Source organism: Camellia sinensis, chromosome 14, assembly GCF_055761805.1.
Source record: "Camellia sinensis isolate YWXY chromosome 14, ASM5576180v1, whole genome shotgun sequence".
In the NCBI taxonomy this organism is placed as follows: Eukaryota; Viridiplantae; Streptophyta; class Magnoliopsida; order Ericales; family Theaceae; genus Camellia; species Camellia sinensis.
Window position 1 is genome coordinate 25,053,369 of NC_138974.1, and position 144,179 is coordinate 25,197,547.

The window sequence follows — 144,179 nt, forward strand, 5'->3', positions numbered from 1 at the left end:
AGATACAGAGTCGCCACCTAAATGTTTTTTAAATGGGAAATTTAGGAAACCCTGACTCGGTGCCAAAGGCCACGTGTCCGTCATCACCAAAGTTGCCTCGGCTCGGGAACTTGGGTACGATTGGGGAAGGTCACTTCGTGAGCACCCCCGCTCGCCTGATCAAAGATCGGCCTCTACTAACCATGATATCTATTTTTGAAAACTTTGTGTGTCCTTATTCCGGTTATTAGCCTAGGTTACTATGTGATGCACACAGCATACAAGTATAGACTGAGTCGCTTGAATTAGGACAAAACATTTCATGTTTGTTTGTTTTGAAAATGGTTTGATGGTGCTACCCGCAGGTAGGCTAAGACGTGGATTTGCCACCCTCGGGTGGGCTTAGAAAACAATGGTTTTGCCACTATCTAGTGGGCTTAAAACAAACATTTGATGAATTGTTCCAATCCAAATAACCCAACCTTCACCCACAGGCATTCAGGCAGTTATATCACATAAGCAATTAGCCTCATGGTAAGCATGCTATTCATGGCATTCACTCACACGCATGCAAGGATGTTAAAGTATAAAAACTCACCGAGTACTCCAAGCCAAAACAAAAACTCATTAGAAATCATGCATGAATCCTAAGTATACAGAAATGCCTAATGCAACACATGTAAGAATGCAAACTATAGCAGGCTCGGCTATTCTAAACATGGCATATGGAATGCTACAGCAAACATGTATTCAACTTGGAATTGAAATACAAATGCAGTTAGTATGATGCGCCGAGCCCGGTGCATGCAAAACAGATGAATGAATGCAAACATGCTATCATACTGTATGCTAATTGAAATATGCCCTAATCTAACCATCATAAGCAGGTAAATAAAAGGGAAGAAAGACGTAGGGTTGGAAGACATACATCACACTCACGCACACTTATTACAGTTGTGCCCCCGCGCAGAGGGTCCGAATAAAAGAATATTACAGTCCAAATATTACAGTCCAAACAATATACAAATTCCTAATTAATTAATCAAATTAACTAAGAAAGCTGTAAAACTGGCGTGCAAGCTAGGGACTGCCTTGTTTCTGATGAATGATGCATGTCTGGGCTGCCTCGCGCGGAATCCACCGGGATGCCCCAATTAGCCTCTGTTTAGCAGTTATTCTTGGAAAGCGTGTCAAGCTCCGGAAGTTTGCTGATTCTTGATTTGCTGCAACAGAGAGCAGGAAAGGGGCATGGCAATGTATTTTTACAGATATATGCATGCCTCGATCCTCGTGCCACCAATCACGCATATCGATGCGTGATGGCCGAGGAGCCGAAATGTGCAACTCAATATAGAATGAATGCACATGCAAACTCAACTAAAACCTAACTCCATCATGGATAATCCGGAGTGTCAGTGACTGGGGAATTGAGACACATTCCGTCACTCGGAGTACGGAATGCACCTCGTTTCCCGTGCCCGGGCTAACTCCTATCCCGAACACGATGCAATATGCATGATATGCACGAAATGCAACTAAAATACAATCCTAACATACACAATGTCATGGAATGGCATACAAGCTACACGCGGTAATACACAACCGAGCATACACAATGCTATGGATGAAATGGCATACGCAATGCAATAATGGCCTTACACCAACATGAGAGAGCCTCAGCCACACTCACATAGGAGGCCATCAGATGAAAACAAGAAAACTCGAAATGCGTGCACGCGTGCACGCAAATCGAGGACCGACCCTCAGGCACCGAAATGCCACTCTAATGAGACATGGAAAAGACATGGAAAATGATATGCAAACATGCAATTTTCAGTAGCAAAATGAGGGGTAAAACAGCCCCGAAACGAGGCGAAAGTACACCCGATGCATGGAATAGTCCCGAAACATGGATTTTGGCACCCGAAATGGCCTATAGCTATACCAAACATGCACAATATGGACATGAAATGAATAGAAAGTAGCAAGGAAGCCCCAAAATAAGCATTTTTCCAGTTCAAAGCATGGCCAAACAGCAAACATAAATAGAGCAAAACTAGTATGCAAAAATGGCCCTAAATATGAGGTTATGAAGCAACTCACAGCTGCTGACCCCAAACAGGTTAGGGCCCTTCAACAACATTGAAGAGGGGCCCAAAATAAGCCACTTTACAGAACTGTAAAAACCCCCAAAACAAACATAGGTATGGCTAAGCTCTTATGCAAGAATTGGACCGGAAAATGGACAAAGAAGCAAGTGGTAGATGCAAAGACCAAACAGAAAAAGAGTCTTCTATAACACTGAAGAAGGGCCAAAAATATGCACATTTACAGTTTATGGAAGCCCCAAAATCAGTATACAAACATGCTAGAAATGCAATGCAAAATGAGGCTCAAAAGTGGCTATAACATGAGGTATACAAAGAATTCACCAAACAAGAAAAGACCCTTAATAAAACATGTTAAGAAGGTCAAAATAAGGCCACTTTCAGTTCTGATCATGGTCCAAAAATAGAAAAATGATAGGCTAGTGAAGCATGCAAGAATATTGGCATACAAAGAGATATTGAAACAAGTGTGAGATAGGGTTCTCAAAGAGGGTTGAGCCCTTCAACAAACATGTAGAATAGCTCAAAATAGACCTAGTTTCAGTTAAGGTCGGAGCCCAAAACAATAAGCAACTTGGCTAAGAAATTGGCGCAAAAAATGAGCTACAAAAGGGGGAAAGTCTACTTACCCTTGAAGACCAACACTTTTGTTGCTTCTTGGACCAGATTTGATGACTCTAAGCTGCTGGAATCCCTTCCTTTGCTGCTGGAATGGAGTGGTGATGGTAGAGCTTGAAGATGATGAAGAAATGGAGCCAAAACTTAGGAGTTTTCAAGGAAAATGTGAGAGATGGATGGAGAAATGTATGTTTATGCTTGAAGCAATTTTTCTAACCCTTAAAACCAATGTTGGCAGCTGGTTATATGGACCAAGGAGAGAGGGAGCATGGAGGGAAAGGGTGGGGGAAAAGGAGCAAAGTTTTCCCCCAAAGGCTATTTCCCTCGGATACAGATCTTTTTGGGGAAAGAAGTATACAGCTGTAAAGTGCACAACCTAGGGAGTCGGCCGGCCAAGGGTCAAAAGGGCCAAGTTGAATTAGTGGCCGGCAACTTCACATTGGTGTCCTCCCAGGTGCCCTTAACACAACCCTGTGATTCAAAATTGGAAACAGTGAAACAAGAGAGAGAACAAGCCATTTTTAGGAGGGGTTCAAAAGGGTCAAGCAACATTAGTGGCCGGCCACCAACTTTTAGGGTCCTCCCATGTGTGTACAACACAAATATGTGGTTAAAAGTTCAAGAAAATGGCCCAAGGGTGTTCAATATTGGCTCGGAAGTGAGAAAAACGGGCGTCGGAGGGCGCCGGAGGATATATAACTGGTTGCTGAAACAATTGCTGGCCTCCCACCCTTCTACAGCCTTCCTAGTGATGAAACAGTGGTACCTGCCAAAAATGAACGAAAACCGATGCAAAACGAATGTTCGGGGGCCAAAACACGCAGTTTGAGGCCCCGAAAACTGCCTGTTAAGCACCGAAAGTGGTATTCGACCACGAAGTGGGTCTCTCAGACCTCAGTGTCCCTCAAAAAGGAGTAAATAAGATGTATGCCAAAAATCAGAGCAAATGGAGATGGTTATGCGGTCCCGAACCGAGGCACACGGCCTGACGGCTCCGAAAACCAGAAACCGGGCTCCGAAATGGGCAAAATGGCCTACAGCCACAAAATGTAGCCCATGGCCACTGAGAGATGGTCTACGGGACCTCTCCCTCCTCTCAGGAAAAGAAACAGAGAAAACCGAGTCTGGTTCGCAAACCGAGACAAGGCACAGAAGAGGGTTCGGAAATCCGGAGACAGGGCTCACAGCCGCGACTCTGAGACTTCTGAACGAGCGCGATATGCAACATCACCAAGCGCTCAATTGGTGACGTCTGAGTCTTAAGGTCGGTCAAAAATGGGGTGTCTACAGTTGCCCCTCTTTGACAGAACTCGGAAGTCACAAGTGACGGGAGTGAATGTCGAAGCCCAGAGACGACCCATTTTTGACAAGGCCGAAGACTTAGACAAACGTACAAGATAAACAGAGATGTGCCCGCAGGCATGCCCGCAGCCAAAGGGGGCAAAATGCAAAATGATATGCAAGAAGATTTTGAAGATTGGACTTATACGCTACGCGAAGCCAGTTTTGAAAGTTGGACTTATACGCTACGCGAAGCCGGTTTGAAAATTGAGGATTCATGCAATGCACTGTAATGTAGTGGCTAAAATGCAATGTAATAGCTAAGAGGTAAAGGTACCTTACAGGGGCAATTGGCAATGACTTACCTCATGCTGCTGGGGATCTTTCGCTTCTCCTTGGTTGAACCACAGGTACTACTTTTCTCCCTGACTATGGTCGCAGCTTTCCCTATTCTCTAACAGGGTGACAGACTAGGTTGGATCAGTATCCAGAATTGAGGTGCATACAGATGCTATCTCAATCTATGGGGCTGCCATACAGATTTCAAGCCGAGGATATACCCCTGGGTATTTAAACCAGACTTTAATCTCGGAAATCCCGAACCTTTGCGTTCTAGGCATAAGCCATTCGAACTCTAGTTTCCACCGTCTCAGTTGGTCTCTTAGGAACTCACCGCAAACACAGGCAGGTGGCTATACCAGACCACCAGAAGTCGTTCGGGCACGACAAACACCAAAGGAATTGCACCTTTAGAGGATTTAAGGTCTCCTAGACCGGGGAGTGCACAAGACAGTGCGAATAAAGATGCAGGATTTAAGGTCTCCGTAGACCGGAGGATTTAAGGTCTCCTAGACCAGGGAGTGCACAAGACAGTGCGATACAGATAAGGTGCGCAAGATAACGCGAATGGTACAATGCACAAAATAGTGCGATACGCTAAGCAGCGCGATTGATTTGAAATGCACAAGACAGTGCGATGCAGGTGCACAAAATAACACGAATGATAAACTGCACAAAACAGTGCGATGCGCAAAATAGCGCGAATGATAAACTGCACAAAACAGTGCAATGAGGTGCGCAAAAAAGCGCGAAATGTAAACTGCACAAAACAGTGCGATGCGCAAAATAGCACGAATGATAAACTGCACAAAACAGTGCAATGAGGTGCGCAAAAAAGCGCGAAATGTAAACTGCACAAAATAGTGCGATTGAGGTGCGCAAAAAAAAGCGCAAAATGTAAACTGCACAAAACAGTGCGATGCGCAAAATAGCGCGAATGATAAACTGCACAAAACAGTGCGATGCGCAAAATAGCGCGAGTGATTTTGAAATGCACAAGACAGTGCGATACGCTAAACAGCGCGATTGATTTGAAATGCACTAAACAGTGCGATACGCTAAACAGCGCGATTGATTTGAAATGCACTAAACAGTGCGAGACGCTAAACAGCGCGAGTGATTTTGAAATGCAATGCACAAAATAATGCGAGTGAGATGCAACCACAAGATGCACAAGACAGTGCTAGTGAGATACAAAGTGTAAGTGCACAAGATAGTGCGAGTGAATGCATGTTCTATGCAAATGAGGTGCATTTTCTATGCAAGTATGGAAGAGTGCATTTTCTATGCAAAAGATACGAGCATTTTCTATGCAAGAAACAGGAGCATATTCTATGCAATATTGAAAGCAAATTCTATGCAGAATCGAAAGCAAGCATATTCTATGCATGAATCATAACGATGCGCGGCACGCATGTCACAAAAGTGTATATGAAAATGCACATTCTATGTAGTAGAGGAGCATCAAATATGTACTCTGGTGCCTCTGATTTACCCCTTAGAGGACTTTGCAACACACTCAGCTCAAAAAGGGCACACCCTGTTCATATTGGCGAGAGATAACATCTGCTGCTGCTGCTTTAATTGCCGTTCTGGCTTGAAGCATGCTTAAGCTTGGAGTAGAGGCACACTCATTCTTCAGGGCACTGGCAAGGCCTGAAGAGGTACATATGGAATGCAATCTCAGAATTTTCTGAAGGTGAAACACACTCAGATGCTCAAAATTTTCCCTATTTTCTTTTGCATTGTAGTCCGGAACTTATATAGCTTCAGATAGGTCCTTGTTTTACCGTTCACACTTATCGGGGGTGGACCCTGCAGTTTTATGAAAGAACAAATCTTGTTTTGTACAAATGTGGAGAATGGCACAGCACTCTGAGCACAAAAAGATTTATGGAAATTGAGAAATGAGTTCTTAACCGGGTATTGAGCCTACGACTGCACACAGTGAAAAAGACTCAGCAACGGAAAACAAAAGGTAAACAACCTAAACACATCGAGTAACACTCGAAGCGACTCACAACAAGAATCGAGACAGACAAAATAAAACACAAGACTCAAATGTGCACATGGAGCCTGTTTCCCCGGGTATTGTTTCCCACCTTTTCTCATTTGTGATCCTCACATCACTCGGCCCTCAAGCTCTATTTTTCTGAAAAAGCCCTCTTCTCACTTTTTCTCTCATCGCACATCTCTCTATTCTTCAATCTCTCGTTTTTTTTTCAATCCCTCCCCTGGGCGGTTGATGGATAAACAGGAAGTCGTGGGCCCTTGCCCCTGGTATTCTACCAGCTTTTAATTCTTGTTCACAACAGTGAATTTCTTCCAAAGAAGGGTTGCGCTACAATTGGGTGTGTAGCAAATCTGCAGCTGACATCGGTTAACGATGCTCTGCTGGGGAGTTTGGACGTGATCAGACTTGTCTAGATAAAGGAGTGGAATATCTTGTCCCATTCCGGTTCATGCTTCGCACTTGGCTTGATACCTTGTTGCTTGGAGGATGAGGGAACCTTCAGCCGTTTTGTGATCAGCCTCAGTGGTGCCCTTTTCTGGCGAATATGGTGCCCTTTCGGCAAGTAGAGTTCCCTTTCTGGCAAGTAAGTTGACAACAGGAGGAAGACAGAACATCTGACTCAATTGTGCCCCTATTTCATCATTTTGACCATTTTTTATTTTGGTTTTAAAGCAATTTTGACCAACATGAAAGTTAGATTAACATGCTTGTTCAATTTTTGATTTGAAAATCATGCAAGTCAGGCTATGAGCACTGAAAATTTTCCTTTTTTGGTCCAAGAAATGGTCCAGTTTTTGGAAAAGATGAAACAATTTTCGAGAAAATTAGTCAACCTCAGTAAAAATTCTCAAAGACTATTTTCGCAAACGGCCGATGCTTAACAAGCGCGGAACTTACTCTTGAGACGTACAACCTCGGATCTGGACGAAGATTGCCCCTTTTCTCGAAGAGAGCTGCATGGCAACGGAAAGTTGCCCCTTGTTTGAACGGCACCGCAGTGCATTGAATGGCAACGGAAAGTTGCCCCTTGTGTGAATGGCACCACAGCGCATTATAATCAGTCCTCGAAGTGATGATTGCAACCGAACTCTCGGATACAGAGAAGGCAAAGATTATCAGAACCATTACATGGACATGATCGAATTTGAAGTGTTTTAGGGCTGGACTTCAGAATGAAGTTGCTTACGTATCCCAATGATGGGAATCAAGCCTTACGTAGTTCGGGATGAAGGTACACTCGGGTATTAACCTCTCCTTTTTATGCTCTAACTTTTGCCAAGGCGCATGTTGCGGGTTTTCGACCTTGCGAGCTTTGTTCTTCTTTCTTTTTTCAATTCTTTTCTTTTTTGATTTTTCTTTTTTTGTTCTTTTCTTTGCATTTTTCTTCATTTTGTTCTTTTGCTCTTTTCTCTTTTTTTTTGTTCTTTTTCTTCTTTTCTTGCTCTAACTTTTGCCTGGGCCGCCCTTCCGGGTTTTCGGCCCAGCGAGCCTCTCAAAGGGTAAAAGTGTAGCTTTGTCCAAGTCAAATGGTTTTGAGATCCCGAAGTCATCTGAATCCAGGAGAATGGCTACTGTTCTAGCTTCGTAAGCTTCTTCTGATGAGACCTGATCTTCTTGACCCGACTTCCTTGCCTCTTGTTCGAGGGCTGCTTTGAATCTGGCCACACAGGCCTCACATTGTAGTTGACCGTTAAACGTTCTGAATGGGCCCAAGGTTTGAAAGCAAGGGCTCAAGTCTCGAGGCTGAGAGCGATCCTAAGCTGCACAATCTCAAGAGCGATTCCACACAAGTCTTCGCAGGACCGCGCAAAACATTTTGTTTTTGAAAATTTTTAAGAAAGCGACAAATCGCTCGCGCTGAAGATAGTGTAGAACCAATCTGGATCAAGCTAGGATCCTTCCCAGTACTCACGCTAACAAGCATGATCTCAATCATTAAGGGCTTAGCATGCCTCTCTTTCTCTCAATTGATCAAAATTTTGCAAAACCCGAGGAATCCCTTCCTCTTCGTTTTCACCGCAGTGTTCAAAAACTTTGAAAAACTTAGGTCAATGGAATGATTTTGAGGTGCAGAAGAGTAGGCGAAAAGTACTACTGTTTCATTCAAACTTTCTAGCACAACTGGCACAAAGCAGAAGTAAGCACAAAACATGAAAAACCACTGCTGTTTCATTCAAATCTGTCGGTACAACTAGCTCCAAGGCAGAAACAGACTCACAAGGAAGCGAAAAGACAGACGCAAAACAAAATAATGATATCCGAGGTAACACCCCCGGAATCATCCGACTTCTGTACAACAGGACTGACTCGATACAACAAGACAGACCCTACTGACTCAGTAAGAAAAGACTGACTCTGTACAAAACAACAAGACTGACCCAATACCCAAGTCAGACAGTACAAAAACCAGCATTCACAAATGCTCAAAACAGTGCGTGCCATACACCATATCTGAAATAAACTGAACGCCACCCGCAGGTGGTTCATCCCCTAATCACATATTTGCACTATCCCCCAAGTTCACTGATCCAGTGCCGATAGACTTTGCAGGACCTGGTGCGGGGATGACCCCATTGTCAAATAGATCCTGTACTTCATGGCGAAGACGGAAGCAGGCGTTGGTAGTATGGCCAGTTTGTTGATGGTACGCGCAGTACTGGGTAGTATCATGTGTAGCCGGAAAAGGGTTCGGGAGAGGCCGAGGCTCAAGGGGTTTGAGATGGCCTTGTCCAACAAGGATTTGGAGAGCTTTGGACAAAGGCATATAGAGGGCATGGAAAACCCTCCGACCTCGGGGTTGGTACTTCAAGGCTTGTGGATTTTTACTGGGCGCACCAGCAAAGGGATTGGCAGGTGCTGGCCTGGTTTGCCGATCTCTTCCGAGTGGAGGATTAGAGATAGCAGGATCGTCTCTGGTATGACAGTCCTTCTCCCGATGTTCCCTTTGATTCAGACCGCCCCCAACTTGAGCAGCGAAAGTGTCATCCACAGCTTTTGCAACAACTACGAGGACTTGCTCTTTGTTCAGTCCCTCGGCTTTCAAGGCCTCAACAGCCAACAGAAGACGTTCATTGGGATCCATGTCCGCCCCTATCTTGTTCCTCCCACTCACCTCCACTCCGCCAAGGGATTGGCTTTCCTCAAATGCAGCCCGTCCCAACATCGGGGAGTCTTTTGACATGAAGTTCCCGGTATGTGGTGTGGTCGATGATGGAGCCAATGTCCTGGAGGCCAGATCCGTCACGGTTTTTTGAAGATCTTTAATCATTCCCATCAACTCAGAAGTAGTGGGTTCACGGGTTTGAGATGGTTGAGGTTCAGGTGCACCCATCATGCATAAGTCCATGCTTTCTGGGATAAACACCTCAGGCTTGGGTAGATGGGCCGGGGTGATGTATATGCTGGGGTCAAAGGTGGATGGCAGTATGTGGATGTGATTGAGGTAGGCAGGAGATGTTTCGTCATTGGGGTCTGAAGGTGGAGCTATCGTCCGGTTGTCGATGAGATTTTGGACCTCATGACGAAGGCGGTAGAAACGGTCGGTGCCATGACCGCGCTGCTGATGGTACACACAGTACTTGGCGGGGTTATGTCTAGCTGGGAGTGGGTCGGGAAGAGGTTGAGGATCGAGGGGTTTGAGATGCCCTTTTTCCATCAAGGCTTTTAGTGCGCTAGTCAGGCTCATATAGAGGGGGGTGAAAGTTCTACCCTGAGCTCGGGCTGGGCCAGCTGTTTGTAGGCTTGGTTTTGCAAAAGGGTCGGCTGTGGCGACTGTATTGATTTCGGTGGGTTTGGGAATAGAGCTACTACCAGCGTTGGTACTCCCTGAAATCACCTTCCTTGTCAGTTCCCTTGTCCTGGGAATGATCCCGCTGTTGAACGCATTCTCGACTTGAACCCCCAGTTCATGCAAACTTTTGAAAGTGAATAGTGGAGCGACTATCAACTTTTGCAACATATCATGCTCGAGGTTTTGGACCATCATCTGCACTTGATCCCTGTCAGAAGGGCGACGATCTGTCATTTGTGCTGCCTTTGCTCTCCACCTTGCAACAAATTCCACAAAAGGCTCTGTTGGGTTCTGGCGAGTTGCTTCAAGCTCTTGGATGGTCATTTCAACTTGGGTATTGTAGGAATACTGATCGACAAAGGCCTCAGCCAGTTCTTCCCAGTTTTGCTTCACTGTATCCTCCAATTTGGCATACCAAGTGGCTGCTACACCCGACAGGGTTCTTTCATACAGAGAGAGTTTCTGTGGCTTAGTCAGACCCATCAGCTTCAGGACATCTAAGAAAAGTCGGATATGTACCATTGGATCTCCAGACCCGTCGAAACGGTCGATATATGGCATTTTGAATCTGTCTGGGAGCCGGATGGCAGCCTCGGTGCGCCCATCCTCAATGTTAGGAATGGAGTTAAGGCCCTGTGCCTTTTTGAATTGCTTCTTAAGGTTTGCAATTTTCACTGCAGTCAGATTGAACTCATCAACATGAAAGGGTTGAGTTCTCTCATTAGGCTGCACCAGGGGTCTGAGCACCTGAGCTTGAGCCAACCCTTCTCGAGGATTCAGACACTGCAAATCGTCAACTGGCGGAATTGGGTCAAAGTTCGGCTGGGGTCCCAAAGCTGGATGTGAGGCAGATGCCACAGATGGGCGCTGCGTTTCAATACTGGTCTCAGCCTGCATGGCAGTTCCCTGATTTAGCACTGCTATCACGGCCGCAAATTCTTCCAAACCTTGTGCCATCACGGTCTGCTGAGTCTGAACAAAGGTGCTGTGACTGGCGACTGACGGATTAGATGAACAGATGAGCCCTGACCGGCTTTTCTTTACCTTGCCTCAGCGAAAGAGCACTGGTTGCCCTTGAATTGAATTTCTGACCTAACAAAGTCTATCGGCACTAGTCCAATGTACCCGGGGGATATCGAAGCCTTCTGAAGCTATGGTTCCAAGACTACCTAACAAAAGAGAAAACAGACAGCACCTCAGCCCGATTCCACCTGAACAGATATGAGCATAGTTGAATGAGTGTGCCTTCTACTGAATTCTGCCCCGAAATTCGGCCTATGAATTGTTACCCTCGAGTAAAACTGATTCCCAGATACCAACCTGGTGCCCGCAGGCCTGATGCCCAAATTCGCAAACTGGTGCCCGCAGGCCTGATGCCCAAACTTGTAGATTGATACATGCATTCCTGTAGAGACGCACTCTAAAGCACATAACAAGTAAGTGAGAGCCAAAACACCCCTATGTTGGGGTAGGGTTTCCCTGTCCTATTTTGTCAGGAGCTAGGGTTTCACTATGCACGCAGCAGTTTCAAACAACCTATAAACGGGTAAGCAACCTGTCCTAGTTTGGAATGGTCACTATGGATCCGAATATGCACTAGGTCGAATGGTCAAAAAGGGTGCCCCGGTAAAACCGGGGTTTGTGTTCCCATACTGGCAGAGTCCACAACCGGTCAGCCTTATGGTCATGTCTTGACAAGACAAGCCTCCGGCAAACCGTTCAGGAATAGCAGATGGCAAACACGGTGTCCTAGGCGCACCAATGCAAATGCAATGCAAAGAAACACATAAGTATAATCAAAACAAGATATCATGAGTTCGAGTCAAGTTCTCTAAATCCCCAGCAGAGTCGCCAGAAACTGTAGACGTCCCCGAACGCCCCGGGAGGAACGAGCTTCCGTTCCGTTCATTTGGGGTCACTACAACTCAGGACTCTCAAATTTGTCACGGTTCTAAGTCTAAACCAAAGAGTCCAAATCCGGCAAATCGTTTTGAGAAAACTGATTTTTGAAAGAAGTGCCAAACATGGACTGCTTTGCCAGATACAGAGTCGCCACCTAAATGTTTTTTAAATGGGAAATTTAGGAAACCCTGACTCGGTGCCAAAGGCCACGTGTCCGTCATCACCAAAGTTGCCTCGGCTCGGGAACTTGGGTACGATTGGGGAAGGTCACTTCGTGAGCACCCCCGCTCGCCCGATCAAAGATCAGCCTCTACTAACCATGATATCTATTTTTGAAAACTTTGTGTGTCCTTATTCCGGTTATTAGCCTAGGTTACTATGTGATGCACACAGCATACAAGTATAGACTGAGTCGCCTGAATTGGGACAAAACATTTCATGTTTGTTTGTTTTGAAAATGGTTTGATGGTGCTACCCGCAGGTAGGCTAAGACGTGGATTTGCCACCCTCGAGTGGGCTTAGAAAACAATGGTTTTGCCACTATCTAGTGGGCTTAAAGCAAACATTTGATGAATTGATCCAATCCAAATAACCCAACCTTCACCCACAGGCATTCAGGCAGTTATATCACATAAGCAATTAGCCTCATGGTAAGCATGCTATTCATGGCATTCACTCACACGCATGTAAGGATGTTAAAGTATAAAAACTCACCGAGTACTCCAAGCCAAAACAAAAACTCATTAGAAATCATGCATGAATCCTAAGTATACAGAAATGCCTAATGCAACACATGTAAGAATGCAAACTATAGCAGGCTCGGCTATTCTAAACATGGCATATGGAATGCTACAGCAAACATGTATTCAACTTGGAATTGAAATACAAATGCAGTTAGTATGATGCGCCGAGCCCGGTGCATGCAAAACAGATGAATGAATGCAAACATGCTATCATACTATATGCTAATTGAAATATGCCCTAATCTAACCATCATAAGCAGGTAAATAAAAGGGAAGAAAGACGTGGGGTTGGAAGACATACATCACACTCACGCACACTTATTACAGTTGTGCCCCCGCGCAGAGGGTCCGAATAAATATACAGTCCCGAATAAAAGAATATTACAGTCCAAATATTACAGTCCAAACAATATACAAATTCCTCATTAATTAATCAAACTAACTAAGAAAGCTGTAAAACTGGCGTGCAAGCTAGGGACTGCCTTGTTTCTGATGAATGATGCATGTCTGGGCTGCCTCGCGCGGGAATCCACCGGGATGCCCCAATTAGCCTCTATTTAGCAGTTATTCTTGGAAAGCGTGTCAAGCTCCGGAAGTTTGCTGATTCTTGATTTGCTGCAACAGAGAGCAGGAAAGGGGCATGGCAATGTATTTTCACAGATATATGCATGCCTCGATCCTCGTGCCACCAATCACGCATATCGATGCGTGATGGCCGAGGAGCCGAAATGTGCAACTCAATATAGAATGAATGCACATGCAAACTCAACTAAAACCTAACTCCATCATGGATAATCCGGAGTGTCAGTGACTGGGGAATTGAGACACATTCCGTCACTCGGAGTACGGAATGCACCTCGTTTCCCGTGCCCGGGCTAACTCCTATCCCGAACACGATGCAATATGCATGATATGCACGAAATGCAACTAAAATACAATCCTAACATACACAATGTCATGGAATGGCATACAAGCTACACGCGGTAATACACAACCGAGCATACACAATGCTATGGATGAAATGGCATACGCAATGCAATAATGGCCTTACACCAACATGAGAGAGCCTCAGCCACACTCACATAGGAGGCCATCAGATGAAAACAAGAAAACTCGAAATGCGTGCACGCGTGCACGCAAATCGAGGACCGACCCTCAGGCACCGAAATGCCACTCTAATGAGACATGGAAAAGACATGGAAAATGATATGCAAACATGCAATTTTCAGTAGCAAAATGAGGGGTAAAACAGCCCCGAAACGAGGCGAAAGTACACCCGATGCATGGAATAGTCCCGAAACATGGATTTTGGCACCCGAAATGGCCTATAGCTATACCAAACATGCACAATATGGACATGAAATGAATAGAAAGTAGCAAGGAAGCCCCAAAATAAGCATTTTTCCAGTTCAAAGCATGGCCAAACAGCAAACATAAATAGAGCAAAACTAGTATGCAAAAATGGCCCTAAATATGAGGTTATGAAGCAACTCACAGCTGCTGACCCCAAACAGGTTAGGGCCCTTCAACAACATTGAAGAGGGGCCCAAAATAAGCCACTTTACAGAACTGTAAAAACCCCCAAAACAAACATAGGTATGGCTAAGCTCTTATGCAAGAATTGGACCGGAAAATGGACAAAGAAGCAAGTGGTAGATGCAAAGACCAAACAGAAAAAGAGTCTTCTATAACACTGAAGAAGGGCCAAAAATATGCACATTTACAGTTTATGGAAGCCCCAAAATCAGTATACAAACATGCTAGAAATGCAATGCAAAATGAGGCTCAAAAGTGGCTATAACATGAGGTATACAAAGAATTCACCAAACAAGAAAAGACCCTTAATAAAACATGTTAAGAAGGTCAAAATAAGGCCACTTTCAGTTCTGATCATGGTCCAAAAATAGAAAAATGATAGGCTAGTGAAGCATGCAAGAATATTGGCATACAAAGAGATATTGAAACAAGTGTGAGATAGGGTTCTCAAAGAGGGTTGAGCCCTTCAACAAACATGTAGAATAGCTCAAAATAGACCTAGTTTCAGTTAAGGTCGGAGCCCAAAACAATAAGCAACTTGGCTAAGAAATTGGCGCAAAAAATGAGCTACAAAAGGGGGAAAGTCTACTTACCCTTGAAGACCAACACTTTTGTTGCTTCTTGGACCAGATTTGATGACTCTAAGCTGCTGGAATCCCTTCCTTTGCTGCTGGAATGGAGTGGTGATGGTAGAGCTTGAAGATGATGAAGAAATGGAGCCAAAACTTAGGAGTTTTCAAGGTGTAGGAAAGGGTTCAAGAAAGGAGTTGGAAAATTCGAAGATCTTCGAAGATCCTTGAAGAACAACTTTGAATTCTCTAGAATATGATGAGAGGCTTAGATTCTTTAATAATCTCAACTTAGGAACACAACAACAAAGGAGATGATGGAGATAAGAGATTGGGTGAAGAAGAAGGCAAAATGGCTAGAGAATAGAATAATGGCAAGGCTCTCCCATTGATCTCCCACTTTCACTCTCAAGGTTGATAATGGAGAAGGGAAATTAGTTCTTTCCCAAGAGTTCAAAAATCTCCAAAATCCATCCCTTGTAAAGCTATAGGTGGGTGCTATTTATAGGCACCTCATGATGTAGGATGGAGCCCATGTGCAAGGCACATGGGGGATATTCTCTCTAACCACCTTGTCCGAGGAGGTGACCTCTCCGAGGAGGTGACTTCTCCGAGGATGAGAAAACCCCGAAGAGGAGATCAATCCCTCGGCGAACCCTTCTTCTTAGCCACACCTAACCAATGATCCCCAATCATCCCAAAGGGTCAGGGGTAGTCCCAGAGGACGTCCTGCCGCAAAAATATTGCCGAGTCTCATGGACCCCCCGGGGTCGTGCCACCTCGACCCGGGTATAGGCTAGTTTAACCGAAGAGTGAATTTGTCTCCACTCACCGTCCTCGGGATCGGGTCCTTTGTTCGAACTCCATTACGCCCATGGTTCTGGTGCGTAGATCCCGGAAAGCTCCGAGCCCGCAAGTGTTCTGGGACTCATTAACGGAGCGACTTCTAGATTGCGTCTGAATCCGTTCGAAGCCAAGTATTTCGGACCTCTAGGTTCGTGGATCCGAACCCTTTCGAGGCTTAGAGCCATTCAGCCCGTTTGACGGCAATAAATCCAAGCCCACCAATCTTGGACTTGCGATAAATTCGGGCCCACTAATCTTGGGCTATTGGGCCTAAATAATTTAGTGGGCTTAAATTAGCTCCTCTTACACAAGGAAAATGAGAGAGATGGATGGAGATATGTATGTATATGCTTGAAGCAATTTTTCTAACCCTTAAAACCAATGTTGGCAGCTGGTTATATGGACCAAGGAGAGGGGGAGCATGGAGGGAAAGGGTGGGGGAAAAGGAGCCAAGTTTTCCCCCAAAGGCTGTTTCCCTCGGATACAGATCTTTTTGGGGAAAGAAGTATACAGTTGTAAAGTGCACAACCTAGGGATTATGGTCGGCCACCTTCTAGAGTTGCAGGTGGCCGGCCGGCCACCTTCCCTAGCCGGCCGGCCAAGGGTCAAAAGGGCCAAGTTGAATTAGTGGCCGGCAGCTTCACATTGGTGTCCTCCCAGGTGCCCTCAACACAACCCTGTGATTCAAAATTGGAAACAGTGAAACAGGAGAGAGAACAAGCCATTTTTAGGAGGGGTTCAAAAGGGTCAAGCAACATTAGTGGCTGGCCACCAACTTTTAGGGTCCTCCCATGTGTGTACAACACAAATATGTGGTTAAAAGTTTAAGAAGATGGCCCAAGGGTGTTCAACATTGGCTCGGAAGTGAGAAAAACGGGCGTCGGAGGGCGCCGGAGGATATATAACTGGTTGCTGAAACAATTGCTGGCCTCCCACCCTTCTACGGCCTTCCTAGTGATGAAACAGAGGTACTTGCCAAAAATGAACGAAAACCGATGCAAAACGAATGTTCGGTGGCCAAAACACGCAGTTCGGGGCCCCGAAAACTGCCTGTTAAGCACCGAAAGTGGTATTCGACCACGAAGTGGGTCTCTCAGACCTCAGTGTCCCTCAAAAAGGAGTAAATAAGATGTATGCCAAAAATCAGAGCAAATGGAGATGGTTAAGCGGTCCCGAACCGAGGCACACGGCCTGACGGCTCCGAAAACCAGAAACCGGGCTCCGAAATGGGCAAAATGGCCTACAGCCACAAAATGTAGCCCACAGCCACTGAGAGATGGTCTACGGGACCTCTCCCTTCTCTCAGGAAAAGAAACATAGAAAACCGAGTCTGGTTCGCAAACCGAGGCAAGGCACAGAAGAGGGTTCGGAAATCCGGAGGCAGGGCTCACGGCCGCGACTCTGAGACTTCTGAACGGGCGCGATATGCAACATCACCAAGTGCTCAATTGGTGACGTCTGAGTCTTAAGGTCGGTCAAAAATGGGGTGTCTACATTATGACAGTCGTGAATCATTAATCTGAAATTTGAATAGTCCTGCCATTTTACCTCCATTACAAAGTCATCCCCCTAGCTTCAAACAACAACCGTCATTGTTCATCTTCTAACCCAAAAAACCCCTGTAAACAAAAATACTAACCTACACTTGCCTGCACTCAAACCCTGGTACTGTTGATCAAATCGAGTTCAACACTATTGTCGGAACACCATTTGCTGATCAACGTCACATTATCCACTCAAAACTTGTAAGTTCCACATTCTTTCAAACACTTCATATGAAGCTCTCTAGATTCTTGGTGTTTTTAGTTTTATAAACATATTATATTGATACTGCAATAGTATTTTTAGTTTTGTTTATGCGCTAAAAAGAACCTAGAACTGAATTAGCTTCCCAAACTCCATGCCTTAGGAAGAACTCCCCCCCTAATTGGAACTTAAATCAAACAGGAATGTTGATTTTGATCCAAAAATCGTGCTGAAATTGAGCTATAAACTTGTTTGTGCTCACTTAGATGCGTCTCACCGAACTAGGAAAACATCATCCAACCATGACCGGGCTCTAAAATGGCCATTTTCATGGACTGAGATAAAACATCTCACCCTTTCTCAAGACTAAGCTAAAACCTCACTTCAGTTTTTAGCTGAGCTATACGCCGTCCTTTCTCCCAAGACCGAGCAAACTAATTTACACTAATACCTTAGCCCGTTCACCAGCTGGACATAACACATTCTATGTTCTTCACTGTGCAGACTTTGACTAGGTTTATTCAGTCACACCATTCACTACAAAGCCGAGCTAAGGAGCCAAGCATATATTTATAAACAAACTAAGGCCACACCCATTGTGATAACCCTGTTCCATACTATGCTAATTGGTCCTTATTATGAATATGATTATGTGTTTGATATGTTTATATGTGTCATTTATGTGAAAATATGTGGTTTTGAATTTCTATCTGTTCACCGTAGGAATATCTGTTTGATTATCTGCTTTGGAATTTAAATTGAAGACCTTATCGGCCACGGAAACCAAAATTGATTGCGCCATTGTGATTGGCATAATTTTTAGAGCCTACGGTAAAATTTAATTGAAAATTGATTCGGATCAGATTAATTAGATTAAATTAAGGCTATAGTGCCCAATTATTTAATATTGGCAATTATAATTGAGGGAAATTATATAAGTGGGGCACTATACACCCAATTCTCCTTTTTAGCTTCATTTTGGCTGATTTTGAACTCAAGAAAAGAGAGAGGGCTGGCTAGGGAGAGAGAGAGGGAAACAATTGAAGATTTGCTCAAGAAGCTTGAATAAATTGAAGACTAACTTAAGATTTGACCATAAATTTGGGAGATTGAGCTTCTAGGTGAGCAATTGATTATGAAGTTATGAGTTTAATGTTGTAATTTGTGAATCCAAAGTTGAATGATGATAAAGAATATGAATTGAGTTAGTTTTGTTGAATTTGAAGTCAATAGACACATGCATGTACGAAATTGCTATAAATTTCCATGTTTGAGCATAAAGTGTGTAATCCATGTTGAATGTGAATGAAGTCCATGTATTTAATCATCTCTTCACCAATTAAGTTGAGAATAATGAGTATCTCCTATATGCAAGTGCAAATCATGAAAGTGTGAGCTTTGAATGTTTGAATTTAGTGTGTTGGTGATGAGTTTCAGTCAATTTGGAACATCCATGTAAGTAATTCTTGGAATTGAGCTTCATAATGTTGTAATTTGGTGTTTGTACCATGTTAGTACATGTATATGCAAAGTTTGAGCCAAAATCATGAGTTTAGAGCCTTTGAATGTCAAGTTGAAGCTCAAGAACATGTTCTGGAAAATCCAAAAATTTTGATGTCCACCCGAGCGGTGGATCCGTCGCTCGAGCATAAAATACGAGCTCCCAGTATTTTCTGCAGACATGACGTCCGCTCGAGGGGGGAAGTTCACGCTCGAGTGGGGAGCTATGTAGACTAATCTTCAACTCGAGCGTCCGAGTTCGCGCTCGAGCGTGAAAATGTTGTATCCAATACTTTTGCAGACTTCATGGGTACACTCGAGCGGGAAAGTCCACGCTCGAGCGGGGACCCTTGTTTCTGAAATTTTGTAATGATGTTCTGTGTTTCGTTTTCTGTTCTCTTTCACTTCTAAGTACTCTTAGGCATGCATTAAACATTGTGAATGAATTAAAAGAGTAAGAAAGAAGCCTAATGAGGAATATGTGAATTAAGGAACGGATTGAATTGGTTATGACTCATATGGTATGTGATGTGTAGGGTCAAGCTCCAGGGCAAATCAATCAACCGATCACTGTGAGTAATATCTCAATAAAGATATCTGAAATATGTTGTTTGTCCAATTGCTTACTTTTATGTAAGTTTTATAAGTTCGTTAATTTGAATTATGGACAAATATTTGTTATGCCAAAAGAATGAAAATGTGATTGGACCGAAGGCCAGTTTGATACGAATGAAAATGAGAATGGATCGAAGGCCAGTTTGATACGAATGAAAGTATGAATGGGCCGAAGGCTAGTTTGACGTAAGCGAAAGTCTGAATGGGCCAAAGGCCAGTTTGACATGAATGAAAGTACGAATGGGCCAAAGGCCAGTCCGACCTGAATGATACGAACGAATTGGGCCTGAGGCCCTATGATGTGCTTGGAACTGTAGTCACTTGATCTAAATTGTGTATATATGCTAAATAGAAATACGAATTGGGCCCGAGGCCGTTTGAAGCATGTTGTTCTACATACCGTTTGTATAACTTCTTTACTCGATATTATTCACTAGGCTTTTGCTCACGCTCATTCATGTGTTTGTAGGTGAGCCAAGAGAAATCCAAACCCAGCCTCAGTGAAATCTGTATGGAACAACTAAGGTTTTGAAGAGTCAGCCCTTGCATCTCACGCACGAGACACGTCTTCGCCCTTTTGCTATCTTGTGTCATTTTATCATGTTGGTGAGGACTTTGGATACGTTTGCATATAGTTTTGATTAGCTGACCTAGACTTGAATGATCATGTCTGTACAGAACTTTATGCTACTGTATTGTCTGATGTGAGTTATTAATATCTTTATGTATGGTTTGTTATGATGTGCCATGTATGCACAGCTCTATGGACAAAGTTTTAAATTCTGCTTCTGTTTGGCCCCTTTACTCTGATGAATTATGTCTGATTTGGTTTGAGATCGTAGGTAATTTCAGGATTACTGGCCGGTTATGTCCTTAACCCATGGGGCGGGTTCGAGTCGTGACACCCATGGGCAAATACCGGTTCCTCGTGAGCTCGCTCGGTGCTATAGCTGAGTTTCGAAGGGACTACAATGTCCCCGACGACGTACAATTCGAGCTGGCCGAGTTGGACACTATGCCCTGGGGCAAACCAGGCTTTATCCTATTTACACTGCTATCTATTGTAGAAGGTGGACTTCGGTTCCCAGTCCAGCCCCTTATCTACAAATTTCTTAGGCAAACTAGGCTATGCCCTACCCAATTATCCGCCAATACGTACTGAATAATTAACGACATCGCGAAACTCAATTGTCGCCTTGACCTCAACCTCGGTCTGGCCTAGCTATTCCACCAATATTCGCTCAGCCAGAATGACAATGGCTAGGTTTATTACCTTAGAATCCGAAAAGGCCGAGAGACAATTGTCAAGAAAACATCAAACAAAGATCTAAATGATGACGAATTTCTTTGGGTGTCTAGAAATTTTGAAGACCATGAAGCGCAGATACCAGGCTATAACATTAACCGGAATAAAAGAATGACTAGTAAGGATAGTCTGATTTTCCCTTCTTTGTTAGTTCAACTCCTGCCGCACTAACCCTTTTATTTTTCTTTCTTTGACAGATTTGAACCGACTTAAATCAATCTACGCCTACGCCGATCAAAACACCTTTCAAGCAGCGCTCTACCACCGTAACCGAGATTGGACCAAGCTCCTCAATTTTGAGCCGACCTATCGTTATAACGGTAAGAGAAAGACCAAGGTCATAGACTTCCTCCTTGAGTCATCGCCTGAGCCAGATCCAAATCTCCTCTAAATTAACCTTATTCCACTTACGAAAGAGCAATAAATGGCCAAAAAGCGAGCCGTGCGTGCCCTGATCACCGAACATACCTCAACTTCAAACATTGAGGTCCAGGCCGAGATACCACTAACCAACTAACCTCACAACGTGGTGGTGGCCCTTCCAACTGCCCATGCCACAGCTTCCAGGCCAAGCAAATGGCTTCACACCAGTTCTGTTGCGCCGCAATGCCCGATGGATGAAAAAGACATCGAGTTGCTAGAGACCAAGCTATACGAGGCCAATCAGCTCTAAAGTAGCCGCCACACTGGCCCTTCCAATCCACCATCTCCTCTAGTGTGGGCACCAACCATGTCCTTCAGGGGTCGTGCTATGACTACACAGAGTTTGACCTCCACCAGGTCTACTACCTTTAGTTCGGCTGCCTTGCCGACGTATGCGAACAACTCGTTGCCTTTTGGTTCCTTCACCATTTGTACAAAACCTTTTGCAGCTCGGCTGTCGTTTACTATTACAAAGCACTACTTGGACATGATTTGATCTCCTAACGCCTCTTCAATCATTTCAACTACGGTAGGAAACTATATCACCTGATTTTAGGTTGATGTACTGCCTATATGGTGTGTAACCATGCTCTTCCCAAGATTATGTTGTAAGTAGAGGGGACTTTCAATACCCAGAACTCCACTTGTTTTGTCATCGTTCTAGCTTTGATCGATAAAATTATCTTGCTAACCGGCCATTCTAACATCGAGTTGAAGCCGACCAAGGGGGATGTCATGGGTGCTAAATCCTTGTCCTCCAATTTGAGTTACTTAAAGGTCTCATAATACATTATCTCGCACGAGCTTCCTTGGTCTATCAGGATCCCTTTGATGTCAAAATTCTTGACGTGTAGAGTAACCACTAGTGCGTCGTTGTAAGGGCTTTATAACCTTGCTAAGTCTTTTTCAGAGAAAGTGATGACGTTTTTCGCCTTGTTCTTTCCTTTTTCATGGCCAGTTGTGCACTCAGTACCTCCCTCATGTGCTCAGCCTTTTTGATTATCCCTTTGAGTTCACATACCCGTTCAAGCTCGATGATCCCATGCGTTACATTGATTATGCCTTGAGGTGGTCTGTCCGTGGGCATCCCATCTGGCCCGTTGCGATCTTAAGGAGATGACTGCACTCCCCCTGCAATATATTGGTCCAGGTGGCCTGTGGCCACTAACTCTTCCAGATGTTGCCTTAATGGTGTACAGTTTTCAGTTCGGTGTCCCTTTTCATCATGGAAGGTACAACGGTATCTATCATCATAGCCCCTCTGCGCTTCTCCCAACTTGGCTGGCTTCCGAACGAAGGGTTCGTCGCATATCTCACTAAGAATCCAACAAATAGGCTTATTGAACACAGTGGTGATGGCGGTGAGGACTTTTAACCTCCTTGCCTGGGAGTCCTCATCGTTTGGTCATCTATCCCGGTCATTTTTGTTCAGTCGTTCTTCTCGGCCGACCGTGTTAACTTTAGCCGTGGGTTTTTTGTTCAACATTGCTGTCGTGCCAGACTTTGCTTTGGTGCGAGCACCATCTTCATCTACCCTGATGTGCTGATGTACTCTCTCTATTAAGGCCTCCATTGTGAGGAATGGCGTCATTATCATTGAATCCCTCAAATTATTGCCTGCTAGTAGACCCCGTTTGTACTATGCGATAGCTAGATTTGTGGGGCAATCTCCAGTTTGATTAAAAGTCTCTCAATACCAGTTGTTGTAAGACTTTAGTGTTTCTTTCTCATCCATGTCAGTGGAGAGCAACTGGTCTATCTCCACTGGCGTCTTGGTGTTTGTCTTATACCTGGTAACAAATGCCTTTACAAGTTACGCCCATGAAGCTATGCTGCCTTCTGGCAACCTCTCGAACCATGTCAAGCCCAGATCGCCTAAGCTTGAAGGAAACAAGATATACATTAGAGCCTCATTCCGTCGATATACAGCCATGACCTGGCTCAAGTGCATGTAGGGGTCTAACTCTCCCTCATAAGTTGTGAACTTAGGCTAGCGGAAGCCTAAGGGTAATGGGGCGTTCTCTATCGCCAGAACGAACGGCGAACTCTGCAACCTTGCTAACGCTTTGTCTACTGGTTCATAGGCAAGACGTGGTACTGGCATTCCAACCTTGACACTTCCATGCGTCCTAGGAGCCAACTGCTGTAGAGTAGAGACCCTTTAGGGGTCACGCGCCTGATGATCTTCTCTTCTTCGAGCCCTTTCTTCTAATACTGTCCGCGGGTCTACTGACCTAGGCAACTCTGTGTGCCTAGATGTCGTTTGGTGCATATGCGAGGGCCGATAACTGCCTCCCTCCGTACAAGACCTTTTAGTCCTCATTCTCTCAAATCTTGAGTAACGAGTCCTAGAGGTCCTCGACTGCGTGTCACCTGTCTAGAGGCTTCTGCTTTCAGTTTGAGATGGTGTGACTTGCCTGTCACGATCTCTTGAGTGGGTAGAGTGCGTTCTGCCTTTGCCCATCTCTTCTTCTACTACCCATTTGCCTTTTATTTGGCGCTTCATAGTCTCCATGTCAGCTGCCATTCTCCTTATCAGTTCGTCTTGCTCCCTTACATAATCTTCCAGAACCTGAGGATCCATCATCCGCGTCTATCTATTAGGGCTTTAAGAGCGGTGTGGACTTAAGCCTCGTCTTTCTCATGTGTCTCTTCATGGGTTCCGTTACTGAGGATTCAATTCTGCCATGGGCAGAATAAAAGGAAAACCTTTGTCCCTCCTGTTCTCTTTTGGGGTTTGCCCATTGATAGCAAAATACGACAGGTCTTCATTATGCGCCATTGGAATTAATTGAAGAAAAACTCGATTGAAAGGTTTGTTCTCTGTAAGGCTTCACACAGATGGCGCCAATTGTACGAGAACGAAATAATCTTCTCGTATAATCTTATTGATCAAGTTTGCACCCCTCCAAACGTCATCGCTTTGCTACTTGAAAACACAAACATGAGTTAGCCGGCGGGTGTGTGCCGGAAACCTCTCCGATGCCTAAGTCAGCGAATAGACAATAGACACAAAAGCTCTATGTAATTGAGAGTTAGAATTGCGATACCTGTGCATAGGTCTTGTCTTGAGCTTTTATAGAATCTGCCTGGCACAATTCTAGTATGACTCTAACTCTCCTTAGTAGAGTCCTCATAGAAATCACATTCTTAAGGATAAAGCCTATCATGAGAACACCTTTCTCACTGCCAACCAAGTGAGATGGTTTAGATCTATTACCTCAGCTGGTAGCATAGTTAATCGGGCTAACCTGGTTCCACCCTATACTGAATAGAACCAAGATGGCACTCTATCGAGCTAACTCCAGCTCGGCTCTATGCACTGGTAATACCCCGGTTTGCTCTCTGGACTACATCTAGGCAACCTGGTCCAGGCCCTAGTGCAATGTCTGCACGGCTCAAGACCGAGCTACCCAAAACTCCTACCTCGGCCCAGCATCCAAAGGAGACTCCACTTAGCTCGGCCGAATTGGCACGCAAATTACCCTCTTAGAGTTAATTTCCTTTCACAATAAAATTCCCAACAAATTATCTATTCTATAGATCTTGTCGTTCGATTTTGGAATAAGATTTTTGGAAATTTTCTAAGCTCAAAGTGCAAACAGTCTTGATGTTCATCAGGCCCTACGATGGTGTCAGGCCTTCATATTCTCATCGTGTATGTGCATTGCGTCAATAAGACATTCATCATTGCACAATTTGAGAATGTACAGGGGTTAAATCATACATGGAATAAAGTATAAGGAGTTAAAGTGCACTTTGCTTTCTAAACAGATGACGAAAATATAACGATATTTTAATCTTTTTCATTAAATAGTTAACGGGTTTAATGATACACTTCAATCCACAACTACGAGGGGGTTATGTGGCCATTTCCAAATGTTATGGAGGTAAATAGCACATGGCCTAAACTTCAAAGAGGTAAAATGAAGTTTTTCCTATAAATTATTATTGACTAATTCCAATTAAAATGACAACTAATTATAACAATAACAATAACAAAAACAAAAACTATTTTGAAAAAACAAATTTTCAAGTTTCTATAAACTATTTTGAATTTTGAATTTTTTTTTTTTTTTTGGATCAATCAAAAAGAGACCTTTATTAATAAGTAAAAAACAATACAACATTTGAGAAATATTACATCAATAAAGGGAGGGGTGAGAGGGGAGGGGTAAGTAGCAAAAGTCATCATATCTTAAAATCCAAATCCCAATTAGGTTGCCACCCGAAAACAAGAACAATCATATGGCTGCACCCAACCCCAAGTTGGTAAGGAACCAACATAGAACAAACAACAAATTCAATAAAAAAAACGAACCACATAAAAACCAGCACTTGCCCATACAACTAAACACACGCAAATACATAACCGTACCTGATTCATATTCTCCACAATATCATGCATTGAATAAGGGATCACGGGCAACCCAGACTTCATCCACAACTCAATCCTTACCTTTACAATCTCACTAAGCTTTTCTATGTTTGGCTGACTCCCATTAAAAACACACTCATTTCTTAACCTCCATGATGACCACAACAGTGCAACTGGTACAAGCCTCCAAATCTTCCTAATTATCTTCTTAAACTGTGTTCTCAGCCACCATAGTAGCACTCCATCAACAGTAGCAGGTGTGACCCGAGATAAGCCCCACAATTTCAGTAGAGATGACCAAACCTTCCAAACCTCAAAGCACTGCAACATAATGTGTTACAAAATGGGCATAAATCCTCTACAGTGTTACGCAATCCCACGAACCTTTATAATAGACTAGTTGTTTTCACACTCCCTCTCCATGCCAACCAACTCAAAAACTAAGCTTTTGGTGGAGCTACACCTTTCTATAGCAGCCTAAGGACTTGCAATCTTGGACCTTGACTTAACTCATGCCATTCTCTAATTGCTGCCACATGACTGACCATCAAGGGATGTATCTCACTTAACTGAGTCCTATAGCCACACATTAAAGCCAAAGAGCATCTTTTATCAACACTTGCAGTCTACTAACCTCTTCTTCCTCTCAAGCAAGGAGTGGTCTTCTAAACAGTAGCTTTCAAACCTTTGAGTTATCCCTCATTTGCATGAAAGAGCTCAATGTCCCTTTTCTTTCCACATATAATATAAACAACCTGAGAAATTCCACTTTTAATTGAATGTTCTGAAGCCATCCATCATGCCAAAAATCAATCCTACACTCATCGCCAATCATAATCTTACAGTTAGATAAAAAAAAAAAAAAAAAAAAAATCAAACAGTCCAGTGTTAGTCCTTGACACACTTAGTATGTGACTCCACTACCACTTAGCTAACATAAAGTCATTTATATCCCTTACCCTTCTTATGTCTAACCCTCCTTGTTCTTTACTCAGAGTTACTTCTTTCCAATTCACTAAATGAATTTTTCTTCTTGTATCTGAGCCGCTCACAAAAATGTTGCCATCAACTTATCAATTTCCTTTGCTACTCCTTTAGGTAATTTGAAAATGAAAATGTAAAATCCAGGGAGGCTATCTAGGACAAATTTTATCAATGTTAACCTGCCAGCAAAGGACAACATCTTTCTTTTCCATAGAGCTAACTTAGCCTTTACTTTCTCCACCACAGGTTGCCAATTCTTTTTTCCTTCTTGGATTTGCCCCAAATGGTAGACCCAAGTACTTAAGAGGTAACTTTTGGCATAGGCAGTGCAGTTTTGAGGCAAAGACTTGTGCAATTTCATCACTAATCCCAACTCCACACACCACATTTTTGTGGAAATTTATCTTAAGTCCTGACATAAGCTCAAAGCATTTAAGAATCCTTTTGATAGTCACAATCTCCTCCCACTCTGCTTCGCAAAATAGGATAGTATCATCGGCGAATTGGAGATGAGACGGTTTCAAACTTGTTGGCCCAATAGTAGCTTCATTTATTAACCCCAAAGCTTTTTCCCTTTCCAATAATAGGTTAAGTCCCTCAGCTGCTATATTAAACAAAAAGGGGGATAAAGGATCACCTTGCCTTAATCCCTTTTGTGGACAAAACTCTTATGTTGGCTATCAATTAACAAGTACTAAAATCCTTGGCGTAGTGACACAAGGTTGTGTCCAACCTAACCATCTCTCCCCAAGCCTAATATTTGCCATTTTAGAAAACAAATACTCCCAATTGACAAAAAAGTAAGCTTTTTCAAAATCAAGTTTGAGTATCACTTCTTCATTTTGGACTTCTTACACTAATTCACCACCTCATTGACAATCATTACTCCATCAAAGATGTTCCTACTTCCCAAAAAGGCAGTTTGCACTTCACTAATCACATTTGGTAATACCTTTTTCAATTTTTTTGAAAGTACCTTAGCCAATACTTTGTACGCTACACCCACCAAACTTATAGGCCTGTAATCTGTCAAACCTGAGGGGCTGCTCTTCTTTAGAATAAGGGTAATGAATGATCTATTGAGCCCTTTGACCAGCTTGCTATTATTGTAGAACTCCTGCATGAATTGGAATAGATCACTCCTCATGAACTTCTAACATTTCTGGATGCATGCCATGTTAAACCCATCCGATCCCGACACTTTATTCCCATCACAACCTTTTGCTACATCCCGTACTTCTTCCATTATGAACCCTTTTTCAAGAAGCTCCACCACTTTAGCATTACTAACTTTCACAAAGCTACCAGACAGTTTTGGTCTAGATGGCCAATCCTGTGAAAATGCCTTAACACTTCCTGTTTCACCAGTTCTGGATCTTCATTGCTAACATCATCAATTACCACTAAGTCTACTAATTTCCTTCTTTACCTTTAGTTAGCAATTATGTGAAAGAACCTAGTATTTCTATCCCCATTTTGAGCCCAGTTCAATCTAGACTTTTGGAACTAAATCCAATCCTTTTTCTTTCTTAATGACCATACCAAATTCCTCACCTCCATTCTTCTTGCAATTTCCTGAGATTCTAACAGCCTTAATTTTGCTAATAAATCAAACTTATGCAATTCATCTTCAGCCTTTTTCAGTTGATCCTCCACACAACCCAACACCTCAATGTTTCACTTTTTCAATTCAGCTTTAAGACTGCACAATTTCATCTTTACTCTATACCCAGCCCATCCTTGCACTTGTGAATCCAACCATGATTTTTTCACAACAGACGTGAATCTTGGGTACAGGATTCAAGCATTTAAGAACCTGAACGGCCTAGGACTCCAGTTTCTCTTGTCTGCTATTTTAAAATATATAACTCAAAACTACTTTGAAAATTTATAATCAAATAAATTTTGAATTTCTAAAATTCTTTTCACAAAATTATTTTTCATAATTAATTTCAAAACTAAACCGGACATACCATGTTTCTTTGAGAAACTAGCTTGTTACTAAATGGTATGTTTGACTCAAAATTCTAACTGTTCTGCCTCTTGGATGGCACACACTCCATATAAAAACAAAACAAAAGCCGATAGTGTAACCAAAATCAATTATAGGTTATATGGGTTGTATCCTATTATACTTAGTACACATGTCCATTTGTTTGCTGATGATTTTTTTGGCATTGGCTAATTTTTCAACAAGCCACCGACAATGCAAATGGCAATGAGAGGTGACGATGGGCGGTGATTGAGAAAGTAAAAATAAAAAAATATAAAAAATGGGGCACTTGGTTCAAAAGTTCAAATTTGATTTTCTTTTGTGGATCGGTGATTGAGAAAGTAAAAATAAAAAAATATAAAAAATGGGGCATTTGGTTCAAAAGTCTAAATTTGATTTTCTTTTCACTACAAGAAAATACACAATTGGCGACCACTTTTGCCGACTAAAAATATTTTGGTTGCCAAAAGTTGTGGAATTGGCGACCAAAAATTATGTTAGTCGGTAAAAGTACAATATTTAGCTACTAAATTTTTTTAGTCGGGGTATATTAATTTTTGGCGACTAAAAAAAATTTAGTCGCTAAAAATCTCACAATTGGCGACTAAAAAAATATTTTTGTTGCTGTATATATAGTTTTGGCAACTAAAATAATTTAGTTGCTGAAAGAAAAATAAAAATTTATTTTTTATCTTTCGCGACCAAAAGTTTGGTCGACAAAACTTTAATTTCAGCGACTAAATAATATTTTGGTCGCGGTATATATAGTTTTGGCAACTAAAATATTTTAGTCGCTGAAAGAAAAATAAAAAATTAATTTTTATCTTTTGCGACCAAAAGTTTGGTTGGCAAAACCTTAATTTCAACGACTAAAAATTAGTTTGGTCGCGGTATATATAGTTTTGGCAACTAAAATATTTTAGTCGCTGAAAGAAAAATAAAAAATTATTTTTTATCTTTTGCGACCAAAAGTTTGGTTGGCAAAACCTTAATTTCAGCGACTAAAAATTATTTTGGTCGCGATATATATAGTTTTGGCAACTAAAATATTTTAGTCGCTGAAAGAAAAATAAAAAATTATTTTTTATATTTCGCAACCAAAAGTTTGGTCGGCAAAACCTTAATTTCAGCGACTAAAAATTATTTTGGTCGCGATATATATAGTTTTGGCAACTAAAATATTTTAGTCGCTGAAAGAAAAATAAAAAATTATTTTTTATATTTCGCAACCAAAAGTTTGGTCGGCAAAACCTTAATTTCAGCGACTAAAAATTATTTTGGTCGCGATATATATAGTTTTAGCAACTAAAATATTTTAGTCGCTGAAAGAAAAATAAAAAATTATTTTTTATCTTTTGCGACCAAAAGTTTGGTCGGCAAAACCTTAATTTCAGCGACTAAAAATTAGTTTAGTCACGGTATATATAGTTTTGGCAACTAAAATATTTTAGTCGCTGAAAGAAAAATAAAAAATTATTTTTTATCTTTTGCGACCAAAAGTTTGGTCGGCAAAACCTTAATTTTAGTGACTAAAAATTATTTTGGTCGCGGTATATATAGTTTTGGCAACTAAAATATTTTAGTCGCTGAAAGAAAAATAAAAAATTATTTTTTATCTTTTGCGACCAAAAGTTTGGTCGGCAAAACCTTAATTTCAACGACTAAAAATTAGTTTGGTCGCGGTATATATAGTTTTGGCAACTAAAATATTTTCGTCGCTAAAAGAAAAATAAAAAATTATTTTTTATCTTTCGCGACCAAAAGTTTGGTCGGCAAAACTTTAATTTCAGCGACTAAAAATTATTTTGGTCGCGGTATATATAATTTTGGCAACTAAAATATTTTCGTCGCTGAAAGAAAAATAAAAATTTACTTTCACTCATCACTCTTTCTCTCTCTTTCTATCTATCTGTCTCTCTTTTTCTCTCAGTGTCTCTATCTCTGTCTCTCTTCTCTTTCTCTCTCTCACTCATCACTCTTCTCTGTCTGTCTGTCTCTCTTCTCTTTCTCTCTCTCACTCATCACTCTTCTCTATCTCTCTCTGTGTGTCTCTCATTCATCTCTCTTTTCTCTATCTCTCTCAGCTCTCATTTCTCTTTGTCTCTCTTCTCTTTATCTTTCTCGCTCATCTCTCCCTGTATCTCTCTCGTTTATCTTTTTCGCTTTTTTTTTCTCTCTCTCTCTTTGTCTGTCTTTTTTCACCTATTTTTTTTATCGTCCTCTCTCTATTCTCTTTCTCTCTCTTACTCATCACTTTTCTCTCTTTGTTTGTTTGTCTATCTGTCTATCTGTCTGTCTCTCTCTCTCTGTGTCTCTCACTCATTTATCTCTTCTCTCATTTCTCTATCTCTCTCTGTCTCTTTCGTTCATCTCTGTTGTCTCTATCTCTCTTGCTCATCTCTCTTCTCTCACTCTCTCTCGTCTCTCTTTTCTCTCTGTCTCTATTGTTCATCTCTCTCTTATTTCTATCTCTCTCTCTCTGTCTCTCTCATTCATCTCTCTTCTCTCTATGTCTCTCTCGCTCATCTCTCTTATCTTTATCTCTCTCTCCGTCTATCTCGTTCATCTCTCTTCTCTCTCTGTCTCTTTTTCTGACTCTCACTCTCTATCTCTTTCTCTCTTTGTCTCTCTCTCTCTCTCTCTTTGTCTCTCTTCTTTTTCTCTCTCTCACTCATCACTCTTCTCTATATGTCTGTCTTTGTCTCTTTTTCTCTTTGTCTTTCGCCCATCTCTCTTCGCTCTATCTCTCTCATCTTTTTTCTTTCTCTATCTCTTTCATTCATCTATCTTCTCTCTATCTCACTCTCCGTCTTTCCTACTCATCTTTCTTCTCTCTTTACCTCTTTCTTTTTCTATGTATTTCTCTCGATCATCTCTTTTCGCTCTCTTTCTGTCTCTTTGTTTATCTCTTATTCATCTCTTGTTTCTCTCTCTCTTTCTCTTTCCTACTCTGTCTCTGCCTCTGTCTTTGTCTCTGTCTCTCTCTCTATCTCTCTTCTCTCTCTGTCTCTTTCGTTTATCTCTCTTCTATCTATCTATCTTGTTCATCTTTATTCTTGAGCTCTCTCGCATCTCTGTCTTATCTCTCTTCTCTCTTTGTCTCTCTCATTCATCTCTTTTCTCTCTATCTCTCTCTTTGTCTCTCTCGTTCATCTCTCTATTTCTCTCATTCATTTCTCATCTCTTTTCTCTCTATCTCTCTCTCTGTCTCTCTCGTTCATCTCTCTATTTCTCTCATTCATTTCTCATCTCTCTCTGTCTCTTTTTCTGTCTCTTTCTCTCTTTGTCTATCTCTCTCTCTATCTCTTTTTTTGTCTCTCACTCTCTATCTTTTTTTCTCTTTGTCTCTCTCTTTTTCTCTCTCTCTTCTTTTTCTCTCTCTCACTCGTCATTCTTCTCTGTCTGTCTGTCTTTGTCTCTGTCTCTTTTTCTCTTTGTCTCTCGCTCATCTCTCTTCTTTTTATCTCTCTCATCTTTTTTCTTTCTCTATCTCTCTCACTCGTCTCTCTTCTCTCTCTCTCTCTCTCTCATGCTCATCTTTCTTCTCTTTCTATCTCTCTCTTTTTCTATGTCTTTCTTTCGATCATCTCTTTTCGCTCTCTTTCTCTTTCTCTCTGTCTATCTCTAACTCATCTCTTATTTCTTTCTGTCTCTGTCTCTATCTCTTTCTCTCTCTCTCACTCATCACTCTTCTTTCTCACTTTCTCTCTCTATGTTTGTCTCTCACTCTTCTCTCTCTCTTTCTCTCTGTGTCTCTGTCTGTTTGTCTCTCTCCCCTATTGTATTCACTTTGCTCACTCTCTCCTTCCCCTCTTCTCTATTTACCGAGCTCTTCACTACAAGAAAATGCACTTTTAGCGACCACTTTGTCTCTCTCTCTCTCTCTCACTCACTCATCTCTCTGTCTGTCTGTCTGTCTCTCTATCTCTTTTTCTCTCCCCCTCTATATATATATATATATATATATCTCTTTCTCTCTCTCACTCATTACTCTTCTCTCTCTCTTTCTCTTTGTGTGTCTGTCTGTCTCTCTCTCACTCATCACCCTTCTCTCTTTATTTCTCTTTGTGTGTCTGTTTGTCTCTCTCCCCCATTGTGTTCATCTTGCCCACTCTCTCCCTCCCATCTTTTCTATTTACCGAGCTCTCCACTACAAGAAAATGCACTTTTAGCGACCATTTTGTCTCTCTCTCTCTCTCTCTCGCTCATCACTCTGTCTCTCTCTCTCTATCTCTCTTCTCTATCTGTCTCTCACCCATCTCTCTCTCACCACCCATCTCCTCTACCACCTTCACCACTACTGCAAATGTCATTCCACTACCACCATTATTACCACTGTTGCCACTCCATCTCTACGACTACCATTACTACCACTACTAGTACCATTTCACTACCACTACCACTACCACTACCACCACTGCTACCACCACTACTACTACTACTATTACCTTTCCTCCACCACCGCCACTCCATCTCCTCCACCATTACCACAATTTCACCACTAATCTCCTTCGCCGTCACCACTACCACCACCACCTCACCTTTTATCCACCACCTTCACTACTACTACCGCTACCGCTTCCTCTCCTCTACCACAAAAAATTAGCTCTTGATTTTTAGTAACCAAAAAAAAAAAAAAAAAAATGGGTCACAAAAAATATTTTTCATCGACCATAAAAAATTAACTTTATTTTAACAAAAAATATTTTTCATTAAAATATTATCCCTACTTCTATCAAATAAAAAAAATTTCAATAAAATAACAATAAAACTAATTTCCCCCCATTTTTCACCGACTCACCAGACTGCCCACCCAAACTTAATTTCCTCACTTTTTTCCCTCTGCCTTTTCCCCCCATTTTTTTTCATTTCCTTTCAGGTTTAGGTTTGTAGAGTCACAACACTGTTTCAAAACAGTGAGCAAACCTTAATCTGAGAGAGAGAAGATAGAGGGTTTGAATTTTCCTTTAATCTGCAAAAAAAATTTGGAGATCACAGGTTCTATTAGCAGATCAAACCATTTTGAACAAACACAAAAGTCCTCTCTCTCACACATCACCACCAAACCTCACCCCACCTCATCTCAGCACAGTCCCTCACCATAGTCGCTCACCGTACGTCGCACATCGCCACCGCCGCAGCCGCAAATCACCACCGCCACCGCCGCAGATCACAGGTTCTCTCTCCCTCTCTGTCTCGCGCTATCAGTCTGTTAGTCCTTCACAAGCAAGCAGGTTCTCTCTCCCTCTCTCTCTCTCTGTGTGTGTTTCGAAATTACATATACACAACTTCTATTAGCAGATCTAAGATCCACAATTTACAGATCCCAAATGTCTCTGCTTCGTTCGCTGATCTGAAGGTTACTTCATTGATTCAATTGATCTGTTGAATTTTTTTGTTTAATTGATTCAATTTTTTATTCGCATCGCTCTCATTTGTTTAATTTGTTCGTAATTTGAATAATTTTTTGTATCCGATGTGTTTATTCAATGTGAACATTCGGAAGAAAACTTTTCCAGATCTGGGTTCGATTCGTAATTTATTACTGTATGTGTTCCATGTTTTGAATTTCGATTCTTGTTCGAGATTTGTATTTCGGTGCAGATCGATACATTTTTCCCAATTGACTCCCTGAGCAAGAATGACTACAGGCAGATATGGTGGAGGCATGAGCTCAACAAATGTTGCTCTTGAGAGTGATACAAAAATATTTTTGGACTCCTCTCTCCTTTTTTTCCCCCCTCTAGTTTTTCATACTCACCAAATTTAGCATCCTTTATTTCTCACGTTTTCTGATGGCTTGTCTCATTTCTGTGCTTGATGAAGGTGCTTGCTTTTGAAGCTGGAAGAAAGCACAAAATCAGAGTCAACACAATCTCTGCAAGTATACAAATAAATTAGTTACGCAAATAAATTATTTAAAAAATTCGAAAACATCCATTATTTTCATTTTTGCTAATCAATTTGATTATTGCTTTAAGTCAATTTTCTGTCATCCAAAGCCCCATCGAATACTCTGTTTAAGCAAATCGTTTGTATCTGTAAATTTTGTCATTTCAGTAAAGGAATTGAAGCCCCGAGGATACACCTAGCTGTCACGCATACTTCACCATTGATTGGGATTCCATGAATTCAAGTAGTTCAATAGTTTGAAACATTTTTTTATCATCACTTGTTGTGTTTGGTTTTTTTATTTTTTTGGGACAAATCATGTCTTCTAGATGCCTGATGGGTTCTCAATCTTCGGAAAATTGAATGAGACAATTATATATCTGCTGGACTACATGTTTAACATCTTACTGGCTTTATCCTCTCTTCTTGCATCATTGTGCTGACATATTGGAATTATATATAGGTCCACTAAGAAGTCGTGCTGCAAAAAGCTATTGGCTTTATTGATATGATGATCGACTACTCAATGGCTAATGCCCCATTGCAGAAAGAACTTTCTGCAGGCAAGTCCCTTTTACTGTTCTTCATTTGGTGTCCCATAGTGTGTTTTGGTGTAATTGAGTTACCTTTCATGATATCCATATCTATACATGTGTGTGTGCATATCGGGCAGGACTGGTTCGTTGTTGCTGTGGCAAATGGCTAAAGCCATAGAAGCAACTAAACGAGTTCTCTGCCAACAACATTGCTCGCAAATAATTTAAACCCCATTTTAAAAAGGCAACCCAATGCAGAAGGCTCCTGCTAAAGTGAGATTTGAGAAGGGGAAAAAGTATGCAGCCCTATCGTCATTTTTGGAGAGGTTATTTTCATGACTCAAACCCACATCACAGGGACGCTAACCTTACCATTGGGCTAACTTGCCTTTTCTAATTTTAAAACCACAATGTTTGACTAAATTGCAATTCAACTCCATTTTCATATTCTTTCTATGCTTTTTACTTTGCCATACACTGAGCTTGACAAACAAATGTTACAGAGGAAGTGGGGTATACAGCTGCCTTCCTTTCATCGCCAATGGCTTCAGCAATCACCGGTGCTGTTGTGTATGTTGACAACAGTCTCAATGCAATGGGAGTAAGAGTTGACAGCCCGGTATTTGCAGATCTCAACATTCCTAAAGGCAACTAGAGGTAGTGATGACAAATATCGAGTGGCATTTATTGAAATTTTTTATTAGCAGAAATAAATCTTGCGTGTTCCCGTTTCCCTTTCTCTTTTGTTTGGTTGTATCATCCTAGAATAGCTCAGTTCGCATCCCATTTACAAGGATAATTCGCTTCTTTTTTGTAGTTGCTATTTCGCTAGCGTTATTATGACGGATTGTGAAAGATGGGTAGTCCTTGAGGATAGTTTGATCCTTTTTTTTTTTCTTTGTAGAAATAATGTTTAATGTTGATTTTGAATGCTTGTTTCGGTAGCATTAATGTAGTGGTTTGTCATTTGTGATGGTGGGAGGCCTGATTGGTATTGTTTTCATTCTGATGTTTTGAGTATTGTTGTTTTTATTTTTGTGCAGAAGTAGTTTTCAAAAAAATTAGAATACAATTTAAAATTTTAAAAATAAAATTATAAAAGAAATTCACTAAAGACCAAAAAAAAAAGGATGGTCATGGAAGCATATAACATAGAAACTGGTTTTGATTATATTTTTTTTAATAGGTTTATTATGGATTGAATAGATTATTAAGAATTCCAGGTGTATTGTTTTCCTGTTTTTGGTGACTAATTTATTAGTGGGGACAAATAAATAATTTTTTTTCGCAAAAAATGACAATTGCCGACCAAGAGTTTTGGTCGCAAAAAATACATCTATTGCCGACCAAAACAACTCTTGGTCGTGGAATCTCACTTTTGCCGACTAAAAGTTTTGGTCGCGAAAATTAACAAATGGTGACCAAATTTTTTGGTCGTAGAAACTATTATTTAGCGACGAAGAAGTTTTGGCCGTGGAATGTAATTTTTGCCGACCAATTTTGTTGGTCGTTGAAAGTAATTTTTGCCGACCAAATTAGCAACTAACATGTATGGTCGTTGAATGTAATTTTTGCCGACCAAAGTCTTTTCGCGACTAAATAGGTTAGTCGTGATAATTATATGTTTAGCGACCAACAACTTAGTCGCTAAATAGAACGTTTTGCCGACTAAAAATCTTTTTAGTCGCTAATTACTTTCCGCGACCCTCAATTACCGACCAACTTGGCGACCAAAAAAATTGGTCGGGAATATGTTTTGCCGACCAAAAATTGGACTTTTGCCGACTAAATCTTTAGTCGGCAAATGTGTTTATTCTTGTAGTGTTTGTTCAAAGATCCACGGCAAAGTTATTGTTCCATAAGGATAGACTTCTGCATAATGACCAAATTACCCTTACATATATATGGTATCCACGGTGAAACACAATGCAAATGCTCTCTCTCTGTCTCTCCACATTGTGTTTCTCTCTCTTCTCTCTTTCTCTTGAGTTTATGATTAACAACTAGCGCCAGTAGAATGCAGTAGCTGAGTCAAACGCCCTCGTGCGCTACAGCCGAATAATTCAATCATAAGGCAGGCGATACTCTCCGATCTCGGCACAGAGATAGTATTCCCAGTGTGCATCGGCATCGGAATTGTGTTCTCCTTATTTCAGTGGGTGCTTGCCTCTAAAGTTAAGCTCTCACTAGAAAAACCCTCTTTTGCGTCCGCGACGGTGAACAACAAGAACGGAGGCTCCACAGAGTCATTGATTGAGGACGATGAAGGTCTTAAGGACCACAAAGTCGTCCAAAAATGTGTCGAAATTCATAATAATATCTCTGAAGGTGAGGTTTCTTACTCAACTTTGAGTAGATCTTGTGGATTTGATTGTCTCTAGTTGTTGTTTTGTAATTTTGGTGATTTGTTTGTCTCCAGGTTTCTTATACAATTTTTGTTTTTCTGCATAAAATATTTCATTTGCAAGGAAGATGGGGGATAAATGTAGTCGCCTTCATAGTCAGAGTTGCTGATAGTTTCTAGATCTGGATTTGGCTTCTTCTTCTTCAATCTGTTCAGATCTAGTTTTTATTTTTTTATTTTTATATCTTTTTTGGGGTTATCTGTTCAGATCTAGTGTTGAGTTGAGCTCTGCACAGTTAATGTAGATGAGTTATTTTTTGTAGTGCTTTGAACAGATAGGAGTTGATTGCGATTTTGTTTGTAGTTTGTTGTTGCAGCTAAAAATTATACAGATGAAACATACGAAACATATTCTCTCTCTCACAAACATTTTTACAGTCATTAGATTTTACCAAGATCAATTCAAAAACATGTTTCTAGTAGAAGGTAGAGTAGACCAATTGAATAGATAAACTATTTTGGGATAAAAAATTGAGTAGATAAATTTTTTGAATTTTGTTTTTTAAACAGATTAAAAAATTAATATAAAAAAATTTGAACAGATAAAACAAATTTTTGTATTTTTTAAATTGATAGAGAAACTAATAGATTTTAAATAGATAAAGAGAAACTCACAGAAAAATTGACTAGATAGGAAAAAAATTCAATTGATTGATATAAATTTGAATAGATAAAAAAAATTTAAATAGATAGAAAGCAACTTGAATAGATAGATATAAATTTAAATAGATTTAAATTTGAATAGATAGTAAAAAAAAAAAAGTCAACAGATATATTAAGGGGTAAAATTGGAAATAAATTGCCTTCAAAACTAACAAAATGACTTCTTATCAAGCTATTTCACAAATGGTGGATCTCCCACCAATAAAAAAATATTCACTGGACCTAATACCTTATACCCTCCATAGATTGGATTTATCACCAATTTAGTCAAAAATAAATAAAGGAAAAAAAAAATTATCTTCTAAAATAATAATTAGTACTTATTACCAATATATTTCATTAAACATACATCTTTATAAGTAAAACAAACAAAGTACAACCAAACTTATCTCAGATGGGCTGAATGAAACCCAGGCCCTTCAGACATTGAGGCATTGCCGAATATACACAGCGATATGAAGAGTATGTCGAGTAACGGCACTTGAGCCATAAGGTTGAGTTAAGTGTATTGGCGAAGTCGGCTTAACTAGGTCAGGTGAATCCAGATTGTCCTTTCTTTTGATAAAAGTGTGGTAGGGAGATGGGTATTGACAGAGTAATGATGAAGGACTAGGCTACATAGAGAAAATGTCAAAGAGAATATATATATATATATATATATATAATTAAGGTGGAGGGAAGTCCAAGAAGGAGGCATGTGCCAAGAATCTTGAACCTCAAGAAACCATAAAACACCAACATTTCTATAGATACTAACTTGTTTGTCAGAGTGCTAATTCCGGCACCACCTTCTGGAATTTTATTTCTATTTCAGGTGACAACTGAGAAGATTATCCAAGGATTTATTTAGATTGAAAGAGTATTCCGTATCTACCTCTACACAATTAATTTGCCTAAAACATAAAACAAAAAATAATTTTATACTATCATACATTTGAAAGAGTACAACAGAAATTCCTACCGCATGATGATTGGAACTATCATCATTGTAATATTGATTTCATCAATAGAGATTTTACTTGTTGATTAAAAAAAATTAAAACTATCATAATTAATACGAGTGCAAATTTATTCATACATATTAACAATACACAAAATATCATTAATTGAACCATGGAGATGGTCCCACCAAAAACACAAAAATGAATCAATCAAATGTCGTGTATTTTTCAAGATAAACAAATTTGCACAACCATATAATACTGAACGTGGAAGTAAAAGTCAACAATAATCCCCCCCCAAAAAATAAAATAAATAATAAAAAATAAAAACAAAGATCAGCATGTTTGTTTATTAGGATATCAACAAACATGAATGACTTTTAAGATGATACCACAGCCATTTTTCTCATTGCAAAGTCTGAAAAGCCATTTTTCTCATTGCAAAGCGTGATCTTGTCGATAAGATTTCTCTCAAAAAAATGTTCACTACTTGCCATTGTTCAACTCTCTAACGATTCTACGATAAGCATAAATTTTAAATTTGATTTGTGAAGATGAACATCAATCGGGATAGATGGTAGTGATACAAGATTTTTATCACTACAGAGTCTGAAGTGAGTATAATTTTCACGTTTTTATCTCCCAATATATGGAAAAATTATTTATAATATTTGAATTCATAATACCTAAGTCATAATATGCAATTCTACTTATTGCCACGTGATTTCGAAAAAGCATGTGCCAGTGAGTAAGATTGCTACAAAAGGGGTAAAGTTGACAAAATAAAATGGCTCACAAGCAAGATTTCAATGTATAGCTAGAGAGAGAGAGAAAGAGAGAAAGAGAGCATAAATGTATCAAGAAAAATGTTCAAAGTTTGAATGTACATTTAGTGGAACACATCAGAGTCGAATTGAGACAAATATTTCAAATTTTGCGAATTTTTGTAGATAATTTTTCTAGATACTTGACATCACAGGAGACAATGTATGTTTTTGTGACATAAAACAATGGTTTCTTTTTTTCTTTTTTTTTTTCCTTTTTTTAAATAGAGACAGATGATGGAATTTGACTAAGAAGATCAAACAAACTGTATTCTTACATAAATTATTGACTAATCTCTCAATTCATTAAGAGTGATTTTTATATGTAGATAGGATATATGATACAACGCGAAATGCGAAATAGTAGCAATCTTAAAATCTATTGATTAAAACAAGAATACCGGAAGCAAGATCCCTCTCTAGACTCATTAATTCACAAAGAATACCGAGAATAAAGGATGAACAATGGTTGATTCACAAAAAATACCCAAAATTAGAATAAAAGAGTATAAAACTCAAATATATTAATTCTCAAAAACTATCTCTCTTACCATAAGGCTTATATCTTTATTTATAATGAACCCAATTTTGGTAAAACAAGTAACTAATAAAATAAGAAATAAAATCAAAACTAATAAAGTAAGAAAATTGCATCATCTCAAATTAAGAAATTAAATAACTAAATAATTTTATAATATTCTATATTAAATTAGAAAATTCCTAGTCAACTACTAATTTCAAAATAATAAAATAAAAATATTTATTTTTTAAAATTCGCCTTACATAATGATGCAACTGAATTTAAAAAAACATCATAATGATGTAAGCCTTAGGGCAAGGAGGATACTTTTGAAAGTTACATATTTTGAGTTTTATACGCTTTTGTTTTAACTTTGGGTATTCTTTGTGAATCAATTAGTATTGAGTCTTTATTCTCGGTATTCTATATGAATCAATGAGTTTAGAAAGAAAGCTTATTTTCTTTGCTGACAAAAAAAAAAAAAAAAAGAGTTTAGAAAGGAATTTTACTTCCGATATTCTTTTTTGAATTAATAGATTTTAACATTGTTATTATTTCATGTTTAAGGTATATATCACGTGGTATATCTTCTACTATTGTGATTGATTTTGACAGTAAAGTCCACTGCATTTGTATTAGGTGTTTAGAGAATAATACGAAGAATATATACATTTATAATTGATAAAAAAAAATAGTATCACGTGTTATTTTATTAGCATAAAAAAAAAATTCATTAAAAGGACAACAAATTTTTAAACTATTCTCATGGCACCATATATTTAAAGCCAAAACATGCAAGAGTTGAGGGGGTAACCAAAATCAATTATGGGTTATATACTCTTGTCCATCCTCCTTCTGATAGCTCAATCAAGAACAACAACAACACATGGCAGTGAAGAAGCTTCAACACATAGTAGTTATGGCAGTGACTCTCTCAATCGCACCAGTTTTCCACCCGGTTTTACCTTTGGCATAGCCTCTTCTGCTTATCAGGTTCTTATATACCTACCTCAATCTGCCGTATATTGTGGTTCATATTTGTGCTATTAATTATGTTGTTTGGTTGCCCATCAAGAAAAAGTTATGTTGTTTGGTTTGTGCTTTTGATTTTTGTTTTTATTTTTAGAAAACGAAAACAAAAAATAAAAAAGTTTGGTGAATTGTTTCCTAAAACTTTTGGGGGATTTTGTTTCGAAATAACAATATTTTACAAAGCACCAAAAAATTATTTTTTTTAGTTTCGTAAACTGTTTTTGCACCAAAATTAAAAAGATCAATAGGCAAATGACATGTTGTTTCAAATAGACATGAGTCATTAATTTTTATGGAATTTATATAGGACTCACACAAATCAACTGTTTAGATGTGTCTGAAGCAATTCAATCGAGATGACAAACAATATTTTTCACATGCATGCCTTTTCTTTTTCTTTTTTTCGTTTTCTTAGTACGAAGGTGCAGCAAATGAAGGTGGTAGAGGTCCTAGCATATGGGATACCTTCACGCATAGATATCCAGGTCTCACTTCTCACATTAAATTTTCTTCTTTAATTAATCTCCTTGTCAAATTATTTCCTCTATATACTCTTTTCTCTCTCTCTCTCTCTCTCTCATTTCATATCCCCTCTTATCTATTACTTATAGATTATTACATACTCTTCTCCCATTTATTTATTATTTTTTGTTTTTCAGTCTCTTGGGTGGGAGTTAGACAAATATTGAGAATGACTTGTTTAGGATTACTCTAGTGAATTTGGTTTGCCATATTTAGATTCAACAAATGTTTACAACTCAATTTGACTAAAATAAGGGAACTCAGCTTGATTAAGAAAAATAATATTAACTTGACAGAAAACTCAATAATCAAGCTTTATATGTATCGCAAGCTCATTAAAATATATGTGTGTGTTTGTGTATGCAATTCATAGGATTACATAACCCATGTAAACTTCACTTTCGTTAAACAGTGAAGACGACAAATGAAAAATTTATAAATTGTGCATTCTCTCATTCAATTTTTTAGTTCATATATTTTCACTTCATACGAACAAAAATAAAACTATAATATTTTAAGATATTGAAAATTTCTGGCAATCTTGTTTATTGTATATTATATCAAGTTTGATAATCAAAATTTAATTGATTGTTTTCGTTGACTCAATGAGATAAAATTTTGAGTAAAGTTCAAGTTTCAAATTTTGAAGCTTTGGTTTAGTTATTGTGATTTTCTTTTTGCCCCCATCATATTATTATTATTGTTGGAAAATCAAGGAATACTATAACGTTTGATAGACAAAAGTGTAGTTGTTTACATAAGTTCAACATAGGCCCCATTCATTTTGAATGTCAAAAATGAAAATTTTCAGGTTTGGAAATAGCATTCACATTAACCCCTTTATTAAATGATAATGACATAAGCTCAAAGTATTGACATAAGCTCAAAGTATTGACATTTGTTGTTTGTCTGTTTGTTTTTGTTTTTTTTGTTTTGGAGTTTGGATCTTGGATTTGTAAAATAAAATTATACAGGAAAAAGAAGAAAAATAAAAAAGAGAGAAAAAAATGAAGAAAAAAAAATTAACTTCAATTGTATTTACTTTTATTTCTTTTGTTTTTCGTTTTTTGTTTTTATTTTCATTAATTTCTCCACAAATGTAAAATTCAAACCCAATATTTGAGTTTTATCATGCCAAATATTCCTAAGATTTGAATCAGATTTAAAATTCCTAATATTCCATTTGAATTATAAATTTCGATATGAATTTGTAAAGAAAAATAAAAAGATAAATGAAATGTAAATAAATATATTATATTTGTATTTTATTTTTTTTTAAGATTTCTACTTAAATTTATGATGTAAATGTAACATAAGTGAAATTTTTTATTTAGAACCTCAGGTTTGGAAGTCAAATTTAAGATCTAAAGCATGGTAAGCATGGGGAAAATTTTAACAATTTCGACAAACATTATTTGTCCTATTGTGCAATTAATAAATCAACAATTTTAGAATCAGTGTCGGTAACCATGTCCTTTAGCTACAGTCAAACGTCCAATTCGGAGGGTCACAAAAATCGAAGCCCCATTTTAAATATTTTGTAAAAATATTAGAATTTTTAAAAATTTTATCAAAATTCTACAAAATATTTTATACAAGTATGAGATCTATATGAGACTCATATTAAATAAGTCTCACATTCATATGAGATATTTAGTAAAATTTTTGATAAAATTTCTGAGATCTCTAATATTACTTAATTTTTTGAAGAGATAAGTTTAAATTTTAATAAGTGAATTTATTGTTTATTAAGTTTTATAATACTTAATAGTATTTTTTATTAAATATTATTAAAAATTATTATTAATTGTTAATTTTTAGCGAGAGTTTAAAAATTGTCATAAAAATGTCACTAATTATAGGTTTTAACAATTTTAAAAAATCATCACAAAAAAGTCACTAATTGCAAGTTTTGACGATAATTTATAAAAATAATGACAAAAAAAATTGCTAATTGTCAATTTTTAGTGACATACAAAAAATCATCACAAAAAATTAGTTTTAGAAATGATTTTATTATAACTTATTTTTAATAAGATTTGATGAAAATTAAATCCAACTATTATAACTTATTGATAATTTATCCTAAATTTTTTAATACTTGACTAACATGTTATTAAACTATTTTGTTTTACATAATCAACTGTTCGGAGGAACTTGTGCAACTTAACGAAAGACTAGGTCTCGTTTGGGAACAAATTTTTTTAGTAACTTTTTAGGCTTTTTAGGCCCCGTTTGAGGACTTACCTTTTTAGCCAAAAAGCTAAAAAGTTACCTTTTTAGCCAAAAAGTCAACAACTTATACAAAAAGTCAAAGATTCTTTTTTCTCTCTACTTTTTGCACATCTTTTCGTAATTAACAAAAAAGTCATCCCAAACATATAAGTTTTTTTTACCTACTTTTTTAGCTAAATAGTCAAAAAGTTACTAAATTAACATGTTCCCAAACGAGGCCTAAGTTAAAATGTGATGTAAAAAAACTAGTATGTTTAGGATGGCTTTTTGACTTTTTACGAAAAGATGTGCAAAAAGTACAGAGAAAAGAGAATTTTTGACTTTTTTATATGAGTTGTTGGTTTTTTGATTTTTTTAGTAAATTTTTGACTTTTTGACCAAAATGGGCACTTGCCAAACGAGACCTAAATTTAGTAGGAGTTTGAATGGCAATTCAAAAATTCGAAAGGAACATAATTTGTCCAAAATAATAAATATATGTTGAAATCAATACATCTATCTATCTTTTGAAATTAACCTATCTCTCTATCTATTAAAATTCACTAAACTAATTATCTATTAAAATATGACACATGTCATTCATTCAACAACTCATCTGTTGAAATGTGACACATGTCACTTATTTAACACCATATCTATTAAATATCACACATTTCTCTACTCACCACCACCATTTACTGCCGCTGGTTGCCGATCACCGCAGCCAACAACTTTTCCAATTAATTTTTCGGCGACTTTTTTCGACACGTCCTTACTACCAAATAAGATTTTTCTTAAATCTAATTCTTTGTATCACTTTAGAATTGACTTGTCACCAATTTTCACTTAATAATAAAAACCTAAATAATTACATAACCCTGAAATTAATATATTTGTTAAAAAATTACAAGATATTATTGAATGAGTATATAATGGATTCCTAACTCGCGATAATTTCTGTATTCATAACGCAACCATGTCGGCTATTTGTTTCTGCTCTCTACCCTTAAGTTTATATTAGAGCAATGTTATAGATCACTAATTTATCATCATTAATACCATTACTAGTGATGTGACAATTGAAAAAAAAAAGAAAAAAAAAAAACAAGGCACAAAACACATGTGGCAGTGGGTGCCACATCATTAGAGCCACCACTAATTAGTGGTCTAAAGCATTTTTGTGTGGTCTTGGTTCCTGCTCCAATAGTGATATTTGTTATATAAATTTTAATTATGACTTAGTTATATACATTGTAGTATTAATTATGATTTATTATAATATTAATTATGATATTATTTTAATTATGAGAAAAGATAGGGATCATGAAAAACTTTCATGAAATTGGTCATGAAAAATTTATGACTCTTGGATTATCTTGATTAGTATGTGGTGTTTTATTTTAAGTGTAATTCAAGGGTCATAAATCTTTCATGATCATTTTCATGAAAGTTTTTTCATGATACCTAGCATTGCTCTTTAATTATAATCTAAGATATGTGATTTTTTATTATAATTTTTTTTTAAAAATTATAACTCGCATAAGATTGAGTTATGACATTTGTAGTAATCAACCCTACAAATGTCATAACTTACCTATAGTACACACTATTTTGCCCTTTGTTCTATTAGGGATGTTTGAAAAGAATGTTGAGCTAAAATAGCCTGTTAAAAGACAAAATAAATTAAAATAATTAATAAAATAAAATGTCACATTCAAGTCATGATCATTTTATTTTTTCTTTCACAACCATCAAGTTAACTAAAAAAAAAACCAACTTTCCACACACGACCATTATTAAATTATTTTTGTAAAGAGTTTAGTTGTTATGTTATTGTTGCTACTTATGATTTGTCAAAAAAAAATGTTAATGGGACTCAACATTGTTAGGTTTTATTTATTGGCAATCCCGTTTGACAAAACTCCTTTGAGTTGTAATTTTATTCGCATTTTTATTTCAGTGAGGTTATGAGTTGTTAGATGCGAATCCAACCCGAATCAAGCATTTCAGAGAAGTTTGTGATGATAAAGCTTTCAAGATTGCCACTTCGCTGATAAAGCTTTCAAGATTGCCACTTCCAAAATGCAAAAATGCATTCAAAGTTGCCTGTTCGATCATGTTTTATTTTTCCAGATTTTCCAGTTTTGGCCTGTCCGCTCGAGCGGAGGAACAGGAGCTCGAGCGTGGATTGGAAGTTCTCAGCATCTCTGCAGTCGCCTGTAAAAATACTGGAATGTGTGATTTTACGCTCGAGCGGATGCTCCTACGCTCGAGCGCATCTCAGTTTGTTCGCACGCAGTTTTTGGTCAGTCCGCTCGAGCGGGCTGTGTTGAGCTCGAGCGGAGATCGCGGGACAGATTCTATAAATTCGCGTGTTGGGTCAGATTTTAGTATAACTTCTCCAGATCTTCTTTTTGGTTTCTAGGGTTTATATCTGGGGATACTTTGGGAGTTTTCTTTGATGTTTTATTGAGTATTCAACTCATGTTCTAAAGAGAGTACATCAAAGGTTGTGTTTTGTTCTACAAAAGAGAGTGTTGTTCTTCAGTTGTGTATTCTGAAGAATTCGAGCCTGAAGCTGTGGTGGAATCCAGAGTGGCTCATCAGAAAGACAATTCCGTGGTGAAGATGGGGTTGGAAGAGGCACATAGAGGTTGGTTCAATTAGGCGTTGTGGATTCGCTAGGTAATTGAGAGTATACCTGTGTAATTCCTTTAAATCTTCTTAGTGGATTGTTCTTGTGGCTGTTGCCCGTGGTTTTTTTATCACAGTTGGAGGTGTCCAATTGTGGTTTTTTCCACGTTAAATCGCTGTGTTTCTTTGTCTTGATTGTTTGATTGGGATTGTTATATTCTGCTTAAAATTGATACATAATCACAAATCAACATCTAGGGGATTTCTAGATTTTTCAAACATTAAAAAATTAAACAGCGCAGCTGGTAAAAAAAAAATTTGTAACTTATCTTAAATTTGTGAATAATATAACCCAAGTTAGCTTTCGTTTGGGAAGTGGGTTGGCTTTTTTACTTTTTGATTTTTTTGGCTATTTTAGCCTGAGCTAAAAAGTTTGGTTTAGGAAGGACTTTTTGACTTTTTGATTTTTTTGACTTTTTTTGTGAGAGAAGAATGTAATGATTATGGGTTGGATGTGATATTTTATTTTTTATAACTAAAATAACTTATTTTATCTTTTGTGACTAAAATAATGAAAAAAATCTCGTTTAACTCTTGCTAAACAGAACCTAAGGCGAGTTTAGGTAGACAACTCTCATGACAACTCGACTTGACATAAACACCTACCCAATAGTTGAATATGATAGAAACCATTTATTATAAACCTTTGATGTGATGTGGCAGGTAAAATACAGGATGGTAGTAATGGAGATGTGGCTATTGATTCTTATCATCGTTACAAGGTATACATCAATCTAAGCGTTATCAAGTTGTTTCCATAATTTGTTTTCAACTTCACAAAAGCATTAAAGTACATGTTGGTCCAATTAAATCTATAGCCTAGGCAACGCTATATTTTTTAGATAAGCTCGTTGTATTTAAATTTAGGTTTATTGTGAACGGGCTGCAAAGAATTTGACAGCCTTTCGATTCCAAAACCCTCCTTCAATGTATTTAGGATGCTTACAAGTCAATTTTATTGAACAAACTTATTTATTTATAAGTCTTACTTTTTTTTCCTCAAATATTAATATTCTCAAAATGCGTTCTCCTCACCTTCTTGATATCCATTATCAACAATGTTAAGACTCCCTCCCTCCTCCGGCCAACAACCTTTGCCGTCCTCTTCGACCATCAACCGTCATTCTTCGTAGCTGTCTCCAACCACCAGCGATCACCTTTGGTGTTTAGAGATATTTTTTTAATAATTCTCTAACAATTTTTCTAGCAAAGTCCATCTCCACCATGTCTGGGGGTGCAACTTGAGCAACCTGAGTTTAGCCCTAATTGTTTTAAGGCTTAGGTACAATATTTTTGAATTCGATACGAATTTGAACAAAAATTAAGAAGTTCAATTTAAATTTGGGTGGGCTTGGACAAAGACAACCCGAGCAATCCGAAATTCGAATTATATATATATACATATATAAATATTAAATATATATAAAATTATTAGCCATTACATGATATTAAAGTAATTTAGATCATTAAATTATATTGAATATATATTATATACACAAGTAACACAACACAATTTTTTTTTTTTTGTATTTTCACTCAAATTATAAAAATTACTATAGTGGCATCTTTCTTACATTATAAAAATTATTTGTTCTGTAGTTATTAATGATTTTCTTAAAAAAAATTGTAAATAGAATTTAATTTTAATAAATTATTAATTTAGTTGAAAAAAAAAAAGCCACTGAAATTTATGTACAAGTCAGACAACTCGGGTTTAACTTAGATTGGCCTTGGGAAGACAAACTTGGGTTATAATTTGAGTCTGGGCAAGCCTAGACAAATCTCAGCATAGTTTGGATTAGGCTTAGACGACCTTCCAACCTAACTGAACTTGTCTGAGTTGTACCCCTAGCAACATCACTACTCTCACCATCTCCTTAGATCTGGAAGTGACAATAGAAATAGATGGAGAGAAAGGGAATGGGGAGAATGAAAATTTGGTAGTGATAAATTTAGGGCAAATTATACTAATAGTTCCTATAGTTTGAGACTCGTGTCACTATATCTCTGACTTTTTAATTGTGACACATTTGACCCTGAATTTTAAATCTTATTCTAAATAAGAACAATTGAAGATATCATTACTCAGTTTTAAAGCAAGTCGTCAATTTGATAAAATATAAACTAATTTGACAAAAATAAATATCAAAAAAATATTTTTGAAATTTTAAAAATTATTTCTACCCACCAAAGATAAAATTATGTAAAATTAATAAATCTTTTATGCATTTATTTATTTTACCAAATTAATTTTTATTATATGTTTGGATGATGATCATGTAATGTGTGATTGTTAAGCTTTTAATGTGTACTCAATATGTTTAATATATGAAATATTTTTAGTTTTGAATTTTTTGATTTAATGGATTGATTTAATAACGATATCAAAGTGGTCGATATATTTGAGTTTTGGAAAAATAGAAACTAATTTAATAAAAATAAAAACAACCATCCATTACATGATCATTATCCGAACAGATAATAAAAATTAATTTGGTAAATAAATAAATGTGTAAAAGATTTATTAATTTTACATAATTTTATCTTTGGTTAGTAGAAATAATTTTTAAAAATTTAAAATATTTTTTTGACATTTATTTTTATCAAATTAGTTTATATTTTATCAAATTGACGACTTTGCCCTAGAAATTGAGTAATGGTATTTTTAATTGTCCTTATTTAGAACAAGATTTAAAATTTAGAGTCAAATATGTCATAATTGAAAAGTTAAGGATTAAAGTAACACAAGCTCCAAACTACAGGACCGTTAGTATAATTTGTCCATAAATTTATCATTGATAACACTAATTAATTACTTTCTGTCACTCTCATATCCACACTCACTTATTCATTCACAAAAAACCAACACACACAATTGCATTGTAACTTGAGAGGGAAAAATATGGTCTGGATTGGGCCATGGCAATACCAGGAAAATTGTGGGCCGAACACATTTGGGCCGTGGTATCCCGGGTCCACCCAGAAGTGATTTTTGCTCGGCAATGGCAAGGGCATGTGGAACCGGGCTACTTCACCTTGTCGGCACAGAGGCCGGTCAAGTAAGGGTTCCACAGTTTATGCGTTGCGCGGTTGGAAAGCACGCATCCATAGCTCGGCGTGAAGGCTCATGCCTGAAGCTCGGCAGGAAGGACTTTGGTTGACCGGTATGACCGATCTCAAGCTTGGCTTCGCCGGAATGCAATTGAGCATGGCTGGAAAGGAGCTCGGTTGTTGGGAGCACCTGGGCATGAAACACAACATGGCCGTTGAACAGCCGAGATGCTATAGCCCGGCTGCCGAGCTCCCAATGTAGTGGGCTGGCAGTCGGGTTAGGTGATGTTCAGCAAGATTTGTGCTGACAGATGGGATAGCAGAACCACGTGTCGAGAGATCACTGGAGTAGATTTGGGGCGCAGAAGATATATAAGCAAGTCTGCGCCCCCCATGCTGGACAGACGAACATTAGGTAAGAGAAATACTTACACTCAACTCAGTCCTCTCTCTCTCTCTCTATCCCTGTGTGTGTGTCTAACTTGATCGTCGGAGGGGTTTTTCGGCCACACACCGCCGGGTAGCTCACTGCTGTTGTGCATGCAGGTGATCGGACAGAAACGGAGCTTGGAAGAAAGGTGTACGGGCTTGCCTGAATATTTGCTTCCCGTACAATTGGCGCCGTCTGTGGGAAGCTTGCAGACAAAACCTTGTCTTCCAGGCTCGTTTGATCACCGTCCATGGCGAACAACGAAGAGATTTCGCTATTCGCCGTCGACGGAGTTACCCCAGAGTCGGGCAGACGGAGAGAAGGGTATCCCATCATCATTTCTCCGATGGCGGACCTGGAGACTTCTCCAAGAGGACATTCAAGAGATGCACGGGATAAGCGCGGAAGAAGTTATGCTCATTCACGGAGTCCAGACGATCATCGACGGCGGAGAGAATCGCATGCCAGACGTCTGGAACACAAGTGAAGAGACCAGGACGCCGTCATCCGGCGAATGGCGGCGGAGATGGAGGAGCTGAAGCGGCATGTTAAAGGGAAGGGTGTAGCTGGAGTGGTAGACCACAGTGAGCGCACCCAACCCCGCCGTTCAGGCAGTTAGAGTCAGCGACACACTGCATCCATTTCTATCACCAGAAGTTACAAGGTTGGGGAGTCCGACCTGCATGAAGGGAAGTCCAACGCGCAAGACAGCACCTATCGACCCTCACGTCCGGCGACAACGTCGAGGTATTCTTATTCTGCTCGTTCAGAGGATTTGCGGATAGTCTTGAAGGAACGAGCTCTCCAGCGGGAGGCTCAGAGGGTGCCGGCGTTCCAGCGGCTATCCTATGGGGTTCACGCCAGCGAAGAGGTTGGAATGCCTCTACCCCGCCAAGCAGCGCCATTCCTAGATACAGACTTGGCAAGGCTGAGCGCCACCCCTTTCTCCTTGGAGATAGAAGTGACACCGCTTCCGGCAGGCTTCCACCAGCCTAAATTCACACTCTACGACGGGAAAACCAATCCCTACATGCATGTGAGTCACTTCTGACAGGTCATGGCCGGGCATAGGCGGAATGACGCACTTATGTGCCTTATCTTTCCGTCAAGTTTAGACGAACTGGGCTTGAAATGGTTCGAGCGGTTGCCGGAGGAGAGCATAGAAAGGTGGCATCAGTTGGCCGAGGCCTTTGTGACGCGCTTCAAAGTCAACACGAAAACACCGAAGGAAGTTGACCACCTATTGAGTGTCAAAATGGAGTCGTGCGACACATTGAAGGCATACAACTCCAGATATTGAGAAACCTTCAACGAGATTTTGGATTGCCCGATCAACTTTACAATCACACAATACAAGCGAGGTCTCCTGGTCGGACATAGACTGCAGGACTCGCTTACCATGCACCAGCTGACATCCATGGGCCAGCTAATGCAACGCATCAATGAGCACATCCGAGTGGAGGATGATGCGTCAGCATCTACCATGAAGGCAACTCCGGTAGCAACAGACAAGCAATCAGCTGGCAAAGTACACGCGGTCAGGTAGGAGTCCGGCCGATCCAGCGACCACGCTGAGGAATCGGACCGTGGCACTAATCGCAAAAACCAAGATAGGAGACGTCGGAATGACAGAGATGACTACCCCCGAGATGACGTAGCTAATGCTAACAGAAGTTTGAAAGCAAGAACAGGCATCACCACGGTCTTTAAAATTCCAATCTATCGCATACTTAGTGAAATCCGTGACGAGGAGTATGTTCGGTTTCCTGCTAAGTTAGGCGACGGATAGAAGGGCTTCAATCCGCGGTACCGTTGCACGTTTCACCGGGAGCGAGGCCATCGGACAGAGGATTGTTTGCCTTTGAGGCAACACTTGGAAGAGCTAGTCGCAGCCGGACACTTGGACCTTTACATTGATGGCGGCGTGAAGGCCAATCAAGCTCCGGTTGATCCACGGGGACTGGATGACCGAGATGCACCTCTCCAAGGGGTTATTAATGTCATCCACGGCATAGTGGAACACATGAGGGAAGTTTTGTCGGTTCAGCCTGCGATCAAAAGAGGGAAGACCGAAGAGAAAGACGTGATCAGTTTCTCTTCAAGAGACCTAGAGCGCATTCAGACGCCGCACAACGATGCCCTAGTGGTAACACTCCGTGTCAAAGAATTTGATGTCAAACGGATCTTGATCGATCAGGGAAGCTCGGTCGAGATTATGTACTACGACGCTTTCAAACAGCTCCAGCTCCGGGATACAGATTTGGCCCCGACAACTTCGCCATTGGTTGGTTTCAACTCACAACCGGAGTGGCCTTTGGGAAAAATTATCCTGCCGGTCAAAGCGGGATCTGTGGTCAAACAGGTGGAGTTCTGGGTGTTATAGATGCCATCCACTTACAATTTGATCCTTGGAAGGGGAAGGCTTTACGCTATGCAAGCCGTAGCGTCAACCTACCATCAGGTGGTGAGATTCCCCTCGGTTATGGGGGCAATCGAGGAGGTTTAGGGCGATCAAGTCATGTTGAAGCAATGCTTCGTGGCGGTCAACGGGAGCCGAGCTGCCAAAGGCTTCGTTCAAATGATTGAGGGACCGGAAGACCGGGGAGTCCTTGACGACATGGGCACCAAGGCCGAGGACAAAACTGTCGAGGAGTTGGTGGAAGTGCGCATTGATACAGAGCATCCGAACAAGTTCTTCTTGCTCGACTCAAGCCTTACAGCCCAAGAACGGACCGACATGGTTGAGTTTTTGATGGCCAACATCGAAGTTTTTGCATGGTCACCTTACGACATGCCAGGTCTCGATCCAAGTTTTATATGCCATCATCTCAATGTCTTCCCCGGCGCCAAGCCGGTCATTCAGCGAACAAGGAGATCGGCGCTAGTTGCGGAGGAAGTGAAGAATTTGCTTAAGGCGCGAGCAATTCAGGAAATGCATTACCCTCGGTGGATTTCAAACACAGTCGTGGTGCCCAAGAAGAATGGGAAGTGGCGAGTTTGCATTGACTACAAGACCGTCAACCGAGCTTGTCTGAAAGACAGCTTCCCTCTGCATAGAATAGACCAGCTTGTGGACTTAACGGCTGGACATAACAGGCTCAGTTTCTTGGACGCCTACCGCGGCTACCATCAGATTGCCATGCATGGGCCTGATCGAGAGATCACCTCGTTTACTACACCAAGGGGACTATTCTGCTACCGAGTCATACCTTTTGGTTTGAAGAACGCCGGGGCAACTTTTCAAAGGATGGTGACCAAGATGTTCGCTCCTCTGCTAGGCCGGAAAATGGAGGCTTATATTGACGATATGGTGGTTAAGAGCCGACATCAAGTAGACCATTTGTTCGATTTGGCCGAAATGTTCGCCATTCTCAAAAAGCACAAGCTACGCCTGAATGCGTCTAAGTGTGCCTTCGGCGTGGGATCCGAAATTTTTTTGGGTTTTCTAGTCACGAACCGAGGTATCGAAGTAGACCCTACGCAAATCCGAGCTGTGCAAGAGCTAAAACAGCCTAGCTCGGCTAAGGATGTGCAGCATCTGGCTGGAATGGCCACCGCGCTTAACCGATTTATAAGCCGGTCATCAGATCGCTGTCGCCCTTTTTTTCAAGCCTTAAAATCAAAGTTCTCATGGGATGAAGAGTGTGACCGGGCTTTAGCCGAGCTCAAGGAGTATTTGTCTTCCGCGTCGTTGTTGGTCACACTGAAACCCGGAGAAGAACTTTACCTTTATCTGGCCGTATTGCAGCATGCAGTCAGTGCAGTGCTTGTCCGGTCGGAAGGAATCAAACATCTACCCATCTTCTACATCAGCAAAACCTTGCTACCGACAGAGTCGAGGTAATTGCCGCTGGAGAAACTTGCGTTAGTGTTGATGATGGCTTCAAGGAAGTTGGCACACTATTTCCATGCCCATACCATCATCGTCTTGACCGAGTTCCCTCTCAAAGCTCTATTCGAACGGGCAGACTTCTCCGATCGGATTCTTAAGTGGGCAGTTGAATTGGGACAGTTTGATGTGAAGTTCCAGCCGCGCACAGCCATAAAAGCCTAGACTTTGGCCGATTTCGTTGCTGAATTCTCACCTGGAACTCATCCCTTATGCCCGGTCGATATTGCCGTGGCAGATGAAGAGGTGAATGCAAGCTCGACCGAAATACCACAGCTTGGCAGCATTGGCGACGCGGAACTTGCGCGCTCCACCGAAGCCCCTTCAGTTAATACGATACTACAGCCCGGTGATGCGATGACGGAGTTGGCTATCACTGACCAACCTGCTCCGTCCGATACCACATCACCGAGGAGGGAAGAAATGGAACCGCTCAGCACAAAGCCTGCGGCCGGCATAATACCGCAACTTGGCGATTCGCCTACGGACTTAGGCATTGTGGATCAACTTGCTAAGTCCGGCGCCGAATCACCAAGGGGGGCTGAAGTGGAACCGCTCAGCACGGGACCAGAAGCCGAACAGCCGAGCAACTGTGATTCCATTAACCTTCAAGCTTCTCAGGACCCCTCAGAGTGTTGGAAGCTCTTTGTCGGCGAAATGTGGAAACTTTTTGTTGATGGCGCCTCGAACCGTCACGGTGTCGAGCTGGGTATAGTTCTGATTTCGCCAGACGGACTGACTATAGAACATTCTATCACCCTTGGCTTCCCAGCATCCAACAATTAGGCCGAGTACGAGGCGCTATTGGCAGGTCTCAAGAGCGCGCTTCAGATGCAAGCATCTGAACTAATGGTTTACAGTGATTCTCAGCTTGTGGTTAACCAAGTTTCTGGGGTTTACAAGGCAAAGAATGACAGAATGATGAAGTACCAAGCTCTGGTCAGCGACCACATCAAGCGATTTCAGGCGATCAGGGTCCAACAGATTGGCCGAGAAGAAAACGGCCGAGCAGATGAGTTAGCCGGCCTTGCTTCTATGGCCGACAGCACATCTCCCAACCCTCTTTTGATTGAATTCCTTTCGAGGCCCAGCATTGAGGAAGCCGGGCAGACAAAAGTACTCTGCGCCGAGCTAGGTCCTTCTTGGATGGACCCCATAATCCTCTTTCTCAGAGAACGGACCCTTCCAGCCGACAAGAAGGTAGCGCATAAAGTGCGGGTGAAGTCCGAGCGGTTTTGGCTCTCTCCATCAGGCGCTTTATACAAGAAGTCTTTCACCGGTCCCTACCTGAAGTGTGTGCACCCGAGCAGCGTGGAAGCCTTCCTTTGCGAGATACACGAAGGCATCTGTGGCAGTCATATAAAGGGCAGGTCCTTGGCCTACCGAGCTATTTCGCAAGGCTACTGGTGGCCGTGCATGCAAGCCGACGCCCATAAATATGTTCACAAGTGTGAGAAATGCCAGAAATTTGCCCACCAGATCCACCAGCCAGCCAGGGCACTCATTCCCCTCACTAGCCCTTGGCCCTTTGCGATGTGGGGGCTAGATATAGTGGGGCCGCTCCCAATAGCACCAGGCAACCAGAAGTTCTTCATCGCGGCCATAGACTACTTCACCAAATGGGTTGAAGCGGAGCCTTTGGCAACAATCAAGGAGAAAGACGTGAAGCGATTTGTCTGGCAGAACGTGGTCACGCGGTTTGGCATCCCCAAAATTCTGATCTCTAATAACGACACCCAGTTTGACGGTCGCCTATTCAGAGGGTTTTGTGAAGATTTAAAGATTGAATTCTATAACTCTACTCCGGCTTACCCACAGTCCAATGGACAAGCCGAGGCTTCGAACAAGACCATTCTTGATGGACTGAAGAAGAGGCTTGAGAAAGCCAAAGGAAAGTGGGCCGAGAAACTCCCCAGTGTCCTTTGGGCATACCGAAAACCCCGCGGCGATCTACTGGGAAAACTCCTTTTGCTTTGGCATATGGCATGGAGGCGGTCATCCCTTTGGAAGTTGGTATGCCCACCCTCAGAAGTGAAAGTTTTGAGCCCGAGCTGAACGTCGAAGCCATTGCCTTGGAATTGGACCTAGCGGAAGAACGCCGGGAAAAGGTTCTTATCCATGTGGCCGCCTACCAACAGGAGCTTTCAAGGAAACACAACAAAACCGTGCACCCCAGACCGTTCAAAGTGGGTGATTGGGTCTTACGGAAGGTCATGGGCAATACCCTGGTGCCAGGCGAAGGCAAACTTGGGGTAAATTGGGAAGGACCCTACAAGATAACCGGTCTGGCGGGCAAGGGGGCATATCACTTGGAGGACTTGGATGGTAGAGGAATACCCCGACCATGGAATGCAGCCAACCTCAAGTTGTATTATTTCTAGCTTTTGCTCTCTTTTTTGTGCAAATGAATTTTTTGCCTTACACTTCATGTAATATTCATTTTTGTCAATATATAGAAGTGACTCATCTTTGCCTTAGCATTTTTTGTTGCTTTAAGTTTTGCGTATTCTCAACTGAGATGTTCACTCCGGTTGAAGGAGTTAATGTTTTGTTCAACTTAGGTACTCTCGACCGAGATGTTCACTCCGGTTGAAGGAGTTGATGTTTTGTTCAACTTAGGTACTCTCGACCGAGATGTTCACTCCGGTTGAAGGAGTTGATGTTTTGTTCAACTAAGGTATTCTCGACCGAGATGTTTACTCCGGTTAAAGAAGTTGATGTTTGTTTCAACTAAGGTATTCTCGACCGAGATGTTTATTCCGGTTGAAAGAGTTGATGTTTTGTTCAACTTAGGTACTCTCAACCGAGATGTTTACTCCAGTTGAAAGAGTTGATGTTTTGTTCAACTAAGGTACTCTTAACCGAGATGTTTATTCCGGTTGAAGGAGTTGATGTTTTCTTCAAATTAGTTCACCTCAACCAAAGTGATTATTCCGGTTGAAAAGTTGATGTTTTGTTCAACTTAGGTATTCTCAACCGAGATGTTTATTCCGGTTGAAAGATTTGATGTTTTGCTCAACTCTGGGTGTACTACCGAGATGATTTATTCCGGTTATTTGAGTTAATTAATGAAATTTGTCTTGCTGAGATATTTTATCCGGTTGAAGTTATTCAGCTCTAGGACCGTGCAAACACTTGGTGAAACTAGATCTTTTTCATTAATGAAAAAAAAGAAGTACAAAAGGAGGGGCAGAAAGCCCGGTTACATGTGCAAAGAAAAAAATGAAAGAAAACAGAAAACTACACAAGGGGGGAAAGATTAGTGAATTCGTCATCAGCTGCCTCCAGGTTGACCGTTGTTTGCTCTTGGACACCGGTCTCAATTTCTCCGGGCTGCTCTTGGCTGCTTCTCTTCTCGGCATTGACCTTGGTTTCTTTGGCGAGCTCTTCCTCGGCCTCAGCTTGCAACGCGCTGAAGATGTCGTTGGCATAGGGCATGAGGTACACCTGTAGGGAGGTAGCCGGCGGAGAGATAAATACGTCGGTCTCCGGGCCTTGACCGAGCTAAGCACAAGCAGACTTCCAACCAGCTTTAAAGTAGATGTCTTGGGTGGCAAAGACTTGCTTTTTGTAGCTGTCTTCAGCCTCCTTAAAGCCAGCGTTATTGGCATCCTCAAGTTCTTTTTCCCTTGACTTCTTCAATGCATCTAGCTCGGCTTGGAGCTCATCCCTCTTTTTCTCGGCTTCGTCAAGCTGCTCGAGCAACCTGTTGTTGTCAGCATTGGCAATTTACAGTGAAGATTTTGCTCGGCTGAGCTCGGTTTGAAGACTCTGGACTTGGCCAGCAGTGTCATTTGCCTTCTGCCGCAGTCGATGGATTCGCTCCATGACCAAATGTTGCTTCTGGATGGCCTGCAAGAAGAAAGTTTGATCAGAGAGGAAACCGTGCAAACACTTGGTAAAAAAAAAAAAAATTTCATTGAAAGATTGAGACTTACCCTGGCCATGGACTTAACAGACGATTTCACCAACCGGGTGTCAGGAACGTGGTCGCTGCCGACCACGTCGCTCGGTAGAAGAAGGGCTTTGGAAAGGTCAAAGGCGAGTAGGTGCTCTTTGTCGCCCTTGATGGAAGCGGTAGCCGGTATGTCCTTTCCCCGGTGTTTTAACTGCGGTCGCCACGGTGGTGTTGGGTCGACAGTGACGGTGGGTTGCTCGGTGGTTAGCTCAGTAACCAGCTTGGCAGATGGGTCTGTGCGAGGCCTTTTGCCAGCCCGGCGAGCTTCTTGTCTGGGTTGCCCGGCACCTAGAGATGCCAAGGCGACCACGGGGCCGCTTGATTGTCCGGCAGCTTGAGTGTGGGTGGTGATGCTTGGTATCTCGGCTGAGGTTGCTGTGAGGAGGTTCTTGATGCGGCTTCGTTTTGCCATCTCTTGTTCTTCGGTCAGCCGGATTAGCGGCACGTCCGGTAGAGTTGGATCGGGAGGAGGTGTCGGAGCACGGAGAAAGTCTGTAACTTTGCTCCAGCGTCGAGCTGAGTATCTGTAGGTTGGAGTGTAGTCGAGCAACTCGTTACAATCCCGGTGGCTGTAACGGAGCACGGTCCGGATGGCTTCTACGTTGGGATATTGGTACTTGGATTGCAAGGCTTGAATTGCTGCAAAAGAAATAGGAAAAATGGTTAAGTATAGAACGTTGAAGGCAGGAAATTGACCGAGCAAATTAGTGCGGCTTACATGTGGAACCAAAGTTCTTGCTGATGAACCAGCCTGGTACATCGACTGTTTCATAATTGCCAGACACCCAGAAGAAGTCGTCGTCATGTAAGTCCTTGCCTGGGGTGCTGGTCACTATTTTCTCTTTGCCCAGTCTTATTTTTAAATAATTGGCCAAGCCGTCGCCGGTGTGACCAAGGGTGTATTGTCGTAGTATCTCGGCTAAACCTAAGTTTGTTCCTAGCCGGTTGTTTAGCTCGTGCACACCATTGATTATTCTGTAAGTATTAGTTGAAACTTGGGTGGGTGCTAGCCCGGTGCGGCGCAGAAACTCGGTCATCAAAGGGTTGACCGGGAAGCGGAGGCCTCCTTCAATTACTGACAGCACGGTGAAGGGGCATTGGTCAAGCCTGCCCCAAGGGGTTGTTTCCATCTCGACGAGCTCTAAATGGACATCTGCCGGGATACCGTATTCTTCCCTGAAGGTGGCCAAGGCAGCAGGTGTGTCCACAAGAAAGCGAATTTTCCCCATGTGTGGCCGATCAATTTAGCTTGGCTGAGGTGGTTTGGCACAGGCTGGGAATTAATGGCTGCTCGGTCCTTGAGATCCTCAGAATTGGTCTTTGGTCCCCTTGGACTCTGCAGGAAAACGAAGGGTAATCGTAAGTGGGAGCGCGGTCGCGCAAAACGAGCTAGACTTGAGCTCGGACTTGGATTGTGCCAAACCACCTCAGTCGTAAAGGCTAGCCAAGGAGCTCGGTCGCCCAAGCGGACCAGATATTGGCCCGGTTGAACGGCCAAGTCATTTGGTTAGCCTGGTTTCTACTAAGGTTGGGACAAACTGCGTATTTGTTCAGTTCGAGTGATTTTTTGGATCAAAGGAAGACCTGGAGCCCGGTCCGCCCCAGATCCTCAGTGTTCATCAGAGAAAATGAAGAACAACAAGGAGGGTGAAGGTTTAGGGACGGTTTTGGGTGCCTATGTCCTAAAACCTACGGATTTAGTGCCCTAATATGTGAAATGCCTACTGAAATAGAAAAAACGAGGTTCAGGGAACTTACCAGTTGAGGGCAGGGCCTATTTCTTCGAGCACAAATGCAAAGAGTGGCAAGGACGAAGTTTTACTGGGGGAGCTTGAGCTCTGAAACGTCGAAGGCTTGAAGAAAGGCAGTAGGAATGAAAGGAAACAAGGATGGGTATGTCTATAGAGGGGGAGAAGCTGCCCAAATTTAAATTTGAGGGGACGGTTGGGTTGGCTGCTCGAGGACCAATAGAAGATTGAGACGTGCCCCCATTAATGGCAGCGTCAGAGTTGAAGAGACAAGAAGGCCAGACAAGGCGTCGACCGAGCAAGACAAGGAACCGAGCGCGAAAATTAGCACGGTTTGCCTCTTGCAAATTATCAACCGATGAAGAGTTATCCCAATCGGAACAGGTAATCCCGGTCAAGCTGGCGCGGACGGAATTAAGGGGCAATTGAGAGGGAAAAATATTATCTGGATTGGGCCATAGTAATACCAAGCAAATTGTGGGCCGAACACATTTGGGCCGTGGTATCCCGAGTCCACCCAGAAGTGATTTTTGCTCGGCAATGGCAAGGGCATGTGGAACCGGGCTACTTCATCTTGTCAGCACGGAGGCCGGTCAAGTAAGGGTTCCACGGTTTATGCGTTGCGCGGTTGGAAAGCACGCATCCATAGCTCGGCGTGAAGGCTCATGCCTGAAGCTCGGCAGGAAGGACTTTGGTTGACCGGTATGACCGATCTCAAGCTTGGCTTCGCCGGAATGCAATTAAGCATGGCTGGAAAGGAGCTCGGTTGTTGGGGGCACCTGGGCATGAAACGCAACATGGCCGTTGAACAGCCGAGATGCTATAGCCCGGCTGCCGAGCTCCCTGTAGACGTCCCCGAACGCCCCCAGGAGGAACGAGCTCCCGTTCCGTTCATTTTGGGGTCACTACAGCTCAGGACTCTCAAATTTGTCACGGTTCTAAGTCTGAACCAAAGAGTCCAAATCCGGCAAATCGTTTTGGGAAAAACAGATTTTTTGAAAGAAGTGTCAAACATGGACTGCTTTGCCAGATACAGAGTCGCCACCTAAATGTTTTTTTTAATGGGAAATTTAGGAAACCCTGACTCGGTGCCAAAGGCCACGTGTCTGTCATCACCAAAGTTGCCTCGGCTCGGGAACTTGGGTACGATTGGGGAAGGTCACTTCGTGAGCACCCCCGCTCGCCCGATCAAAGATCGGCCTCTACTAACCATGATATCTATTTTTGAAAACTTTGTGTGTCCTTATTCCGGTTATTAGCCTAGGTTACTATGTAATGCACACAGCATACAAGTATAGATTGGATCGCCCGAATTGGAACAAAACATTTCATGTTCGTTTTTTGAAAGATGGTTTGCTACTCGCAAGTAGGCTTAAAATGCAGATTTTGCCACCCTCAGATGGGCTTAGGAAAAGATGGTTTCGCCACTATCTAGTGGGCCTAAAACATTTGATGATTTATTCCAATCCAAGTAACCCAACCTTCACCCACAGGCATTCAGGCAGATATATCACATAAGCATATTGCCTCATGGTAAGCATGCTATCATGGCATTCACTCACACGCATGTAAGGATGCTAAAGCATAAAACTCACCGAGTACTCCAAGCCAAAATAGAAACTACATTAGAAATCATGCATGATCCTAAGTATACAGAAATGCCTAATGCAACACATGCAAGAATGCAAACTATTGCAGGCTCGGTTATTCTAAACATGGCATATGGAATGCGGCAACTAACATGTATTCAATTTGGAATTGAAAGTACAATGCAATTAGTATGATGCGCCGAGCCCGGTGCATGCAAAAACAGATGAATGAATGCAAACATGCTATCATACTGTATGCTAATTGAAATATGCCCTAATCTAACCATCATAAGCGGATAAATAAAAGGGAAGAAAGACGTGGGGTTGGAAGACATACAACACACACACGCACACTTATTACAGTTATGCCCTCGCGCAGAGGGTCCGAATAATACAGTCCCGAATAAAAGAATATTACAGTCCAAATATTACAGTCCAAATAATATACAAATTCCTAATTAATTAATCAAATTAACCAAGAAAGTTGTAAAACTAGCATGCAAGCCAGGGACTGCCTTGCTTCTGATGGATGATGCATGTCCGGGTTGTCTTGCGCGGAAATCCATCGGGATGTCCCAATTAGCCTCTGTTTAGCAGTTACTCTTGAAACGCGTGCCAAGTCCCGAAAAGTTACTGATTCTTCATTTTGCTGCAACAGAGAGCAGGAAAGGGGCATAGCAATGTATTTTCACAAATATATGCATGCCTCGATCCTCGTGCCACCAATCACGCATACTGAGGCATGATGACCGAGGAGTCGAATTGCACAACTCAATATAGAATGAATGCACATGAAAACACAACAAGACCTAACTCCATCATGGATGATCCGGAGTGTCGGTGACTGGGGAATTGAGACACATTCCGTCACTCGGAGTACGAAATGCACCTCGTTTCCCGTGCCCGGGCTAACTCCTATTCCGAACACGATGCAATATGCATGACATGCATGAAATGCAACTAAGATACAATCCTAACATACACAATGCTATGGAATGACATGCCTCGAAATGCGTGCACACGGGCACGCAAACCGAGAAAATGCATGAATGCAATCTAAGATACAACCTAGTATGCACTATGCTGTGAAAATGAGATGCCTCGAAATGCGTGCACACGGGCACGCAAATCGATGCAATGGCATACGCAATGCAAATGACATGAAAATATGATATGGGCTTATACCAACATGAGAGAGCCTCAGCCACACTCACATAGGATGCCGATGGATGAAAATGAAGTGCCTCGAAATGCGTGCACACGGGCACGCAAACCGAGGCAATGGCATACGCAATGCAAATGACATGAAAATATGATATGGGCTTATACCAACATGAGAAAGCCTCAGCCACACTCACATAGGATGCCGATGGATGAAAATGAAGTGCCTCGAAATGCGTGCACACGGGCACGCAAATCGAGGCAATGGCATACGCAATGCAAATGACATGAAAATATGATATGGGCTTATACCAACAAGAGAGAGCCTCAGCCACACTCACATAGGATGCCGATGGATGAAAATGAAGTGCCTCGAAATGCGTGCACACAGGCACGCAAACCGAGACAATGGCATACACAATGCAAATGACATGAAAATGATATGCAAACATGCTAATGGAATTTCAGCACTGAAATATGGGGGAAAACAGCCCCGAAATGAGGCGAAAACACACCCGATGCATGGAATCTCTCCCGAAATGCAAATTAGGCGCATAGAATGAACTACAGCTATACAAAGCATGCATAATTGGTACATGAGATGAAAAGACAGAAGCAAGGCAGCCTCAAAATAAGCATTTTTACAGTTTATGGCATGGCCAAACAGCAAACAAAGATAGGGCAACAATGGCATGCAAAAAATGGCCCTAAATATGAGGTTATGAAGCAACTCACAGCTGCTGACCTCAAACAGGTTAGGGCCCTTCAACAACATTGAAGAGGGGCCCAAAATAAGCACATTTACAGAACTATAAAAACCCTAAAAACAAACATAGATATGGCTAAGCTCTTATGCAAGAAAAGGGGCCAAAAGGTGGCCAAAGAGGCAAGTGGTATATGCACAGCCCAAACTTAAAAATTCCCTTCTACAACATTGAAGAGGGACCAAGAATATGCACATTTACAGTTTATGGCAGCCCCGAAATCAGTATACAAGCATGCTAGAAATGCAATGCAAAATGAGGCTCAAAAAGTGGCTATAACATGAGGTATACAAAGCATTCATCAAAAAAGCAAAGACCCTTAATAAAACATGTTAAGAAGGTCAAAATAAGACTTTTTCTAGCTCTGTAAAACGCCCAAAAATTGAATCATAATGGGCTTCCAAGACATGCAAGAAAAGGGGACCAAGGAGGGATATTGAAGCAAGTGTAATATGGGGAGCTCAAACAGGGTTGAGCCCTTAATGAAACAAGAAAATGAGCTCAAAAAAATGACCTTCTCAGTTTTGGTCGGAGCTCAAAACAATAATCATATATGGCTAAGAAAAGATACCAAAATAAGCTCAAAAAAGGAAAAAAAACTACTTACCCTTGAAGGCTTGACTTTGGTTGCCTCTTGGCTTGAGTTTGTGGCTTCTTAGGCCTTGGAGAACACCTTCAAACTTCTGGAATGGAGGATGGAAGGGTGGGGGTTGGTGGTGTAGAAGAAATGGTGGTGTTGGACTTGGAGGTTTTCAAGGAAATGAGATAGATGGAGGAGGATTTTTGCATGCAAGCTTGAAGACCAATTTTTCTAACCCTCCAGACCAATGCTTACAGCTGGTTATAAGGACCAAAAGAAGGGGGAGCATGGAAGGAAAGGGTGGGGGAAAAAGACCAAGGCTTTCCCCCACAAAATATCCCCCGGATTGAGATATTTTCTGGGGGAAACAGCTATATAGCTGTAAAGTCCACAGTGTAAAGATTATGGCCGGCCACCTTTTGGAGTTGCAGGTGGCCGGCCGGCCACCCCCCCTAGCCGGCCGGCCAGGGGTCAAAAGGGTCAAGTTCACTTAGTGGCCGGCCACCATAAAAAGGTGGCCTCCCAGGTCCCCTCATCACAACCCTGTGGTTCGAATTTGGAAACTCTAAAACAGGAGAGAGAGCAAGCCATTTTTAAGAGGGGTTCAAATGGGTCAAATGGAGTTTCTGGCTGGCCAAATAATATTAGGATCCTCCCATGTGTGTACAACACAAATATGTGGTTTGGGGTTGAAGAAAGTGGCCCCGAGGTGTTCAACATTGGCTCGGAAGTGCGAAAAACGGGTGTCGGAGGGCGAAAATGGAATATAACTGGTTGCCAAGATAATTGCTGGCCTCCCACCCTCCAGTGACCTTCCTGGTGATGAAACAGAGGCACCTGCCAAAAATGAACGAAAACCGATGCGAAACGAATGCTCGGGGGCCAAAACACGCAGTTCGGGGTCCCGAAAATGGGCTGCCAAGCACTGAAAGTGGCGTTCGGCTACGAAGTGGGTTTCTCAGACCCCAGTGTCCCTTGAAAGGGAGTAAATAAGATGTATGCCAAAAATCAGAGCAAATGGAGACGGTTAAGCGGTCCCGAACCGAGGCACACGGCCAACAGTCCCGAAAAACCGGAAACCGGGCTCCGAAATGGGCAAAATGGCCTACGACCATAAAACGTAGCCCACGGCCACTGAGAGATGGTCCACGGGACCTCTCCCTCCCCTCAGGAAAAGAAACAGAGAAAATCGAGCCTGGTTCGCAAACCGAGGCAGGGCACAGAAGAAGGTTCGGAAATCCGGAGGCAGGGCTCATGGCCGCGACTCTGAGACTTATGAACGAGCGCGATATGCAACATCACCAAGCGCTCAATTGGTGACGTCTGAGTCTTAAGGTCGGTCAAAATGGGGTGTCTACAGTTGCCCCTCTTTGACAGAACTCGGAAGTCACAAGTGACGGGAGTGAATGTCAAAGCCCAGAGACGACCCATTTTTGACAAGACCGAAGACTTAGACAAACGTACAAGATAAACAGAGATGTGCCCGCAGGCATGCCCGCAGGCAAAGGGGGCAAAATGCAAAATGATATGCAAGGAGATTTTGAAGATTGGACTTATACGCTACGCGAAGCCGGTTTTGATAATTGGACTTATACGCTATGCGAAGCCGATTTTGATAATTGGACTTATACGCTACGCGAAGCCGGTTATCACTCATGATCATGCAAAGAGAGCTGTAATGAAGCAATTATGAAATAAATGCAACATTTTAAGCGAGTGCTAGGCAAGCAAGTAAACTCGAGCCAAACTACACCTTGTGCAGAAAGGATGTAAGAAAATTATGGAATTCTCCCTGCAAATACAGTGCGCATGTGTGATAGATACACAGAGCGAACATGTGATTGATACACAAAAAGGTGAACACAAAGTGTGATAGATGCACTAAGTGAACAAGTATGATAGATATACAAAGCGAGAGTGTGTGATTGATACACAAAAAGGTGAGCACAAAGTGTGATAGATGCACTAAGTGAGCAAAGCGAGTGTGTGATAGATACACTATTTGAGCAAAGTGTAATTGATATACAAAGGGTGAAGTGAGCAAAGTGTGATGGATACACACTAAAGGTAAATACAAAGTGTGACAGATGCACTTAGTGAATCAAAGTGTGATTGAAACACTAAAAGCGAACACAAAGTGTGATAGATGCACTATGTGAATAGAGTGTGATTGATATACTGAAAATGAACACAAAGTGTGATAGATGCACTATGTGAACAAGTGTGATGGATACACAAAAGGTGAACACAAAGTGTGATAGATGCACTAAGTGAGCAAAGCGTGATTGATATACTGAAAGTGAACACAAAGTGTGATAGATGCACTATGTGAACAGAGTATGATTGATATACTGAAAGTGAACACAAAGTGTGATAGATGCACTTTGTGAACAAAGTGTGATTGATACACTGAAAGTGAACACAAAGTGTGATAGATGCACTTTGTGAACAAAGTATGATTGATATACTGAAAATGAACACAAAGTGTGATAGATGCACTATGTGAACAAGTGTGATGGATACACAAAAGGTGAACACAAAGTGTGATAGATGCACTTAGTGAACAAAGTGTGATTGATATACTGAAAGTGAACACAAAGTGTGATAGATGCACTATGTGAACAAAGTATGATTGATATACTGAAAGTGAACACAAAGTGTGATAGATGCACTATGTGAACAGAGTATGATTGATATACTGAAAGTGAACACAAAGTGTGATAGATGCACTTTGTGAACAAAGTGTGATTGATACACTAAAAGTGAACACAAAGTGTGATAGATGCACTATGTGAACAGAGCATGATTGATATACTGAAAGTGAACACAAAGTGTGATAGATGCACTTTGTGAACAAAGTGTGATTGATACACTAAAAGTGAACACAAAGTGTGATAGATGCACTATGTGAACAGAGTATGATTGATATACCGAAAGTGAACACAAAGTGTGATAGATGCACAATGTGAGCAAAGTATGATTGATATACTAAATGTGAATGTATGTGATGGATACACAAAATGAAAGAAGTGTGATTGATACACAAAATGAGAATGTATGTGATAGATACACAAAAGTGAATGAAGAAAAGTGTGATAGATACACTAAAGAAATGATCTTAAACTAAACTTCTTTGAACGAACCGTATATACAATATCGTGCATGAATGAGAAAGAAACTTGATAGGTACAATGCAATACAATGCATGATGTTTAATGAACGCAATAAACAAGCGTAGCGGCGCTTTAGAAAGCACCTCATGAGGTGAGTAGCGGTGAACCGCTCTTCTCCGATGGAGATCTCCCCTTGTGCTCTTCGAACACTTACCTTCAATCTTACAGTATGAAGGCTCTGAAATATTGACAAGGATTCTTCATGTAGAACACTTTGGACGTTGCCTTTCTTCCTGATCATATTCACAACTTTCCCTATTCTCCAACGGGGTGACAGACTAGGTTGGTTCAGTATCCAGAATTGTGGTGCATACACGCTATCTCAACCTATGGGGCTTCCATACAGATTTCAAGCCGAGGACGCGCCTCTGGGTATTTAAACCAGACTTTAGTCCCGGAAATCCCGAACCTTTACGTTCTAGGCATCAGCCATTCGAACTCTAGTTTCCACCGTCGCAGTTGGTCTCCTAGGAACTCATTGCGAACACAGCCAAGATGCCTCTGGCGGGGAATGGTACTCAGGGAGAGCACTTTTGATCGCCATTTTGGCTTGAAGCAGCCTTGATCTTGAGCTTGAGGTAGAGGCGCACTCATACTTCGGAGCTTTGGCAACACTTGAAGAGGTACACAAGGAATGTAGTCTCGGAACTTACTGAAGTTGGAACAAACTCAGATACCCGACATTTCCTCTTTTCTTTTGCTTTGTAGTCTGGAACCCATATAGTTTCAAATAGGTCCTAGTTTTGCTGTTCTGACATGACCTAGGTTGAACCCTGCGGTTTTATGAAAGAACGAATCTTGTTTTGCACAGATGTGGAGAACGACACGGCACTCGGAGCGCAAAATGATTTTATTTTTGAAATTGAGAGATGAGTTTTCGACCAAGTATTGAGCCTACGACTGAACATAGCAAAACGACTCAACAAGGAAATAAAAGGCACACAACCTAGACACATCGAGTAACACTCGAAACGACTCAAAACAAGAATCGAGATAAAACAAAAAGACACGACACTCAGACGTGCACAGGGAGCCTGTTTCACCGGGTAGTGTTTCCCACCCTTTCTCATTTGTGGTTCTCACATCACTTGGCCCTCAAGCTCTGTTTTTCTAAAAAAGCCCTCTTCTCACTTTTCCTCTCATCGCACGTCTCTCTATTTTTCAATCTCTCATTTTTTTCATCCCTCCCCTGCGTAGTTGATGGATAAACAGCAAATTGTGGGCTCGTGCCCCTAGCATCCTGCTAGATTCTCTTTCTTCTACTCACAGCTAGTGAATTCCTCCCACGGAAAGGTTGCGCTACAACTGGGTATGTAGCAAATCTGCAGCTAACATCAGTTGATGATGCTTTGTGGGGAGTTTGGACGTGATAAGATCTGTCCAGATGATGGAGTGGAATATCTTGCCCCATTCTAGTTCGTGCTTCGCACTTGGCTTGATACCTCGTTGCTTGGAGGATGTGAGAGCTTTCAGCCCTTTGTTGTGCCCTTTTCTAGCGAATACGGTGTTCTTTCCGACAAATAGAGTGCCCTTTCTGGCAAGTATTTTGACAAAGGGGAAAAGACAGAACACCTGATTCAACTATGCCCCTAGTTCATCATTTTGACCATTTTTTGTTTTTGCTTTCTACTAAAACAGTTTTGACTAACATGAGAGTTAGATTAACATGCTTGTTCAATTTTGTGATTTAAAATCATGCAAGTTAGGCTGTGAGTACTCAAAATTTTCCTCTTTTGGGTCCAAGAAATGGTCCAGTTTTGAAAATTGAATACTTTTCGAAAAGGTTAGTCAACCTCAGTAAAAATTCTCAAAAACTATTTTTGCAAACGACCACTGCTCAACGAGCACGGAACCTACTCTTGAGATGCATAACCTCGGATTCGAAGGAAAATTGCCCCTTGCTTGAGGGGAACTGCATGGCAATGGAAAGTTGCCCCTTGTTTGAACGGCACCGCGGCGCATTTAATGGCAACAGAAAGTTGCCCCTTGTTTGAATGACACCGCGGTGCATTGAATGGCAACGGAAAGTTGCCCCTTGTTTGAATGACACCGTAGTGTATTGTAATCAGCCCTCAGAGCGATGATTGCAACCGAACTCTCGGATACAGAAAAGACAAAGATGACCAGAACCATCGCATGGACATAATCGAATTGTTTTACGGCTGGACTTCAGAATGAAGTTGCCTACGTATCCCAAAGATGGGAATCAAGCCTCACGTAGTTCGGGGTTAAGGTACACTCGGGTATTAACCTCTCCTTTTTATGCTCTGACTTTTGCCAAGGCGCCTGTTGCGGGTTTTCGACCTTGCGAGCTTTGTTTTTCTTTTTTTTTTCAATTCTTTTCCCCCCTTTTTTTTGATTTTCTTTTTTGTTCTTGTTTTTTTTTTGCATGTTTTCTTTTGCATTTTTCTTTTTTTTTTTGTTTTTTTTTTGTTCTTTTTTCTTGCTCTAACTTTTGCCTAGGTCGCCCTTCTGGGGTTTTCGACCCAGCGAGCCTCTCAAGGGTAAAAGTGTAGCTTTGTCCATGTCAAATGGTTTTGAGATCCTGAAGTCATCTGAATCCAGGAGAATGGCTTCTATATTGATTCGCTGAAGAACCCATCTTCGGTTCTTCGGGCACATCAGACATTTTTGCCCCTAGTTAGAGGGGTGCTTCTGTTCTAGCTTTACAAGCTTCTTCTTACGAGATCTGATCTTCTTGATCTGACTTTGGTGCCTCTTGATCGAGGGCTGCTTCCAATCTGGCCACACAGGCTTCCTTTGATGGTCGATCGTTGAACACTTCGAATTGTGGTTCAAGGTTTTAAAGCAAGGACTTAAGTGTTGAGGCTGAGAGCGATCCTAAGCTGTACAATCTCAAGAACGATTCCACATAGGTCTTGGCAAGATCGCGCAAAACATTTTGTTTTTGAAAGTTTTTAAAGAAGCGACAAATCGCTCGTGCTGAAGATAGTGTGGAACCAGTCTGGATCAAGCCAGGGTCCTTCTCAGTACTCATGCCGACGGGCATGATTTCAATCATTAAAGGCTTAGCATGCATCTCTTTCTCTCAATTGATCAATGTTTTGCAAATCCCGAGGAATTCCTTCCTCTTTGTTTTCATCGCGGTGTTCAAAAAGTTTTGGAAAACTTAGGTCGATGCAATGATTCTGGGGCACAAGAGAGCAGGTGGAATGCACTGTCATTTCATTCAAACTTTCTGGCACAATTGGCACATGGCAGAAGCGAACACAGAAGTGCAAAAATTATTGCTGTTTCATTCGAATCTTTTGGTGTTACTGGCTCCTTTGCAGAAACAGACTGAAAACAAAACGAAAAAGACAGACACAAAACAAAATGGTGATGCCCGAGGTAACACCCCCCAGAATCACCCGACTCCTATACAACAGGACTGACTCGATACAACAAGATAGACCCAAAACAAAAAGAGACTGACTCAAAGCAAAAAGACAGACTCAAAATAAAACAACAAGACTGACCCAATACCCAAGTCAGAAACTGGCATTCGCAAATGCTCAAAACAGTGCCTGTCCTTCCCCCATCTGGAGTAAATTGAGTGCCACCCGCAGTCGGTTCAATCTCTGATCAGATCACATTATACCCTCTACAAATTCACTGATCGAGTGCCGATAGACTTTGCTGGACTGGCGCGGGAATGACCCCGTTGTCAAACAGATCTTGTACATCATGGCGCAGACGAAAGCAACTGTCGGTGTCATGACCGATTTGTTGATGGTAAGCGCAGTATTTGGTATGATCATGCTTTGCAGGGATAGGATCGGGTAAGGGCCGTTGTTCCAATGGTTTCAGATGTCTTTTCCGGATTAAGACCTCTAGGGCCTTTGACAAAGGCATATGAAGTGGGGTGAAAACCCTCTTGACTCGAGGTGGGTACTTGGTTCCTTGTGGGCTACTTCCGGATGCACCGGTGAATGGGGTAGCTGTTTTTGATACGATGGTAGTAACCATGCCCACATCAGAAGATCTTGCAGCTGCATCACCACTGGTGGTCGCATTCGAACTGCGGGAAAACGCCCTCATGGGCTGCTCCTTCTCCTGGTCAAAAAGGCCCTGCTTCATAGCGTCCTCGATCTGTACTCCCATCTCATGCAAATCTGAAAAGGTAGGGAAGGGGAGCACGATCATTTTCTGCATTAGTTTGGGCTGGAGGTTGCGCACAACCATCCGTATTTGATCCTTATCCGTTGGCCTAATGGTCATCATTGAGGCTTTGGCTCTCCAGCGGGCCACGAATTCTGAGAAGTTCTCCTTAGGCTCCTGTCTCGTCGTCTCAAGATCACGGGTCGTAATCTCAATTTGGGTATTGTATGAATATTGTGCGACGAAGGCCTCGGCCATCTCCTCCCAGCTTCGTTTCACTGAATCCTCCAATTTGGCGTACCAAGTGACTGCAATGCCCGACAGGGTCCTACCAAAAAGGGAGATCTTCTGTAATCTCGTCAAGCCCATCGGGCGCAAAACATCTGAAAACAAACTCAGGTGGACCATGGGATCTCCTGACCCATCAAAACGGTCGATGTGAGGCATCTTGAACCTGTCCGGCAGAGTTACAGCTGCGTCGGTGTACCCGTCCTCAATGTCCGGGATAGCATTGACCCCCTGGGATTTCTTGAAGAGCTTCTCAAGCTTGCTCAATTTCAGAGCTGTATGATCAATCTCGAACTCGGAGGGAGAGTCTGGTAGATTGGTAGGTGTTTTGGATAGTTGAGGTAAAATTGGGGGCGGAGCCGGCCCGCCTGGAATGTCCGCATCATCCTGGACGTTTGGCGTCTCCCCAGGTGCTGGAGCTCCTGCTGGGGGAGGAACTTGTTGTGAAGCGGACGCGCCGCTTTGCTGTTGCAGCTTGGTGATGAGCTCGGCCTGCTGAGCCATGATCGCAGCCTGCTGTTTGGAAAATTCCTCCTGACGGGCAGCATCCTGCTGCATGAGTTTCATACTTTCTTGCATCTGGCGCATCATCGCCTCCATCCCTGACGTGTTCTGCTGATCCATCTGACTGACTGTTATCTGTCCCTGCAGTAGAAACTGAGACCTCAGCCTGACTGTTCACTGGTGGGGTAGATAAGGGCCACTGATCTGGTAACTGCTGAACCGGTGATTTGTGCCCGACTAGCCCCTTTTTACCCTGCCTCTGGCGGAGGAACACTGATTGCCCTTGAACTGAATCTCTGACCTGACAAAGTCTATCAGCACAAGTTCGATGAACCTCGGGGGATATCGGAGCCTTCTGAAGCTATGGTTCCCCGACTACCCTAGCAAAAGAGAAAACAGACAGCATCTCAGCCTGATTCCATCTGAACAGATACGAGCATAGTTGAATGAGTGTGCCCTCTACTGAATTCTGTCTCAAAAATCTGCCCCAAATCCGAGTTTGATACCCACAGGTAAAGCTGACTCCCAAATATTGATAGTAATGCCCGCAGGCCTGATGCCCAGACTTTCAAACTGATACATGCATTCCTGTAGAGACGCACTCTAAAGCACATAACAGATAAGTGAGAGCCAAAACACCCCTATGTTGGGGTAGGGTTTCCCTGTCCTATTTTGTCAGGAACTAGGGTTTCACTACGTACGCAGTGGTTTCAAACAACCTATAAACGGGTAAGCAACCTGTCCTAGTTTGGAATGGTCACTATGGATCCGAATATGCACTAGGTCGAATGGTCAAAAAGGGTGCCCCGGTAAAACCGGGGTTTGTGTTCCCATACAGGCAGAGCCCACAACCGGTCAGCCTTATGGTCATGCCTTGACAAGACAAGCCTCCGGCAAACCGTTCAGGAATAGCAGATGGCAAACACGGTGTCCTAGGCGCACCAATGCAAAATGCAATGCAAAGAAACACACAAGTGTAGTCAAAAACAGATATCATGAGTTCGAGTCAAGTTCTCTAAATCCCCAGCAGAGTCATCAGAAACTGTAGACGTCCCCGAACGCCCCGGGAGGAACGAGCTCCCGTTCCGTTCATTTTGGGGTCACTACAGCTCAGGACTCTCAAATTTGTCACGGTTCTAAGTCTGAACCAAAGAGTCCAAATCCGGCAAATCGTTTTGAGAAAAACAGATTTTTTGAAAGAAGTGCCAAACATGGACTGCTTTGCCAGATACAGAGTCGCCACCTAAATGTTTTTTTTATTGGGAAATTTAGGAAACCCTGACTCGGTGCCAAAGGCCAAGTGTCCGTCATCAACAAAGTTGCCTCGGCTCGGGAACTTGGGCACGATTGGGGAAGGTCACTTCGTGAGCACCCCCGCTCGCCCGATCAAAGATCGGCCTCTACTAACCATGATATCTATTTTTGAAAACTTTGTGTGTCCTTATTCCGGTTATTAGCCTAGGTTACTATGTAATGCACACAGCATACAAGTATAGATTGGATCGCCCGAATTGGAACAAAACATTTCATGTTCGTTTTTTGAAAGATGGTTTGCTACTCGCAAGTAGGCTTAAAATGCAGATTTTGCCACCCTCAGATGGGCTTAGGAAAAGATGGTTTCGCCACTATCTAGTGGGCCTAAAACATTTGATGATTTATTCCAATCCAAGTAACCCAACCTTCACCCACAGGCATTCAGGCAGATATATCACATAAGCATATTGCCTCATGGTAAGCATGCTATCATCGCATTCACTCACACGCATATAAGGATGCTAAAGCATAAAACTCGCCGAGTACTCCAAGCCAAAATAGAAACTACATTAGAAATCATGCATGATCCTAAGTATACAGAAATGCCTAATGCAACACATGCAAGAATGCAAACTATAGCAGCCTCGGCTATTCTAAACATGGCATATGGAATGCGGCAACTAACATGTATTCAATTTGGAATTGAAAGTACAATGCAGTTAGTATGATGCGCCGAGCCCGGTACATGCAAAAACAGATGAATGAATGCAAACATGCTATCATACTGTATGCTAATTGAAATATGCCCTAATCTAACCATCATAAGCGGATAAATAAAAGGGAAGAAAGACGTGGGGTTGGAAGACATACAACACACACACGCACACTTATTACAGTTATGCCCTCGCGCAGAGGGTCCGAATAATACAGTCCCGAATAAAAGAATATTACAGTCCAAATATTACAGTCCAAATAATATACAAATTCCTAATTAATTAATCAAATTAACCAAGAAAGCTGTAAAACTGGCATGCAAGCCAGGGACTGCCTTGCTTCTAATGGATGATGCATGTCCGGGTTGTCTTGCGCGGAAATCCACCGGGATGCCCCAATTAGCCTCTGTTTAGCAGTTATTCTTGAAACGCGTGCCAAGTCCCGAAAAGTTGCTGATTCTTCATTTTGCTGCAACAGAGAGCAGAAAAGGGGCATAGCAATGTATTTTCACAAATATATGCATGCCTCGATCCTCGTGCCACCAATCACGCATACCGAGGCATGATGGCCGAGGAGTCGAATTGCACAACTCAATATAGAATGAATGCACATGAAAACACAACAAGACCTAACTCCATCATGGATGATCCGGAGTGTCGGTGACTGGGGAATTGAGACACATTCCGTCACTCGGAGTACGAAATGCACCTCGTTTCCCGTGCCCGGGCTAACTCCTATTCCGAACACGATGCAATATGCATGACATGCATGAAATGCAACTAAGATACAATCCTAACATACACAACGCTATGGAATGACATGCCTCGAAATGCGTACACACGGGCACGCAAACCGAGGAAATGCATGAATGCGATCTAAGATACAACCTAGTATGCACTATGCTGTGAAAATGAGATGCCCCGAAATGCGTGCACACGGGCACGCAAATCGATGCAATGGCATACGCAATGCAAATGACATGAAAATATGATATGGGCTTATACCAACATGAGAGAGCCTCAGCCACACTCACATAGGATGCCGATGGATGAAAATGAAGTGCCTCGAAATGCGTGCACACGGGCACGCAAACCGAGACAATAGCATACGCAATGCAAATGACATGAAAATATGATATGGGCTTATACCAACATGAGAGAGCCTCAGCCACACTCACATAGGATGCCGATGGATGAAAATGAAGTGCCTCAAAATGCGTGCACACGGGCACGCAAACTGAGGCAATGGCATACGCAATGCAAATGACATGAAAATATGATATGGGCTTATACCAACATGAGAGAGCCTCAGCCACACTCACATAGGATGCCGATGGTTGAAAATGAAGTGCCTCGAAATGCGTGCACACAGGCACGCAAACCGAGGCAATGGCATACACAATGCAAATGACATGAAAATGATATGCAAACATGCTAATGGAATTTCAGCACTGAAATATGGGGGAAAACAGCCCCGAAATGAGGCGAAAACACACCCGATGCATGGAATCTCTCCCGAAATGCAAATTAGGCGCATAGAATGAACTACAGCTATACAAAGCATGCATAATTGGTACATGAGATGAAAAGAAAGAAGCAAGGCAGCCTCAAAATAAGCATTTTTGCAGTTTATGGCATGGCCAAACAGCAAACAAAGATAGGGCAACAATGGCATGCAAAAAATGGCCCTAAATATGAGGTTATGAAGCAACTCACAGCTGCTGACCTCAAACAGGTTAGGGCCCTTCAACAACATTGAAGAGGGGCCCAAAATAAGCACATTTACAGAACTATAAAAACCCTAAAAACAAACATAGATATGGCTAAGCTCTTATGCAAGAAAAGGGGCCAAAAGGTGGCCAAAGAGGCAAGTGGTATATGCACAGCCCAAACTGAAAAATTCCCTTCTACAACATTGAAGAGGGACCAAGAATATGCACATTTACAGTTTATGGCAGCCCCGAAATCAGTATACAAGCATGCTAGAAATGCAATGCAAAATGAGGCTCAAAAAGTGGCTATAACATGAGGTATACAAAGCATTCATCAAACAAGCAAAGACCCTTAATAAAACATGTTAAGAAGGTCAAAATAAGACTTTTTCTAGCTCTGTAAAACGCCCAAAAATGGAATCATAATGGGCTGCCAAGACATGCAAGAAAAGGGGACCAAGGAGGGATATTGAAGCAAGTGCAATATGGGGAGCTCAAACAGGGTTGAGCCCTTAATGAAACAAGAAAATGAGCTCAAAAAAATGACCTTCTCAGTTTTGGTCGGAGCTCAAAACAATAATCATATATGGCTAAGAAAAGATACCAAAATAAGCTCAAAAAAGGAAAAAAAAACTACTTACCCTTGAAGGCTTGACTTTGGTTGCCTCTTGGCTTGAGTTTGTGGCTTCTTAGGCCTTGGAGAACACCTTCAAACTTCTGGAATGGAGGATGGAAGGGTGGGGGTTGGTGGTGTAGAAGAAATGGTGGTGTTGGACTTGGAGGTTTTCAAGGAAATGAGATAGATGGAGGAGGATTTTTGCATGCAAGCTTGAAGACCAATTTTTCTAACCCTCCAGACCAATGCTTGCAGCTGGTTATAAGGACCAAAAGGAGGGGGAGCATGGAAGGAAAGGGTGGGGGAAAAGGACCAAGGCTTTCCCCCACAAAATATCCCCCGGATTGAGATATTTTCTGGGGGAAACAGCTATATAGCTGTAAAGTCCACAGTGTAAAGATTATGGCCGGCCACCTTTTGGAGTTGCAGGTGGCCGGCTGGCCACCCCCCCTAGCCGGCCGGCTAGGGGTCAAAAGGGTCAAGTTCACTTAGTGGCCAGCCACCATAAAAAGGTGGCCTCCCAGGTCCCCTCATCACAACCCTGTGGTTCGAATTTGGAAACTCTAAAACAGGAGAGAGAGCAAGCCATTTTTAAGAGGGGTTCAAAAGGGTCAAATGGATTTTCTGGCCGGCCAAATAATATTAGGATCCTTCCATGTGTGTACAACACAAATATGTGGTTTGGGGTTGAAGAAAGTGGCCCCGAGGTGTTCAACATTGGCTCGGAAGTGCGAAAAACGGGTGTCGGAGGGCGAAAATGGAATATAACTGGTTGCCAAGATAATTTCTGGCCTCCCACCCTCCAGTGACCTTCCTGGTGATGAAACAGAGGCACCTGCCAAAAATGAACGAAAACCGATGCGAAACGAATGCTCGGGGGCCAAAACACGCAGTTCGGGGTTCCGAAAATGGGCTGCCAAGCACTGAAAGTGGCGTTCGGCTACGAAGTGGGTTTCTCAGACCCCAGTGTCCCTTGAAAGGGAGTAAATAAGATGTATGCCAAAAATCAGAGCAAATGGAGACGGTTAAGCGGTCCCGAACCGAGGCACACGGCCAACAGTCCCGAAAAACCGGAAACCGGGCTCCGAAATGGGCAAAATGGCCTACGACCATAAAACGTAGCCCACGGCCACTGAGAGATGGTCCACGGGACCTCTCCCTCCCCTCAGGAAAAGAAACAGAGAAAACCGAGCCTGGTTCGCAAACCGAGGCAGGGCACAGAAAAGGGTTCGGAAATCCGGAGGCAGGGCTCATGGCCGCGACTCTGAAACTTCTGAACGAGCGCGATATGCAACATCACCAAGCGCTCAATTGGTGACGTCTGAGTCTTAAGGTCGGTAAAAAATGGGGTGTCTACAGTTGCCCCACTTTGACAGAACTCGGAAGTCACAAGTGACGGGAGTGAATGTCAAAGCCCAGAGACGACCCATTTTTGACAAGGCCGAAGACTTAGACAAACGTACAAGATAAACAGAGATGTGCCCGCAGGCATGCCCGCAGGCAAAGGGGGCAAAATGCAAAATGATATACAAGGAGATTTTGAAGATTGGACTTATACGCTACGCGAAGCCGGTTTTGATAATTGGACTTATACGCTACGCGAAGCCGGTTATCACTCATGATCATGCAAAGAGAGCTGTAATGAAGCAATTATGAAATAAATGCAACATTTTAAGCGAGTTCTAGGCAAGCAAGTAAACTCGAGCCAAACTACACCTTGTGCAGAAAGGATGTAAGAAAATTATGGAATTCTCACTGCAAATACAGTGCGCATGTGTGATAGATACACAGAGCGAACATGTGATTGATACACAAAAAGGTGAACACAAAGTGTGATAGATGCACTAAGTGAACAAGTATGATAGATATACAAAGCGAGAGTGTGTGATTGATACACAAAAAGGTGAGCACAAAGTGTGATAGATGCACTAAGTGAGCAAAGCGAGTGTGTGATAGATACACTATTTGAGCAAAGTGTAATTGATATACAAAGGGTGAAGTGAGCAAAGTGTGATGGATACACACTAAAGGTGAATACAAAGTGTGACAGATGCACTTAGTGAATCAAAGTGTGATTGATACACTAAAAGCGAACACAAAGTGTGATAGATGCACTATGTGAACAGAGTGTGATTGATATACTGAAAATGAATACAAAGTGTGATAGATGCACTATGTGAACAAGTGTGATGGATACACAAAAGGTGAACACAAAGTGTGATAGATGCACTAAGTGAGCAAAGCGTGATTGATATACTGAAAGTGAACACAAAGTGTGATAGATGCACTATGTGAACAGAGTATGATTGATATACTGAAAGTGAACACAAAGTGTGATAGATGCACTTTGTGAACAAAGTGTGATTGGTACACTGAAAAGTGAACACAAAGTGTGATAGATGCACTTTGTGAACAAAGTATGATTGATATACTGAAAATGAACACAAAGTGTGATAGATGCACTATGTGAACAAGTGTGATGGATACACAAAAGGTGAACACAAAGTGTAATAGATGCACTTAGTGAACAAAGTGTGATTCATATACTGAAAGTGAACACAAAGTGTGATAGATGCACTATGTGAACAGAGTATGATTGATATACTAAAAGTGAACACAAAGTGTGATAGATGCACTATGTGAACAGAGTATGATTGATATACTGAAAGTGAACACAAAGTGTGATAGATGCACTTTGTGAACAAAGTGTGATTGATACACTAAAAGTGAACACAAAGTGTGATAGATGCACTATGTGAACAGAGTATGATTAATATACTGAAAGTGAACACAAAGTGTGATAGATGCACTTTGTGAACAAAGTGTGATTGATACACTAAAAGTGAACACAAAGTGTGATAGATGCACTATGTGAACAGAGTATGATTGATATACCGAAAGTGAACACAAAGTGTGATAGATGCACAATGTGAGCAAAGTATGATTGATATACTAAATGTGAATGTATGTGATGGATACACAAAATGAAAGAAGTGTGATTGATACACAAAATGAGAATGTATGTGATAGATACACAAAAGTGAATGAAGAAAAGTGTGATAGATACACTAAAGAAATGATCTTAAACTAAACTTCTTTGAACGAACCGTACATACAATATCGTGCATGAATGAGAAAGAAACTTGATAGGTACAATGCAATACGATGCATGATGTTTAATGAACGCAATAAATAAGCGTAGCGGCGCTTTAGAAAGCACCTCATGAGGTGAGTGGCGGTGAACCGCTCTTCTCCGATGGGGATCTCCCCTTGTGCTCTTCGAACACTTACCTTCAATCTTACAGTATGAAGGCTCTGAAATGTTGACAAGGATTCTTCATGTAGAACACTTTGGACGTTGCCTTTCTTCCTGATCATATTCACAACTTTCCCTATTCTCCAACGGGGTGACAGACTAGGTTGGTTCAGTATCCAGAATTGAGGTGCATACACGCTATCTCAACCTATGGGGCTTCCATACAGATTTCAAGCCGAGGACGCGCCTCTGGGTATTTAAACCAGACTTTAGTCCCGGAAATCCTGAACCTTTACGTTCTAGGCATCAGCCATTCGAACTCTAGTTTCCACCGTCGCAGTTGGTCTCCTAAGAACTCATTGCGAACACAGCCAAGATGCCTCTGGCGGGGAATGGTACTCAGGGAGAGCACTTTTGATCGCCATTTTGGCTTGAAGCAGCCTTGATCTTGAGCTTGAGGTAGAGGCGCACTCATACTTCGGAGCTTTGGCAAGACTTGAAGAGGTACACACGGAATGTAGTCTCGGAACTTACTGAAGTTGGAACAAACTCAGATACCCGACATTTCCTCTTTTCTTTTGCTTTGTAGTCTGGAACCCATATAGTTTCAAATAGGTCCTAGTTTTGCTGTTCTGACATGACCTAGGTTGAACCCTGCGGTTTCATGAAAGAACGAATCTTGTTTTGCACAGATGTGGAGAACGACACGGCACTCGGAGCGCAAAATGATTTTATTTTTGAAATTGAGAGATGAGTTTTCGACCAAGTATTGAGCCTACGACTGAACACAGCAAAACGACTCAACAAGGAAATAAAAGGCACACAACCTAGACACATCGAGTAACACTCGAAACGACTCAAAACAAGAATCGAGATAAAACAAAAAGACACGACACTCAGACGTGCACAGGGAGCCTGTTTCACCGGGTAGTGTTTCCCACCCTTTCTCATTTATGGTTCTCACATCACTTGGCCCTCAAGCTCTGTTTTTCTGAAAAAGCCCTCTTCTCACTTTTCCTCTCATCGCACGTCTCTCTATTCTTCAATCTCTCATTATTTTCATCCCTCCCCTGGGTAGTTGATGGATAAACAGCAAATTGTGGGCTCGTGCCCCTAGCATCCTGCTAGATTCTCTTTCTTCTACTCACAGCTAGTGAATTCCTCCCACGGAAAGGTAACGCTACAACTGGGTATGTAGCAAATCTGCAGCTAACATCAGTTGATGATGCTTTGTGGGGAGTTTGGACGTGATAAGATCTGTCCAGATGATGGAGTGGAATATCTTGCCCGATTCTAGTTCGTGCTTCGCACTTGGCTTGATACCTCGTTGCTTGGAGGATGTGAGAGCTTTCAGCCCTTTGTTGTGCCCTTTTCTAGCGAATACGGTGTTCTTTCCGACAAATAGAGTGCCCTTTCTGGCAAGTATTTTGACAAAGGGGAAAAGACAGAACACCTGATTCAACTATGCCCCTAGTTCATCATTTTGACCATTTTTTGTTTTTGCTTTCTACTAAAACAGTTTTGACTAACATGAGAGTTAGATTAACATGCTTGTTCAATTTTGTGATTTAAAATCATGCAAGTTAGGCTGTGAGTACTCAAAATTTTCCTCTTTTGGGTCCAAGAAATGGTCCAGTTTTGAAAATTGAATACTTTTCGAAAAGGTTAGTCAACCTCAGTAAAAATTCTCAAAAACTATTTTTGCAAACGACCACTGCTCAACGAGCACGGAACCTACTCTTGAGATGCATAACCTCGGATTCGAAGGAAAATTGCCCCTTGCTTGAGGGGAACTGCATGGCAACGGAAAGTTGCCCCTTGTTTGAACGGCACCGCGGCGCATTGAATGGCAACAGAAAGTTGCCCCTTGTTTGAATGACACCGCGGTGCATTGAATGGCAACGGAAAGTTGCCCCTTGTTTGAATGACACCGCGGTGCATTGAATGGCAACGGAAAGTTGCCCCTTGTTTGAATGGCACCGTAGTGTATTGTAATCAGCCCTCAGAGCGATGATTGCAACCGAACTCTCGGATACAGAAAAGACAAAGATGACCAGAACCATCGCATGGACATAATCGAATTGTTTTACGGCGGGACTTCAGAATGAAGTCGCCTACGTATCCCAAAGATGGAAATCAAGCCTCACGTAGTTCGGGGTTAAGGTACACTCGGGTATTAACCTCTCCTTTTTATGCTCTAACTTTTGCCAAGGCGCCTGTTGCGGGTTTTCGACCTTACGAGCTTTGTTTTTCTTTTTTTTTGAATTCTTTTCATTTCTTTTCCCCCCCTTTTTTTTATTTTCTTTTTTGTTCTTTTTTTTTTTTGCATGTTTTCTTTTGCATTTTTCTTTTTTTTTTGTTTTTTTTTTTTTGTTCTTTTTTCTTGCTCTAACTTTTGCCTGGGTTGCCCTTCTGGGGTTTTCGACCCAGCGAGCCTCTCAAGGGTAAAAGTGTAGCTTTGTCCATGTCAAATGGTTTTGAGATCCTGAAGTCATCTGAATCCAGGAGAATGGCTGCTATATTGATTCGCTGAAGAACCCATCTTCGGTTCTTCAGGCACATCAGACATTTTTGCCCCTAGTTAGAGGGGTGCTTCTGTTCTAGCTTTACAAGCTTCTTCTGACGAGATCTGATCTTCTTAATCTGACTTTGGTGCCTCTTGATCGAGGGCTACTTCCAATCTGGCCACACAGGCTTCCCTTGATGGTCGATCGTTGAACACTTCGAATTGTGGTTCAAGGTTTTAAAGCAAGGACTTAAGTGTTGAGGCTGAGAGCGATCCTAAGCTGTACAATCTCAAGAGCGATTCCACACAGGTCTTCGCAAGATCGCGCAAAACATTTTGTTTTTGAAAGTTTTTAAAGAAGCGACAAATCGCTCGCGCTGAAGATAGTGTGGAACCAGTTTGGATCAAGCCAGGGTCCTTCTCAGTACTCATGCCGACGGGCATGATTTCAATCATTAAAGGCTTAGCATGCATCTCTTTCTCTCAATTGATCAATGTTTTGCAAATCCCGAGGAATTCCTTCCTCTTTGTTTTCACCGCGGTGTTCAAAAAGTTTTGGAAAACTTAGGTCGATGCAATGATTCTGGGGCACAAGAGAGCAGGTGGAATGCACTGTCATTTCATTCAAACTTTCTGGCACAATTGGCACATGGCAGAAGCGAACACAGAAGTGCAAAAATTATTGCTGTTTCATTCGAATCTTTTGGTGTTACTGGCTCCTTTGCAGAAACAGACTGAAAACAAAACGAAAAAGACAGACACAAAACAAAATGGTGATGCCCGAGGTAACACCCCCCAGAATCACCCGACTCCTATACAACAGGACTGACTTGATACAACAAGATAGACCCAAAACAAAAAGAGACTGACTCAAAGCAAAAAGACAGACTCAAAATAAAACAACAAGACTGACCCAATACCCAAGTCAGAAACTGGCATTCGCAAATGCTCAAAACAGTGCCTGTCCTTCCCCCATCTGGAGTAAATTGAGTGCCACCCGCAGCCGGTTCAATCTCTGATCAGATCACATTATCCCCCCGAAAAATTCACTGATCGAGTGCCGATAGACTTTGCTAGACTGGCGCGGGAATGACCCCGTTGTCAAACAGATCTTGTACATCATGGCGCAGACGAAAGCAACTGTCGGTGTCATGACCGGTTTGTTGATGGTAGGCGTAGTATTTGGTATGATCATGCTTTGCAGGGATAGGATCGGGTAAGGGCCGTTGTTCCAATGGTTTCAGATGTCTTTTCCGGATTAAGACCTCTAGGGCCTTTGACAAAGGCATATGAAGTGGGGTGAAAACCCTCTTGACTCGAGGTGGGTACTTGGTTCCTTGTGGGCTACTTCCGGATGCACCGGTGAATGGGGTAGCTGTTTTTGATACGATGGTAGTAACCATGCCCACATCAGAAGATCTTGCAGCTGCATCACCACTGGTGGTCGCATTCGAACTGCGGGAAAACGCCCTCCTGGGCTGCTCCTTCTCCTGGTCAAAAAGGCCCTGCTTCATAGCGTCCTCGATCTGTACTCCCATCTCATGCAAATCTGAAAAGGTAGGGAAGGGGAGCACGATCATTTTCTGGATTAGTTTGGGCTGGAGGTTGCGCACAACCATCTGTATTTGATCCTTATCCGTTGGCCTAATGGTCATCATTGAGGCTTTGGCTCTCCAGCGGGCTACGAATTCTGAGAAGTTCTCCTTAGGCTCCTGTCTCGTCGTCTCAAGATCACGGGTCGTAATCTCGATTTGGGTATTGTATGAATATTGTGCGACGAAGGCCTCGGCCATCTCCTCCCAGCTTCGTTTCACTGAATCCTCCAATTTGGCGTACCAGGTGACTGCAATGCCCGACAGGGTCCTACCAAAAAGGGAGATCTTTTGTAATCTCGTCAAGCCCATCGGGCGTAAAATATCTGAAAACAAACTCAGGTGGACCATGGGATCTCCTGACCCATCAAAACGGTCGATGTGAGGCATCTTGAACCTGTCCGGCAGAGTTACAGCTGCGTCGGTGTACCCGTCCTCAATGTCCGGGATAGCCTTGACCCCCTGGGATTTCTTGAAGAGCTTCTCAAGCTTGCTCAATTTCAGAGCTGTATGATCAATCTCGAACTCGGAGGGAGAGTCTGGTAGATTGGTAGGTGTTTTGGATAGTTGAGGTAAAATTGGGGGCGGAGCCGGCCCGCCTGGAATGTCCGCATCATCCTGGACGTTTGGCGTCTCCCCAGGTGCTGGAGCTCCTGCTGGGGGAGGAACTTGTTGTGAAGCGGACGCGCCGCTTTGCTGTTGCAGCTTGGTGATGAGCTCGGCCTGCTGAGCCATGATCGCAGCCTGCTGTTTGGAAAATTCCTCCTGACGGGCAGCATCCTGCTGCATGAGTTTCATACTTTCTTGCATCTGGCGCATCATCGCCTCCATCCCTGACGTGTTCTGCTGATCCATCTGACTGACTGTTATCTGTCCCTGCAGTAGAAACTGAGACCTCAGCCTGACTGTTCACTGGTGGGGTGGATAAGGGCCACTGATCTAGTAACTGCTGAACCGGTGATTTGTGCCCGACTAGCCCCTTTTTACCCTGTCTCTGGCGGAGGAACACTGATTGCCCTTGAACTGAATCTCTGACCTGACAAAGTCTATCAGCACAAGTTCAATGAACCTCGGGGGATATCGGAGCCTTCTGAAGCTATGGTTCCCCGACTACCCTAGCAAAAGAGAAAACAGACAGCATCTCAGCCTGATTCCATCTGAACAGATACGAGCATAGTTGAATGAGTGTGCCCTCTACTGAATTCTGTCTCAAAAATCTGCCCCAAATCCGAGTTTGATACCCACAGGTAAAGCTGACTCCCAAATATTGATAGTAATGCCCGCAGGCCTGATGCCCAGACTTGCAAACTGATACATGCATTCCTGTAGAGACGCACTCTAAAGCACATAACAGATAAGTGAGAACCAAAACACCCCTATGTTGGGGTAGGGTTTCCCTGTCCTATTTTGTCAGGAACTAGGGTTTCACTACGTACGCAGTGGTTTCAAACAACCTATAAACGGGTAAGCAACCTGTCCTAGTTTGGAATGGTCACTATGGATCCGAATATGCACTAGGTCGAATGGTCAAAAAGGGTGCCCCGGTAAAACCGGGGTTTGTGTTCCCATACTGGCAGAGCCCATAACCGGTCAGCCTTATGGTCATGCCTTGACAAGACAAGCCTCCGGCAAACCGTTCAGGAATAGCAGATGGCAAACACGGTGTCCTAGGCGCACCAATGCAAAATGCAATGCAATGAAACACACAAGTGTAGTCAAAAACAGATTTCATGAGTTCGAGTCAAGTTCTCTAAATCCCCAGCAGAGTCGCCAGAAACTGTAGACGTCCTCGAACGCCCCGGGAGGAACGAGCTCCCGTTCCGTTCATTGTGGGGTCACTACACCTCAGGACTCTCAAATTTGTCACGGTTCTAAGTCTGAACCAAAGAGTCCAAATCCGGCAAATCGTTTTGAGAAAAACAGATTTTTTGAAAGAAGTGCCAAACATGGACTGCTTTGTCAGATACAGAGTCGCCACCTAAATGTTTTTTTTATTGGGAAATTTAGGAAACCCTGACTCGGTGCCAAAGGCCAAGTGTCCGTCATCACCAAAGTTGCCTCGGCTCGGGAACTTGGGTACGATTGGGGAAGGTCACTTCGTGAGCACCCCAGCTCGCCCGATCAAAGATCGGCCTCTACTAACCATGATATCTATTTTTGAAAACTTTGTGTGTCCTTATTCCGGTTATTAGCCTAGGTTACTATGTAATGCACACAACATACAAGTATAGATTGGATCGCCTGAATTGGAACAAAACATTTCATGTTCGCTTTTTGAAAGATGGTTTGCTACTCGCAAGTAGGCTTAAAATGCAGATTTTGCCACCCTCAGATGGGCTTAGGAAAAGATGGTTTCGCCACTATCTAGTGGGCCTAAAACATTTGATGATTTATTCCAATCCAAGTAACCCAACCTTCACCCACAGGCATTCAGGCAGATATATCACATAAGCATATTGCCTCATGGTAAGCATGCTATCATGGCATTCACTCACACGCATATAAGGATGCTAAAGCATAAAACTCACCGAATACTCCAAGCCAAAATAGAAACTACATTAGAAATCATGCATGATCCTAAGTATACAGAAATGCCTAATGCAACACATGCAAGAATGCAAACTATAGCAGGCTCGGCTATTCTAAACATGGCATATGGAATGCGGCAACTAACATGTATTCAATTTGGAATTGAAAGTACAATGCAGTTAGTATGATGCGCCGAGTCCGGTACATGCAAAAACAGAAGAATGAATGCAAACATGCTATCATACTGTATGTTAATTGAAATATGCCCTAATCTAACCATCATAAGCGGATAAATAAAAGGGAAGAAAGACGTGGGGTTGGAAGACATACAACACACACACGCACACTTATTACAGTTATGCCCTCGTGCAGAGGGTCCGAATAATACAGTCCCGAATAAAAGAATATTACAGTCCAAATATTACAGTCCAAATAATATACAAATTCCTAATTAATTAATCAAATTAACCAAGAAAGCTGTAAAACTGGCATGCAAGCCAGGGACTGCCTTGCTTCTGATGGATGATGCATGTCCGGGTTGTCTTGCGCGGAAATCCACCGGGATGCCCCAATTAGCCTATGTTTAGCAGTTATTCTTGAAACGCGTGCCAAGTCCCAAAAAGTTGCTGATTCTTCATTTTGCTGCAACAGAGAGCAGGAAAGGGGCATAGCAATGTATTTTCACAAATATATGCATGCCTCGATCCTCGTGCCACCAATCACGCATACCGAGACATGATGGCCGAGGAGTCGAATTGCACAACTCAATATAGAATGAATGCACATGAAAACACAACAAGACCTACCTCCATCATGGATGATCCGGAGTGTCGGTGACTGGGGAATTGAGACACATTCCATCACTCGAAGTACGAAATGCACCTCGTTTCCCGTGCCCGGGCTAACTCCTATTCCGAACACGATGCAATATGCATGACATGCATGAAATGCAACTAAGATACAATCCTAACATACACAATGCTATGGAATGACATGCCTCGAAATGCGTACACACGGGCACGCAAACTGAGGAAATACATGAATGCGATCTAAGATACAACCTAGTATGCACTATGCTGTGAAAATGAGATGCCTCGAAATGCGTGCACACGGGCACGCAAACCGATGCAATGGCATACGCAATGCAAATGACATGAAAATATGATATTGGCTTATACCAACATGAGAGAGCCTCAGCCACACTCACATAGGATGCCGATGGATGAAAATGAAGTGCCTCGAAATGCGTGCACACGGGCACGCAAACCGAGACAATAGCATACGCAATGCAAATGACATGAAAATATGATATGGGCTTATACCAACATGAGAGAGCCTCAGCCACACTCACATAGGATGCCGATTGATGAAAATGAAGTGCCTTAAAATGCGTGCACACGGGCACGCAAACCGAGGCAATGGCATACGCAACGCAAATGACATGAAAATATGATATGGGCTTATACCAACATGAGAGAGCCTCAGCCACACTCACATAGGATGCCGATGGATGAAAATGAAGTGCCTCGAAATGCGTGCACACGGGCACGCAAACCGAGACAATGGCATACGCAATGCAAATGACATGAAAATGATATGCAAACATGCTAATGGAATTTCAGCACTGAAATATGGGGGAAAACAGCCCCGAAATGAGGCGAAAACACACCCGATGCATGGAATCTCTCCCGAAATGCAAATTAGGCGCATAGAATGAACTACAGCTATACAAAGCATGCATAATTGGTACATGAGATGAAAAGACAGAAGCAAGGCAGCCTCAAAATAAGAATTTTTTCAGTTTATGGCATGGCCAAACAGCAAACAAAGACAGGGCAACAATGGCATGCAAAAAATGGCCCTAAATATGAGGTTATGAAGCAACTCACAGCTGCTGACTTCAAACAGGTTAGGGCCCTTCAACAACATTGAAGAGGGGCCCAAAATAAGCACATTTACAGAACTGTAAAAACCCTAAAAACAAACATAGATATGGCTAAGCTCTTATGCAAGAAAAGGGGCCAAAAGGTGGCCAAAGAGGCAAGTGGTATATGCACAGCCCAAACTGAAAAATTCCCTTCTACAACATTGAAGAGGGACCAAGAATATGCACATTTACAGTTTATGGCAGCCCCGAAATCAGTATACAAACATGCTAGAAATGCAATGCAAAATGAGGCTCAAAAAGTGGCTATAACATGAGGTATACAAAGAATTCATCAAAAAAGCAAAGACCCTTAATAAAACATGTTAAGAAGGTCAAAATAAGACTTTTTCTAGCTCTATAAAACGCCCAAAAATGGAAGCATAATGGGCTGCCAAGACATGCAAGAAAAGGGGACCAAGGAGGGATATTGAAGCAAGTGCAATATGGGGGGCTCAAACAGGGTTGAGCCCTTAATGAAACAAGAAAATGAGCTCAAAAAAATGACCTTATCAGTTTTGGTCGGAGCTCAAAACAATAATCATATATGGCTAAGAAAAGATACCAAAATAAGCTCAAAAAAGGAAAAAAAACTACTTACCCTTGAAGGCTTGACTTTGGTTGCCTCTTGGCTTGAGTTTGTGGCTTCTTAGGCCTTGGAGAACACCTTCAAACTTCTGGAATGGAGGATGGAAGGGTGGGGGTTGGTGGTGTAGAAGAAATGGTGGTGTTGGACTTGGAGGTTTTCAAGGAAATGAGATAGATGGAGGAGGATTTTTGCATGCAAGCTTGAAGACCAATTTTTCTAACCCTCCAGACCAATGCTTGCAGCTGGTTATAAGGACCAAAAGAAGGGGGAGCATGGAAGGAAAGGGTGGGGGAAAAGGACCAAGGCTTTCCCCCACAAAATATCCCCCGGATTGAGATATTTTCTGGGGGAAACAGCTATATAGCTGTAAAGTCCACAGTGTAAAGATTATGGCCGGCCACCTTTTGGAGTTGCAGGTGGCCGGCCGGCCACCCCCCCTAGCCGGCCGGCTAGGGGTCAAAAGGGTCAAGTTCACTTAGTGGCCGGCCACCATAAAAAGGTGGCCTCCCAGGTCCCCTCATCACAACCCTGTGGTTCGAATTTGGAAACTCTAAAACAGGAGAGAGAGCAAGCCATTTTTAAGAGGGGTTCAAAAGGGTCAAATGGAGTTTCTGGCCGGCCAAATAATATTAGGATCCTCCCATGTGTGTACAACACAAATATGTGGTTTGGGGTTGAAGAAAGTGGCCCCGAGGTGTTCAACATTGGCTCGGAAGTGCGAAAAACGGGTGTCGGAGGGCGAAAATGGAATATAACTGGTTGCCAAGATAATTTCTGGCCTCCCACCCTCCAGTGACCTTCCTGGTGATGAAACAGAGGCACCTGTCAAAAATGAACGAAAACCGATGCGAAACGAATGCTCGGGGGCCAAAACACGCAGTTTGGGGTCCCGAAAATGGGCTGCCAAGCACTGAAAGTGGCGTTCTGCTACGAAGTGGGTTTCTCAGACTCCAGTGTCCCTTGAAAGGGAGTAAATAAGATGTATGCCAAAAATCAGAGCAAATGGAGACGGTTAAGCGGTCCCGAACCGAGGCACACGGCCAACAGTCCCGAAAAACCGGAAACCGGGCTCCGAAATGGGCAAAATGGCCTACGACCATAAAACGTAGCCCACGGCCACTGAGAGATGGTCCACGGGACCTCTCCCTCCCCTCAAGAAAAGAAACAGAGAAAACCGAGCCTGGTTCGCAAACCGAGGCAGGGCACAGAAGAGGGTTCGGAAATCCGGAGGCAGGGCACATGGCCGGGACTCTGAGACTTCTGAACGAGCGCGATATGCAACATCACCAAGCGCTCAATTGGTGACGTCTGAGTCTTAAGGTCGGTCAAAAATGGGGTGTCTACACTCCCAATATAGTGGGCTGGCAGTCGGGTTAGGTGATGTTCAGCAAGATTTGTGCTGACACATGAGATAGCAGAACCACGTGTCGAGAGATCACTGGGAGTAGATTTGGGGCGCAGAAGGTATATAAGCAAGTCTGCGCCCCCATGCTGGACAGACGAACATTTGGTAAGAGAAATACTTACACTCAACTCAGTCTTCTCTCTCTCTCTATCCATGTGTGTGTGTCTAACTTGATCGTCGGAGGGTTTTTCTGGCCACACACCGCCGGGTAGCTCACTGCTGTTGTGCACGCAGGTTATCGGACAGAAACGGAGCTTGGAAGAAAGGAGTGCGGGCTTGCCTGAATATTTGCTCCCCGTACATAACTAATAAAAAATGAAGTAAGATTGAAAAATTTATTATTGTAATTTTATTCATTGATAAATTTATTTAGATTTTACAAACAACAAATTTGGTACTAGATCTTTACTAGCGCGCAGAGAGAGAGAGAGAAGATCTCACTAGTAAAAGCTTTGATTACCATGTAATGGCTACATCTTGACGGCCAAGATAGTTACGGTATCAAATCAATGTCTAAAATAGTAGATCGATACTGTAAATGGCCAGATTTAAACGGTCGCTCTAAAGATTAGCGATGGTGAAATGTAGATCGGTGATGGTGGAGGTGGTTAGTGATCGGTAGTGGTGGATCAACGACGATAGAGTATAGATAAGAGATGATAGTGCAGATCGACGACAAAAAATTGTAGATCAATGATAATGAAAGTAGAGGTGGAGGTGGTGGGTGGTGATCTGAGGCTATTAAAATGATAATGGAGAGAGAAAGAGCTGCCTTTGGCCTTCACAAAATAAAAATGAGAATAAAATAAGTATTTTATAATTTTTTAGTGTATTTAAAAGGTGTGTAAGACATGTAAGTATTTAAGTTCATTCAATAGGACTCACTCGAAATTTTTCCATAGACTAGTTTATTACACGGCTCACATTGGATTCATTTATATTATTATTCACAAGCTCATGTCAAGAGACAAAGGCTAGTTTGTCAAATAATTATTCTATTTTTCATAAATTTTATATTGGCTGTGTCCAACTAATAGTAAGAAGACAACTGAATAAATAGCCCAAATAATAAGGAGAAGGTAAATAAACTGTAATATATCATTAGCTAAACACATGAACATGTAATCACCCTAACCTACTAGATAATTTCTACAGTTTGTCAAAGTCATTATACTACTAGAAAATGCCTTTTTGCATCGGCTAGTGGCGGGTTTGGCAAACGCAACATTTGTAGGGCCGATCCTGACATTTGGGGTTAAGGTGAATTTAAAAAATGAAAGCTCCTCTTACATTAAAAAAAGAAAAAAAGTTTATGAATAAAATGATTAGTTATAATTTTTTATTTATTTGTAGTTATAAAAAAATTTATTTGCACACATAATTATTAAAATTATAAACAAAACAATTTAATAAAATAAAATTAGGACAAAAAAATTAGGAAAAAATTATTCAATTAAAACTAATAAAGACCTAAGTAAAAAAATTGGAGCAAAATTATTTATTCCACTAAAATCTAATAAATAAAGAAGGTTATAAAAAAAATTTAGGGCCCATATATTGTATGTATTGTTCTTCTTGAGCCCAAACATTTTTTTTTTAATATATATTTTCATCTTAATAAATATGGACAAAACTACACATATAAATAAATATGGGCTAAATCATATATGGACCCAATAAAATATTTTGAGGCCCTTCAAAAAAAAAAAAAAATTGAGCCTATAACATTTTACTAAATTTGAAGACCTTATTTTTTGGTCAAAATTTTGATACCTAAGACACAAGCCTTAGGCTAGGGTCGGTCCTGAACATTTGGATCGCTTTGTGTTAACATAAAAGGAACACAAATATGGGGTGAAAAAACAAAAATATTTGCCGCTGGAGTTAAGCCGTCACTAATTCTTAGTTACCGTAAAATATACTTTTATATTGTATTTGATTGGGAGATTTGAATAAGGATTTAAAAAAAGAAATGGAAAAGTAGGTAAATATGAATAAAACATACCTATATTTCACTTAATTTTACACACTTTTTCAATTTCTCTTTTCAAATCCGTTCTCAAATTCTCTAACCAAACACAGGCGTTAATGCCGCTAACTTTACAGCCAAAAAAAGTTCTTAAAAAATATGAATTTTATTTGCGACCACCAAAATGCCAATGAAAAACATGCCTTAGTGTTAGCTAGTGCCCGGACACGAAAAAGTCCAATATTTATTTGCGACCACCAAGTTGCCAACGCAAAAAAAATAAAATAAAATAAAATTAGGGAACCATAGCCACAAATACTATCACCTAGCAACTTCTTTGGCCACCTTTTTGTCATCATAACAAATAAGTCATTTTATTATACAAAATTAATTAGGGATTTGTGACTGGAAGAAAATCCATCGCAAATATCCAACAAGTTTTTATAAAAGATAAAAGTAAATAAAATTGAACCTATACTACAAAACATTTATTTGTAATTAATTTATAGATTAATTAATCAATAATTATAAATAGTTATGTACATTTGGAAAGTTCCAACATTCATATGTATGTGTGTACCATACCATGACCCATCGATCAACCATTCTCCCAATATATGTATAACTAAGGGCAAACGGTGAGGATCAGATTAGATGGTTGGCTTCTCCTTCTGGGATTTTTCAAGTCAGATCTCTGTATGGGTGGCTTCAAGCTGATGAGGGTCATGTTGTGGAGTAATCAAAATTTATCTGGAATAATATTGCTCCTCCGAAAGCCAAATTTCTATTTGGGCTGGTGTGGAGAGGTAGACTTAAGATTGCTGATTTCCTTCATAGAATTGGTGTGCCGAGAGGTAATTCTATTTCCTTGTGTCTGTTTTGTATTTCTGTGTGCTGAGAGGTAATTCTATTTCCTTGTGTCTGTTTTGTATTTCTGTGTACTGAGAGGTAATTCTATTTCCTTGTGTCTGTTTTGTATTTCTGCCCCTGAAAATATTAATCATATTTTGTTACTCTGCCCTTTTGCTTGGAAGTTATGGTCTGATGTTATTGCTTGGTGGGGAACTCAATGGGTTTCCCCTGGTTCTGTAATTGAGTTGCTTTATTGGTGGTTTGGGTTCAAGTTCAGAAAGAAGGAACTTAGGATCTGGAATGTCGTTCCTATTGCTGTGGTGTGGTCTTTATGGAGGCTTAGGAATGAGTGTTTATTTAGGGGAGCTCAACCAAATTTGGAGGTTATATCAGAATTAATCAAAGTCATAGTGGCTTATTGGGCTAAGAATCATCATATTGGTAGCATGTATTTATTTCATGATTTCATCTCCAATATAGGTCTGATCCGTAGTTGCCTCTAAGGTTGTGGGGTTGTTTACAGCTAATGGTTTGCGTTGCTATGGCCTGTTGCTGGCAGTGGTTCCCTTTACTATTGGTTTTGGTTGGTTTTTATCAGTGTATATGTAGCAGTGTGTGGTGTGCTGATTTTTGAGTGGTATGTATTTGGAGAAATGTGCTCTAGTAAAGGTGTGTTATTGGTGTGTGCTTTCCTATTACAGCTGTATTGGTGTTGTTGTTGCTGCTGATTTTGGTTTGGTTTAAATGTTAGCATGGTAGTTGTCCTGGTCTAACTGTAAGGTAGTGGTGTTTTGCTGCTGTGTGTTGTTCTGAAGCAGCTGTATTGGGGTTGTTAATGCATTGGCTACTTTATGGCCTATATGGTGGTTCAGGTTTATGCGTGTGTTTTATGGAAAGTACTCTAGGTTGGTAGAGTTGAGTGTATTGATATTGTGAAGAGTTGTAGTCTGTGGTAAAATAGAGTTTGTAGATTACTTTACTCAGTGCATGAGTTGGTGTTTATTGTGTAGCAGTTCGGAAGATAATTGGGTTAGTGGGTTGTAATCTTGTAATTGTTCTAAACTGTTGTCTTTAGCTATGTCATAGGGGAGCTTGCTCCAGTTGCAGTGGTCTGTGGTTATGCTGTCACTGGTTTTGTATTGCTGTTGTTGGCTGGTTTGTGTGGTTGTTTCTACTCTTAAGTGTTATTTGTTCTTTTCTATTTCCTCGTTTCTTTGTTGATTGGTTCCTCACCAATCTTGGGTCAAGTGCTAGCATACGATTGTGCTTCCTTTGCGGTGCCAACCTAGTTGGGATTGTTTAGGTTAGCTTTGATGCTCTCTACACTTCCCTGCTTTGTTGATGATTGTCCTGTTTTGTATCTTGATCCTTTCATCAATAAAGTTTTTTTTGTTGATAAAAAAAAAAAAATAGAGAGTACTAAGAGATCAAAGTTTCCAAAAAACAAAGGTGGGGAAATTACACCAATCAATGGTAATTTGAAATAATTATTAATAGTTATAAACTTTACCACTTATTTGTAATCAGTTTTTAAGTTATACACAGGTATGAAATTTTTCCCAAAAAAATATTATGATGAGGACAAGATAACTATTTTGGAATGAGGATAAGGTCTTATCCTTGATTGGAATAACTCATCCAAGGGTGGAATCAACCCAAATTTTGATTGATTTTATCCAAAGTCCAATTTGAAAATAATTCAAAAAAATAAAATAAAAATAGAAGTTATAATTCGAGGAAATATCCATTGAAGTGATAATGTTTGAGAAAATCTATTATTGGATAACTCTTCAAAAAAAATAAAAAAACTATTTTAAGATGTTAACTATAAAAATCCATTTTTCTGGATAATTTAATAATTTTCTGAAATAGTTCATATAACAGGCTAATCACCTCTCTTGATTATTACAATTTTAATAAATACAACAAAAATAAGCCAAGAGTCTCAATAAGTAACCAATTACTTAATAGAAATCCTAGAAGGACACTACTACCTAGTCTTGGTTTCAAATTGGAATGAAGTGAATTTTATATCATTGGAAATATTTTTAAAATTATGAATAAATGGTCTTGGTAAATTTAAAAATTTAGGAAATTTCCATGTAAAATTGCCTATGAAATCCAAATTCACCGTTGGGTTTACAAGTTTCAAATGAGGCTCAAATAAATCATAATGAGACTTACCATGGCTTTAGGTTTGAGAAGGGTCTCTTGATCCAGATTTAGTATTTTGAACCACTTCAAGAATTTCTCGCAGCCTGGACCGTTTCCAGCTTTTGGCATTGGCCAAAAATCCAATGACGGACTTCAACTATTATAGCGAGTTGAAATGTAGTGTATACACTTACATGAATACTATTTACATAAATCTCACTGGCTTATGATACTAGGAAATGTTGTAAATTTAACTGGAAAAATATAACATTTTTTCATAATCAAATTTTAGTTATACAATTGAATTGATTTATTGCAAAATATATATATATATATATATATTGGTTAATTTTTTCTCTAATGATGTTACAGGGAGATGTAAAGATCATTAAAGAAATGGGTCTAGATGCTTACAGATTCTCTATCTCATGGTCCAGAGTATTGCCACGTAAGATGATCAATCATATAGTTTCTCTAAATGTTATCAAATATGCATTATATATGCATGGAAGAAGTGTCCTATCAAAGAACATAGGCAAATGAAACCACAATTGTAACAAAGAAATTGTGAAAAATGGGCTCAAATGAAAATGTAAAAAGAAAGTGAGACCCAAAATGAGATTATAATCATTTGATTTGAGTAATCCTAGGCATTTAACAAAAAAGGGAGAAAATTTTTTGTTAGAAGTTATGAACTAGGATGATCCAATCAGTGGTAACCATACTATTTTTTTTTTATCTTTCTTACTTATATTTGCATAATTTTTAGATGATACTTGTAATATTTCTAGGTGGAAAGCTAAGTGGTGGAGTGAACAATGAAGGAATCAAATATTACAACAACCTTATAGATGAGCTCTTGGGAAAAGGTTATGATTCAACTTAATGATGTCACACCAAGTTAATATGGTAGTAGCAATTTTAAAATTATAATTCATATTGATTGTGGGGATATATTTTTTGAGTACTAACACGTGGCAAGGTGACGCCGACGTGTCAGTCGAGGTGCCACGTGTCCTGGTTGTTATGCCGAGGTCATTTCGGTTAGGCCGAGGTTATCTCCGAAGATATTGGAATCCGAGATAAGCAGATAAGGGATATGGGACAAGAGTCCTAGAATAAAGAGGAGACTTAGCCAAGATAAGGATAAAGCTCTTAGGGAGTTTATCTTTATCTCTTGAGAAGTCCAAAGTAAGTACTGAACAGGAGTCCATAGAAGTCAGGCTTCTATTGGGACTAGGATTGAGTTAACTATAAAAGAGAGGCACCCCCATGGGTCTAAGGTACGCAATTTATATTCTAAACAGTGAGTTTAGTACTGTTGATTATCTTTGAGAGATATACTGACTTAATCATCGGAGTGCCCCCGGGTGGACGAACCACCGCCGGAGTCTTCTCCTTCTGTTGCAGGTTTTATAGGTGACATCTATCCTGCCAGTGTTTTCTAGCTGAGTACTAAGTTGGCAGTGTGGTCAGATTTTCACGCACACAATTTAGCGCCGTCTGTGGGAAAGAAAGTAGAATAGATGGCCAGTAACGGACAGAAGGAAAAGATTGGGGACGATAGTCCTGCTGGGAGTGGGAGACCTATTGACCTTGATATCGAAGGAGAAAAGTCCAACACAGAAACTCATAGACAAGCTCATGGAATAAAAGACGTCGGCCAGACTGGCGACGTACCGGAGAAACCTAATCGAAGCGGGTGCTACAACGAAGGCGACCTCTGGGTATGGAAGGACAGGTGCCTACGAAGGGACGAAGAGGTGAAAGAGATGGCAAACAAATTGGCAGACCTGCAATCGGTCGTCAATTTTATGATGTAAAATAACGTCATGCAGCCACCATACCCACTGCAGGACACGCCGATGCCAGCAGCCAATGCCCAGAAGAAAGGGCAGAAAGCAATCCCAGAAGCCCCCCAGCATACCAGGAGTGAGAGGCACTCTCACCGGCCTTCTAGGGAAGTCGGGCGAGGGGAGCCGAGAAGAGAAGAGTCCCGAAGGACATATCACACAAAGGACGCAGACCCCAAAGAATATCGGCATGTTCAAGGGCAGGCGCTGTGTTTTGACACAATCCATGGAGAAAGATTAAAACGGGCCCACCACGAGGCCGAGAGCAGTATACCGAAAAGACTGAAGTCAAAAGATAGCCGAGCTCCAGAGAGGAGTAAAGAAGACTTGAGAGACTACCACAAGAGGAAGCAGCAGAATGCCGAAGCCGAGGTAACTTCCCCTATTAAGCCAAGGACACCATTCTCGGTGGAATTGGACAAGTTTGAGGCACCGAAGAGATTTAGTATGCCAAAGTTTTAAATATATGATGGTAAGTCAGATCCCAACTTTCATGTTGGATTATACCTGAATTCAATGGCATTATATAGCGGGAACGAGCCGTTACTCTGCAAAGTGTTCCCCTCATCCTTCGGGGAGATTGCATCAGATTGGTTTCACAAACTACCGAAGGGAAGCGTGAAGACTTGGGAAAGCCTGGCTGAGATGTTTGTGGCCAAGTTCGTGACAAACAAGTTGCAGCCACTGAGGGTGGACGTATTGATGTCTCTAAAGATCAGTAAGGATGAGGGTCTCAGGGCCTATGCAAAGAGATACTATGAGGTATTCAACCAAATACCAGAGTGTAATCAAGAAGTGGCGGTCGTATCCTTCAAGAACGACCTGAAGGATGACTGTCCACTACGAAAGTCATTGGCAAAAACATTGCCAAAAAGTATGGAGGAACTCATGGCCAGAATCGAGAAGTATGCTAGAGCCGAGGAAGATACGTCGGGAAATAAGGAGACAAAGCACGAGAAAGGAAACGGCTCACCGAAGCGAGGCCGAGGTAACAATAGATCTTTCAAACAAGAGGCAGAACTGAGGGCTATCCAGGCAGTGACAACTGTGTTCCAAATCCCAATTCACAAAGTCCTGGATCAAATCCGGAACTAGCCCTATTTCAGAACACCAGAGAGGACTCTAGGAGAGTTCATGGGAAGAAACATTGGCAGGCATTGTGCCTACCACAATGATGATGGGCATACAACTCAAGGTTGTAGAGCCCTAAAAGCACACTTAGAAGACCTGGTGAGGCAAGGCCACTTGAGGGACATTGTCGATGAGGCCAGAACAAGGGAGGAACAGGCAAGACTGCCTCAGGTACCCGCAGCACCGCCTCCCCCAGCACAGCAACCTCAGGCAAGAGGACCTCGGGTAATTAACGTAATTCACTCAAAGGTCAACGAAAACGAAATCCGAGGAGAGACCTAGAAGGTGAAACACCTACAACATGTCTACCAAGTCGGGGAGAAAAGACATCAGGCAGAAGAGTGCTAGGGACCAATGATAACCTTTTCTGAAGCCGACCCAGAGATGGTCCAGCATCCGCATAATGATGCCTTGGTAGTATCCCTCCAGGTTGGGGAGTGCCAAGTGAAACGCATCCTGATTGACCAAGGCAGCTCTTGTGACATCATATACGTCTAATGCTACAAGGAGCTCAGCCTTCACCCAGATGATATGGAATAATCCAATGGCCCAATGGTTGGGTTCAATGGAACGCCGACATGGCCACTGGGAGCAGTAAGCTTGGAGGTGCAGGCTGGCACCAGGAAGATCAAGACAGAATTCACCATCATCAACACACCCTCCCCTTACAACATCATCTTGGGAAGGCCATGGTTGCATGCGATGGGAGCAGTTCCCTCAACATTACATCAACTATTATGATTCCCAACAGAACATGGGATAGAGGAAGTCAGAGGCGATCAGCTGCAGGCGAAGAATTGCTCCATGGCAGCAGTGAAATCTACTTGTAGCATACGAGAGCCAGAAAAGGCAGAAATTGAAGATGAGGGTGTAGAAGTCCTAGAAGACGTCGGCAAAGAGCCAGCCGAGAAGAGTGAAGAGGCACTGAAGAAAATCCTCGTCCAGGATGGGGATGAAAAACGCTTCTTTCTTCTCGGCTCGGGCTTAGACGAAGAAGAGGAAAAAGAGTTGGAAGCTTTTTTTAGAGCAAACATTGAAGTGTTTGCTTGGACACTTTACGAAATGCATGGCATTGACCCCGAGGTCACTTGCCACAAACTGAATGTTGACAGGTTAGCCAAACCTGTAATTCAAAGAGCCAAAAGACCGACGTTGATGCACGTCGAAGCAGTAGAAGAAGAAGTAGACAGACTTCTGGAGGCCAGGGCCATTAAAGAAGTTCACTACCCGACATGGTTATCCAATACAGTAGTGGTAAAGAAGAAGAACGGTAAATGGAGGGTCTGCGTAGACTTTACCAGTCTCAACAAAGCCTGTCCCAAAGACAGCTTTCCTCTATCCAAGATTGACCAACTAGTAGATGCCACTTCAGGGCATGGAAGAATGAGCTTCCTAGATGCCTACAGGGGGTACCACTAGATAGCCATGTACCCTCTAGACGAAGAGAAGATCGCGTTTATCACCCCAAAAGGCTTGTACTGTTACAGAGTAATGCCTTTCGGGTTGAAAAACGCAAGAGCAACTTACCAAAGGTTGGTAACCAAAATGTTCAAACACTTGATTGGCCGAACAGTAGAAGTCTACATCGACGACATGGTCGTTAAGACCAAGGAGCCTGAGGGTCATCTCGCCGATCTAAAAGCAGTCTTTGAAATCCTTAAAACATATTGGCTCCGACTCAATGCATCGAAGTGTACATTTGGAGTTGGATTTGGTAAGTTTTTAAGATACCTAGTGACCAGAAGGGGCATCGAGGCCAGCCCAGATCAGATCAAGGCCATCCTAGAGTTAAAGAGCCCGATGTCGGCAAAATAGGTGCAGATGCTAACTGGAAGGGCCGTAGCCCTGAACAGGTTCATAAGCAGAAGCTTAGACAAATGCAAACCTTTCTTCAACTTGGTGAAGAAAGCCACAGACTTTCTTTGGACAGAGGAGTGCAAAGAAGGATTAGCTGATCTGAAGAAGTACCTGACCACAACTCCAGTTCTTTCGAATCTAAAACCTGGGGAGGAGCTGTTCCTGTACTTGGCGGTCTCAGAACATGCGATCAGTGTAGTACTAATCCGAGAAGAAAAAGAGGAACAAAAGGCTGTTAACTATGTAAGCAAAACCCTGGCCGATGTAGAAATAAGGTATTTACCATTAGAAAAATTGATGTTGGCCTTAGTAATGGCTTCAAAGAAGTTGAACCATTACTTTCAGGCCTACAAGATTGTGGTACTAACAGAACACCCACTGAAGTCCTTGTTGCAACAAGGAGATTTAACAGGAAGAATTGCCAGATGGGTAGTGGCCTTAGGCCAGTATGACCTGGAGTTCAGGCCGAGAACAGCAATCAAAGGCCAAGTTTTGGCCGACTTCGTGGCCGAATTCACGCCAGAATCCATCGTACACCGGGCTCCGTTGAATTGAGATGAGCGATGCCCGAGCAAGGAAAAAGAAATACAGCCGAATACAAAAGAACAAAGGAAAGAAGAAAGACTCAGACCCTGCAGCATTTACATCGGCGACTCCTTTCGACTGCTCATTGATGGGAGCTCAAACTGACAGGGAGCAGGGGCAGGAGTAGTATTGATATCTCCAGATTGAGAGATATTGGAACAGTCCATTCGACTGGGGTTAAAGGCCTCAAACAAACAGGCAGAATACGAAGCACTGATTGTAGAACTGAAGCTGGCAGTAGCAGTAGAAGCAGACGAGGTAATAGTTTTTTGTGACTCACAACTTATAGTGAATCAGACAACATGAGAGTTTGTAGCTCGAGATGAAAGAATGTCGGCATACACAAAGGAGGTCATCAGGCTAGCAGCCTTGTTTCATAACTGCCGACTACTTTAAGTCAGCCGAGATGATAACTGTCATGCCGATGCATTAGCCAACCTAGCCAGTGCCATACAACGTGGAAAAGCAAGGACAATAATGGTCGACTACTTGTCGGGCCCAAGCATCGAACCACGAACCACAGAGCATGTAGCAATGTGTGTGGACATGGGACCAAGCTGGATGGATACAATTGTTGCATTCTTGAAAGAAAGAAAGCTGGCAGAAGACCACAAGGAGGCACACAAGGTCAGATTGAAGTCGGCAAGATTCAGTTTGACAGCAGAAGGACATCTTTACAAAAGGTCCTTCACTGGACCCCTTTTAAGGTGCGTACACCCTTTGCAGGTTGAAGATTTTTTTATATGAAATTTATGAAGGAATTTGTGGAAGCCACGCTGGGGGCAGATCACTAGCTCATAGGGCCATTACCCAGGGGTATTGGTGGCCCTACATGCAAAAAAATGCAGAGGCCTACGTGAAGAAGTGTGAACAATGCCAAAGGTTTGCACCTTTGATACACCAGCCAGTTGCTGACCTGAACCCTGTATCCAGTCCTTGGCCGTTTGCCCAATGGGGCATGGATCTCGTTGGGCAATTGCCCCAAGCAACTGGGCAAAGGAAGTACTTGCTGGTAGCAACAGATTACTTCACAAAGTGGATAGAAGCAGAACCTCTTGCCAAGATCCGAGATGTGGACGTCAAGAACTTCATATGGAGAAATATCATCACCAGATTTGGGATTCCGAGAGCATTAGTTACTGACAATGGAACACAGTTTGACAGCAAGCTAATTAAGAGCTTCTGTGCAAAGTTCAAGATCAAGAACTACTTTTCAACCCCAAGCTTTCCACAAAGCAATGGACAAGCAGAAACATCCAACAAAGTAATTCTGGATGGGATAAAGAAGAGGCTGTAGGCGGCGAAAGGAAAGTGGGTAGACGAATTTCCCAATGTACTCTGGGCATATCGGACTACGCCAAGAAGGTCAACAGGGAAATCCCCCTTTGCCATGGCTTATGGCACAGAAGCAGTCATTCCACTGGAGGTCGGCATCCCAGGGATCAGAACCCAGGGAGTTGATAACGGGACTAATGATATACTCTTAGTCCGAGATTTGGATCTTTTAAAAGAAAGAAGAGAGAAGGCTGTCATACAGCTCACAGCATACCAACAGCAGCTTGCCAAAGCTTATAATAAGAGGGTCAATCCAAGAGAGTTTCAAGTCGGCGACCTAGTATTGAGAAAAGTCGTCGCAATAAAAAGGATCCTAGAGAGGGAAAACTTGGCCCAAACTGGGAAGGACCCTACCGAATCACCTCGGTATTAGGCAATGGGGCATATCGGCTTGAAGATAATGAGGGCAAAGCATTGCCAAGACCCTGGAACACTTGTAATCTGAAATGTTTCTATCATTGAGATTTGACTTGTTTTTTGCCGACGTCATGAATAAAATTTTAGCAAGATTCTTCAACACTTGTGACTGATAAAGATACATAATGTTGTTTCTAGAATGCATAAATAATGAGAACCTAGATAGAACTCAGGTTCACATTAGAGGGCAGAGAGAAGACAAAGATGTTTAACACTTGTTGAAATTTGTAGCAATTTACAAGTTGAAGAGAGAGAAGACAAAGATGTTTAACACATGTTGAAATTTGTAGCAATTTACAAGTTGAAGTTAAACCGAAATCATTGTTTAACGCTTGTTGAAATTTGTAGCAATTTACAAGTTGAAGTTAAACCGAAATCATTGTTTAAAACTTGTTGAAATTTGTAGCAATTTACAAATTGAAGTTAAACCGAGACCATTGTTTAACACTTGTTGAAATTTGTAGCAATTTACAAGTTGAAGTTAAACCGAAATCATTGTTTAACACTTGTTGAAATTTGTAGCAATTTACAAGTTGAAGTTAAACCGAGATCATTGCTTAACACTTGTTGAAATTTGTAGCAATTTACAAGTTGAAGTTTGTAGCAATTTACAAGTTGAAGTTAAACCGAGATCATTGTTTGACACTTGTTGAAATTTGTAGCAATTTACAAGTTGAAGTTAAACCGAGATCATTGTTTAACACTTGTTGAAATTTGCAGCAATTTACAAGTTGAAGTTAAACCGAGATCATTGTTTAACACTTGTTGAAATTTGTAGCAATTTACAAGTTGAAGTTAAACCGAGATCATTGTTTGGCACTTGTTGAAATTTGTAACAATTTACAAGACAAAGTCAAACCGAGATCATTGTTTAACACTTGTTGAAACTTAAGAAAAGCTTACAAGTTGAAATTAAACCGTATATGTTTTTCCCCTTGTTAAAGTTTATGAGAAATTTACAAGACAAGTACTTGCCGAGGTAGTTCCATCAGTTTGTATAACCGAGGTATGTCACCCTGAGAAGGTTGCACAAAGAAGGAAGAGTATATCAAAGGCATGCAAAATATTCCAAGTATAGAGGACATACAAGAGCAGTAAAAGGAAGATAAAGATTCAAGCATTCAGGGAAAGCAATTGCATTTGTACACAAAAGAGGGCACTATGGCCTACCAAAAAGTAATTGTTTGGGAATTACAGAGAAGGCACATCGGCCATGAGGAAAGCATACATTGTTTCAAAAAACAAAGTACAAGAAAGGAAAAGAAAAACATAAAGCTAAGGCTCCTCTCCAGTAGCAGTTGATTGAATTTGAAGTTCAGACGATTGTTGAGAAGCCACCTCGGCCGCCTTCTCCGCCGCAAGCTCAGTATCAATTTCTTGCAAAGTTTTATCAATACTCTTGTCAGCAAAGGTGACATCGGCTGGTGCATTCTTAGGAACAGCTTCCTTGGGAATCTCATCACCCTTCTCATCCTGAGTCAAGTTCAGGACTTGCTCATTCTGAGGAGGGGACTTGGCCCCATCAGCATCTTTGGGCTTCCTCACCAAGACCTCCTCTTCAGATTCAGAATCATCATCAGATCGAACTGGTGGAGGAAGTGGAGGGAATGGAAGAGGAATGGCATCAGCATTACGGAATGGCGAGTCCTCGGGGACATTAAGTTTTTTGAGAAGAGACATCCAACTAAGGGTGAAACCCTTGTTGCATGCTTGCTTCACTTGCTGTTCGTAAGCCTCTATGACATCGGCCATGCCCTGGGCATACGCCTTCTCGTCGGCATCTTGGATTTCGGCTTCTTTGGTGGCCAGGGCCTCCTGAAGCTCCTTTTGGGCCTGGGCCATTTTTTCCTCGGCCTCTCTTTTCTGGGACTCAGCCACTTTCCTGATAGTGTCGGCAGATTCAGCCTTCTCTTCGGCATCGGTCTGAGCCTTGATAATAGCCTCAGCCTGATCTTCCAACTTTTTCATCTTTGATTGAAGACTTTTGTTGGCTTTTTGAAGAAAAGAGAACTCCCTCTTCATGTCGGCCAACTTCTGCCGATTTTCGAAAGATTGAACAGAAAAAGAGTGGGCATGCTGGATGGCCTGAAAGAACACAAGGTAAAAGTTATTGCAAAATTTTCTAAGTACAAAAAAGAAAGAAGAAAATTACCAAGTAAAAGACACTTACTTGGACGGAGCGTTGAAGCATCAAAGCGTAATTCTCATACTCGCTCAACTCGGCGTTTCGGTCAAGATCGCTAGGGAGGAGCAGGGCGGTACTGAGAGCAACGTCGACATTTATGTCATCAACACTGTCTTTAGCCATAACTGGCTTATCTTCAAGGGTGATTTTGGGGGCCTAGGGAACATCATGTTTTTTTGACCCCGAGGTGGTTGCTGAGGATGACCTCGGCTTCTTCGATTTTGGGGATTCGGATGGCTGGGCCTCTGAGCGCCTCTTCCCAGCAGAGGGTTGAGATTTGTCACTCTCAGCCAATTTGGAGATCGGCAACGTATCCTCAAACTCGATCTGAGATACCTTAGCCTTTGGCTGAGCCTTCTTTATTCTTTTCAGCTTCGGAGGAGGTTGGGTTTGTGCTGGTTGATTGTCAACGAATGACGGAATACTGGCCAGAAGATTTTTTGCAACTGGTTTTGGGCGACCCATCTCGGCAGAAGAAACTGTTCGGCGTCGACGGCGGCGTCGGGATGTTGGAATCAAGTATGGAGCCGAGGTTGACGGTAACTCAGCTGGATCAGAGGTTAATCCTTGGTCTGTTCGAGATGTGGACGCAGTTTGTGGAGTTGTGGCAGAGGGTGGAGAAAGGCTTTTCTTCTACCTCCTAGGGACATCAGGCAGAGTTGACTTGTATGTTGGAATAAAATTGAGAAGCAGAGGCGCCTTCCATTGTGGACTGGCAAGTCCAAAAGTTTCTTCAAATCCTTACTGGGAATGAAGGATTGACGAAATTTTTTTGGTGGCTTAGGCACAGCTACAGGAGGAACAGACATTAAGAAATAGATAAAGTATGAAAGACTTTAGAAAACAAGTAAGTGTGAATGCAGGGCTCTTACTATTACCCTCTACAAAGACTGAATGAGGAAGAGGGAAGAGATGGAGATCCTCATCTGGGGCAAACTCCCAGTTCCCCGAAGTTATGAAATAGTCATCCCCAGCTCCCTTGTTGGAGTCAGGGAGGTCGGCGACGATTTTGTATTCGGTTGACCTCGGCTTAAGGTAATAAACGTAGCCGGTGTCTTTTTTGAGGCCACACATAGTGTAGCAGAATTGGATATCGGCTAGAGTGATCCTAGCGTTTTCTTGTTTGGCTAGTGCTATGATACCATTGATGGTTCGATAAGAATTGATGGCAAGTTGCATTGGGTTCAATTTGTAATAATGAAGTATTTCACGGAAAAGGGTGTTAAGTGGGAGCCGAAGTCCACACTCAAAAAGGCAACTACAGGGAGGGGCATGGAGTCATCAGTAGGCATGATGGAGTCATCATCCCCAGCCAACCTCAGATTGACATCGGCTGGGATTTCAAACTCCTGCCTAAAATATTCTAACTTGGATGGGATATTTACCCTATGTTTCCACATACCCATGATATCGGCCTGAATTAGAAGGGCTAGATTTCAGAAAGAAGATGTTTTCAAGAGGGTTATTTGCACCTCGGCAAAAACCTAAGTAAATGCTGGTTTCAGTTTTTTCCTAAGGAAATTTCTACAAGCAAATCCCAAACCTAGATCTATGAAAACGAAGATTGAAGGCACAGATCTGGAAAAGACACAAAAAACAGAAACAAGAACGAGTTTCAGAACCAAGAACAGAGATGGTCTATCAAAAACATAAAGAATACAAAGGGTTGAGGGCCAAGAACAGTGGCAAAACGTGCAAGAAAATTGTGAACAGTACGTGTATTCAAGACATAAGCAACGAACAAAATCAACGCACTCATGTGTATGATTCGCAAAATCAAATGTTTGAGCAAGGCAGTAATGACAACAAGTTCCAGAAAAAATCAAGAACTGAAATAAGAAGAAACAGTTGCTTACCAGAAAAAATGAAGCCGGTGTAAGGATCGCCGAAGTCAGACGACAGTCGTAGAGGCAACGAAATAGTGAAAAACACGCCGGAAGGGGTGAACGGAACGAGTTTCAGAACAAGGAAGCTTGAATAATGGGGGACTTGGGGAGAAAAGCCAAAGAGAGAGAAAGAGCTTTAGCACGAATAATGCAAAGTAAAAATCGGAAGGAAGAGGGAAAAAGTTTTGTAAAAACTTGAAAAGGCGCCGAAATCGCATTAATGAACCTAGAATGACGAAACCGTCAGACGGCGCACACAGACACAAGACGGCTTACAGGCGCGTCACAGGCACGATCCAGTAAGGATGAAACACGTGGAATGAAATAGTTGAATAAGTATTGTCTGACAGCTCGTATGTTAAAAAGAACTCTGGGAGTCCTTAGTCTTCATGAAGGCATATCGGCCTGAAGTGAATGATCTCGGCTGGGAAATATTAAGTCGACGTACTGGAAGGAAGTACCGATATAGGTTCCATCACCTCAGAATGCCGAGGTAATAGAACCTAGGGGGCAGTTGTGGGGATATATTTTTTGAGTACCAACATATGGCAAGGTGACACCGATGTATCAGCCGAGGTGCCACGTGTCCTGGTCGTTATGCTGAGATCATCTCGGTTAGGCCGAGGTTATCTTCGAAGATATCAGAATCCGATATAAGCGAATAAGGGATATGGGACAAGAGTCCTAGAATAAAGAGGAGACTTAGCCAAGATAAGGATAAAGCTCTTAAGGAGTTTATCTTTATCTCTTGAGGAGTCCAAAGTAAGTACTGAACAGGAGTCCATAGAAGTCAGGCTTCTATTGGAACTAGGATTGAGTTAACTATAAAAGAAAGGCACCCCCGTGAATCTAAGGTACACAATTTATATTCTAAACAGTGAGTTTAATACTGTTGATTATCTTTGAGAGATATACTGACTTGATCGTCGGAGTGTCCCGGGTGGAAAAACCACCGCCGGAGTCTTCTCCTTCTGTTGCAGGTTTTACAGGTGCCATCTATTCTGCCAGTGTTTTCCAGCTGAGTACTAAGTTGGCAGTGTGGTCAGATTTTCACCCACACATTGATGATATTTTTTCTTAGAGTGATTACCCAAATTTTTCATATATATATATATATTCTATAGCATCTCTCTCCTCAAAATTATCTTATCTTCTTATGCTGACATTTCTAGGTATAAAACCATTTGTGACCCTTTTCCATTGGGATCTTCCCCAAGCATTGGAAGATGAGTATGGTGGTTTCTTAAGCCCAAAAATTGGGTAAGTAATAATATATTCATCTAATGATTCAATTTTTTAGCTAGTCAATTTGTGAGATTTGTATATATTTAAACTAGATAGAAGCATATGAAAATTTCTTATTTTTGTTTTTAAATTAAATTGTTGGTTCATACTGAATATATATATAAAGGGAATAAAGCAAATTGCTTTTTCTCTTATAGTTTTGAGATGGTTAATCTCTTCATTTGAAATCAAAATATGTTCTGAATTGTTGAGTTTTTGTTTTTCCCCTTCTTTGTTTTTGATGGTTGTCAAATGGTAAATTTAAGTCAAACTAGGGTGAACAGTTGAATCCTTTATTTTCATCGCAAAGCCTTGCAAGTGGGATAGCTCAATTTATTTTTTAAGAATTAAAAAATAAAAATCATAAAATTTGATGAAAAAATTAGATTACTATACGTTCTGACAATATATATATATATATATATATTATAGAATATTGAAAGACATTTCCATATGAAACCTAGACTTTAACGGACATGGAATGCCTGCTACACGGCAGGGATGCTGTGCTCCAAAAACGGCACCGTTTTTTTTTTGCTCTATTTCTTTTTTTCGTTTAATTGTTTTCTTTGCTCACTCTATGTATGGCAATTTTTTCTCTTTTGACCTTTAATTTTTTTATTTTTTATTTTTTTCACTTTGACACTACATGCTTTAAGTTTTGTTCAAAATTAAACAAAAAAATGTTACGGTAATTGACACGTGATAAAAAATATATTAATATATTTGAGTTTGGATTTATGTTAAATGTGTGAGTTATATATAATAAAATATTTTTATATCACGTGACTATTAATATATTTTTTATATCTAATTTTGGACATAAATTAGCTTTTAAAGTATTAAAAAAAAAAATTGAAACATGAAGAGCTAAAGAGGGGGATAAAATTTAAGGAACAAAGTGAAAAAATGACCAAACTTAAAGGGACAAAGTGTATTTACCTTAATTGTACACTACAAATTTAAATTATGGAAGTATTTCTCATAGTATTTTTTAAAAAAAACAAATACACTAAAAGATATGCATAATTAAAATGTGCAAATCATATTATCTTGAATGTCGCACACTAAATTTAAATCTACACCATACAATTTTATTTTTTTTAAATAGTTACACTACATATTCAAATTTTGTATAAATTTCAAATAGTTTTTTTAAATATTACTTTTGGTACACTACATTTCTTTTAATCTATTTATAATCTTTCTTTATAATTTATTTTTCTTACTGTATTAAAAATTAGGGTCATATTAATGACAATTTAAGAAATTCTAATAAGAAAAAGAAAGCCTCAAGAAATTTAAAATCTCAATACAATTTTTACATATATCATTTTTTTTACATATCTAGTAATGTTACACAGAAAAAGTAGGTGTAAATTTAAACATAGTGTGGTGTAAGGTATATTCAAAATGAATATAGTTCATAAATTTTGAATTATAAATACGTTTTTTTTTATTTTACAATAATATTATGCACCAAAAAAACGTGGTGTAAATTTAAACTTTTACTGTTGTGTAAAAAAGTTGAAAAGTGGCTATGTATGTGGAACCTTTCATGAGAAATGGAACCAATGCATAGTTATTTTAATTAAACAAAAATAGGATTAAAAAAAAAAAAAAAAAGAAAGCAAAACGGTACTGTACTAGTGCACAGTAAGGACCCCGTGTCGGACTTTAGCATTCGATAGTAACCTAGAAATGGAAGTAGTCATAGAATTGAATTATTAATCATGAAGTCCTGAAGTTAATATGTAAAACATTGTAATGTACCTGTGTCATATTCCAACATTGATGATCGACTTTATAGGGATGATTTCAATGGCTTTGCAGAACTTTGCTTCAAAGAATTTGGTGATAGGGTGAAGCACTGGATCACCTTGAATGAGCCGTGGGCATATAGCATGAGTGGGTACGCAGTTGGTAGCTTTGCACCAGGTCGATGCTCTTCATGGCTACAATTAAATTGTACTGGTGGGGATTCAAGCACTGAGCCATATATTGTATCACACCACGAACTTCTCGCTCATGCAACTGCAGTAAATTTGTACAAGCGAAAGTATCAGGTCTCACTTGAAAACCCAAAGGAAACTACATATATAATTCACATTATTATCAAAGAGTTTTGAAGTATATGCTAATTTTAATGCTACTTCCTAATCATAGTCGATGGAAACTAAAGTAATTTTATGTTTAAGAATAGATTTGCTACATATGAGAAATTTTTGATACAAATATATTAGATGGTTTTGAGTTACTCAAACGATGGAAATGTAAACAGACATCACAAAAGGGAAAGATTGGAATTACACTCATATCACATTGGATGGTACCTTTCTCAGAAGAAAGACAAGACCGTACTGCTGCACTAAGGGCCCTTGATTTTATGTTAGGATGGTGAGTGTTTTATAATTTTCCTTTTTGTGATAACGCATATATGGTACTGAACAATATTGTCATAAGTAGGGTCATCAATTTATAATATGTCCTAACTATGTTTTTCCTTGTGTACTGGAGGTTTATGGACCCTCTAACAACCGGTGACTATCCACATACAATGCGAACTCTTGTGGGAAAACGACTTCCTAAGTTCTCCAAAGAACAGTCCAAGATGTTAAAAGGATCATTTGATTTTCTTGGACTGAACTATTACACCGCTAATTATGCAGCATATGCACCAAACTCCAATAGTGTAAATGTTAGTTTTTTAACAGATTCTCAGGTTAACCTTACAAGTAAGTTCAAAGTTTTGTACCATTAATTAAAAACGTTATTATAACTTAATATGTGCTAACTAGACATGATTCTTTTGTAATGCTAGCTAAGCGGAATGGGGTTCCTATCGGTGCTATGGTAAGAAGTAGAAATTTAAGCAATTCTTCTTGTGGAGCTTGTTTAAATTTAATATATTTACCAACTTGCACATGAATAGAAAATTTTCATAATCAACTCTCTAACTTTATGTGATCTTACAGGCTGCTTCAACTTGGCTTTTTGTTTATCCAAGAGGCATTTATGATATTCTTCTCTACGTGAAGAAAAAATATAACAATCCTCTTATTTATATCACGGAGAATGGTAATTAGTTCATTAATAATTTTGCATTAACATAAAATTGTTTCACTTAGTAACATATAAATCTAATAAATTTGTAATTACAAATTAAGTTTACAATAAACATTCTTAGCCCATTCATTTCAGGGATTGATGAGGCAAATAATGCTACATTATCACTTGAAGAAGCCCTTGCCGACAACATGAGGATACATTACTATTATCACCATCTTTCTTTCCTTTTACAAGCAATCAAGTAAGTTCTGAAGATGACTAATAAATAATGTTGCATTTACAAAATATATGAGTGCGAAGGTTACACTACTAGCAATTATTAAAAAAAAAAAAATTATTACATATGAAGTTTGTTGTTGATTTTGTTTTTCATATAGGGATGGTGCTAATGTGAAAGGATATTTTGCATGGTCACTTTTGGATAATTTTGAATGGAGCTCGGGTTACACAGTTCGTTTTGGCATCAACTACGTAGATTACAAAAATGGTTTGAAAAGATATTCCAAACTTTCAGCCAAATGGTTCAAGAATCTTCTCAAAAATGGAGACATATGATTGAAAATGTAATTCTCCAATAATTTTGCATCCTACAAATGTAATAGTAAAATAAGTTAGATTCTTCTCTACACTTTGTAATGATCTCTAGCAACATTGTTTATGCTTTTAAACATAATTTAATGGTCATGCAAGAAAGAGATGTAACTGAAATAAATCAATAACAGTTATCAAAAAATCTGTTACATTTCACAAACCAAAAGTATCAAGAATAGACCAACTATTATTATTAGAATGCATATATTGATCACGATCACAAATTTAGCTAATACTAAACAAATTTGCCTTCAAAATAAAGAATATTCTCCTGTCTAGATAGACCAAGAGAAACCATTGTTCACTTTTTCAAGGATTTGTGCACGATTGCGATTTTCAAAGGTCACATTCTCATGACTTTCCTTGAAAAAGCCAAACAACTAAGGATCACTAACAGGTCAGTCGGGCTTGCCCAACCCACAAACTAGTTGTCCAAGGGCCTAGCATAGACCCAGCCTTTTGGCTTTGACCAATCAACAACCAATTCGAGTTGGGCCTATTCTAAAATCTAAAGCATATCCCACTCATAGACCCTAGCCTTGCGAACCAAAATCAAGTAAAATTTGCTTTTGAAACCATTAAGCTAGTTTTTTTGGCCTTAATTTGCTTAAAATCTCGTTAATTTTTATTCATTCATTCATTTATTTTTTGGCATTCTTAGGTATTTTTGGTTTTGCCTTTAAGATGGGTTTATATATATATATATATATATTAGTTAGTTTATGATTTTCATAGTTTGAAATTTTCTTATGATCCAAAAAAATTTATTTAAAAAGAAAATTTAGTGTATTGAGTAATTACGTGAATGAAGATGATGCAATAATAAAATAATTCAATATTTCATGTGTGACATTATCCGTCAAGTGATGCTAAGGATTTATTTATTGTATTATCGATTACTTCTAAAAAATTGAGAATAGGTTAAAAGATGTTGGGCTTAGATTACAAATTTTTAGAGTTAAAGGTTGTTGGGATAAATTTTTTACAAATTTGAGCAACCTTGCATAGTGAAAACAACATCAATCTATGAAGATATAAAATTACAGAAATCTGAAATTACCAACTAATCCACATCAAACAAACATAGACTGAATTTCCAAAACTTGCGTGGAAAAGTCTAAACTTTAAACCCCACGTCACTAGACTTTGCTCTTATTTTGGTCTTTTTTGAATCTTGCAAGCTCCACATATTTTCCTCCAACATCGAACAACTATAAGAAAAGGAATCACAACCCATGTAGGATTTGCAATGATATAATAAACATAATAGTAATACAAGCTAGCCACAAACTTATCACCTTCCAAGTAAGAAGTCAAATAATGCACACCAAGTCCACAAAGATGACACACAGAAATACCCAATTGAAGTATGTAACTGTATGGCTTCCTTGTGGCAATTACAACAAAATGGCTCTTTAATGAAAAAATCACTTCATCTCAAATAGTGAAATTTTCATCACCAAATTGATCTGCAATGGAATAATTTCATCACCATGTTCATCTTTTATTAGTTGTCGCTAAAAGTACCTAGTGACGAAATTTTATTTTGTCGCCTATTATTGTTATTTGTTGAGGAAACATTTCGTCCCTCAATGTTAAATATTTGTCACCTATAACGTCCATTTCAATTTAATGACAAAATACTGAATAGGTGTGACCAAATTATTTGTTGGGATTAAAAAGTTTTAGTGACCCGGGGGGGAGGGGATATTTGCAATTTATATATATATTTTTCAATAAACAATCCCTGTACATTTTAATAATATATTCAATAAAATATCTAATCCAAATCAATATAAAATTAAACTGTTCATTTTCATAAAATAACACAAGCAAAATACATGTCTCATAATATTAAGAAATTAATATATAACATGCAAACTATAACATCTATTCTAGTAAAATCAAAAATTACAACACAATCAAAATAAGTTGTGCATTTTAATAACATGTTCAATATAATATCCATTACAAATCATTATAAAAACCTGCTCATTTGCATAAAGTAACAACATAGTCAAAATATATGTTTGATAGTATCAACAAAAAGATAAGATCCATCACAATATAAACATAACCCATGACAACATAGTCCAAATACGTGTTTGGTAATATTAACAAAAAGCAAAACTACACTATGATGAATACATGTCTAATAATATCAACAAAAAGCTCTTGCTATGCAGGTTATCAAATTCGTTCACCTCCAATCTACCATTACGGAAAGAAAAAAAAAATGAATAAATAAAAAACAACAACAACAAAAGGTTAAGGTAATCATTCACAAAATATGTTAACATGCAACCTAGAAGAGAAAAAATAAAAATTTCGAGGTAAATTTCAAACCAAAATTTCTTGTGCTTGTTCCATAAATTTTTACAACTTACATTAGTTCCTCCAAGGTGTTCATGATGTTTCCCGGGCATTTTAACGACTATTTCAAGCCTAATTGTTTTCCAACCGAGAGTCCTATGATTGTTCTGTAAATTTTCACAACATATGTTGATCCCTTCCAAGGTGTTCATGATAATTTCTAGACCTTTTCATGCCTATTTAATGATTTTACCCCTCGATGGCTTATTTTCATGCTTAAATGTTGGAAATTTACAAATTTCAAAGTAGTTTTTAAATTGGGAGTCACTTGCTTGTTCTATAAGTTTTCACAATTTACATTGGTTCCTCTCAATGTGTTCATGATGTTTCCGGGCCTTGTTCATATTTCACAATTTTGTCCCTCAATGGCCTATTTTTAAGCTTAAGTGTTGGCAAAATGCATAATTCAAAGTAGTTTTCAAACTATTAGTCACATACTTCTTCTAACTCTCAAGGTGTTTGTGATGTTTCCTGAGCCTTTTCATGCCTATTTCAAGCTCCTTTCCCTTCTTCCCAAGTTGTATTTTTGTGCCTAAATGTTGGAATAGTGCAAATCTCAAAGTAGTTTTCAAATCGAGAGCCACGTGCTTGTTTCGTAAGTTTGCACAACTTATGTTGCTCCGTCTCAAGGTGTTTGTGATGTTCCTCAGGCCTTTACATGCATATTTCACTATTCTCCGAGGACCTTTCATGCCTAAATGTCAAAGTAGTTTTTCTACCCTAGTTGAAAAAGAAATTTTCTACTAAATTAACATATAAACATAATATACTAACCAAGAAGCTTGTGCATCAGATCTGAACTTTCCTCACTCTCAAAATTTTCCGTGATACCTTTCTGCCTCAAACACTTTATGATACTTTGTATCTTCTTGCTTTGTTTCTTCTCTGGCTTTTGAAACTTTGCAATTTATTCATTTTGTTATGCTATTTGCATCTCAAGGCGGTGAGTGTAATCATTATTTTCAGCAAGTGCAACAGTAGTCTTCATAGAAGAAGGCCTCATGTTGAGTCCTTTCACATAACCTATAACCTTGGCTGAAGCACCTTGACCAACAACTCCTCTGGGGTCAAGGGGATCGCACCAGTCTGTGAGAGGTGTTCTGCTTGCGTTTGTATTATGTTGTCCTGTTAATTTGAAATAAATCAAACAATTATTAATTATTCTACCATACAATGCAAAATAAATAATTTTATAAAAATTAATATGCATTGCCTTATACATATATAATTAGCTTGGCTCTCTAATGAAAACTATTCATGCGTATCCGAAATAAAGTGGATGGACTTGTAAAATTCTACCAAATCGGTCACTTTTCTATTCACAATTATCTGGTTCATTTGGTTTTGAATGTTATTTCAAATATTTAAATAACAAAGCCTACTAATCCAATAAAATAAAATAGCAGAACGCACTGAACTGTGCACCCTGACCGGGATTGATTTTGATCCACATCTATGTTTTGTTTCCATTTGCATCATATTATTCACATTAGTTAGTGATTGTTCTTACACGATTGAAATACTAATAAAAACAAGAAAACTTAACATTAATAAGAAGAGACTTAATTTCTGACAATTAACAAAAAACATTTTACCATGAATTCTTTACTATTCCACTTCTTGTCAATTAGAGATGTCCACTGATTAAGAGTGCCACTTACAAGTGAATGGCTTCTCGTGCACTCCTCCCTTCTTCCATCCCTAAGTTACTTGTATTGTTTGTGCAACTTATAGGTGAAGCCACTTAATCGCTGACCAAACTGGAGATTAAAATTAACAATTTGACAACACTTGTCAATTTTCTGAGGTATACACAAAAATTAGGGCAAATTACTCCGATAGTCCCTCTATTTTGGCTCTTGTGTCATTTTGGTCACTATAATCTCAATTGGGTCGATTTTGACCCTAAATTTATAATTTTATTTCAATTTAGTTCAATTGATTACAAATGTTAGCATTTTTTAATAGAAAATGCGTACATAAGTGATATATGTCATGTTCTTAGAAGTAAAACTTGGTCTACTTGGTAAGTTAATCTTAACTAATTTAGTAATTATTTTCTATCAAAAACACTAACAATAATATTAATTGGATTAAATTGACACAAAATTTAAAATTAAGAGTCAATTATCTGATTCATTTGTTTTTGAATGTTATTTCATATATTTAAATAACAAAGCCTACTAATCCAATAAAATAAAATAGCAGAACGCACCGAATTACGCACCCTGACCGGGATTGATTTTGATCCACATCTATGTTTTGTTTCCATTTGCATCATATTGTTCACATTAGTTAGTGATTGTTCTTACACGATTGAAATACCAATAAAAACAAAAAACTTAACATTAATAAGAAGCGACTTAATTTTTGACAATTAACATAAAACATTTTACCATAAATTCTTTACTATTCCACTTCTTATCAATTAGAGATGTCCACTAATTAAGAATACCACTTACAAGTGGATAGCTTCTCGCGTACTCCTCCCTTCTTGCATCCCTAAGTTACGTGTATTATTTGTGCAACTTATAGATGAAGCCACTTAATCGCCGACCAAACTGGAGATTAAAATTAACAATTTGATGACACTTGTCAATTTTCTAAGGTATACACAAAAATTAGGGCAAATTACTCCGATAGTCCCTCTATTTTGGCTCTTGTGTCATTTTGGTCACTATAATTTCAATTGGGTCGATTTTGACCCTAAATTTATAATTTTGTTTCAATTTAGTTCAATTGATTACAAATGTTAGCATTTTTTAATAGAAAATGTGTACATAAGTGATATATGTCATATTCTTAGAAGTAAAACTTGGTCTACTTAGTAAGTTAATCTTAACTAATTTAGTAATTATTTTCTATCAAAAACACTAACAATAATATTAATTGGATTAAATTGACACAAAATTCAAAATTAAGAGTCAAAAATTGAGCCAATTGAAAGTAGAGGGACCAAAATAACATAAGAGGCAAAATGTAGGTGCTACTGGTGTAATTTACCCCGAAAATTAACAAATATTTAAACAAAATGACCAAATTAAAACTAGACTTAAAGTACACAAACCTAATTGTTTAAATTAAAATAAAATTTGATAATTAAGCCTTTAAACAATGATCGAAAAAAAAAAAGAAAAGATATATATATATATATATATTTTTGATCAACAAAAAAAGAACTTTATTGATGGAATAATTGAGTGCAAAGTACAAAGCGAATTACATTAATAAAGAAAAGGAAGGTGCAAAAGTATCGCAATGGGCTAAATCATCCCAACGAGGTTGGCACCATCTAGCCCATCTTATCATTTGCTAGTACCCCAAGAGTTGGTGAGAGACCAACGAGAAGAGAGACCACCCAACAAGACACTAACAGCACAAACCAGAACAAACATTCATCAAAGACAGACAGATAGCACAAACAACCATTCATCAAAACAGACCAACCAGCACAAGATCCCCAAAACAGCAACTAGAGACAGAGCATAGCAAAACAGCAGAGCATAGCAAAATAGCAGAGCATTGGCATATACTGAAGCAATTGATGATGCTATGAATGCTGAATCAACTAACTTCACTAATGAGACTACTACTGATGAAGCAAATGTTGCTACAGGGGTTGCAATGACCATAACTAATGATTAATACTCTTAGCATCCATTGTTAGCTTAGCCACCATTTCTAAGGCAAATAAGACCTTGCCATGCATTTGTTTAGTAACTGTATGAATATGAGAAGAGATGTCACACTGCAGTTCCCAAAGCACTTCAACTGACTTGCCATGCATTAGATTAATCCTAGCATCTTCACCAAGTAAATTAACTCTCAACTGCAGCAGCATACACACACCAGCCTGCCTTCACCAGCATTGCAAATTGACACTGATATATATATATATATATATATTGTGTGTTAAAAAGGTTTTCTTGGAAACACTTAAATTTTTGGGTAAATTACATTGGTCTCTTGTGAAGTTTGAAAAAAAAAATACAATAAATTTTTCAATTTTGATATAATTACATTGAGTTCTCTTAAAATTTTGATTCATATAGTACATAACTCAATATTCATCAATAACTTGTTAGGTGAATAAATGAAAAAAAATAATATTGTTATCTATTTTACATGAAAATATATATATATATATATATATATATATTATGTTGTTTATTTTTATGTTTTCATAACATTTGTATTAGTTTCGATCTATTTAACCATATTAAAAATAAGGTCAATATAATTATATTAAAACTATAAGACTTATTACATTTTTTTTCTAAATTTTAGGAGACATAAGTGTAAATTGTCCTAAATTTTTTATATGTAAAACTGGTTATGGTATAAATTTGGTTGCAGAAGGAATGTTAGGGCGGTGATAGTGGTGGACTTTGAAAGATAGTTGGAGTTCTGGGAGTTAAGCCAAATGCAGCCAAAACATAAAAGAAATAAAACTTCTAATTTTTTAAATATATATCTTATTTATTTTTATTTTAAAATTTTAGTTAAGAAATTTATATATTTATTATTAAAATATGACTAATATCTTTACATCTAAAAAATTATTCAAGATCCATCGAGCTAACCCATGATTTATGTTTTTAGTTTAGAGAAGTGATCCGTTAATTTATAAAAATATTTGTTAATTATTAATTAAAATTTTTTATTTAAAAATTTACAACTTTTTAAAAATACTTTAGAGATATTTATCAATAAATCTCATCTAACAGATAAGTACTCTAATTAATCCTAAATGTTTCCTATTGATATATGAAATCCTATTAGTGGAGTGTTTCTTTCCGTGTAGTCCTATTTTTATTTTGGTAGTGTTTTGGTGGACAACTATACCATTTTATTAATGTGATAAGTATAATATGATACTCCAATGTGGCAGGCATTAATGTGACACTCCAACAATGTGACACTCCAAAAAAATTAAAAACTCTTCAATATACTTTTCTTAAATGTGATAACGTGGCGAGTATGATATGACACTTTAAGACTTTTACTCCAAAAAAACTAAAAACTTTTTGGTGTATTTTTTTCAAATGTGACAATGTGGCGAGTATGATGTAACAAAAAAAAAACTAAAAACTCCTTAATGTGCTTTTTCCAAATGTGACAACGTGGCAAGTATAACGTGACAGTATAAAAAATAAAATAAAAACTCCTTTAGTGTACTTTTTCCAAATGTGACAACGTGGCGGGTATTATGTGACACTCTAAAAAAAAAAAAAACTCCTTAGTGTATTTTTTTCCAAATATAACAACATGGCGGATATAATGTAACACTAAAAACAAATAAAAACATTTTAGTGTATTTTTTTCAAATGTGACATGTGACACTCCAACGTGGCAGATATGATGTGAGACTGTAAAAAAATTAAAAATTATTTGGTTTACTTATTCTAAATGTGACACTCCAACGTAGCGGGTATGATATGACACTAAAAAACTCCTTAGTGTATTTTTTTCCAAATGTGACACTCTAATGTGGCGGACAAATAAGTTATTTTACATCCAAAAGGACTAAATGGATTACAAGAAAAAATAGGGTAATTCTATTTCCACACATCATTTATTCTCTGATTACACACTTAATGAGTTAATTTTTTATTACAATTTTACCATTAAACAAAATGACCACTATAGACATCAATACACAAAATATTAAAACTAAATTTTCTCTGTACACATCTTTGGGAACAAAAATTCTTAATGCACCTCTTTTGAAGAAAAAAAAAATCATGCTAAGGCCTACATTGTTCTTCTATTGTTTTTCACTCTCACTATTGTTGCACTTATTTTACTCTCGTCATTCTTGATTTGTGTGATAAAAGATTTACAAAATCACAAAAGTTTAAATTTAGAGAAGAATATGATTTTACAACCAATGTAACAATGAAAATGTAATTTTTACATGTGGAAGTGTTTTTTTGTTTTTTTTTTTTTTTTGAGCAAAAGAATTGCTATTCTTTTGTAAATTTAACTTCCATAGGATTGGGGAAAAAAAAACAGTGATGAAAACTTTTCGTATGATTCGTTTTAAGATTTTTTTGATCGCGATGAAAACTTACTATCATCATTGATTACGAATCCCAAAAAAAACAAAAAAAAATTCATCAACTTCCATCAATTTTTTCATCATTTCATCGTTGATTGGCTCTAAAGAACTGCTGAAAATGTGTTAGTGGATTGTTGGATATGGAGTTTTTTTTTATAATATTCTAAAAAAAATAATTTAGAGAATTTACCCACTTTTTAAATTATTTGGAAACTAACCTGTTTTTTTGAAATTGCATTTTGAAAATGCAATTTTAAATTGAAATCGCATTTTCAACATGCAATTTCAAAAAATAGGGTTCCCAAATAGTTAAAAAAGAGGATCAATTCTCTAAATTGTTCTTTTTTTTAAAGAATGTTTATAAAAAATAAAAAATAAAACTCTTGGATATGTCGTTACTGTTGTGATGTGTGTAAATGTGTTTTGTGTAGTGTGTGTTTAAATTATGAGTTAGAGATATATTTAGAACATTTGATGTGTGGAATGAGAAAAACATATTGTAATTAAATTAATAAGTGTATAAACTAAGAAATGATGTGCACAAAGTATAAATGATGTGTAGAAATAGAATTTTCTGAAAAAAATGGGACTATATGAATTGCAAGTATTAAATATGGGACTTATTGGTCAATTTCCTTATTTTTTTTTCAATAGGATTAAGACAAGTGCACTTGAATTTATAACCATTTGATAAATTACGTTTTATAACTAAAAGTTTCATTTAGATTTTTCATTAAATTTTTTCAAATTGCATATGATTAAAATTACATTTAGATTTTCATTTTAAATGTAAAAGTAGATGTAATTTAGATATGGTTAAATTCATTTTATTTTCAAATTTTATTAATACATTTTTAAAATTTTAAAATTAGATATAACTAATTTTGAAGATACATTAGATATAACTAATTAGATTAATGTTTCATTCTATGTATTATATGGTTGAATTTTAAAATTTTAAGACACATGTATTTTTTTAGTTGTACCAAAAAATATATATAAATAATTAATATTTGAAGTAAATATTTTAAAATTGTGGCTATTTTCAAGTAAATTTTTTAGGGCAAACTTCACTTTACCTCCTATGGTTTAAGCCATGTGCGGATTACCCCCTAACTTTCAAATATCACCACATAACCCTCCTGTGGTTGATAGAGTAATGTGCGCCGTTAACACCGTGAATGGCAGACATAAAAAGACCAATTTGCCCTTGTATATATATATCAAAGCTTGCTTACCAGTTTCACTTTCAAAAGTCGTGCATTTGAAAAGAGAAAAGTGAAGAGAACTAGGGTTGTTCGATTGAACGATTCAACAAATTAGGGTTGTTCGATTGAACAAATTAGGGTTTCAATCGAATGATATACTGTATAGATTTGAGAAAGTAGGGCTTCGATTGTTCGATTGTCACTGATTTTGAGATTTACGAAGCAAATGAAGCCCAAAAGTTCACGAAGAATAAGTTATAAGGTATTTTTTTGATCATTGCTTTTTATTTTGTGTTTCATTCAGTTCGATTTGCTGATATGTATATGTATATAAAATGTTAGTTGATGTACTTTTTGTTACTGTATACTGTGGTCCCGTATGTTTTCTATATTAGGGTTTGTGTGCCTCCCTTTTTCGTACCATTAGTGGTTAGCTTTTTGTCATGGCACTGTGTGCGATGCAGTTGTACATATCCTATTGCTATGGTGGTTTTTTGTATATATAAAGTTGTTCATATACTGTAGTCCCCTATGGTTGTTTGTTTATTTGTAGTGAATGATGTCAGTGTATTACTTTGTTTGTTTATTGTCATTGTGTTTTGTGTGGGGTATGCACTGAAAAGGTGAAGTTTAACCCTAATCCTCAGTGTATTACTTTGTTTGTTTCCTTCTTCAATTAACTTTTTATCTCTAATCCTCAATGTATTACTTTTTTTGTTTCCTTCTTCAATTAACTTTTAACTTTATGCCTGAAGAATAGGTTTTTTAATTCTATTACTTTATGCTTTTTTATATTCTATTTTCTGTTATGTGTGATCTGTTTGAGGATTAGGGATTATTTATTATTTTAGTTCATGCTAGTTACATGCATGACTACATCTTTGTTTAGGGTTTAGGGTTGTGGCTTGTGGCTTGTGGTTTATGGTCCCAAAATGTATTAATGAAAGTCTTTTCTACTTTAGAAGTGAATGTTGAAAATGTCAGACAAATTCATAACTATTCAAATGCACCATGGGGGCCATTTTGTCTTTCATCCACATGTTGTTTATGAGGGTGGTAGGGTGAATGAAATAATTAACTGTGACCTTGACAAAATGTCTATGTTTGGGTTAAGCGACCTTTATTATGACCTGGTTGGTGGAAAATGAGCAAACATAGATATGTCCTATACATGGCCTGGTTTAGATGTTGGGTTGAAAATAATTAACAGTGATGCTGATGTAATGAAAATAAGGGGTTGGATTATGTAGTAGTTTATGGAGAGAATGGTGTAGATCCTATTATGGTTTTGTCATCCAATGGTGAGTTGTTATCAGATCCCAATGGTGCAGAACAGGGTGGTAATGCCATAGGTGGTGGTGACACAGAACAGGGTGGTAATGTCATATGTGGTATTGACACAAACATTATTGATATAAACTTGTCTGATATTGACATCATAGTTGATAACATTGGGAATGCCTTAGATGATAATGCAGAGGTAACTGAGGGTGAGGATGTGGATGTAGGTAAGGGATGTAAGGGTAATGATACACAATATGAGGATGGGTTGCAGCATACTACTAACACTGAGTCTGTAGAAGGTAATGAGGCTGATGAGAGTGACAGTGCACAGAGTGAGACTGAATTTTTGGCTGATGAAGAGAGAATTGATAGTGATGATTCTAAGGACTTGGACTATATAGTTAGTGAAGAATATAGTAATACTGAGACTTCTGAGAATAATGCAGAAGAAAGTGATGACCAAAGTTAGTTGTATGAAGACCTAGAGGGTCCAAATGATGACATTTTTTATGAAACCTCACACAAAAGAATTGAAGGACCTAAAGTTAATCTACCAGGTGATGTTTGTTGGTATTCAGATGTTGATGATGATTACAGGGGATTTGGCAGAGCAATATCACAGGATTACGGATTATGCAGCTACAGTTGTTAGGAAAAATCCAACCTCACACATTTCAATAACAACTAATCCTAAAAAGATAGAGCCTACATTTGAAAGAATGTATTTCAGACTTGGTGCACAGAAAGATGGATTTCTAGCAGGGTGTAGACCAATAATAGGACTAGCTGGTTGTCATTGAAAGTGATTTTTAGAGGGCAGCTACTCAGTGAGAGATGGAAATGACAACATGTATCCTATTGCAGTGGCTTTGGTTTAGATAGAATGTAAAGCCTCTTGGTCTTGGTTTCTTCAGGAATTGATGAGTGATATTGGGAGTGTTGAGGAGCTGGGGTGGACATTTATATCAGATAGACAGAAGGGATTGGTTGAAACATTTGCAAAGTTATACCCTACTGCAGATCACAGATACTGCTTGAGACATATGCATAGTAACTTCAAGACAAAATACAGTGGTTGTGTGTTGAAAGACATATGTGTAGTAACTTCAAGACAAAATACAGATACTACTTATACATTCATTTATTGTACACAATGTACACATGTTGTTATTTGTTTGTTGTATACTTAATTTGTTTGTTGCAGTAGAGATGTACTAGTGGGCAATCATCTCAACCTGCATCAACTCCTACTCCTACTCCTACTCCAACAACAAGCATCCCATCAAATGAGGTAACCAACTTTTAATGTTGACTTGTAACTAAAAGTAGGAAAGTAACAGTAATTTGCCCAATTTGTTCCTAACTGGAAATTTTTTTGCCTCAGATGTCCAGTAACATCCAAACTATAAGAGGAGGCCAAGCAACATCTCAACCACCAATGAGTACTGCTTCTATTGGACTGAAGAGGAGGAGTACTAGGGCATCCACTCAGGTAACTCACTTGTTTATATAACCAACTTTTTAATTTTGTAACTTTTCAGTTTGTTAATTGAAAATATTGTTGCAGCCCAAAAAACTACCAACCCATGGTGGAAAGGCATCAAGTGGTCCTGGCAAAGGACCTGAAATCATAGTTGGTGGGAGGGGTAGAGGACCAATTAATGCATCTGCATCTGCAGTCAATATTGGAAGAACTGCAGTCAATGTTGGAGTGAATGTTAATGTCAAAGGACATGTTGTTTCAGTAACTTCTGTACTAGAGACAATCAAAGCAAGGAGACTGGACAAAGAACTGGCAATTGGGTCAAAGTAGACTATAAGATTACCTGTTATTATTTATGTTTTTGTAATGAAACAATATTGTAGGATGTGTTGTGTTTGTATTTAAGCTAAGAAATGATAGACACACACTTATAGTTATGGTTTTTATATATAGAGTTATGTTTTGTATTTAGAGTTATGGTTTTTGTATTTAAGTTATGTTTTGTATTTAGAGTAATGGTTTTTGAGAATGGTTTTCAAATGTAGCATACTTCTGTAAATGGGTTGGTATTGAATAGCATTGTCAGCATACTTCTGTAAATGGGTTGGTATTGAATAGCATTGTGAATCTCAGTTTTTTATTTTTATTTTTTTGTTCCATTGCCTCAAGTGCATTGATTTGGAATGAGGCCTGTTGTTTACAAATCAACTCAGTAGGGTTACCATTGCTTCAAGTATACAGTCAGTTTGTTTGTGTTGAAAATGTTGGTTGTATATTTTACATTGGAATGCAGTAAAAGAAATTAAGAATTTGTTGATTTTTTTCCAATTAAGCTCAGCAGGCTGATTGTTTTCCAATTAAACTTAGCAGGGTTGATTTTTTTTTTCCAATTAAGAATTTGTAAGAATTTTTTTTCCAATAAAAGAAAATATGAATTTGTTGGAATAATTTTCAATGTTGCAGTAAAAAAAATTGAATTTATTTTCATGTTGCAGTAAAAAAAACATACAAAAATCACAAGTTTCATAAACATAATTTCATTTCTTTTAAACATACATCAAGTACATAAAGCACCTTACAAATTCTTACAAATTCATTTCATACTGAACATTAACATGCTGGCAATGAAACACACAAGCAAAACCACCATAGATGTCTTCATCATCATGGTCAATGCCTCTATCTTCATCTCCAGCTTCATCAGTCTTCCATTAAACTGCACACCTTTCTCAACTCTTGGCTTTTCATCATCAATCTCATCTCTTCCATATTTGGGAGCATATCCAACTAGGTTGCACCAAGCCCAGATATCACAACCCCCCAAACCCGCATTTTCACAAATATAGTACAACCTACCTTTTGAAGGTTTTTCGGACTCCACGATTCTAATGGTTGTTTTTCTTCGACAACGACATTTCTTGGTCATGAAACTCAACATTTGTCCTTCTCCATCTCCAGTGCTTGAAAATGACATTTTTGCTGGGTAGACTAGCCTACAACTCAACATACAAAGCAAGGAGGCAATATAAAAAGCAAGGTAAGCTTTTATGTTTAACCCTAGGGGCATTTTGGTCTTTTCATTGCGAGGGAACATCATCCGTTCATGCCCACTTGCACCACACTCGCGTGCACTGTACAGCTGGTTAGAATACACAGAAAAGCTAACGGTGCACATTACTCCATCAACCACAGGGGGTTATGTGGTGATATTTGAACGTCAAGGGGGTAATCCGCACATGACCTAAACTATAGGGGCTAAAGTGAAGTTTGCCCAATTTTTTTATTAATATTAATCAAAATTTTGAAATAAATATTTAATTATGATATATTTTTGTTATATAATACATAGAATAAAACGTTAATGGCAACACAAAAATAAATAAATAACATTTTGTAACTTAGCTAAAAACAAGGAGGAGGATGCTGTTTTCTTGCGGTTGAGCCTACCACGGATCCGTTTCAGTGATTTAAATCATTCATTTTGTCGGACACTTCGTATATACCATCCAAAAAAATTCAAGTCAATCTCATAATCATAATTTATTCAATTTATTTTGTTTGTCACTACAAAAATAGATGATAATTGTGTTTTTAAAAATATATCATGTATTTTTATTTTTATTTTTTTGTGACAAATATGATAAGTTAAATATATTATAATTACTGAATTGACATTTTTTTGTTTGTGTGTGCGAGTAAATAAAATTTATGAAATGTTTGATAAAATAAATTTAAATTATTAAAAGGAGACCTGGTAAACTACACGAATTCAAACGCTGCCTTCCAATTCAAATTATAGATGGTGGGAAACCTGTCTCGTAAAAATACTTGAAATTTACTTGGTCTTCTCATTGATAGAGCACAGAATATTTGCGTAAAGTGGCTAGTGGAAACAGCTCATTTGCAGTAAGTATAAGTCAGAGGAGGGAAGATGGTTTCCTTTTCATGTGGAGGCAAATAATATCTCAAAATTGTGGAGTCACATTCTACTTGTTAATGAGTCTAACAGCAGCCTGTTCAACTATTATTTGCACAATACTGAAATCAAGATTGGCAATGGCAAAAGACTTAGCTTCTAGATTGATAATTGGATGGGCACCGGGTGCTTGAAGTCTCAATTCCCTAGATTATACTTCTTATCAGTGGACAGAGACATCTCCCTATATATGCAGTGGTCTACGGACCGAAATCAGAACAACTGGGCTTTTAATTTCAGAAGACCCTTATTGGCTTGGGAGGAAGATGAATTACAGAGACTTCATATTGCTCTAGGTGAGGGTCCCGATTTGAGATTGGATTCTAATGATAGTCTTGTGTGGAAAGCTGATCCTGCAGGTATTTTCAGCGTAAAATGCGCTGTTAATTGGTGTGAATCTTCTAATGGTCCTACCCTAATAATTCCTGACTTGATTTGGCACAATCCCTCTCCTCCTAAGGCCCAATTTCTCTCCTGGTTAGTCTAGAAAGGGAGGTTAAAGACTTCAGATTATTTACAACGAATTGGCATTTTAAGTGATGAAGTTAGTATTGAGTGTGTGTTTTGTCACGGGGAGATTGAATCACTCAATCATGTTCTACTGTTATGCCCCTTTGCTTCGAAAGTTTGGTATTCTATAATCAAGTGGTGGGGTCTGCAATGGGCCTTCCCTAGTTCAGTGGTTATGCTCATGCACTAGTGATTAGGTTGGCCTTACAGGAAAAGGGAGAAATAGCTGTGGAGAGCAGTTTTGATTGCTGGTTTGTGGTCCCTTTGGAAATGCAGGAATGACTGCTTGTTCAATGAGCTGCAGCCCATGTGTGATGACCTATGTGAGTTAATTAAATTTAGAGTGGCCATTTGGATGAAAGCACATTCAATTGGGCAGGGGTTTGGAGTGGATGAGTTTGTCTACAATATTCAACAAGTCAGAATCTGCTTATAGTTCTCTGCTGAGTCTGTGTGCACTGCCAATAGTGCCTTGCTGGGTCTGGGTGGGTGAAACGGAGAAGGTGTGTGCTGCTGGTCTGCCTGACTTGATCTATTTGTTGTGATCTGCTGTGTCCTGGTTTGCTCTTATCAGGATGTGCTTGGGGAGATTGCAGTTTGATGGAGTTCTCAGTCCAGTTGGTGTCTGTCTTTTTGTTCTGTTTTGGGCAGTAGCAGTCTGCATACTTGTTGCTGTTATCTGGTGTTGTTTGATGCTATCTGAGGTCTGCTGCTATCTGGTGTTCTTTGATGCTATGCTGCAGTCTACATAGCTGTTACTAATTTTATTTGGTGGTCAAGGTCTTGATTTGGTGCTGGAATGATGGATGGATCTGCTATGCTTACTCTGATTTCTGTTGCTGGTTCAGTATAGTTGCATTTATGTTGGTGGTTACTGGTTGCAAGGCAGATGGTGGAGCTGTATGACCTACTGGGGGTAAGTTGCTATGTTGCTGCTGGATTCTGTGTTGGGATATGTTTGCTAATCTATGTCGGGTTATGTTTGCTGAATTGGAAGATGTTGATCTTTGTTGGGATCTATTTGATCTGGTTTGCAGTTGTGGTGCTCTGTTTGGTAATGTGTATGCTGGTGTGTTATGTTAATGGAGCTGTTTGGCCTACAGGTTGCAGTCTGGTCTGAGGCTGGAGATTGCTGGCAGTAAGTTGTTTCTGCTATGTTCTAGTTGAGGTGTTGTCTAGTATGAATGACACCTCCTGGCTGCTCTTAAGGTCTGCTGTTGATCTTTGGAGAAGATGATGAGTTGCTGTATTTGGATGTTGTGAACTGAGGGTGAGCTGCTGTGATCTAGCTTGCACTAGTCTTGCATTAGCTTGACTGACATCTTATGGCTGCTGCTGTGAGGAATGGAGTGAATCTAGGTGAAGTTTAGTACCACATTTGGGGTTGTACTAGGTGAAGTTTTGCAATAGTCTGAATGGTGGCCGCTGTGATCTGTTTTGTGTTAAGAGTGGTGTGGAGGTTCTCTGTTATTTTCTTTTCCTTTCTCTCTGTTTCACTCTTTTGATTGGTTCCTCACCAATTATGGGTTAAGTGCTAGCAAAGGATTGTGCTTCCTTATCGGTGCCAACCTAGTTGGAATTGGTAAGGTTAGTTAGGATGCTATTTCCACTTCCCTTCTTTATTGATGTAAGTTTTCGGATGTTTTTTTGCTTTTTTCATCAATAAAGTTTCTTTTTGCTAATAAAAATAATAATAAAAAAAGAACGTAAAGATTTAGATTAATAAGTGCTTGAGAAAATTTCTATGGCAATAATTTCAGTAGGAATGTGAACCCATTTTGCGTGATTAGTTGGTTTTTGACTTTATGAAACTTCATTGAAAGGTTTATGTCAAGAAAAAAAAAATTCCACATTACAATGTTTGAACACCCTCTTATGAGGTTAAGGATTGAAGTCATATATGTAGATATATTCACATATACATTTATTAGTACCCGTTATGCTCAGGATTAAATTTAAAAAAACTATTTATGTGGGCTTAATAAATATAATTTTTTTTAAATATAAATTAAAAATACAATCACCGTATGATTGTATTCAAATAAACATGAATACAATCTTTTTTTTTTCTTCAATAAACACAGATTAAACGGAGTGTAGAAAAACACAATCATTAAAAATACATAAAATCATCGTGTAGTCAAAATGGAGTGTAAAAAACACAATCACAAATTAAACTAATTTAAAAAACAGCAATGAAGTCAATTGATAATTAAAAAATACAATTATTTTTTTTTTTCAAAAAGCATAGTGAGTTAAAAACCGAATAAAAAATTAAGCTAATTAATAGCTAAAAAGCACAACCATTTTTTTTAAAAAAAACAAAGTGAGTTAAAAATCTAATTACAAAATATAATCTAATCATCATCATTAATAGTGTGTAGTTTATGTGAGCCTTATGAATACAATCTAATTTTTTTTTTATCAGAAAACATAGATTAAAAATACAATCACCATATTAAAAAATAAATTAAGTCCAATTACAATCACAAAATACTATCCAATCATCATTAATCAAACAGAATGAAAAAATACAATCACCATATTGAAAAACAATGAAGTCAATTGGTAATTAAAAAATAAAATTATTTTTAAAAAAAAATACAAATTAAGTTAATTGATAGTTAAAAAGTACGACCTTTTTTTAAAAAAACAATACGGTGACTACTTTATGTGAATCTAATAAATACAATCTAATTTTTTTTTCAAAAAACATAGATTAAAAATACAATCAACGTGTGGTTGTATTCAAAAATACATGAATACAATCTATTTTTTCTTTCAAAAAAACACATTTTAAATGGAGTGTAAAAAAACATAATCATTTAAAAAAATAAAGTCACAGTGCGTAGTTTATATGAGCCTAATGAATATAATCTTTTCTTTTTTTTTTTTCTCCAAAACACATAGATTGAAAATACATTCACCGTATTGAAAAATAAATTAAATCCAATCACAATCACAAAATACTATCTTATCATCATCAATCAAACAAAGTGTAAAAATACAATCACTGTATTAAAAAATAATAAAGTCAATCGGTAATCTAAAAATATTTTTTTTTTTAAAAAAAAAAACATACAAATTAAGTTAATTGATAGTTAAAAAACACGACTTTTTTTACAAAAAAAAAAACACAGTGGCTACTTTATGTGAATTTAATAAATGCAATCTATTTTATTTTCAAAAAACATAGACTAAAAATACAATCATCGTGTGATTGTATTCAAAAAATATGAATACAATCTTTTTTTTTTTCAAAAAACACGTTAAATGGAGTGTAAAACAACATAATCATTTAAAAAAATAAAATCACCGTGTGATCAAAATAAAGTGTAAAAAAACACAATCATATTTTTCCTCATAAAAAAAATTAAAAAATTAAACAAAAAAAAAAAGCAATGAAGTCACTTGATAATTAAAAAATACAATTATTATTATTATTATTTTTAATCAAAAAGCATAGTGAGTTAAAAACTCAATCACAAATTAAGCACAACCATTATTTTTATTTTTATTTTTATTTTTTGAAAAAAATAGTGAGTTAAAAAACCCAATTACAAAAAATAATCTAATCATTATCATCAATAGTGCGCATTTTATCTAAACCTAATGAATAAAATCTTCTTTTTTTTCCCAAAAAACATAGATTAAAAATAAAATATTGAAAAATAAACAAAATTTTAATCACAATCACAAAATACAATCTAATCATCATCAATAATTAATATTTTATGTGAACTTAATGAATGCAATCATTCTTAATTAATTTAAAAATAAAATCACTATATTAAAAAATAAATGATTTACTCACAGACTTTGAAATATTTTTCTTTCAAAATTTTGTCCCAAAGCTGCCAACGTTGTGATAGGAAGGCTCCAAGATTCTGTCTTACTTTATGTGAACTCTCTCTCTCTCTCGCCGAAATTTAAACTCTCACTCTCTCTCCCAAATTTTTTCTTTAGGTTGTTATGTGCTATAGTAGGGTTTAGGTTAATAGGTAGTAATGGGTAATAATGGGCCCAAATTTTTTCTTTAAGTTGCTGTGTGTTGTGGTAGGGTTTAGGTTAGTAGGTAGTAATGAGTAATAATGGGTTTAGGGTAATACGGAAATTTAATGGATAATAATGGGTAATAGGGTTTAGGTTAATACAAAAAAAAAAAATTAAATCAAAAAATTAAGAAATTAGAATTAGAATAATGGAGATCCCACAAGGTTTGTGGACTAAAAAGGCCACATTGCTTATATATATACTAGCATATCACCCGTGCTATGCACGGAATTAAATTTCAAAAAAAAAAAACATTCATAGTTATGTCAAACTTATTTTTAAATTGTTAGCATAAAATATATGTAATTTTAAAAGAAAATATTGACATTGCATAATTAAAGTAATAAAAATAAGAATTTATTACATTTGTTCAAAATTCACTGAATAAATAAAACAAAAAATAACTAAAATCTAAATTGTTGTAGGCCTTCCATTAGCATTCCTGCTTTGTCAACATGATAGTTAGTATTATAATTAATGAACAACACATATATTATGTATTTATAAAATGTTATAAAGTAAAAATGTTATGCTTACATTTTTTTTTTTTTACCTTCTGAAAGGTATAGACATTCTTCAGACCAATCTATATTTAAAACAAAGGTCACGCACGGTGCACAATTTAGTTGACGTGGCATTGTTAGTACAGGTATGATAATAAAAAAATAATAAATAAAAAAAATAACTTTTAAAAAAGAACCATTAAAATAATAAATAAAAAGATTATTTAAAACTATTGAACAAACTACAATCACATTTTTCTTTTTGTGAGTATTTATGTTTATCTTACGTCAATCATACTAAAAAAATCAAATAATAAACAGAAAGAGATAACTTCAATCATACAAATCACAATTTTTTAATGCTATCTAACTACAATCATATTTTTCTCATAATAAAAATAATAATTGAAACAAAGAACCATTAAAATAGTAAATAAAAAGATTATTTAGAAGTATTGAACAAACTACAATCACATTTTTTTTATGACGGTTTATGTTTATCTAATTTCAATCATATTAAAAAATCAAATTATAAACAAATGGAGATAACTTCAATCATACAAATCACATTTTTTTTAATGCTATCTAACTATAATCACATTTTTCTCATAATAAAAAAATCAACAATGATAGAGACCACTAATTTTGGAGCTCTAAAAAGATCACTAATGACATGGCACTCAATAAAAAAAGAAAAAAAATACAACACCAAGGCCAAAACATCAAATCATTCATGGTAGGGTCCACTGCCACATCATTAGTGGTAGCACTAATTAGTGCTCTCACTCATTTTCCTAAAAAAATATATAATTGAAAAAAAGAACCATTAAAATAGTAAATAAAAAGATTATTTAGAAGTATTGAACAAACTACAATCACATTTTTCTTTTTGTGAGTATTTATATTTATCTAACTTCAATCATATTAAAAAAATCAAATTATAAACAAAAGGAGATAATTTCAATCATACAAACCACAATTGTTTTAATCCTATCTAACTACAATCATATTTTTCTCATAATAAAAAAAATAACTTTTAAAAAAGAACCATTAAAATAGTAAATACAAAGATTGTTTAGAACTATTGAACGTTTAATGACATTTTTCTTTTTGTGAATATTTATGTTTATCTTACTTCAATCATATTAAAAAAACCAAATTATAAACAAAAAGAGATAACTTCAATCATACAAATCACAATTTTTTTAATGCCATCTAACTACAATCATATTTTTCTCATAATAAAAAAAATAATTGAAAAAAAGAAACATTAAAATAGTAAATAAAAAGATTATTTAGAAGTATTGAACAAACTACAATCATATTTTTCTTTTTGTGAGTGTTTATGTTTATCTAACTTTAATCATATTAAAAAATCAAATTATAAACAAAAGGAGATAACTTCAATCATACAAGTCACATTTTTTTTTAATGCTATCTAACTACAATCACATTTTTCTCATAATAAAAAAAAATAATTGAAAAAAAGAACCATTAAAATAGTAAATAAAAAGATTATTTAGAAGTATTGAACAAACTACAATCACTTTTTTTTTTTTTGAGTGTTTATGTTTATCTAACTTCAATCATATTAAAAAAATCAAATTATAAACAAAAGGAGATAACTCCAATCATACAAATCACAATTTTTTAATGCTATCTAACTACAATCATATTTTTCTCATAATAAAAAAAATAACTTTTAAAAAAGAATCATTAAAATAGTAAATACAAAGATTATTTAAAACTATTGAACAAACTACAATCATATTTTTCTTTTTGTGAGTGTTTATGTTTATCTTACTTCAATCATATTAATAAAACCAAATTATAAACAAAAAGAGATAACTTCAATCATACAAATCATAATTTTTTTAATGCCATCTAACTACAATCATATTTTTCTCATAATAAAAAAAATAATTGAAAAAAAGAACCATTAAAATAGTAAATAAAAAGATTATTTAGAAGTATTGAACAAACTACAATCATATTTTTCTTTTTGTGAGTATTTATGTTTATCTAACTTTAATCATATTAAAAAATCAAATTATAAACAAAAGGAGATAACTTCAATCATACAAATCACATTTTTTTTTAATGCTATCTAACTACAATCACATTTTTTCTCATAATAAAAAAAAATTGAAAACACGAACCATTAAAATAGTAAATAAAAAGATTATTTAGAAGTATTGAACAAACTACAATCACATTTTTTTTTTTTTTAGTGTTTATGTTTATCTAACTTTAATCATATTAAAAAAATCAAATTATAAACAAAATGAGATAACTTCAATCATACAAATCACAATTTTTTTAATTCTATCTAACTACAATCATATTTTTCTCATAATAAAAAAAATAATTAAAAAAAAGAACCATTAAAATAGTAAATAAAAATATTATTTAGAACCGTTGAACAAACTACAATTACATTTTTCTTTTTATGAGTTAAGTTCAATCATATTAAAAAAATCAAATTATAAACAAAAGGAAATAACTTCAATCATAAAAATCACAACTTTTTTAATGCTATCTAACTACAATAACATTTTTCTCATAATAAAAAAAAATTTAAAAATAACTATAGCGATCCCGGATTTACCCTTGTTGTACAGTGATCCGGACATGTGTCCGTGGATGTTGGTAGTTGATTATTATCTTGTTTACATCCTTTTTACTTTATATTTGAGTTATAGGATGTGTTGGGCAGGTTTGTTACAGGTTGGTTGAGTTTAGAAACCAAAACTAGTTGCCCAGATTTTGACCTGTCCGCTCGAGCGGGGGTTTTGGCGCTCGAGCGGGAATTGCACCCATCCAGTATTTCCTGTGCAGTGTTGGACGCTCGAGCGTGGAGTTGGCCGCTCGAGCGTGGTTGTGTGACTGCCGCTCGAGCAGGGAGTTGGAAGCTCGAGCGGAGACCTGGTTCTGTAAAAGTTCTGGGAGTGTGTATCCGCCGCTCGACCGGGATTGTTGACGCTCGAGTGGGAGTCTGTGAGTGACACTCGAGCGGGGTGTTTGACGCTCGAGCGGGGCGACTGGGTTTAAGTTCCGTGTTTTGACTTTTCAAATCACTTTTTCACTTTCTCTTCTCTCTCCTACTTTTCCAAAAACACCATTGTTGAGCCTCTCACTTTAGAACTCTACCTTCTCTCTAGGTTTTGATCTAGTAGGAGTGATTTGCTCATCTTTGTCCTTTACAAAAAAGTTGTTGATCGTCGAGGGCTACATTTTAATCTGAAAATTTTGGGATTTGGAACACGTTGGGTTTTGTCATCTTCTCCCTTGGGGCTCCGAATTTGAGGTAGGGATATCCTACTCCTCTCTATGGATTTTGTCTTTAAATTTTGGTATTTTGAGATGTTGGGGTTGGTTTGGTAATTTTATGAAAGTTTGGGGCTTTTGTGTTATTTTACAAAAGTTGGGGTTTTATTTATAATAAACCTAGATGCATGTTTGGTATAGAGAAATGGAATAAATGTTGAATCATTGATGAAAATGGGACCTAAGGGTTGTAATGTTAATTATGGAAAATGACCTAATTACATTGATTGATTAATTGGGATAATTAATTATGAGAAATGAGGAAATGAAATGGAATTGTTGAGATTGGGAGTGCATGGGGTTAAAGGGTGTAGTTGAATTGTTTATCACACACCGAATTGAAATGTTGATTGAATATCCATTTGTGCATTTATTTTGCTGTTTAGAAATAACTGCTTTGGGCTATCGGTGGAGGATAGTCGTGATTGTTGTAGACAATGCATGATGATTAGGCAAACGGAAACTAATCAATGGAATGTGTCATGGAATTTGACGATTGATAGAATACATTAACTGTATGTATTGAGTGATTGTATATAGAACCAATGTGTTTGTATACGTTATGTGTAGAGGAGGAGATGGGGAATGTACTCCGCGGTTTAGGGGAAGATGGGGGATGTACCTCTAAACCAGATAGTATTAGGAGAAGATAGGGGATGAACTCCGTAGATACAGCTCATATGCTTGTCTAGAGAAGTGAAGGTAGAGCTCATATGCTTATCTTTGTGAAGTGTGGATACAGCTTATATGCTTATCTGTGAATGTGGGATATTGTTGTTATACATATCTGTTGGGAATGTGGATATAGCTTATATGCTTATCTGTGAATGTGGGATATAGTTTTTATACATATCTGTTGAGGTGATGATAGAGCTAATATGCTCATCTGTTGAAAAAGGGAAAATGAAAAGTAACTTGGACTCATAAGTCGGATGACATAAAATGTGATTTATGTGGATGTATCAGTGTTGGCCATCTATCAATTGCTAATCTTTTAATCATTGTTCATGGTTGGTTTAGTGTATTTCTACTGGGCTGTAGCTCATCCTATATGGGAATATCATTTTTAGGTACAGGTAGCATGCCACCTCCAAGGTCATAGCTTGGGAGGCTAGAGGTGAGCAGATTGTTGTGGTTTTAGTTCTTTTTTTATGTATTACATGTATATTCAAGCCGAGGGCTTAATGTGTAGATGAGTTAGCACTCTTTTGTTGTAACCAAGTGTTAACTTGGAAAGCTGTAAGCCCGTAGGGCATTCTTGCTTTTGTTGTTAACATGTAATACTTTTGTAATGAAACTCTGATGAATAGAAGAATGTGGTTATTTCATTTGTCAATGAATGTCTTATTCGATGGGTTTAATGTTATTATTTTGAGGGCGTTACAACTTGGTATCAGAGCGTACTGGGTTCGAATACTTTGGGTACGTGGGAAGTAATTAGTATCACAATGGGTTTGTCTCGCTTGATAGAGACTTAGATGTAGTATCATATGCTATGTGCTTGATTGATAACATGCTTATGTGACTATGTGGGTATGGGATTTAATTTCTTGGATGTTGATTGGATCCTTGGGTTTCTGGGAGTCTTGTTGGAAAGGCACTTGATCAATGTCGTTTCTAACCGGAACTCTAGTAATGCCTTGGGACTATCATTATCCGGAGATGAAATTCGTAAGTGCTTATGTGTTTATGTACTTACGTGGAGTGAATTACAGTTGTCCATGCATTAGGACGTGAGTGTTTAGTTTCGGCACATTTGTGAATGTGCTAACGTTCTGTATCACCTTTATTAGGATGTCAGGACGAGGAAGAGGTGCTAGGCGTGGTAGACCTGCGAGGCAAGAAGTACCATTACCGGGTGAGATTCCGGCAGTGTAGGAGGGAGTTGGCCAGGCCAATGTGGCCGAGCCAGCGGGTCAGCAGGCTATGGGTGCCTTGGCCAGAGAGATAGCGGGAGCTTTGGGTATTCTTAGAGCTGGGAATCAGGCAGCTGAGGCAGGGCCTTCTTTCTTGAAGAGGGAGTTTTTTCGGTCTAATCCGGATGAGTTTATCGAGGATCCGAAGGAGCCACTGAAGGCTGATGAGTGGCTAGAGCAAATGAGTAAGACGTTCGAGATGCTTGGCATCGAGGACGGAGCACTGAAAGTGACCTTGGCATCCTTCCAACTGAAGGGAGATGCGGGTTAATGGTGGAAGTACGAGAAGGCTCGTGTTGATGGTACATGGGAGGCGTTTGTGAATGCTTTTCAGGAGAGGTTTTTGTCTGCAGCAGCTAGGGAGAAACTGAGGGATCAGTTTAGCCGGCTTAAACAGCAAGGTTTGTCAGTGGCCGAGTTTGAGGCTACTTTTACCAGTCTGTCCAGGTTTACACCTGAACTGGTGGCGTCTGAGGAACGTCGTTGCTATGAGTTTGAGCGGAAGTTGAGGCGGGGCCTCAAGTTGAGAGTTGGTGGGTCTTACATCCGAGAGTATAGACACCTGGTAGATGCCGCTGCTCATATGGAAATTATGATGCAGGAAGAGGAGGAAGAGCAGAGAGGCTCCAAGAGGGGCCAAGATGGTCAGGGTGATGGCAGGAGACAGAGGGGTTATAACCCTCAGCAGTCTCAGGGTGCAGTTTCTAGATCGACCTTTCCAGTGCCGAGTGCAGGCTCGGGAAGAGGCAATCAGGGGGAGTTTGCTTGTTACAAGTGTGGCCAGCTGGGTCACAAGGTTTCAGTTTGCCCGCAGAAGGGTGGGGGTCAGAGAGCTGTTTCTTCTTCAGCTAGACCGCAGAGTCAGAGTTTGGGCAGGGGGCAGCCCTTGTCTTGTTACCAGTGTGGACAGCCTGGGCACCTGAAGAGGTTTTGCCGCAGTTGAGTGCCACTTCGGGAGCGTCTGGTTCTAGACAGACGCAGGGATTTCAGCCAGCTCAGTCTGTGCAGGCCGCGAGGGCCAATCCGGGGGCTTTGTCGTCCCAGTCAGTGCAACAGTCGTATGCTCCTAGAGGTGAGCAGGTAGACCAGGGGCCTACGGGGCGCGTGTATGCTGTTACCGTGCAGGATTTAGTACCGGCTCCATCAGTAGTGAGAGGTACTTTTCTGTTTTGCAACTCGGTTGCTAGTGTGTTGATTGACACGGGTGCATCTCATTCTTTTGTATCTGCTGCATTTGTATCTGCTGCATTTGTATCTGTTTTAGAATTGGAGTTGGCACAATTAGCATCTCCTATTTGTGTGGTATCGCCTTTGGGTGGTGAGTTGATCTTGAAACAAGGTGTTAGAGGTTGTGATATAGAGGTCGCCGACCATAGGCTTCCTTTTCCGTTTGTTGTCATGCCCATGAAGGGTTTTGATGTTATTTTGGGTATGGACTGGCTATCGTCATACCGGGCTGTTATCGATTGCTACCGCCAGAGGGTCACGTTATGTACCTTGAGCGGGGAGTGGTTCCATTTCTTGGGAGACCGGGTTGGTTGTGTTTTACCACCGAGGTATGATTTGCGAGGGCGAAGTGAGCTTAGTGGTCTACTTACTAGCTTTGAGAGAGGTGAGAGTGGTGAGACCCAGCTTGTATTGCCGAGGGTGGTTTGTGAGTATTCGGATGTCTTTCCCGAAGATCTTGTTAGTTTGCCACCTCACCGAGAGATAGAGTTCTCTATTGATCTAGTGCCCGGCACGGCGCCGATTTCTATGGCACCTTACCGTTTTGCTCCAGCAGAGTTGGTTGAGTTGAAAGTTCAGCTCCAGGAATTGCTAGATAAGGGTTTTGTTCGCCCTAGTGTGTCACCGTGGGGAGCACCGGTCCTCTTTGCTAAAAAGAAAGATGGTGCATTGAGATTGTGTATAGACTACCGGAAGTTGAATCGGGCTACGGTTAAGAATAAGTACCCTATGCCCCATATAGATGATTTGTTTGACCAGTTGAAGGGTTCCCGTTGTTTCTCTAAAATAGACTTGAGATCGGGTTACCACCAGTTGAGGGTCAGGGAGGAGGATATTCTGAAGACGGCATTCCGTACGCGGTATGGCCACTATGAGTTTCTGGTGATGCCATTTGGGCTTACTAACACACCGGCAGTCTTTATGGACTTGATGAACCGGATCATTCGGGAATTCTTGGATCGATTTGTAGTCGTTTTCGTGGACGACATTCTTATCTATTCACCTTCTGAGGAGGAGCACGAGGAACACTTGAGAGTGGTGCTTGAATTGTTTAGAGCCCATAGGCTGTATGCCAAGTTTGAGAAGTGTGAGTTTTGGCTGAGGGAAGTCAAATTCTTAGGCCACGTGGTATCCGGGGAAGGAGTGTCTGTTGATACATCCAAGGTAGAGGCAGTGCAAGATTGGGCACAGTCTAAGAGTGTGTTTGAGATCCACAGTTTTCTGGGATTAGCTGGGTATTACCGCCGGTTTGTGAAAGATTTCTCCAGGTTAGCGTCACCGTTGACTAGACTGACTCGGAAGGGAGTCAAGTTTGTGTGGAGTGAGACTTGTGAAAAGTCGTTCCAAGAGCTGAAAGTTAGATTGACCACCGCTCCAGTGTTAATTATTCCGGAGAGAGGGTTGGGTTACGCGGTTTATTGTGATGCCTCACAAGAGGGTTTGGGTTGTGTGTTGATACAAGAGGGGAGCGTGGTAGCTTATGGCTCATGTCAGTTGAAAATACACGAGAAGAATTACCCTACACACGACCTAGAGTTGGCGGCTGTGATCTTCGCCTTGAAAATCTGGAGGCACTACCTTTATGGTGAGAGGTTCGAGGTGTTCTCGAACCACAAGAGTTTGAAGTATCTGTTTACACAGAGAGACTTGGATTTGAAGCAGAGGAGGTGGATAGAGTTCATCGAGGATTATGATTTTGAGTTGCATTATCATCTGGGAAAGGCCAATGTTGTGGCCGAGGCCCTTAGTAGGAAATCCATTAGTGATGTAGCTAGTATAGCCATCCGAGAATGGGAGATGTTGGGAGCACTTGGCGAGTTTGATTTGCTACTGGGCGAATCCGTTGAGGCTGCGGCCTTGTTTTCTGTTGTTGCGCAGCCTACACTTGTGACACGAGTGTTAGAGGCACAGAGAGGTGACCTTGAGGTAGAATCCCTCCGAGAGAAGATCTCAGGTGGGAAGGTTGAGAAGGGTTTGACGGTGTATCCCGACCAGAGTGTGAGATACCGAGACCGTTTGTTTGTGCCGGAGTCTTGCCAAGAGGAAGTACTCCGAGAGTTTCACCATTCGCGCCTTGCGGTGCATCCGGGAGGTACTAAGATGTATCAGGATTTGGGTCGCCAGTTTTGGTGGTGGGGTATGAAGAGAGATGTGGCTGTTTTCATATCGAAGTGCCTTATTTGCCAACAAGTGAAGGCCAAGCATCAGAGGCCAGCGGGTTTGTTGCAACCCTTGCCTATTGCCGAGTGGAAGTGGGAGCATGTCACTATGGACTTCGTTGTAGGTCTTCCGAGGACTCAGCGGAGTAGTGATGCTATTTGGGTGGTTGTAGACCGGTTGACTAAGTCAGCACACTTCATTCCTATGCGCGTGAGAGATTCGGTAGATCATCATGCCGACTTGTATATTCGGGACATAGTGAGGTTGCACGGGGTCCTAGTGACGATCGTCTCAGATAGAGATCCTCGTTTTACTGCTAGGTTGTGGCAGAGTTTGCAGAGTGCCTTGGGCACTAAGTTGACCTTTAGTACGGCTTACCATCCTCAGACTGACGGGCAGTCCGAGCGTACTATTCAGATCCTCGAGGATATGCTTCGGGGTTGTGTCCTGGACTTCAGTGGGACGTGGGAGAGGCACTTGCCCTTGGTAGAGTTTGCCTACAACAACAGCTTTCAGTCTAGCATCGGTATGGCACCGTTTGAGGCCCTATATGGCCGACCGTGTAGGTCTCCAATGTGTTGGGCCGAGGTGGGTGATGCACCTTTGTTGGGTCCGGAGTTGGTTAGGGAGACGACAGAGAAAGTTGAGCTTATCCGTAGGAGGCTTGTTACAGCCCAGAGTCGTCAGAAATCGTATGCTGACCGTAGGAGGAGGCCTTTGGCGTTTGAGGTAGGTGATCATGTCTTTCTGAAGATATCACCTAGGCGAGGCTTGATGAGGTTTGGGAAGAGTGAGAAGTTATCCCCTCGGTTTATTGGTCATTTTGAGATCCTTGAGAGGATTGGCGAGGTTGCTTATCGGTTAGCCTTATCGCCGCAGTTGTCCGGAGTGCATGACGTGTTTCATGTGAGTATGCTTCGGAAGTATGAGCCAGATCCATCACATGTATTGGATTGGACCGATTTAGAGGTAGATGAGGATGCCTCGTATGAGGAGAGACCGGTTCGGGTCTTGGATAGGCGGGATCAAGTCCTGCGTGGCAAGACCATTCCTTTGGTGAAAGTCTTGTGGAAACATCACGGAGTGGAGGAAGCCACTTGGGAACGTGAGTTGGAAGTCCGCGAAAAATATCCGGACTTGTTTGTTGATATGTAATCTTGTATTTAGATTTTGAACTATTGTTGAACTTAAGAGCTTTTATATATGTCTTAAGTTGTGAAACATTGAAAATGTTTGGTTTATTGGAAGTATGTTTTGGAACTTGCCTCATATGGAAGTTGAATGTAACATTATATATGTTGAATATATTGTTGAAATTGGAAAGAAAATGCGTAATGTTGATGCATGTTGAAAGTACATATGTTGTTTACATATTGTGAAATGCCTCTTGTTAAAGGGAGGGGGTGACCGGTAATGGGTCGAATTGTTGAATGTTAAAATGTAACATTGTTTAAAATGGAGGAAGACTTATATTTGAAAACTTGTGCTTAATTTCGGGGACGAAATTCTTTAAGGGGGGAGGTTATAGTGATCTCGGATTTACCCTTGTTGTACAGTGATCCGGACATGTGTCCGTGGATGTTGGTAATTGATTATTATCTTGTTTACATCCTTTTTACTTTATATTTGAGTTATAGGATGTGTTGGGCAGGTTTGTTACAGGTTGGTTGAGTTTAGAAACCAAAACTAGTTGCCCAGATTTTGACCTGTCCGCTCGAGCGGGGGTTTTGGCGCTCGAGCGGGAATTGCACCCATCCAGTATTTCCTGTGCAGTGTTGGACGCTCGAGCGTGGAGTTGGCCGCTCGAGCGTGGTTGTGTGACTGCCGCTCGAGTGGGGAGTTGGAAGCTCGAGTGGAGACCTGGTTCTGTAAAAGTTCTGGGAGTGTGTATCCGCCGCTCGACCGGGATTGTTGACGCTCGAGTGGGAGTCTGTGAGTGACGCTCGAGCGGGGTGTTTGACGCTTGAGCGGGGCGACTGGGTTTAAGTTCCGTGTTTTGACTTTTCAAATCACTTTTTCACTTTCTCTTCTCTCTCATACTTTTCCAAAAACACCATTGTTGAGCCTCTCACTCTAGAACTCTACCTTCTCTCTAGGTTTTGATCTAGTAGGAGTGATTTGCTCATCTTTGGCCTTTACAAAAAAGTTGTTGATCGTCGAGGGCTACATTTTAATCTGAAAATTTCGGGATTTGGAGCACGTTGGGTTTTGTCATCTTCTCTCTTGGGGCTCCGAATTTAAGGTAGGGATATTCTACTCCTCTCTATGGATTTTGTCTTTAAATTTTGGTATTTTGAGATGTTGGGGTTGGTTTGGTAATTTTGTGAAAGTTTGGGGCTTTTGTGTTATTTTACAAAAGTTGGGGTTTTATTTATAATAAACCTAGATGCATGTTTGGTATAGAGAAATGGAATAAATGTTGAATCATTGATGAAAATGGGACCTAAGGGTTGTAATGTTAATTATGGAAAATGACCTAATTGCATTGATTGATTAATTGGGATAATTAATTATGAGAAATGAGGAAATGAAATGGAATTGTTGAGATTGGGAGTGCATGGGGTTAAAGGGTGTAGTTGAATTGTTTATCACACACCGAATTGAAATGTTGATTGAATATCCATTTGTGCATTTATTTTGCTGTTTAGAAATAACTGCTTTGGGCTATCGGTGGAGGATAGTCGTGATTGTTGTAGACAATGCATGATGATTAGGCAAACGGAAACTAATCAATGGAATGTGTCATGGAATTTGACGATTGATAGAATACATTAACTGTATGTATTGAGTGATTGTATATAGAACCAATGTGTTTGTATACGTTATGTGTAGAGGAGGAGATGAGGAATGTACTCCGCGGTTTAGGGGAAGATGGGGGATGTACCTCTAAACCGGATAGTATTGGGAGAAGATAGGGGATGAACTCCGTAGATACAGCTCATATGCTTGTCTAGAGAAGTGAAGGTAGAGCTCATATGCTTATCTTTGTGAAGTGTGGATACAGCTTATATGCTTATCTGTGAATGTGGGATATTGTTGTTATACATATCTGTTGGGAATGTGGATATAGCTTATATGCTTATCTGTGAATGTGGGATATAGTTTTTATACATATCTGTTGAGGTGATGATAGAGCTAATATGCTCATCTGTTGAAAAAGGGAAAATGAAAAGTAACTTGGACTCATAAGTCGGATGACATAAAATGTGATTTATGTGGATGTATCAGTGTTGGCCATCTATCAATTGCTAATCTTTTAGTCATTGTTCATGGTTGGTTTAGTGTATTTCTACTGGGATGTGGCTCACCCTATATGGGAATATCATTTTCAGGTACAGGTAGCATGCCACCTCCAAGGTCATAGCTTGGGAGGCTAGAGGCGAGCAGATTGTTGTGGTTTTAGTTCCTTTTTGATGTATTACATGTATATTCAAGCCGAGGGCTTAATGTGTAGATGAGTTAGCACTCTTTTGTTGTAACCAAGTGTTAACTTGGAAAGCTGTAATCCCGTAGGGCATTCTTGCTTTTGTTGTTAACATGTAATACTTTTGTAATGAAACTCTGATGAATAGAAGAATGTGGTTATTTCATTTGTCAATGAATGTCTTATTCGATGGGTTTAATGTTATTACTTTGAGGGCGTTACAATAACCATTAGAATAGTAAATAAAAAAGATTATTTAGAACCATTGAACAAATTACAATCACATTTTTCTTTTTGTGAGTCTTTATGTTTATCTAACCTCAATCATATTAAAAAATCAAATTATAAACAAAAGGAGATAATTTCAATCATACAAATCACAAATTTTTTTAATGCTATCTAATCATCATCAATAATTAAAAAAATCAATCACAAATTAAGTCAATTGATAATTAAAAAACACAATAATTTATTTTTCAAAAAACATAGTGAGTTAAAAAGATCAATTAATTTTTTTGGGGGGCAAAATACAATCTAATCATTATCAATAATTGGTACATTATGTGACCCTAATGAGTACAATCTATTTTGTTTTTCAAAAAACACAGTGAGTTAAAAATCAAATCACAAATTAAGTGAATTGATAGCTTAAAAAACACAATAAATTTTTTTTTTCAAAAAACACAGTGAGTTAAAAAAATCAATTACAATTTTTTTTTCAAAATAAAATCTAATCATTATCAATAATTGGTACTTTAAAAA

At 39.7% G+C, this 144,179-nt stretch overlaps 1 protein-coding gene and 2 long non-coding RNA genes across 5 annotated transcripts; all 3 read left to right on the forward strand.

The window, feature by feature from the left end:
- Positions 1–37,047: 37,047 nt before the first annotated feature.
- LOC114290521 (uncharacterized) lies at positions 37,048–37,805 on the forward strand. The gene is made up of 2 exons (XR_003639029.2): positions 37,048–37,426; positions 37,518–37,805. It is a non-coding gene; the product is annotated as an uncharacterized LOC114290521 (long non-coding RNA).
- Positions 37,806–41,215: 3,410 nt separating this feature from the next.
- On the forward strand, positions 41,216–111,572 carry LOC114290520 (beta-glucosidase 12-like). 3 transcript variants are annotated; one of them, XM_082906431.1, is made up of 13 exons: positions 41,216–41,443; positions 41,898–41,967; positions 47,576–47,634; positions 95,592–95,667; positions 96,011–96,088; positions 107,641–107,728; positions 109,563–109,818; positions 110,034–110,149; positions 110,270–110,487; positions 110,574–110,605; positions 110,728–110,830; positions 110,940–111,062; positions 111,199–111,572. In XM_082906431.1, the coding sequence occupies exons 1-12, from the start codon at positions 41,276–41,278 to the stop codon at positions 111,011–111,013; spliced, it is 1,338 nt and encodes a 445-aa protein (XP_082762557.1). In that variant the 5' UTR covers positions 41,216–41,275; the 3' UTR covers positions 111,014–111,062; positions 111,199–111,572. The 3 variants fall into 3 exon arrangements, with proteins under 3 accessions (XP_082762557.1, XP_082762555.1, XP_082762556.1); XM_082906429.1 differs by having other exon boundaries at positions 110,954–111,062; XM_082906430.1 differs by lacking the exon at positions 96,011–96,088 and having other exon boundaries at positions 110,954–111,062.
- On the forward strand, positions 92,925–94,475 carry LOC145807723 (uncharacterized). The gene is made up of 2 exons (XR_014351027.1): positions 92,925–93,114; positions 93,162–94,475. It is a non-coding gene; the product is annotated as an uncharacterized LOC145807723 (long non-coding RNA).
- Positions 111,573–144,179: the final 32,607 nt, after the last annotated feature.

What these genes read in the sequence shown, in the direction of transcription:
- LOC114290520 (XM_082906429.1), top strand. Translation starts at nt 41,276, where the DNA reads ATGGGTTATATACTCTTGTCCATCCTCCTTCTGATAGCTCAATCAAGA. An exon ending in ATGGTCCAGAGTATTGCCAC is followed by an intron (nt 95,668 to 96,010) that starts GTAAGATGATCA and finishes TAATATTTCTAG; the next exon opens with GTGGAAAGCTAAGTGGTGGA. An exon ending in CTTGATTTTATGTTAGGATG is followed by an intron (nt 110,150 to 110,269) that starts GTGAGTGTTTTA and finishes TGTGTACTGGAG; the next exon opens with GTTTATGGACCCTCTAACAA.